A 114390-nucleotide genomic window follows, 5' to 3' on the forward strand; every position below is an offset into this window, starting at 1 on the left:
TTTTTTTAAGATTTTATTTATTTATTTGACAGAGATAGAGACAGCCAGCGAGAGAGGGAACACAAGCAGGGGGAGTGGGAGAGGAAGAAGCAGGCTCACAGCAGAGGAGCCTGATGTGGGGCTCGATCCCATAACGCCGGGATCACGCCCTGAGCCGAAGGCAGACGCTTAACCACTGTGCCACCCAGGCGCCCCCTGTCCGTTTTTCTTAGAACACCATGTACTGAAGAGACCATTCCTTCCCTGTTGCATATTATCAGCTCCTTTGTTGTAAATTGTGTGGATTTCTGGACTCTCTATTCTGTTCCATTGATCTGTGTCCTTTTTTTTTTTTTTAAGGGGGGTGCAGAGGGAGAGAGAGAGAATCTTAACAAACCCCACACTCAGCACAGAACCTGACACGGGGTTCAGTCCCACAATCCTGAGATCATGACCTAAGCTGAAATCAGGAGGCGGATGCTTCATTGACTGAGCCTCCCAGGCACCCCTGTGTGTCTGTTTTTATGCCAATGCCATACAGTTTTGATTAGTACAGTTTTGTATTATAGTTTGAAATAAGGAAGCATGGTATCTCTAGTTTTATTTGTCTTTCTCAAGATTGCTTTGGCTATTCAGGGCCTTTTGTGGTTCCATGCAGATTTTAGGATTATTTATTCACTTTCTGTGAAAAATGCCGTTGGAATTTTGATAGGGATTGCCTTGAATATCTTCCAATTAGAATATCTTTCCATTTATTTGTTTCTTCCTTAGTTTCTTTCATTGATGTCTTATAATTTTCAGTATACAGCTCTTTTACCTCCTTGGTTAAGTTTAGTCCCAGGTATTTCATTCTTTTTGATGCAGTTGTGAATGGGATTGTTTTCTTATCCTCTCTTTCTAGTAATTCATCATTAGTGTCTAGAAATGCAACAGATTTATGTGCATTGATTTTGTATCCTGTAACTTTACTGAATTTGTTTGTTAGTTGGCTTTTTGGTGGAATCATTAGGGTTTTCTATGTATAACGTCATGTCATCTACAAATAGAAACAGTTTTACTTCTTCCTTTCAGATTGGATGCCTTTTATTATTTTTTTTCTTGCCTAATTGCTGTGGCTAGGAATTCCAGTGCTACGTTGAATAAAAGTAGTGAGTGGACATCCTTGTCTTGTTCCTAATCTTAGAGGAAAAGGTTTTAGCTTCTCATTGTGAGGTGTGATGTTAGCTGTGGGCTTGTCTTATAAGGCCTTCATTATGTTGAGGTACATTCCTTCTATACCCATTTTGTTGAGAGTTTTTATCATAAATAGATGTTGAAGTTTGTCAGATGCTTTTCCTGCATCTGTCGAGATGATCGTGTGGTCCTGCATTTTGTTCATGTAGGTTATCACATTCAGTTGTGGAGGTCGAACCATCATTGCATCCCTGGAATAAATCCTACTTCATGTGGTATGTGACCCTTTAACTGTATTGTTGAATCCATCATGCTTACATTTGAAATTATGTTTCAGATCGCCCAGTCTTTGTTAACATTGTCACTATGTCGGACTCATTAGTACTAGAAGAAAGAAGTGACAAATAAAACAGGAATGCTTCCATATTCTTTACTTTTCTGCCCAAGGATTAATCATGCTTTCCCGAGTTGTCAGCTTGCAGTTATAAGATGAGTAAGTTGTGGCAGTCTTACGTACAGCATGTGACTGTACCTGATAATACCGTAGTACACACTTGATATTTGCGAGAGACTAGATCTTAAGTGTTTTCACCAAATACAAAAAAATAAGAGTAACTTAATGAGGTGATGGATATAGGAATTCACTTGATTGTGGTAATCATTTCACAGTGCATATCAAATCACACTGTATACTGTAAATATATGTAGTTTTTATTTGGTAATTGTACCTCAGTAAAGCTGGGGTGGGGGAGGGGAATAATGCCTTCAAAGACTCTCCTGCCCCGTGGTGTCCTTACGACACGTTTCCTTCTGTGCATCAGCCATGTTGAGGGGTAGTCAGTGGCTTTGCTCTGCCTTGGTGGGTTTTTGGTGGCAGCCAAGAAAACTGAACGCACTATTTAAGTCTTGTTTCTGAGTTGTCACTTTCTTGTTTTTCAGCAGGAATTTCAGTCTTGTGTGTTTAGGTAAATGATGATGCTGTTGGTCAGGAATTCCATGGTGGGAAGATCACATTTGAAGGGGGAAGATGATGAGCTTGAGATACGCAGTACTGATGGAGAAATATCTAGCAGACAGTTGAAAATTACAGAATAAAACACAAGAGAGAGATTTAGACATTACATACATACAGGGGATGGTTGAAGCCATGGGAGTGGATGAGATTGCCCACAGATAAGAGAGGGCCCAGGGCAGATGCTTGCTGAAACCCCTCTGGCTAAAAGGCTAGCAATGGAAAAATGAGAAGGAGTAGGCAGAGAGGTGAGAGTAAGGTGTGGTGGACAGGAGTCAAGAGAAGAGAGAGCAGCAGAAAAACTTGTACTCGGTGCTGTAATACTTTGGTGGAATGGGGAGTGATGTGGATTAAATAATTATCACACGCTTCTGTCACACTGTGGTACCACAGTTGTCCAAGGACCTAGCATGATTTTTAGTTATTTTGATTTGTAGCATCTCTCCTGCATGAATTATTTGTTGTATCAGTTGTAATAGAAATTATTTTTGAACATAACTTTTCAGGTGAAGTGATTTGTATCAGCCATCATTTAGAATTACTCTTAAGATGCTTTTTATTATGTCATGGAGAACATCCAGCAGATATATTTAAGTTGTAAGGATGTGAAAAATAATCAAAATCCATTTGAGATATACAGTAACTAAGTATAGAAGACAAATGATAATGGATAGCTATTGACAATTAAACGTGCTGACAGTTCAGCTACATATGACCCTTCTTGCAATGTTGATTGAAATACCCAGCGCTCCAAGTGTGCAGAAGACAGCTTATTGTTGCCTTCTTGTTAGAACTCCATACCCAAAGGTAATGACTTGTAAAAATTGGTTTCTTTAGAATAAATATAACCAAAGAAGTAAAACTTGCCAATTAGGAGAAAAATAAGGGACACGTTTATTTTACTTTTTAAAGATACTAGATTTAAACCTGAAAACTAGGTACAGTAACATTTGAGAACCTATACAAGTAAAATGTTTCCTTCAGCTCCTCATCATAAGAAGCAGGAAACAATGTCTTCAAAGTGCTGGGAGAAAAGTAACTGCCTAGAATTTTTTACCTAATTAAGCTGTCATTCAAGAATGGGATCATATGAAAGATGTTTTCAGATATAAGAAGACAAGTTTACTCGAAAACCTGACTTTACCCTGAACAGATCATTTGAAGGAACATCAAAGGGATGTTATTATTCTCATAAGGAAGGAGGAAATGAAACACAGAAGGAAAAAATGAGATGTGAGGACAGTGATGATTAATTTTTTTTAAGGTTTATTTATTAGAGGGACACGTGAGTGGCTCAGTCGGTTAGGCGTCTGCCTTCTGCTTGGGTCGTGATGCTGGGGTCCTGGGATCGAGCCCCGCGTCGGGCTCCCTGCTCGGTGGAGTCTGCTTCTCCCTCTCCCTCTGTCTTCCGCTCCCCTTGTGCATATGCACGTGTGCACTCTCTCTCTCTGTGTCAAATGAATAAATAAAATCTTTAAAAAGAAGATTTATTTATTAGAGAAAGCATGGGCACACGCGAGTCGGCGGGGAGGGACAGAGGGAGAGAATCTTCAAGCAGACTTCCTGCTGAGTGCAGAGCCTGACCCGGGGCTTGGTCTCACAACCCTGAGCTCATGACCTGAGCCAAAACCAAGAGTCAGAGGCTTAACCTATTGGGCCACCCAGGGGCCCCTGTGATGGTTGTTCTTAAGGGTCATCTTTACTAGGCCAGAGGGTGTCCAGATAATTTGGTCAGATATTCTGAGTGTTTCTGTGAGGGTGTTTTGTTTTGTCTTTTTTTTAAAGATTTTATTTATTTGACAGAGAGAGATACAGCAAGAGAGGGAACACAAGCAGGGGGAGTGGGAGAGGGAGAAGCAGGCTTCCCGCCGAGCAGGGAGCCCGATGTGGGGCTCAATCCCAGGACCCTGACATCATGACCCAAGCTGAAGGCAGATGCCTAACAACTGAGCCACCCAGGCACCCCTCTGTGAGGGTGTTTTTAGATGAGATTAACATTTAAGTTGGTAGACTGAATGAAACAGGTCAAAGCAGATTGCCATCCCCAATGTGGGTGGGCCTCATCCAATCAGTTGAAGGCATGAATGAAACAAAAGACCTCATTTTCCTTCCAGTAAGACAGAATTCCTCTTGCCTGACTGCTTTTGAATTGGGGCGTTGGCCTTTCCCTGCCTGCAGACTCAAACTGAAACATTCTCTCTTCCTGGGTCTCAAGCTGCTAGGCTTTGGACTTGAACCACATGATTAACTCTCCAGCTTGCTGACTTACCCTGCAGATCTTGGGGCTTGTCAGCCTCCATAATCACGTGAGCTAATTCTTATAGAAAATCTCTTTATACACACATGTATCTTATTGGTCTGTTTCTCTGGAGATCCCGGACTAATGTAAGGACTGACAGGTATCTGTAGGTAATATTTAACAAGCACTGACCATATGAAACATTAAATATTAGGGATGGGATAATTAAAGCAAGGTAGAACTGAGTACGGGTAATTACACATAAGATCAAAGGGGGTGATGGGAGCTGCATTCGGCAGTGGTTTGAACGGTGGCCTCCCAGAAGATGTGTCCACACCCTAATCCCCAGAACTTGTGAATGTGGAAACCTTATTTGGAAAAAATTACATTTGTAGGCGTAATTAAGTTAAGATCTTGAAATGAGACCACCTTGCATTACCCAAGTGGGCCTTAAATCCAATAGTAAGTGTCCTTAGAGACAGAAGTCAAGGCACAGAAACGGTGGAGAAGGCCACGTGCAGACAGAGGCAGAAGTCGGAACGATGTGGCCAGAAGCCAGGGTCACCTGGGGCCGCCAGAAGCTGGGAGAGGCAAGGAAGGGTTCTCCACTGAAGCCTTCGGAGGGAACGTGACCCTGCCAGCACCCTGATTGCAGACGTCTGTCCCTCAGAACTGTGAGAGAGTAAATTTCTGTTGTTTAAGCAGCAGGTGTGCACTGCTTTGGTGGGGTGGCCCTGTGAAGCCAATACATACTTTAAGAGCCCGTGCTGTTCAGGAAGGAACTAGAGACACTGAGTAAATGTAAACTCTTTATCAGGTACACATGTTAACATTTTAAGAGTAACCTCTACAGGGGCGCCTGGGTGGCACAGCAGTTGGGCATCTGCCTTCGGCTCAGGGCATGATCCCGGCATTGTGGGATCGAGCCCCACATCAGGCTCCTCTGCTGTGAGCCTGCTTCTTCCTCTCCCAGTCCCCCTGCTTGTGTTCTCTCTCTCGCTGGCTATCTCTATCTCTGCCAAATAAATAAATAAAATCTTTAAAAAAAAAAAAAAGAGTAACCTCTACAAAGTAGAACTTGAATATATAAATGGAGGAAGAGGGGGGACAGAAAAAATGTGATCATTGCTTTTAGAAGTAGAGAAGTGTGGGGGCACCTGGGTGGCGCGTCGTTAAGCCTCTGCCTTTGGCTCAGGGCGTGATCCCGGCATTCTGGGATCAATCCCCACATCGGGCTCCTCTACTGGGAGCCTGCTTCTTCCTCTCCCACTCCCCCTGCTTTGTGTTCCCTCTCTCACTGGCTGTCTCTGTCAAATAAATAAAATAAAATCTTTAAAAAAAAAAAAAGTAGTAGTAGAGAAGGGTGGGGGAAAGTATAAAGAAGCTTGGGAATGACAGGATACAGGAGAACAAACTCCAGTGATTGAAGCGGGTCCAGGTTTCTCCTGCAAGCAATACACGTTCACTCACCCTGGCGGTTGAGACTCTCTTTGCAGTCTAGTGAAAAAAGAAACCCTTACGCTGCTTCTCAGAGTAGCGATACGTGCAAAAGTAAATAGGATTAAAGGAAACCGAGTCTCCCCGAACGCAGTGTCAGTATTTAGAATAACCATGCTTCCTTAAGATCATATGAAGTAGCCCAAGCGAGCGGCGGGTCTGATCGTCTTGATTACCAGTGTTGGATCGACGGAGCCGAAGCACCGGGATGGTTTCATGTTTTTGCCGAATCTGCAGAAGGTCATGTAACTGCTGTTAGTTACAGAGTTACGGATGTTTTGTTGTCTGCCTTCAGAGGTGAGGAAAACGCTAGATTTCAGTTAGGTGAAAATAAAGACGGTTTTCCCTCATTCAGGTTCCACCAACCTTTTGGGTTCTGCCTACGCAGATCTTGCTGAAGAGTCCCTGCTGGAGATGTTAGTCTTCCAACAGCTCTCTCCTCTCCCAGAGAGCTACCACGTCCTTCGAGTGAGGGGAGGTGGCGAAGGGTTCACGTCCTGGCAGCCTCCCTGTGTCAAAGGACTTTCCAAGGACGCTTTCTCCTAAGGTTGGGCCTTCTTGGTGGGCTTGCATAGCCAGGCGTGGATCCTGGTGGACAAAGAAAGCCCCTCAGCAGGGATAGAGCCCCCATCTCAGCCATTGCTGCTTGACTCACACAAGAAGCGCGAATGCTCCAAGTAACAAATCCCTGCTTCCATTGCTTACAGTGTTCTGTGTCGGAACTGGAATCTCAAAGCTGGGCTACTTTCAGGGTTCAGGGATTCAACACTTAGCAGGGTTACTAGGGATCTTGTTCCTTTTGATCTCTCCCCTTTGCCATCCTAGCTTTAACTTCATCCCAAGGTTGTTGCCTCTTTATCGCAAAATGGCTGCCAGCAACAGCTGCAGCCACATGTCTCATTATTAACTTCCCGTGGGAAACAGAAGAAAGGCCTCTCCTCAAATGTAGTTTAAGTTCTTCACTTCCCTGTGGCTCATCTTAGACTGTATGTCTACTTCCCTCCCCCTGGAGCTGGAGCTCAAATCGGTGTCACTGAAAGCATATGGCTGGGTAGAGGTGATCTGTAGATGCCAAAATTAAATAAGGTTTCTGTTTTTGTTTTTTGGGGGGGGCAACTAACAGAATCTGTTTCAGACCTCGGGGTCATCCCATGGTCCTGCCTAGAAGTGGGGCAAAGTCACCTGGAAACAAACAAACCAGACAGAGTGACAGTGTGTCTACCTGCCTCCCTCTGTGTGAACCGCTGGAGACATTCAAGAATGCCTGTTACTCACCAGGGTCAAGACCAGTTTCTGCTTGGAGTAGGAGAGAATGGATCCCTTCCCTGTGTATAATTTTCCATATTCTTTTCCTGATTCTTAGCATGCTGTTGACCTGCTTTAGTTGTATATAGTGGAAACTGTGGATTTATAGAAGGAAAAAATGAAAAATAGTTTCTCGGGAAAGGGCTGATTGGCACAAGATGTTAGTAAACATCGTCCTCCAGTAAGAAAAAAGTGTGTCATCAGTGTGGGGAGAAATTCTAGCCCTGAGAGTCCTCGACCTACATTGGAGTGGTCCGAGCGCTCGGTTACGTCAACACTGAGGGTTCAGATGTAGGGAGAGGCGTCAGGGAATGACTAGGAGGGAGGGCTGTGGAGGAGGGCGAGGAGGAGGGGAGGAGGAATGCCAGGAGGATGAGGGCCCTGAGAGCCCTGAGAGCAGAGTGCTCAGCTGAGATGGGTGTTACTGAGAGTCAGTGTGGAGGAGGACACTGTGCCCCAGGATTTATTGGTGCCTTTTGGCCAGGGCACTTTGACGGAGTGGCTGCATGCAGAGATTAAAATATGATGAGGAATAGTGGACACTGAGGAGTGGGAACAGCGGGGACAAGCAGCTCTTGACAACTGTGACAGTAGATGGGAGCCTTTTGAGATGCCTGCTTTCTTTTCTTCTTTATTTTTAAGATGGAAGGGACCGGCAGGTTTGAGAGGGAAGAAGACAAAGAGGGAATGATCATTAATATAAGGTTCCTGAAAAATCAAGACAGGCTAGGGTCCAGAGCATCTTTCCCGTCCGTGATGATAGCAAAACCTACCAGAAAAGAAAAACATGAACAGAAGTGGAAGGGGGTGGGGGGAGGAGGATAAGGAAATTAGAGGAACAAAGTAGATACAAGGTTAAGAAAAAAATTGAACTTAACAAATGAGTTAACGAGAAATTAAGACCAATGGAAAGCAGAACGTTTCAACAAGATTAAACACACCGAAGACAAGTAATAAAAAGTTGCTAGATGTAAGTGAAAGTGTAGAAATCGTAAGGGAGTAAGTTATCTGTGGATGTGGACGAAGGGATGAAAGCTAGATGTTTAAATCCAGTCGCTGAACATTAAAAATCAACAAACTGGAAACACAAATAACGAATTCCATTTTGTCCTTTGAATCATAAAATTAGGATTTAACAGAGGGAAAATAAGGAAATTCGGGATATGAAGCCAGAAAAACCTAAAGATGAAAGAGATTATAATCTAATGTGGAAATAGGAAGCAAAGAACCAGAACATACCTGACCATGGAAACATCTAGACCCAGCGTAACTAGTTGGGCTTTATCTTTATTTTTACATCTTTTGTAGGAGCTGGCCGGTAGAACGTCACGCCGGCCAGACCACGGGAAGCAGGGGTCCCTGGCACAGACTCTTCCTTTGTGTCGGATCTTGCTCAGCCTCCCTCCGTCATTGTCTCCCTTCACCGAGGAGGTCTGGTGCCTGCTCTATGCCTGTGAGGAGATGCAAGGTCTCACCCTCGAGGAGAGACTCACAATAAACCACAGTTGCTAGGACAGTAGGGTGAATGCTACAGTGGCTGTCGTCTCAGGATGCCATGGAAACACAGAGAGCCCAGCTCAGCCTCAGGAGGCTGGGGGGGGCGGCGTTCCGGAGGAGATGCTTTAGCAGAATCCTGAGGTTTAGGAGGAGGTCGGCAAGGGAGTGGTGGGCTGGGCATTTCAGATGGAGGAACCGAGACACCTGGGCTCTGAGAGCAGTAGGCCCCCCAGGGGAGCTGTGCTGTGCCCCAGCCCCTCAGGGCTCTTCAGGGCAGCAGATTGGTGGTTCTCGGGCGTGGGAGGAGACGTGGTCCACGCAGTAACGTGGTGACCGCTACACACTAGATGGGCCGTTTGCGTTGTCCTGTGATAAGGTCTAAGGAGAACCAAAGTGGGAGTTTCGGGCTGCTTGGGGAAGAGAGATTTTATTTATTGACTTATTCTCCACTCAGTCCACTCAAGAGCGCTTTAAAGGTTTACATGCTCCTTGTGCCAGAATATTTTTCCTCTGTTCCCACTGTTTTCAGAACTTGATTGTCTTGTGTGGGTATAGCATTGTAACTTGGGTTATGTGTCATCTTGATTTTCTTGAGAGTTCGAGAGGAGGGCTTCGTCTATGTTCTTGTGCTGGTCACTTCTCCACCCCCTCCTCTCTGCTTGGGGGTTTTCCAGTGTTCCGTCTGGGTTCCAGCCCCCATGAGACCTTTACCATGGTGTTGCTCTTTTCCTGGATTTCTAAGCACCCTTCATGTTGGTGCATTTTACTACCAACCAGCCTTGATGTTTCTTTTGTGCCAGGCACACCTTGGCAATATACTTAGAGGTTAAGATTCAAGACCAAGGTGTTCACTTGTTCCTGAGCTGCTGTGCTCACTGAGGTGAGGATTCTGTAACTGTTCCCATCGGTAATGGTTTGGTTCTTATCAAGGAAAATATAAAATTCTCAGTACTGTTTCTGGGTTCAACAGGAAAGGCCGTATGGAAAAAAAATTGAAGTTCAGTCTCTCTGTAATATAACATTTTTTCAGGTTTGTCAAAGTATCATTCACAGAATTGTAAGATACTGTAATATAATATTTTATATCATCTGTAATTTCCCATTTTCACGATAACGTCCTAAAAGTTTTTTCTGACACCATAACTAATAAAGGCAAAGAAGTCAGAGGTGAAGTCCTCTTGTAGATTGGGCAGGTTAAAAAAAAAAAAAGTAAAATGATTTTGAATTTGAAGAAAATTGCTATTGATAAACCTTAATGGTTCCTAATTGCGTACTTTATACCATACTGCGTCTTCACTTAATAAATCGCTTCAAGTGTAAACAACTGGTGTTAAATTGCGAAGTAGAGCCCTGGACCGGTTCCTCTTCAGTCCTCTTGGGAAGTTGTTTGAGAGCTGTTCGCATTTTCTCTGTTCAAGTTATTTTTTTAATTACAGGAAGGAATGAATAGATAAAATAAACACACGATCCTATTAAGTGGTTATGAAAACCTCTTATTTTCTTTTTCTGAGTAATGAAAACTCTTTCCTTGAACAGGAACTTGAATATCTTATTCTCGCTTATAATTGCATATTCTCGCTGATACAACTGTTTGCAGAGACCTTTAATGGATGATGACTCGGGTGAATTTGGGGAGCAGGGACGTTCTTCTGCTCCTGCAGTCTGTTGTTGGAGTTTGTTTGGACCCCGCACTTGTGGGTGGGATCTGTTGTTCTTAGTTGGGGCGGGGGGGGGGATTCCTTAAGAGAACTTTCAAGTTCTCCTTCAGTATGTTTGACAGATTTTGCTCTGTGGTTACATCCTTCCCTGTGTCTTTTTAGTCTTGGAAATTATGAGTGTTATCTTGTAAGAGAATGATGACGCTGTCAGCGCAATGGGGAGAGGGAACGAGACGGGAGCAGTAGGTGTGAGGAGCCGGGGACGCGGGGCGGACATGTGCTCTGAGCTGTGGGTGGATTTCACACACATCGGTGCAGAAAATCCCCACGGCACCAAACTGGAACACTAGGGCCAGATAAGATGAAACCCATGAAGCTAAAGGAAAGGGAATTGATTTTTTAAAGATTCATGTATTTATTTATTTATTGAGCGTTCACGCAGAGGCGGGGGAAGGGGCAGAAGTAGAGGGAGAGAGAATCTCAAGCAGATTTCCCCCTGAGCACAGGGCTCAGTCCCTCAACCCTGAGATCACAACGTGAGTCGAAATCAAGAGTCAGACGCTTAACTGACTAAGCCACCCAGTTGCCCCAAGGGAATTAATTTTTTAAAGCACTTAAGAGTAGAGAAATTATTATAGCCTTTTTCTCATATATAACTCCCGTGAGGTAAGAATTTTTACTCAGTCTTTGTAAGTAAAAGTTGAAGAAGAGGGGCGCCTGGGTGGCACAGCGGTTAAGCGTCTGCCTTCGGCTCAGGGCGTGATCCCGGCGTTATGGGATCGAGCCCCACATCAGGCTCTTCTGCAGTGAGCCTGCTTCTTCCTCTCCCACTCCCCCTGCTTGTGCTCCCTCTCTCGCTGGCTGTGTCTATCTCTGTCAAATAAATAAATTAAAAAATCTTAAAAAAAAAAAAAGTTGAAGAAGAGATCATGAGCTGAGAGTTGATCATTGTTCAGCTGTGAGTAGTCGATCTAGGATGTGAGCCCCACATCTTGCTGATTCCACGACCATCCTGTTTCCTCCTTACTGCCCTTTGAATACGCGTGAAATCCTAAGAGACGGGGTAAGTCACACAAGAAGGATTATTTTGCTGAAGACGAGTATACAAGTCCTTTTGGGTATTCCTGATTCTGCATTTTCTTCCAGGGTTTGTGCAGCAGTGTGTTTTGAAAAATAACAAATGAAACACTTAAAAACCAGCTCTTCAGTTGCTCTCTATATCAGTATTTAAGGTTTTTCTAAGACAGGAAGGCTATCATAACACGTAGCCTAAATGCTTATATTTAAAGCAGCATAATTATCTGGGAAACAGATAGCACTGCAAGTAAACAGTCTGTTTCAGGATTTCAGAGTTCCATGATGCCTTGAATGTGTCTTTCAATAAATAGTTGGCTACTGGTGCACCTTGGTGCCTCAGTCGGTTAAGCGTTTGCCTTCGGCTCAGGTCATGATCCCAGAGGCCTGGGATGGAGCCCCACATTGGGTCCCTGCTCAGCGGGGAGCCTGCTTCTCCCTCTGCCCCTCCCCCCACTTGTGTGTGCACGCTTGCTCGCACGCGTTCGCACGCGTTTGCGTGCACTAGCTCTCTTTCTCTCAAATAAATAAAATCTTTAAAAATGAATAAAATACTTGACTACTAAAATTGTAATGTAGGCTTTTTTTCCATCCATTTAATTTGACTGAGAATAGGACGAAAGTTTCGGAGTGCAGAAATTGTTTAAGGAAGGAGTGATAGTTGTCAACAATGTAAATCATGACATTGTGAAATTATTTACGTCTCCGTTGTGTCAGGAGACCTCTGGTAGCAAATACGCTCTCGTTATGATTCTTCACTGCGATAATAGCACTTGGGGGAAAGTACGGTGTAAGTGGGAATGAGTGGTAGTTGTTCCATTTCCCTGAAGTTAGTCGGCATCTCTACGCTGTGCAATTTAAATAGCATAAGCGTTTCATTTCTGCAGCTCAGTAGTGTGCTTCTGGGTGTGGAAAGCATGTATATTTCACCACCGGTGTCGTCTTTTCATAGTCTATTATTAATACTGATATAGTATATTTATTATTCCTTTGCTTTTAGTGTTACCCTTTTTTGGTCTGCTCCCTCCCCCCAGCCAGTGCAGAGCCTCGGGCCTGCTGTCCTCTGGCGCTGCGGGGGGGCGGTCTGCGGACTTCACCTCCATGACTCTTTCCCCCTTCTGGACTCCCCTGCCTTTTCACTTTCACCTGTTAGAAACATGAGGAGGTGGGGAGGGCGAAGAGCAACGAGGGGTGGCTCCTTAAGATTTGCAAAGGGTGGCAGAGCGATGGTGACCATATACGTAGACTCGGATTGAGCAGCCCGGCCTCCCAAGTTCCCGTGTCCTTACGGGTGTCTGCAGCAAACTCTCCCCCCAGATCCACAATGATGCCTTGTAATTAGTGTCCCCAGGGAGTGTCCTGGGGTCTCCATGTGTCTTGTCAGACAGGTGGTTATAGTGAGGTTAATATATGTATCTTAATGTGGAATTGTAATTTTTACCAATAAATGTGAATTAGAGGAATAATCTATTCTAGTTCCTAGTTTCGTGTAATTTTAACGATTTAAACTTCCAATGCAAGCCAAAACTTACCTTTCTAATTTTCTTAGACACTTATTAAGAAATACGTTCAAACATGCTTGAATTTCAACAAGCCACTTGGAAACTGAAGCAGGAGTTAGTTTGGCTGCCTCTTTTACCTCCAGCCAAATCAGTCTCTGCAGCGTGGGGGTGGAGTGAGAAGGGGTAGGGAAATGGGAGTAGGGTAGCAGTGTGGAGAGAAGAGTAAGTGCCAGCGAATGAGCTGAAGTCAGAGGTAGATCTCAGCCACCTGGGTGTTGGGGGATGGGGGCGTCTGGTGGAGACCAGCCTGCACTGGGCATTATCAGCCTGTTTCACCTTTGTCAGTCTATGAAGCTGAACAGGAGTTTCCACGGTTCGCATTTGCATCATGGGTAGCATTTTAAAGGAGCCTGTCTCTCCCTGTACAGATACGGGTTCAGGTTCATGGGTATATTCATAGCTCTGCTGGCAGTGAGCCGCTTGAAGTGCTTTGGATAGAGAGTATTTGGGGAACAGTTGAGCACTTTGATAAAGACTTGATTGATTTTATTTAACTTGAGAAAAAATTAATGTTTTTTTCTTTTCTGTTTAGTTGCTGATCATCTGGGCTGCGATCCTCAAACACGGTTCTTTGTCCCTCCTAATATCAAACAGTGGATTGCCCTGCTGCAGAGGGGAAATTGCACATTTAAAGAGAAAATATCACGGGCTGCTTTCCACAATGCAGTTGCCGTAGTCATCTATAATAATAAATCCAAAGAGGAGCCCGTCACCATGACTCATCCAGGTAAACAAAACAAGGGGGGTTGTAAATTTTGTTTTTCCTTCTAGAAATTAGTGCTTTGTCGGTCAGCATTCTACTGCCCCTGAACCGCATCATTCACAACATAATTCTATGATTATATTCAGTTTTTGATATTCATTCTTGGTATTACCATTTGTTTCTTGAGATGCATGTCTTTTTCCTTTAGTTGAATTTGTGTCTTAACTAATGACTTACGTAAGAGTCTAAAACTTGCACTAGTAGTAACTGGCTGTGACCGAATCCTTAGTCGTTTTTGCATTTCTACATTTCGCTTCATAACCTTGGAAAATAACGTGTTCCCTTGACAATCATTCGTCTAGGTTACGGACTCTCCAGGATAACCTCTTCGAGGAGGATTCCTTTGATTTTTTCAGGATAAATGTCGAAACAAACTCAGTAGTAACTGTATTTCTTCATTTCTGGTGGGAGCATTTGAGGATATCTGTAATCTAACTGCTTTAATAACAATAGTTGCAATTTATTGAGCACTTACTATATACACACCAGAAACTGGACTATGAGGTTTGGGGGGGAAGAGCTTGTATTTTAATAGACTTTATTCTTTAGAGCAGTTTTATATTCCCAGCAACGTTGAGTGGGAAGTACAGAGATTTCCCGTTCAGCCCCACACATGCGGAGCCTCCCTCACCATCAGCACCCCCTCCAGAGCAGCACATTCGGTCCAGCTGGTGAACCTACATTGACTTACAATCACCACGGTCTGTAGTTTGCTTTGGGGGTCACTGCTGCTGTTGTATAGTCTCTGGGTTTGGACAGATATGTACCCACCATGACGGTGTCATACAGAGTATGTTCACTGCCTTAAAGATCCCCTGTGCTCTGCCTGTTTGTCTCTTCCCCCGTCCCTCCCACTTCTCCACCCCTGGCAACCACTGATTTTATTTTTTTATTTTTATTTTTTTTACTGTTTCCATGGTTTTGCCTTCTCCAGAATGTCCGGTAGTTGGAATCCGACAGTGTCTAGCCTTTTCAGACTGGCTTCTTTCACTTAGTGATATACTTTTAGGTTTCCTTCAGGTCTTTTCATGGCCTGATAGCGCATTTCTTTTGAGTGATGAATAGTATTCATTTTCTAGATGTACCACAGTTTATTCACCTACTGAAAGACTTCTTGTTTACTTCCAAGTTTTGGCATTATGAATTAAGCTGCTATAAACATTCGTGTGCAGGTTTTTGTGTGGATGGAAGTTTTCAGATCCTTTGGGTGCATGATTGCCGAGTTGTACGGTAAGAGCGTGTTTCATTTTATAAACTGCCAAACCATCCTCCCCGGTGGCTGTACCATTTTGCGGGTCTGTCAGCAATAAATGAGAGTTCCTGTTCCACATCATCGCCAGCATTTGGTGCTGTCCGTGTTCTGGATTTTTGCTGTTCTAATGAGTTGTTTTAGTTTGTGTTTCCCTACTGACATGACGTGGCTCTTTTTAATACCTATTTTCGTAGTCCTTGCCATAGCCCTGTGTGGTGTAGGCACTCCCCCATCTCCTAGACCAGGGGAGCCCAGAAGGAGTCAGACCAGCAGGTTTGCCAGTGGTCTCGCATCTCTTAAAGTTGAAACCTAGACAAAGTTAAGTTCTGCATTCATAAAGATTTTAAAGTTTAATGACATATTTAAAGAATGTGAATGACAATCAATTTTAGACGGTAATCTTGCAAAGGCCTCTGCACCCTAATTGAGGGTCACCTTTTGTGTCTATTTTTTTTTTTTAAGATTTTATTTATTTGACAGAGACAGCCAGAGAGAGAGGGAACACAAGCAGGGAGAGTGGGAGAGGAAGAAGCAGGCTCCTAGCAGAGAAGCCCAATGTGGGGCTCAATCCCAGAACGCTGGGATCACGCCCTGAGCCGAAGGCAGCCGCTTAACGACTGCGCCACCCAGGCGCCCCTTGTGTCTATTTTGATAGAATAATGAGATGGATTTAAATTTTATTGTTCTGTGACTTGTTTTCTTCCTTTCAAATTAAGCCTTTTAGAATGAAACTGTATTTTTTCTAGTTGCAAAAGTAACACATGCTTACTGTAGAAAAACTGAAAACACAATAGTACAACACAAAGAATAAAATAGAATGAGTGATTTTTCAGTATCCAGAGATCACTGGAGTCCGGTAGCTTTCAATTTCTTCAGGGAAACCATGAGGAGATTAAGGGACAGTCTATTCCAGCTGGCTGTCTGTGTGGGAACACTGGATTAGAGACAGTGGCTTTTCTGCTCTAGGTCTCAGAGCAGGTGCTCTTCTTTAGAGGGAAGAGCAACATTTGAGATTTTGGACCTCATCATCCCACACTGAGTTCCTCTTACTGGAAACATGAAGAATCCTGGAGAGGGAAAAATTCATCTGAGCAAAATGTATTTTTCTTTCCTGGTGGTGTTATTTTATGTACATAAAACTGCAAAGAAGTCGCTAGAATGAGTCTTTTAGATATGAGAAGATCTGGGGATTAGGAGAGGAAATTAATGTCTTTTTTTTTTTTAACGATTTTTATTTTAAAAAGGAGGGAAGCCTCTATAAGTTATCACAGATTTCCCCCCCATCTCTAGATGTTCCTTGAAACATTAGTTTATTCACATATGTTCATAGATGACCCATGGCCAAAAAAAGGGAAATGGTAAAATAAGTTTAGGAAAATGCTTGAAATGTAGTCCACTTTCAGAGGCTCCTGAGAGACATACTGAGATCTCTGAGAGTCTTAGGGTTAAGAATTTGTTTTACGTAGATTAATCTGTGGTTTCCCAAATTTATTTGACCATGTAACCCTTTCATCACAGTTCAGTGTGTAGCAGCACAAGGAAGGAACTTTAGGGCCAGAGTTTGAGGATATAGTGTTAGGAAGTGGAACCTTGGTGAGGCCAATGGAATCAAAGTAGACATGAGAACAGTGAGAAATGGCTTTATGTTGTAATTAGGCACATAAAAAATCAGAGTAATCTGGGAAACTAAATTTGTATAGTACTTTGGAGAGAAATTTGGCATTATGTGATATCGTTAAAGAACTCCTACATTGTGATCCAGGAATTTCATGCCTGCAGACATCCTTTAGAGTACTTTGCAGACTTTAGTGTGCATACAGATCACCTGGGCATTTTGTTAAAATGCAGATTCCGATGCAGCATATCTGGGAGCCTGAGAGTCTGTATTTTTAACAAATTCCCAGGTGATGCCAATGCCTCTAATCCACAGCTCTTGCTTTGAGAAACAAGGAAGACAGGAGACCTCGGTTTCATTCCCAGATTTTCCACTGACTTGCTTGGTGACGCAGGACAAGTTGCCTGGGAAGGCCTCTTGTGACTGTAAACCGAGGTGCTGTGGAAGGCCTGGATTCCCCGTCATGGAGGACAACCACTGTTTGTCCTTCTTATGAGATCTCCCACTTTCTGCCTCCAACCGTGTGGGAGCCAATGGGGAGATTTCATGTATTTACACAACCATTTATAGCCCCTGTCTGTCGTCCCCCAGACCCTGTTACTCTTGCATGTGCATGGGAAAAACACAAGAGTATTCACAACAGCATCATAACAGCAAGTTACTAGAAACACGCAGCTGTCCAGCACAGGAGAATGGAGTGATTGTGGCGTATTTATATAGCAGTTAACTGTCAATGAATTAAAGCCACATGTATTTACAGGACTAAATCCCGAAAACATAACAGCGTAAAAGAGTAAGTCGTAGAAGAACAGCATTTGAATGAAGTTAAAAAATGCAAAACAGTAGTTGTCTGATAAGCACATATATATATGAATAAAATAACAAGAGCATATGTTAGATTAACAGATACCAAATTTTGGGATAATGGGTCTTTCTGGAAAGGGGATGGGGGGAGAGGGGAATTTAGGATGAGGGAGAAGTAAGTGAGGTTTGCACAGGCCTGTCGTGTGTCACTTCTTAAGCTGAGGTTGAGTACATAGATGTTCATGATGTTCTGTCTCATTCTTGGGCTCTGAAATATTTCAAAGTAAAAATCATGCGAAAAACTCTGTAAAGGATTAAAAAGTAAACAGAAGAGTGGTGCTTCTGGCCGTGACCGAGTGAGGAGATCACCGATTCTCCTCTCAAAAGAAACCGACTCTAAAACTGGACAGAACTGACGAAGCAACCACTTCAGTGTTCTGGAAATCAACCAGAGGCATACAACAATCTGAGGCTCATTTATGTCTTGAAAAGCTGCCAGACTTTGGGTGGGAACAATGGGAAGCTGTGGTGTTTGGCCAGGGGCTGCTTCCCACACTCCCCAATCTGTTGTATGGAGTTTCTGCTGGGGCAGGGTGGGTGGCGAGGACTGAGGGCTTGCCCGGCAGTGACGGAAGGGTGGGTGATGCCCATGTCTGTGGAAGTGATTTCTCGGGGACAGGTAGGTGGAGAAAGGCCAGTGTCTGTCTCTCCCAGCCCAACGTTGCAGCCAAGTGTGTTCCTATCTGAGACGACATGCTGCATGGTGATCTCGGAGCTGAAGCTGTTTACCCTCCTGCATGACCTTGAACTGTGCACATGCAGGTCAGAGACCGAAGGGACTTGCAGAAGTAACCCAGGCAGGACTGGAAGTGGCCACAACTTTGAACACTGTTCTCTCCCTACACCCCGACCCATTAGCAGATGATTTCAGCCTTACTGATTGGAGATGTTTGAGCACCCGTGTCCAGTAACTGGCTGACAGCTAGTCTTGACAGAGTGTTAAAGACATAAGAAACTGAGCAGAGACACCAGCAGCTGCACAGCAGAGGAAGCATACTTCACAGGTCTGACCCGGCCATGCTACTAAACAAAGCAGGCAAACAAACGGGGCAACAGCAGCAACCTTAAGGGCAAAAAAAAGGATCAGAATACAGAGTTGTGACATTTTATTGTCTGAAATGTCTGGTTTTCAACAAAAGATGACAAGCTATGCAAAGAAATATGAAAGTGTGACTCATACTCAGAAAAAAGAATCTACAGGGGCACCCGGGTGGCTCAGTTGGTTAAGCAGCTGACTCTTGATCTCAGCTCAGGTCTTGATCTCTCAGGGTCGTAAGTTTGAGCCCCTTGTTGGGTTCCACACTGGGCATGGAGCTGAGCCTATTTAGAAAATAAATAAAAGAAAAAGTCGGCAGAAGCTGCTTCTGAGTATTCCCAGATGCTGAATTTAGCAGAGAGAGACCTCAAAGGAATTAATGTATGTTTGGAGAACTAAAGGATTTAAAGAATTAAATTGAAAATATAGGGGTGACTGGGTGGCTCAGTCGTTAAGCGTCTGCCTTCGGCTCAGGGTGTGATCCCAGGGTCCTGGGATCGAGCCCCGCATCGGGCTCCCTGCTCTTCTGGGAGTCTGCTTCTTCCTCTCCCACTCCCCCTGCTTGTGTTCCCTCTCTCGCTGGCTGTGTCTCTCTGTCAAATGAATAAATAAAATCTTAAAAAAAGAAAATATGACAACAGTGAATGGCAGCAGAAGCCAAGACTTAGAGATTCTCAGTAAAGGTTAGAAAAGTTATCGAAAAGAGCCACATGGAAATGGAATTGAAGAGTACAATACTGGAAATGAAAAATATCACTTGAGGACTTGAACAGCAAATTCAAAACAGCATAAGAATCCGTGAGCTTGAAGATAGAGCAATAGAAATTATGACTGTGAAGCACAAGTTTAAAAAAAAAAAAAACCTGAAGAAAATGAACAGAGCTCCCAGGCCTGTGGGACACTGTCACACCCAGAGGAGAGGAATTGGGAGAAAAAATAGTTCAGGAAATAATAGCCGAAAACTCTCCAAAAAAGATGTTTTGTAGAAATGGATAAGGTAATCCTAAAATCAAAGTACTTAGGATAGCCCAAAGAATTTTGAAAAAGAGCAACAGTGTCGGAAGACTTCATGCTACTTGATTTCAAAACTTCAGTAATCAGGGTGTTGTGGCATTGGCATAAGGATGGGCCCGTAGACTGATGGGTCAGAATTGAGAGTCTAGAAATAAATCCTTCTTTTTACTCCTTTGATTTTCGGCAAAGGTGCCATGACATTTCGGTGTGGGGAAAAGATAGTCTTTCCAACAAGCGGTGCTAGAACAGTTCTCCAGATGCAAAAGACAAAAAAGAATGAAGACCCTTACTTTACGATATATAAGAGTGACCTCACGATAGATAATAGACAAAAGGTAAGACGTAGAACTACATAAACTTCTAGAAGAAATCGTAGGAGAAAGTGTTTGTCACTTGGAACAGCAAGTTCTTACTCCAAAGGCACTATTCATAAAAGACAAGAACAGTGTTATTCTTCAGAAGTAAAATACCTTGTCATTCAGAAGACACCATGAAGAAAGTGAAAAGACAAACCCACAAACTGGGAGAAAATATTTCCGGCTCATAGATCTGATATGTGACTGGTATATAAAGAAATCTTAAAAAATCAGTAGTAATAAGACAACTTAATTTTAGAGTGGGCAGAGGATGTAATGATTTAACTTTTCGTCAATTATTAGAAAACAGTCATAACAATGAGATATTATTTCATGCTCACTAGAATGACTACAATAAAAAAAGTCAGATATGACCTTGTTTCGTTGAGGCTGTGGGTAGACTGAAACCCTCGCACATTGTTGATAGGAATGTGAACTAGTACAACCAGTTTGGAAAACAGGCAGGTCTTCTTTAAGTGAAGCACAAATTTACCGTATGTCTCAGCAGTCCTGCTCCTGGGAGTCTACCTAAGAGAAACGGAAACGCTGAAATGTCCACTCAGAAACTTGTGTGTGAATGCTCATTGCATTATATACAGTAGTCCAAATAGGGGAAACAACACTGGTGAGTGGAAAAGTAAAAGCTGGCCCATCCACAGAATGGAATACAGTTCACTTACACGGAATTAACTACTGAAACCTGCAACAACGTGGGTAAACCCAGAAAGCCTTCCTCTCGGTGAAAGCGGCAGTTAGCAACACTGCATATGGCACGGTTTCATTTACGTAGAATGTCTAGGGAAGTCCCGTTTGTAGAGACACAAGGCAGGTTAGCGGGTGTGAGGGCTGGGCGCTGGGTGTGCAGATCCCCTGCAGGCGGGCACGAAGGAACTTTTGGGGTAATGAAAACATTCTAAAACTGGCTTGTGGTTGCACACCCCCTGTAAATTTACCAAAATCATTGAGTTTACACTTACAGAACGTGAATGTTATGGCACGTAAATGAACACTTCATTAAACTGTTGTTCAGAAGTGTGAGGCAGGGGCGCCCGACCGGGTCAATCAGTGGACGGTGACTCTGGATCTTGTGGTCATGAGTTTTGAGCCCCACGGTGGGTGTAGAGATTACTTTTTTTTTTTTAAGTGTAATGCAGGTCAAGTTCAGAAGCAACACAAAAATTCTTAAACTGGAAGCTTATTTGAGTTGTGTGCCCTGAAGGATTCTTACTTTGAGAGACTTGTAGCAAGTATTCGTGAGGTGATCTCTTGTAACTTTGGTTCCCATTTTAAGTATTCGGGGTAAAATGTTTAAGACCATATATGAATAGAATGATGTTAAAATGTGAGCAAGAAAAATGTGAAAATAAAGACAATCACTTTGCTTTGCAATGAGTAGAAACATGCTAAGTGTCCATGTGTGCGAGACAGAAAGATTAACTCTCAAGTCGTGACCTGAACACAGAGGTTAAACATTTCAGAGTTACAGAGTCTTCGCCTAAAACTAGTTCTAGTTGGTGCCATTTTATTTTATTTAACCTGAAAAGTTACACAGATTATTTAAATGAAAGCAGGGATGTATTGTTAACAAACGCAATGGAAGTAAATCCATTCCTTGAAAAGATTTCTGAAATACACTTTTAATTTTTACTTTTAATTAGAGAAAAATTAAAATGCCATTTTGTTTGGGAATTTGTGGATGATGTGCGAACAGGCTCATTTTAGGGTGTGAAAGGGTCTCGGTTGCTTCTTGATAAGAGAACTTTTGCCCTTTCTTCTTTGAACCCCTAAGCTATTGTTCGTCATCTCCTGTTTTCCAAGCAGAATTCTGTCTCGGTTTCAGTCCGTTCTCCGTGGGGGTGCACCTGTTAACATATTCATCACCCGAGAAAAGTGTTGTGGAGTCTTTTGTCTGACTGCAGATCTCGGCTTCTGTAGCAGTCCCACGGTCTTCCACTTTCTTCATCTTTCAGAATCATATTTAAGGGTCTGTCACTGACCTGCAGTTTGCCACAGGATTCTGCATCATCTTTTTAGTTATGAAAACAAAATTAAATCTGTCAGATAATGGAGCACCTCTAAAATAGCGGAGAGTTTGGCATTGACAGTCACAGGCTGGAAGTGGAATCCCAGACCCAATGATGACTAGCCTGAGGACTTGGGGTGAATGAGCCTTTAAACTGTTGTCCTCATTTGTACAACAGCGAGAGCATCTGCCTAATTGCCTGACAGGATGATTGTAACTTTATTGAGATAATGAGTTTGTTAAATTGTACAGTTGTTGTCACTTATTATTCTTGTGCCTTGAACGAGCACTTCCTCTTTTATAATTACGGAATCAATTTACTTCTCTGACTTTAAAACTAGTACTTATTTTTTTACATTTCCGAGTATACTTTTTCTTTGTTCTTCTGGTCTTTCTTCCCTATGACAGAGTTGTTTCAGATGCATTTATTGTAAAATAATCAACAGGTATTAAATTACATTTGCTCTGTGCCAAGCATTCTATGAGAGACCGTGTAGGGATGTACAGAAGTGTATGTGAGGGGCGCCTGGGTGGCACAGCGGTTAAGCGTCTGCCTTCGGCTCAGGGCGTGATCCCGGCGTTACGGGATCAAGCCCCACATCAGGCTCCTCTGCTATGAGCCTGCTTCTTCCTCTCCCACTCCCCCTACTTGTGTTCCCTCTTTCGCTGGCTCTCTCTATCTCTGTCGAATAAATAAATAAAATCTTAAATAAAAAAAAAAAAGAAGAAGTGTATGTGAGTGCATGTCCCTCGGGGACATTTACTCCAGAAGGGAGACAGATGTGCGTGTCGTGATTGGGGCCCACTGAATGCTGACTTAGCAGGGCAGGCCTCAGTATTACCAAGAACAAGTTCCTGACTCTTGAGGCTGGAAGGGACTCATCAGAGGACTTCACAGAGGAGGCTTTCATTGTGCTGGGCCCCACGTGGTTGTCAGCACTGGACCAGAGAAGACCCTGTCCGTGGGGGGACTGCTGAGTAAGAGACCTGCCTGGAGGGGCGGGAGTCTGAGGGTGAGGGTAGGAAATGAGGCTGCGTGGGGTGACAGCGAGCAGTGGGATTTGGGTTCTAAATGCTAATTCATGAACGTTTTTTGAGCTCCTGTCAGGTCTCCAGGTGTAAATAAGACCCACGTCATAGCTGCTTTCATGGAGTTATCATCAAGCGGAGAAGAGAAACGTTGAATCAGAAATGATAATTGTGCAAAGTCCTTATGAAGCAGACCTAGTTCCACAGAGTCAGACAGGGCTGCCCTGAGGAGATGATGTTCGAACGGGAATTCACAAGTCGAGAAGAGTCTTCTAGGCAGGAGAATCATCAGGGGTGAAGGCTCAGAGGTGGGAAAAAGCAACGTGAAAGCCATTTTAGATCCGGGGGTTCCGGGGGGAAAGCTTGGGCTGAAGGGGTGGACAGGGGAAATAGTACATTGAACTTCGAGACCTCCTCCTCAGAGCAGCTGTGTGCCTAAGGCAGGGACTGGTTATTAGTCACAGTGACAATTTAGGATTTTCAAAGACGTGGTGGGTGTCGTTCTTGGCCGGTGAGGCCGATGCCGCCTGACTCGATTGCCTTCTCTGTGCTGGGGGCTCTGCGGGTGCGGGGTCACACACCTGCCACAGCCAGCACACTGGGCGGCTGAGCAGCTCTGCTCCGTAGACGGCTGAGGCTCTTATGTGGCTGGAAAGTTGTTCCTGGCTTCTCCGCCCTCCAAGTGTGGGCTTGGCAAACCCAGCCGGAAGCATTGGGGGACGAGTGGTGGCCAAGCAAGTCCCACACAGTGTGAAGAGCCTGGAAGCAGGGAACCCTGGGACGCTGGCCCCCTGGCTTAATTCCTGTCCATATTCAGGGTCAGGGAGACACGGGTTATAGGGAGGTCCTGTTTCAGCCCAGCCGAGTGGCACTAGATGGAGGCCTGATGGGCTGTAGGGATGGGGAGCTCAGACGGCACTGCCTCAGCGCACGTGTCACCTCCAGCCTCCTCTGGCCTCCGTGTTTTCCTCTGCAGAGCAGTCCTTGACGACATGCCATAGCTCTCTGCTGTACTCCAGCACTGAGAAGCACTTGCCGTCCTGCCTCATTCGTGTGCTGCTTCTGCCCTCTCCCTCCCCAGATCCCCTTCTGTCCCTGTTGTCCACGGGAGGCTCAAGGACAAGGACGCTTGCATCAGTCACTGGATAGGCCCCCAACATATAGCTCATAATCTCAAGGAGTGGACCCAAAGATCCATGTCTCGGCCATCCCCTGCTTGCCTGTCAATTCTGCCCACCCTTCATTTTAGGCAAGAAACCTTCGATTTGCACCTCTCTGTGCTGTGCATTGCGATGTGAACTAATATGAATTGGTAAGAGTCCAAAAAAAAAACTCCAAACAAACCCAAAAAGACCTGGATGTGCCCTCAGTGCATTTACAATCCTGGGCCTCTGGGGTCTCCAGAGCGCCTTGTCTTGCCTCCCCGACGGTATTGCCTTTCTCCTATTATGTTGTTACTTGCATACTTGACTGGCAGAGGGAAAAAGACTGCAGGTTTCTTCATGTGAAAGCGTGTCTTTCTGTTCTCTGCAGTGCTTGGCAGAATGCCTTAAGCAAAATAAGCGTGTACTATACCGAGATGATTTCGTGAGGCTATTTAGTTTTATTGAGCTTCCCTTCCACTTAAGGATAGTTTATAACTGACCTAAAAATTACATGTTGTTGAGTATTTTGTTTTCTTGCTTTGTCAACAATGTTCCAAGAGCTCGCCCATGTTTGTTCTACTGAATGCCCTTCATCTGGTGCCTGAAGGACATCTTTCCCCGTGCCGTGTCCGTGACATCATTGACAGGAAAGACAGCTCAATTTGTGGTTTTATTTGTTACCTCTAGTTAGCAGAATGAGTTCTTTGTAATGTAGTTAGCGGATGTGTGGTAGTATAAAAGGGAAGTTATGGGCTCTTGGATAGTTTAAAATAATGTGCATTTGTCTGAAAGTTAAGGATTTATTTTCTTGGACTTTAAAAATTTATATAGGCTTTACTGTCACTGTTTATCGGTCTTGGATTATGTCAAACCGTTGTCAAGCTGGAAATCTCTTACAGGTTTATCTGTGGGCATTCTTTCCACTCTTAGTAGAAAAATGTAATTTAGATAAAGATGCAACCAAACAATAATGTTGCTTTTTAGTCTTGGTATCAATCAGCAGTATCAGATGCTTCTTACTGTTCCTTTGTCTGGTTGAACAGAATTAGTTGAATGGCCCTTTACCTTCTTGATTCCGTCATATTTTCTTGAAGAAAAAAAAACCTTATATAGCTCTATATTTATTATCAAGCAATAATTAGAAGAATATCACTTTGCACAATATAGGAAATTCACTTTGTGAATATTAAAAAATCACTTTATGAAAGCAAGTAAAGATCAGTCATAAACATATTGCAAAATATCTTTAAATATCAGTAATTTGGGCCATTTAGTGTCAATCTAGTATCTTTATCCTAAAAAAACCCATCAAGAAAATAAATAAGAGTCACACTATTTTTTTAGTGTTTAAAGTTTTTTTTGTTCTAATTGAATATGGATTTAATTACCTCAGAAAAGATGGAGCTTACAGTTTAAATGTACCGCTGTGGCAGGAAATAAGAGTTTAAATTGTATGTATCTCTTTGCCAGAGTTGCAAATATTTCTCCTGTATCTTCCATGTGATCCATATACTTTTCAGGAAATGCGGAATTATCAAAGAAAAAAAAATCTAAAACTGAAATGCTTAATGGAACAGAGTAGAAAACCCAGAAATAAACCGACAACCATACAATCAATTAATCTTTGACAAAGCAGAGAAGAATACCCAATGGGAAAAATACGTTCTCTTCAACAAATAGTGTTGGGAAAACTGGACAGCAACATGCAGAAGAAAGAAAGTGGACCACTTTCCTATACAACACACAAAAATAAATTCAAAATAGATATAAAAGACCTAAATGTGAGACCTAAAACCATAAAAATCCTAGAAGAGGATACAGACAGGAACCTCTTTGACATCGGCTGTAGCAACTTTTTTCTAGATATTTCTCCTGAGGAAAGGGAAGCAAAAACAAAAACTATTGGGACTTCATCAAAGTAAAAATCTTCTGCATAGAGAAGGAAACAATCAACAAAACTAAAAGGCAGCCTACGGAATGGGAGAAGATATTTGCAAATCCTGTATCCGATAAAGGGTTAGTATCCAAAATATATAAGGAACTTATCAAACTCAACACCTGAAAAACAAATAATCCAATTAAAAAATGGGCAGAAGACCTGAACAGCCATTTCTCTAGGGAAGACATCCAGATGGCCAACAGACACATGAAAAGATGCTCAACATCATTTATCATCAGGGAAACACAAACCAAAACTGTGATGAGATATCACCTCACACCTGTCAGAATGGCTAAAATCAGAAACACAAGAAACAAGGTGTAGGTGAGCATGTTGAAGAAAAAGGAACCCTCGTGCCCTGTTGGTGGGATTGCAAACTGATGCAGCCACTCTGGACAACAGTATGGAGGTTCCTCAAAAACTTAAAAATAGAGCTACATTATGATCCAGCAATTGCACTGCTAGGTATTTACCCAAAGACTACAAGAACCCTAAATAAAGAGATACATGCACCCTATGTTTATAGCAGGATTATTTCTAATAACCAAGATAGGGAAGCCACCCAAGTGTCCACTGACTGATGAGTGGATAAAAAAGAGGTGGTGTGTATGTATACACTGGAATATTACTCAGCCCTCAGAAAGGATGAAATCTCACCATTTTCAACAACATGGATGGAGCTAGAGACTGTACTGCTAAGAGAAACGAGTCAGAGAAAGACAAATACCATCTGATTTCACTCATATGTGGAATTTAAGAAACAAACGAGCAAAGGTGGAAAAAGACAAACCAAGACACAAGACTGTTAATGGTAGGAACAAGCTGATGGTTACCAGAGGGGAGGGGTGGAGGCTGGGAGAAACAGGTGATGGGGATTAAAGAGGACACTTGTGTTGAGCACCAGGTGTTGAATGGTATTCTTGAATCACAATTTTGTATGCCTGAAACTAATATAACACTATGTTTACTGGAATTAAAATAAAAACTTCAAAAAAAAATAAAATGGAAACACTTAAGTCATAGCTTTTTAAAAATAAAAATTGCTTATAAAAAATAACTGCTGATGATTCTATTCCAAAACCTTCCCAGAAGCTCTGACGTTCTCCTTTATGTCTCTGAATCTTACTTGAAGTAGAAGCGAAGAGTCCGTCCATCTGCCAGAGACTTGAGACAGTCTGTCCACTCACCTTCCTGTCTCACTCTGACCTTGCGGTCTCTGTCTCCTGAGTGGGTTGCTTGAACTCCCCACTTTGTTTGCCTTTTTATATTCCCTGTGCTTATCTTTCCCTCACCAGCAGCAGAAGGGAGGAAGAAGCCAAAATAATGTAAGGATCAGCAGAGGTTTAGAATACTGGCTTTGAACCCAGGTCCATTGTTGGTTGACAGGATGGAGGACACGTCTTCCTTGGTAGCTGTCCCAGTGCTGACGGGCAGGGCTGCTGGGGAAGGCAGTGTGGCCTGGCTGACCGCCTGGTGGGAGGCCTCATAGCGCTCCGCACTTGGTTTGTCAGAGCATGGGGGCGGGGGGAGGCAGGAGAATGCTCTGTCCTGCAGGACTGTCCTCTGTGTTGCATGACACCTGGCCTCCCAGGCGTCTGCCTACAAAGTGCCAGTGACGGCTGTCCACGTGCGCAGCCGCATACAGCCCTTCCCCAGAGTCTGCAGACAGACTTGCCCCGAGAGGCCTTTTCTGCCCCCCTGAGACCCACTGTCATTCCAGGTCCATGGTACCTATAGAGGAGGAATGCAGAGGGGTCCCTTGTGGTGGGGGGGCGTTCGTGGGAATGGCAGAATGAAGAAGGGAAGGCGATAGGCATGTAGATTTAGCCACAGGGCAGCCCTTCTCGTGTTGTCTGTAACTCTGCTAGTTCCCGGTTCCACCTGCCGTCTTTTCCCTGTCCACCTGGGTCAGCTTTTTCATCGCTTCTCCCAGTGCACATTGGCTGGGCGTGAGTTCTCACATCACTCACCTGTCTGAAAATGTCTTTTTTCTGCCATCGTTTTTCAGGGACACGGACACAAAATTCTGAGCTGACGGCACTTTCGGCACTTTAGAACGTGTTGTGACTTTGTTTTCCAGCCTCCGTTCTTCCAGATGAAAGGATGTTCTCTTTTATGTAATGTCTTTTTTTTTTTTGTACTGTATTTTTTTTAGAACGGCTTTACAGAAAAATCGTAAAGACAGTACAAAGAAGACACCCAGTTTCTCCTGTTGACCCCTTACGTCAGTACGGTACCTGCGTGATAATAACAACCCAGTCAGCTCAGGTACACCGTCGTTAAGTAGCATCCGGGCCTTCTTCACATTTCCTTCGTTTTTACATAATGTCCATTTTCTGTGCGAGGATTCCATCCAGGCGGGGGGGCGGGGGGTCCTATGTCTCCTTTGTCTCTGTGACCGTGTCCCCTGTTTCTGACAGTTTTGGGGACTCCCGCTCAGGTACTCCACAGCATGTCCTTCAGCTGGGATTTGTCTGATGTCTTTCTCGTGATTAGACTGAGGATGTGGGGCTTTGAGAGGAAGATCACAGGCTACACAGTCAGCGCGAGTGATCGCTGTCACCTGGCTGTTCGCCAGGGTTTGTCAGGCTTCACTGTGAAGCTCCTCGTTGCTCTCCCCCACACGGTACCCTCTAGAAGGAGGCACTGTGCACAGCCCACACATTGGGAGTAGGGAGTATTACTTCTTTGGAATCACTCTGCGTGGGTGATTTGTTTCTTCTCCACTTCTTATTTTATTCAGTCATTTATTTCTATCAGTGTGGACTTGTGGACCGTTATTCTGTGCTTCGTGTTAGGACAAGGTGCTACTCTGCTTATTGCTCTTGCTCAGACTCTTCGGTCTTTGGCCGTTGGGAGCACTTTCACGTGGCTCCGGGTCCTTAGACACGCACGCGTTACCATGGGTATCGGGTTTTTTGTTTTGTGTTTGAGCACTCTCTTCCTTTCTGGTGCTCAGAGATGTTCCAGGCTCATCTTGTGTATACTTCCCGTCCCAGCCCGAGAATCGGCCGTTTTCTCCCAGGAACCTGGTTCCCATTGATTGGAGAATGGCGTTAGAAACCAAGCAACGGGCGTTAGATGTGCTTGTTACTGTTGTGGTTTTGTTGCTTCTGGGCCTCTCCGCTGATGGTGCAAGGGAATACATGAGTGTATACCGGCCCTTGTATGTACACGTATCCGTAAGTACTTCTGTACGTTACCCTCTATGTATTAAGCTAAGAGTGAGTCCATACATGTGTCTCCAGCTCTAGTCCGTGACTGCATGGATCATGCCAGCCTCCTCCACTTGCTTGCCTGTAAACTCCCACTCCACCCGTGAGAAACCTGGCTCCCACCACCCACCATCCATTTTCTCGTTGAGTTCCCTGAGCGCTCTCAGACTTACAGGTTCTTAAACAAAGGAGCAGGTCTACAGGCTTTTAGAGTGCTGGTGCTCGGTGCGCACCTCCTCTGGGTGGATTGCCTCACTCAATACTTAACCTTTCTCTCTCCTCTCATTTAAAATGCTTCTATCAAAAATTTGTAAGAAAATATAAACATGAATATCTTCACTTGAAAACGACATGAAACTCAGTGGATCTTAGAACACACATAACAATGAAAAGAAGGCATTCGTTAAGTTAACCTGCATATGGGTTCAAAAAATTAATAACGAGAGTTTGCGGAAACTTGGGTTAAGTAACAGTTCCAGCAGAGGAGCCCTGGGGACCTTCTGTCCTGTAATCCCTGCATGCACTAACATGTGCCCTGGCTGCTAAAAAACATACTGAAAGCTTGGGCTGTGTCCTTGGGAACATAATATTCAGATGTAGGGAGAGGTTAGCCCCATGCTCCTCTTGATAAGGGGTGTGTTGTATTCACTTCTAGCCTTTTATTTTAATAAAGACATTGAAAAACTGATGTCCACAAGTGAACAGGATGGAAAAAAATCTGTAAATAGTTTTTTACAGAATTTGAGCATGAAAATGGATAAAGATAGTAATGATTTTATTAGCCCATTAAATAACATAGGAATCATGAGTTCATACTAATCTCTTTTTTTTTTTTTTAAGAGAGAAAGAGTGAGCACACGAGCAGTGGGGAGGGGGAGAGGGAGAAGCAGACTCTCCGCTGAGCAGGGAGCCGGATGCGGGGCTCAAACCCGGGACCCTGGGATCATGACCTGAGTTGAAGGCAGGCACTTAACCAGCTGAGCCACCCAGGTGCCCCAAGTTCATACTAATCTAAAAAGTAAAAGAGTATTATATTGAAATCTTGATGAGAAATGGAGTATTTACCAAAACTCAAAGTACCTTCCCACAGAATACTTATTAATTACAAAGAGGGGAAAGAGTGACTTCTCAGTGGAAATGCCTGGAGAATGTCCCTGTGGCAAACCATGTAATCAGAGGGAACTTGCGCCGTTTTGGGCTGTGTCCTGACTGTGCGCGGTCTGCTGTCTCGCACCGAAAGAGCACAGCCTCGCTTCTTCTGGTGTTGCTGCCAAAAGTGCGTGACCTGAATCTAGCCCTGAGGAAACACCGGATCCATCCAGCAGCCTGGGCTGTATGTCATCTCCCCAGGTGTCAAGGTCGTGGACTTCAGGGCGAGTCTGAGACACTTTCCAGACTGACAGAGTCATGAGATGTGACGGCTGAATGCAGCACGCGCGGCTCTGATCCAGATCTGCTCTAGGACGTTGTTGGGAAACTGGGGACACTTGAACGGACTCTGAGATTAGGCAGCAGTAATGCGTCAGTGTTCACTGCCCGGTTCAAGCGGTTGTGCTCTGTTTATAAATGGTTTTTGTTTGTAGGAGAACACACACTGAATGTTGGGAGGGGATGACACATCGTGCCAGTAACTTATTACTCTTGAATGGTTTGGGGGAGAGAGGTTTTTATACCATACTTCCAGCTTTTCTGTGTTAGGTTCTTTAAAAATATTTGTAAATGAATGATTTGAGGCTCTAGGAGTAGTTAGTTTGGAGGAGCCCAAGGTGGAGGACCAGAGAAGAGGTCTTTGACCATCTGAATGAAGGACTGTTGCGTGGAAGAGGAATTGTCCTCCGCTCTGGGACGTTCAGCTTGAAGTTGGGGTGTTTCTTATATTTGGGGGCAAGTTACAGTTTATTGGCAGGATTTTTTTCCCTTCATGATACATAGAGTAATGATGTACCTGACGGTTGATGATTGAAATATAGTTTGTTTGGTGGTGCTTCGCAAGCAAAGAGAACCAAGAGCCATGAATGGGCATTTAGGAATCAAGATTTCAGTTATGGGGAGGACCTTTCTAATACTTAAAACTACCCATGGATATAACTAGCCCCCTAAAACGGTCAGAAGTTATTTGTCTTATGGTAAAGATGACCCCTAAGAACTCTCTCAACTAAAAGATTCTCTGAGCTCTGCTGACTGGTGATTGTCTCCCCCGTTACCCCTTCCCTTTGTTTCTGCCTCTAGGTGAAGGAAGAAAGTGTTTTCTCTTCCGTGCAGGTCTTTGCTCCTACCGTCCTTTCTTTTTCGACGTGGGAAAAACCGATTATGTGATGAATGCATACAGTCAGGAAATGGTGTAGGAGCAGAAACTGACATTGGAGCACTGGGTGTTGAGCCTTTGCTCTACTTGGTGTGAGACTGAAGGAACGAGGGTTTGGTAGACCCTAGCTGTTGTTGAGGATGGAGTATTGTCAGGAGTTAATCAAGTGTTGGAGTCCCTCCGTGGTGCCTTGAGCTCCTGAATGTCAGCCTCATGGCAGGACAGTCCGGTTCAACTTCAGTACAGTTAGAAGCTTATCAGCGCTGTGCAGCTGTGGACACCACCTGGATGCCGTGGGACCAGTGTTTTCTTGATTCAGTACAGCTGCTTTCCCAGGGACAGAACTTCAGCCTTCCTTCTTGTGCTCCACGTGCTCCCTGCCCCACGCCACTCAGAGGCCGTGACTCCTGGCTTACTTACCCATGCCCAGCCCTGCCGTCATCCCAGCCAGCCTCCCAGTCCACATGGAAAGTGCACACCTGACCTAAAACCCACCCTCGGGTATCTCCCAGGATTGGTACATCTCTGGTCTCCAGTCCGGTGTCCTGTTCTCTGACCGCTGCTTCTTCCCCTCTCCTCTCCTCTCCTCCTGACCTTTGATTTTGCTGAAGCTTTCAGGTCCATTTTCTTCCGGTTCCCCTCCTCCGGGCATGAAGCCTCCATTCTGCTTGGACCGTGTGAGCCACTGTTTCGATCACAGTGACCACAGCTTCGTTTGGGCAAGAGTGTCTGCTGTCACATGACCATCAGTTACCTTTAGGCCATTTGGCTCCCAAAATGCTTTGAAAGTCAGGTTAAGGAGTTTGAACTTTATTTAGTTGGCATAAGGGATAAAGGCTTTTTCTTTTCTTTTTTTAAATTTATCGTTGAGTATGGTTGACACACAGTGTCATCTGGGTGTACGACATAGGGATCCGAAGATTCTGTGCCTGACTCAGTGCTCACCATGAGCGTGGTCATCATTCGTCACCGTACAGAGTTGGTACGGTATTCCGGCTGTCTTCCCTATGCCGCGCTTGTCATCTCTGTGGCTTCTTTATCTTTTTTTTTTTTTTTAAAGATTTTATTTATTTTTCGAAGAGATAGAGATAGCCAGCGAGAGAAGGAACACAAGTAGGGGGAGTGGGAGAGGAAGAAGCAGGCTCATATCAGAGGAGCCTGATGTGGGGCTCGATCCCATAACGCTGGGATCACGCCCTGAGCCGAAGGCAGACACTTAACTGCTGTGCCACCCAGGCGCCCCTGTGGCTTCTTTATCTTATCTCTGCTAACTTGTACCTCTCATTCCCTTTCACCCATCTTGCCCATCCCCCACCCCCGCCTCCTGTATACTTAAGAGTCTGGTTTTTGTTGGTTTGCTCGTTAGTTTTGTTTTTTTTAGATTACATATGAGTGAAATCATATGGTATTTGTCTCTCTCAGTCTGACTTTTTTTTGCTTAGCACACTGCCCTCTGGGTCCATCCATGTTGTTGCAAATATCAGAGGCTTTGAACAGAGTGATATGACAGATTTGGCTTTAGAAAAACACGGACAGTCTCAGCAGGATGTCGTAATTGATATAACCTGTCACCTACCTCTGTCAGAATTAAAGCTGCATTCATTTCCTAGAAGAGCGTAGCATATCTTCCTCCCCCCGCCCCGCCTTGAGTTCTTAAAGGAGGTCAAAGAAGAGAAGACCGAGTCCTGGGTTTGAAGAAGCGAGAGTGTTGCAGATAAACCTTTGAGAAGGACTGAAGTCCGGGGAAGGGAGAGTGAAGAGAGGGCCTCAGACCGTTTGCAAGCAGACTCACTGAGGCCCAGCCTCGGTGGGCACCTCTGATCTGTGTGGCTTGACTGAGAGAGTTACAGAAAATCCCGGGATGATGCCCACCTACTCCCTCAGCAGCAGCCATGCAGGAACCTGAAAGCAGTTTTAATTCTTTCACGTAAAGTATGTAGTGTTGGGTTTTATATATAAAATGAATTCTATAGGAATAGCTCGGATGCCACAGGCAGTAAACTACCAGAAGTTATGAAAGCATCACTGTAGATGCGTCATGTGGGAATACAGCACCTCCCTGAACCTTTTTATGGGAAATTGACTAAAATTATCTAAGATTTTGAAAATTCCCTAAAACTTTTTGGCAGGTGATTTGAACAACACCTTCATCCGTTAAGGCATAAAACGTCTGCTGAATGGGATTTTGTACAGGGATGTTGTTTTCTTTTAAAAAAAAAAATTAGGTAAGCTTACAGTAAAAAAGCAAAGCAGCTTACGGTAAAAGCACCTCTCTCCACTTGTGGCCTGATGCCTCAGACAGCTCATCTGTTTCCTTCCTGGATCTGCTTTTCTAAGGTGAAAGTATTGGCTGCCCAGCTGAACTGGGCTTGCCCTGAGATTCAGTCCCAAGAGAGGGCAAGAACAGCCGTGTGTGAGTCGGGGCTGGGTTGCTGGGCGTGTTAATCCTGGCTGCTGGGCTTGTTGAAACGCATGGGATTCTGAGGCTATATCTGTGATTTTTTAGCAGTGTTGGCCAAGGGCTTAGCATTAGGGTTACTGGTGGTGGATGTTCCAAATCTTTGTCATCTCCCGTTGAGAGTTTACATCGTTATAGTCTAATAAGTCTCTAACTCTTATCAGTCACTATTTGACCTAACGCGACTTTTATCCTGAAGCTCACACCTTGTCTGGTGTTACTCTCCCCCTTGGAAGCTGGGCCAGAGTTTCCCAGATCTTTAAAAGTCAGATGTCAGAGGCATCCTTCAATCAGGGTCTTTGAGCCCCATCAGCTTGAGGGGTGGGGAGGGAGGAGATCCATGAACATCTCCTGAAATTGGCAGAATGGGGGCTTTTCTTGTAGGAGGGGTCTCCTGTCGTCAGATTCTCTAAGTGACTTATGGGCAGAAATGGTTAAGAACCTAGCGGCTTGATGAGTATTCTGACTGCCTGCTCTAATTCTTCTTCATTTTGCTTGAGGAGCAGTGTTTTAGCCTCCTTCCCTGTCCTGCTAGCAATCTGATTCCACCCCTCTACTAGCCTCATTAGACTGCCTGGCTGGCTCAGTCCGTTAAACATCTGACTCTTGGTCTCAGCTCAGGGTCGTGAGTTCATACTCCACACTGGGCTCCATGCTGGTCATGGAGCATACTTTAAAAAAAAAAAAAAATCTCCTTTGATCTTTTTTTTTTTTAATAGCTATACCTTTTATTTATCCATTACTTTGTTTAGCCTTTTTTTTTTAATTGAATTGTAGTTGGATTCTCCTTTGCTCTTTGAGGGTAAGTGCAGTTTTCACATAATCAAGAACAGATATAAAAGGAAAAACCCTCGTGTGTGTCTCCTGTGCTATTCACTCAAAACGCTTCTGTGAGACTTTTGGTCACCAAATGTGTGGCGCTTTCCCCTATACGAAGCAGTTCTCAGCCATACCAGCTCAGTGTCCTAGAATTCAGTTCGATTCTGACCCTGTCTGCCTGGAGTTCGCATCAGATCCCACAGGTTAGTGGCGCAGTCCCACAAGGCTGCCCCCTCCCTGCCCCACTTCAGAGCCAACCAAAGTCCCAGGCTGTCACCTGTACTTCTGACCGGCTGGCTATAAATCAAGGTTCCCACAACCCCCTCATAGCGTTCAAACCTTTGTTAGAATGGCTCACAGAACTCAAGGAAACACATTTACTGGTTCATTATAAAGGATACAGTGAAAATACAGATGAACGACCAGCTGAAGATGCACAAGGCAAGGCATGTGGGAAGGGGCCTTCCGACTTGCCAGCCTCCCAGCCCCTGCCACAGGTTCACCAACCCAGAAGTTTTCCAGACCCCACGCTTCAGGGGTTTTATGGAGAATTCATCACATAAGCATGGTCGGTCATTAACTCAGTGTCCAGCTTCTCTCCCCTCCCCAGAGGATGGAGATGATGGGCTAAAATTCCAAGCTTCTCCTCAGGGCCCACCGAGAGTCATCTCGTTAGAACAAAAGACTCCCGTCACCCAGGAAATTCCAAGGGATTTAGGATCTCCGTTTCAGGAGCCAAGAGCAGATATCAGAAGAAAAGACACTCCTAATGCTTTTATCACTTAGGAAATTGCCAAGGATTTTAGGAGCTCTGTGCCGGGAACCTAGGTAGACCAATATGTCTGTTTTCTCTTATTTCACAGCAGGTTAATTTTCTGTTTTTAAAAAGTGAATGTTAGGGTGGGGAGCGCCTGGCTGGCTCAGTCGGTAGAGCGTGCGACTCTTGATCTCGGGGTCATGAGTTCAAGCCCCACACTGGGTGTAGAGATCACCTAAAAATAAAATCTTTAAAAACGGAAAAAGATAAACATCAGGGAACCTTGATCATAGTATGTGCTCAATAAATATCGTTGAATGGATGGTTGAAATAATTAAACATTTCTTTTCCCAAACAGCTCTCCCATTGAAATTAGGTGGTGTTCACTTAGCATTCTTTGAACGAGTGAAATTGCGTGGACCGGTTGCCCCCGCTACCTGTGCAGCTTTCCCTGCTCCTCTCCCAGCTTGAGTCTGCAAGAGGAAGCCTCAGCACTGGTTTCTAAAGCCCTTTGTGCCTGGTGCGATTATAAAGCAATGAGACTGATTGTCGTGTGTCGGCTGTGGGATCCGTCTCAGTTACTTTATAGCCGTGCCTCGTACCCGACACCGCACGCCGTTCCCTGCTGACAGCAGTGCAGAAGCACAGGCCTGAGGATTCTAAACGGGAAGTTCACATGGCTTAGCATTATTTGATGCTTGTCTCTAACTTACTCACCAGAACTCTTATTTTCAGAAGGATAAATTAGATGTTAACTTTGTTGCTTGCTTTACTTTTGCAGTTTTCTTTCTGTTTTTTGGTGTGTTTTTTTTTTTAAATTGGCAATCTGATAAACTGCTGTTCTGATAAAGTGGCACGATTTTGAATAATACAAAAGGTCGATATGTTCCACTGGGTTAAATTCTTCATGAAACTTTTAATTACTGAATTTCTTTTCGGTTGCCTGTGGCCTTTTGACTGCCTGGGATAACAAGGGTAGTTCTTTGAGTTAAATACGATAAACATGTAAACCAAATACCTAGCGTTGTTCTTTGAAGAAGCCTTTGAAAGGGCAAGTTGTGGGGTGTTTGTTCGTTTGGCTTTGGTGGTTTACATTTATGTGCAGACCTTACTCAGATTTGGATAAATAGTTCTAATTTTCTCTTTCCTGAAATAGAAATGTTTATTCTCCTTCCTCCGACGCCCAGAGTCGTAGTCTTGGCTTTGAAGTGTGCTGGCGGCTGCACGTTGCCACCAGCCTGGGCTGCACGTTGCCACCAGCCTGGGCTTAGGAAGGAGGGTCGCCAGCAGCTCGATTGGCTGCCCTTTTCCCTGGGAGGGAAGTGGGAAATGACTTCCCTTTGTGGAGGAGGAAAAGAATAGTAATTTCACGCTCCACAGGAGAGAGCGTAGCTTGCCTTGACAGTGTTACTCCTCCTGGAAATTACATGAGTGAAAGAAGTGGATGACTCCGAGAGCAAGCTCAGCCTACTGGTAATTATCCTCAGTCGCTTCTGACTGCGGCAGAACCTCTGGACAGCTCTTAGAAGCTGGAAGGATTTCAGTGCCCAGCTAGTCCAGGGTGTTGACACTCGGACGTGTCTCAGGGAGGGTGTAATTTCCAGAAGGTTCTGGGGGTAAGCAAGAAAGGAACCTTTCTCTCATCACATCTAGATATAAGACCAAAGGGAGTCTCCACTCTTACTAAAGGTTACCACCGTGCATTTGGCTTTTGCTGCTCTGTTAGCGGATGTGTGTCATGTCGGTGATAGAAAGCTGCAGATCCTGTACGTCTTTCTATTTCTTGTACTAGTTCTGCGCACAACAGGTGCTCCACAGATATTTCTAAGAATGAGTAGTGCAGAAAGTACCAATTTTTTGTACTATAAATACTAGTGTGTTTTGTACCATAAATACTAGCGCTGTTCTCCTTTTCTTAAGGAGCTGGGACTTTCTAAGGAGGGTTTTAATGGAAAAGGTTTTACAGTAAAGACCTGCGGTGATTTTATCACATTATGTTGTTATATCCTATGTTTTTTACTGTCTGTTGTCACATTTGGCTGATTTAATAATCTGTTTTTTACATAGAGTTGTAAGACAAAGTAACGTAGCTCTTAGCACTGCGATCCTTCAGCACTTTGCCCGAGTCTTCAGCACTCCACACAGATTCTTGTTCCCACTTGGTGCCAGCGTACCCAACTGCAGATCCATTCCATTTGAAAACTTGAATCTGCAGACCCTTGCCATTGGCAGAAATTGTAGTTATTTTTCTGAGTAGCATTTTCATATGTGTGATGTTCCTTTAAGTTTTAAAGGTCACCTGAGCATCTGTATTTATTTTACATTACAGGCACTGGAGATATTATTGCCGTCATGATTACAGAATTGAGGGGTAAGGATATTTTGAGTTATCTGGAGAAAAACATCTCTGTACAAATGACAATAGCTGTTGGAACGCGAATGCCGCCAAAGAACTTCAGCCGTGGCTCTCTAGTCTTCGTGTCAATATCCTTTATTGTTCTGATGATTATTTCTTCAGCATGGCTCATATTCTACTTCATTCAGAAGATCAGGTACACGAATGCACGCGACAGGAACCAGGTGAGCTCCTGGCACTCTCTCATAATCCATGCTTAGCAGCCATAATTCAGAGACGTCTATTGTGATCATACACAGTGCAAAGAGTTTTTCACTTAAGAAAAAAGTCATGACATCCTCAGTCATGTCCATGTGCTGAAAACATATTTACACACGTTATTTTCCGGATTTTTCTAAATGCTTAAATAGGGAATTTACCTTTACAGTGATCACTTGGAATATCCTAGGTTAATGGTTTGCTTAGTATCATAATACAATGTGGCTAACTGTAGTAATTTGGAGAACTATCACAGAGTTGCATTTTTGAGCTGGTAGCACTGGCTGTCAGTGGCGAGGGGAGCCAGGAGGCAGGCGAGGGAGCCTTCACGTACTTTTGTTCCATGTGTCTTATCTATTCAGAAAAATAAGTCAATTAAAAATTACCTCCCGTGTTTAAGCTTGGCCATGGGGTGACGGGGAGGTGGAGAAGGACCCATAGAAGAGAGGTATCTGCTCGTCCTGGAACTGCCATTGGTGAGCACAGGGTTTCAGATCAGTGAGTAAAGACCCAGGAAGGACGAGACAGCGTGCCACCCCATAGTGGAGAGCCTTCGGGCAGTGACCTTGTCTGTCTGTTAGCTTGTTCAATGCGCTCTAGACAGAACGTGCACCAGGGGGCCGGGTTGGAGGTGTTGAGGTCCCAGCCCCAGTCCGAGGCTTCTCTGCTAGGAAACTGGCAAGGGAGCTACTCGGAGAGTAGTTTGAAGCCAGTCTTCATGTAATGCCGTTCCTCTCCTCGTAAACAGAGGACATCCAGACCCCTGTGGGAGAGCTGAAGTTTTCAGCTTTCCTCATTCTAGTGAAAGTACAGATGCTGCTACGGAACAGACCCGAGTTCGAATGCCGACCTGGTCAGCAGTTGGCTATGGTCTTTCACAATTTATTTCACTTCTCAACTTGCTTCTTCGCCTGAAAATAGGTCTAAAATATCTGAAAACTGTGATTTATTGCACATTTACATGCCCTGCTCTGTGCAGTATCCTGTATATCTTTTAAATTTTTTATTATGATAATTTTTATTTATGATTTCATACTTACAGAAGCTGTGAGAATAGTATAAAGTCTTCTCTTACCCAGATTCTTCAACTGTTAACATTTTACCCTAGCTCCTTTTCTATGTGTATGTACTTTTTTTAACCATTTGAGAGTAAATTTAAGATATGATGCCCCTTTACCCTTTAAATACCTCAGTGTGTATTTTAAAAAGCAAGGACATTTCTTACATAATCACAGTATGATTATCAAAATCAGGAGATTAACATTGATACAATGCCTGATCTGTAGACCTTTTCTAAGTTTTATAAAATTGTCTTCGTAATAGAGGCTCCTGGCTGACTCAGTTGGTAGAGCACGGGACTCTTGCTGTCAGGGTCATGAGTTCAGGCCCCGCATTGGGCTTGGAGCCTATGTAATTTTTAAAAAATTATCCTAAAATGTCCTTTATAGCAAAGCAAACCCTGGATTGATCCAGATTATATGTTGCATTCAGTTGCCATGTCTCTCTCTCTCTCTCTCTCTTTTTTTTTTAAGTAATCTCTGCACCCAACATGGGGCTCGAACTCACAACCCCAAGTTAGAGAGTCACATGCTCTTCCGACCAAGCCGGCCAGGTGCCCCTGTTATGTTTCTTTTAATCTGTCTCGTGGCATTGACATTTTTGAAGAGTCTGAGCCATTTGTTTTGTATGTGAGTTTTTCTGATACCCAGCGTTCCTGCATCATCAGATCCAGGTTATGTGCATTTTTTTAGGAACACCAGTCCTTTATATTTGTTAAACTTTTTATTTTGAGGTAACTGTAGATTCACATGCATTTGTAAGAAATAATACAGGGAGGTCCCAGATACCCTTCATGCATTTCACCCCAGGGCTAAAAGTCTTACATAACTATAGTAAATATTGCAACCAGGATCCTCACATGGATACCATCCACTGATGTTACTCTGATTTCTGGAGTTTAACCTGTACTCGTGAGTGTGTGTGTGCATATGTGTGTTTGTCTGTCTACGGTGTCAGGTCACCACCACAGGACACAGAACGGATCCCCACCAGGATCCCCGGTGCTGCGGTTCTTTGGTCCCAGGCACCTCCCTCCTCCCCCCTGCACAGCCCCGCGACACCACTGACCTGTCCCCACTCTGTGGTTCCGTCAGTTCAGGATGCTGTCTAATTGGAATCCTACAGTACTTCCCCTTTAGAGTTTGGGTGTCTTCACCCAACAAGACTCCCTCGAGAGCCTTCCAAGTTGTTGCATGGGTCCGTAGCTTTCTTGTTTTTATTGCCGAGTAGAATTCTGTCGCTCGGGTGTACCACAGTGCGGTGAACCAAATTGTTTCAAGGTCTGGGCTGTTGTAAAGTGGCTGTGGGCATTTGTTACAGATGTCTGTGTTAACATGAGTTGCATTTGCCTTGGGTAAATGTTCAAGAGTGAAATATCTGGGTTATTGTGGTCAGCACATACATAATCTTGTAAGAAACTGCCGTACCCTTTCCCCACGTGGCCACAGTACATGGCCGCGGTATCGCACGTCCGCGCTAGACGTGCATCCCTGACCCGGTCCCTCTGCACCCTGGATGGCGCATGGTGTAGTCGCGTCTCTCCTGTGGTTTCGTCTGCATTCCTCTCGTGGCTGCTGCTGTCGCTCATCTTCTCACGTGCTTAGTTGTCATCTGTGTATCCTCTTCGGTGAAATGTCCGGTCATGGCTTTTGCCCATTTCCCACCTGGGTTGTTTTGGGGGTTTTTACCATTGAGTTTCGAGTGTTGCTACGTTCCATATACAAGCCTGTGTCAGAATTGTGGTTACAGATATTTTCCCCAGTTTGTTTCTTGTCTTTTCAACCTCTTAACAGGGTCTTTTAAGGAGCAAACATTTTTAATTTCAATGAGGTTTTAATTTATCAGTTTTGCTGTTGCTGCAAGTCTAAAAACTTTTTTGCCTAGCCCTAGATTCCAAAGACTTTCTCTTTTTTTTTTCCTTGAAGTTTTATAGTTCTACCTTTTACATTGAAGTCCATTATCCATTTTGAGTTCATTTTGTATAAGAGATTTGCGTTAAGGTTCTTTTTTTTTTCTTCCCCTCATTTTATGTCTGATATTGCAACTTTGCCAAAACTCAGTTGGGCAGATTTCTGTGGCTCTGTGTCTGGATTTTGTGTTCTGTTCCATCAAACTGTGTGTTTATCCCTCTGTCCATCCCACACGGCCTTGATGACGGTAGCCTCACTATTGGGTAGAGTGATTCCTCCCACTTTATTCTTATTTTTCAAGATAATTTTATCTATTCTAGGTCCTAGAGTCTTTCCATATAAATTTTAGAATAAGCTTGTCTGTGTGTCTACTAAAAAAGAAAAAAAAAACACCACACAGAACCTTGCTGGGATTTCTATATGAACACATTAAACTATAGATCATTTGGGCGGTGAACTAATTTATTTACTATGTCGAATCTTCCAGTCCACGAACCTGTAATGTTTTTCCACGTATTTGGGTCCTTTTTATTGCTTTCATCAGCATTTTGTAGTTTTTAGCATATAAATCCTGTACATGTTTTAAGTTTGTACCTAAATAATCGTTTTGTTTGAACTGTAAATGGTAATATAATGGTAAATGGACTGCAGATGTGTTTTTAACTTCTTCAAGTTCCATCTGTTCATTGTTAGTAGATCAGAATGTGATCCTGTTGTGTGTGTTGACTTTTCATTCTGCAGTCTTAGTAAACTCACTTCCTGTAGATTGCCTGGGATTTTCTTTTTTTTTTTTTTTTTTAAGATTTTATTTATTTATTTGACAGAGATAGAGAGCCAGCGAGAGAGGGAACACAAGCAGGGGGAGTGGGAGAGGAAGAAGCAGGCTCATAGCAGAGGAGCCTGATGTGGGGCTCGATCTCATAACGCCGGGATCACGCCCTGAGCCGAAGGCAGACGCTTAACCGCTGTGCCACCCAGGCGCCCCATGCCTGGGATTTTCTGTACAGACAATCATGTGATCTGCAAATAGGGACTGTTCTACTACTTCTTTTCCAGTCTGTCTTGCCCTTGTTTTTGCTTTGTTTGTGTGTTTATTTTGCCTTAATTGCAGTGACTACACTCTTCAGTGCTGTGTTGAATGACAGTGGTGAGAGGGGGCATCCTTGCCTGGACCCAGTCTTAGAGGAAAGGATTCAGTCTTTCATCATTAAGTATGTGTTAGCTGTCAGGTTTTGTAGGCATTTTCTGTGTTTCTAGTTCGCTGAGAGCTTTTATCACAAATGGGTGCTCAGTTTTGTCACATGTCTTTTGTGTCAGTTGATGTGATCGTACGATTTTTTTTTTTTTTGCTGTTTTCTTCTTTATCTTGTTGATGTGGCGGATCGCATTCATTGATTTTCTAATGCATGTAATAAATCCCACTTTGTCGTGGTGTGTAATTTTTTGTGCGTTGCTGAATTCGGCTGCTTAATTTTGTTGAGGCTTTTTGTTTTTGGGGGGGAGTGTACAATTACAATTTCTTAAACGGTTAAAAGACTGTTCAGTTTGTCTATATCGTCATTATTGAATTTTGGTAATTTGTGGGTTTTGAGGAATTGGCCTATTTTTTTAGATGTCAAATCTACCAACATAAAGTTGTTCTTTTAATGGCTGCCATGTCCATGGTGATATTCCCTCCTTGTTTCTGATTTGACGGATTCGTGTCTTCTCTTTTAACCTTTGTCAGTCTTGCTAGAAACTTCTCAATTTTACTGATCTTTTTCAAAGAACCAGCTTTTTTTAATTTCATTTTTAGAGATGGGAACTTAGATTTATTTATCTGAAATCTTTCCTCTTTCTAACATAAGCATTTACTGTTATAAATTTCTTAGGAATGCTTTAACTGTGTCCTGTATACTTCAATATCCCATATTTTCGTTTTTGTTCAGTTTTATGTAATTTTTTCTTTTGAGACTTCGTCTTTGACTCCTGTGTTGGTCACTTCCCAGTAGTTTGGAGATGCTGCAGTGATTTTAGTGTTACTGATTTCTATTTTGGTTCCTTTATCATCAGAGAAATACTCTGTATGATCTCATTTCTTTTAGATGTGTTCAGGTTAGTTTTATTACCTAGCATATAGTGTGTCCTGGTGAATATTCTGTGGGTGGTTGGGAAAAATGTGTATTCTGCTGTTGGGCGGAGTGTTCTGTAGATGTCGATTAGATCAGTGCACGGAGCTTGCCTCTGTGAGGAGGTGGGGTGGAAAGATCACCTTCCCACTAGGCCCCACTGAAACCATCGTGGAAAGTGGTGCGGTTTTTCCATTGTCGTTTGGCTGTGGTGGGACAGGTGCAGGCTCTCCACCCTGTGTTCCTCCAGTCTCAAGGTACCTGAGCAGCCTGCCTCGTCTTTCCACCTTTCAGGAGATCCAGGGGGAGGACTGAGCAGGAGGGGCTCCTGCTTTGTCAGAACTGCCGTCCCCAGAGCATCTCCCGCACTTGGAAGTAGACATGAGTGATGAAGGTGATAAAGGAATATTAGGTGCAAGTGTTAACTGAGTCAAAATATGCCTGTCCTAGAAAAGATTATTAGACATGATGTGTGAAATCACATTTGCAGCCTTCAAGTAGAAAGCACCAGTGTTAGGTTTTTGACAAAACGAGTAGATGTGAAATCGAGTTTTGATGAAATGAGAATAGAGTCACCCCAGCACTAACAAATGACGGCATTTGTCTCCTTATCACTGGAGTCCTAGCTGATGAGGTTGGAGGAAAATAGCTGTCAGCCCCAGTTCTTGAGCTTCTTGAAGGACAGCAGCACAGCACTGAAGTGGTTTTTAACAGCCCACTTTCTTCAGTGACGTCGCTTTCATTTTTAAATTTAAATTTTTCACCGATACAGTGCACGAACATGATTCTTAAAAATAAATAGCGCCACCAGGCTTGGTTCCTTGCCCAGGCTTTTCCGAATTCGTGTTTCCCAGAGACGAGTGACCTCTTTCAACTCTTTTATCTCTTACTTCTGTTACTAAGTCCGTATTGACATGGAGCATGCTGTAGTCCTTTTTTTGTTGTTTTTAAATAAAGACGTGTGTTAAATATGTTGCCCTTATGAAACACTGCAAGTGAAACGATCAAGAGTTGCTCGGAGCTGGTGTTCTGACGAAAGCCCAACGCTTGTGGGTTGAGTCCTTCCCAAGGACTTTGGGAAGAGAGCGCAGGGCTGGTCCCAGGAGCCCCGGTTGGGCGGCAGCGCTTTAATTAGCGGCGGGCGTGGGGCCCGCGTGTGATGAAGGCGGCAGCGCCCCCGCCATCTGGCGCGGCCTCCCGGCCCTCTCGCTCCTTCCAGAGCCTCCTCCAGACGCTGCCCCAGCGGAAAGTGAGGTTCTGACCTTTTTTCCCTCCTTCCGTTTTTTCCTAAGGTGGAGAAACGCTTGATGAAATTTTTATGTGGCTTAAAAAGCTTCGCCTATTAAAGTTTAATAAGAAGGTGGCAGCAACTCTGCTGGCTAAAACCTTCGGCTATTTTAAACCAGAAGTATTGGCCAAGGAGAAACAGCGAGTTTCAGGAGAGGCTCATTTTCTCCCACAAACTGTCATCAGGAAGCAGTGCTGGGTACAGAATATGCTACTAGAGAGGGCGGTGGGCCGTAAATAACTTTCTAAGCACCATGTAATGTCCACGGTTCGACACCATTTTACACGTGCAGAAAGAACCTGATGCTTCGGCTGGTTACTGCTAAGCAGCCGTGGTTTGCTCTTCCTGAGAAGCTGTCCGAATACGTCTAAATACAGTGTTTGGGCACAGGGGGCTCGGAGGCTGGCGATGGTAGACGTGAGTGTGCCTCCTGGTGAGTCCGGGATCGTGCTTCACGCGAGAGGATTATGTGTTCAGTGTGTTTATATCGAAAGGGATGCAGGTTAAACGTTTCACAATTAATGGTTCGTGTTGCACCTTGAATCCTAAAGCAGTCGGGTGTGATTCCCAAAACAGAGCAAACATTTTTTATTTTACTGTTGAGGAATAATAGGGCAGATACAAAGGAGTTCCACAAGCTAAACCGGAGTTTAGGATGTCTTTTTATGAAAACTCCCTGAGAAAGTGCATACAGTTTCTAAGATATTTAAAACTTGTTAAAGCTCCTTGCCAAAATACATATACATTATTCTTAGACTTTGTAAATAACTCCAGGTTACTGAAATGAAGCAGGCTTCCATTGCCCCTTTTCCTCTTGGAAGGCCACTAACTGGAGAGCACACTTGCCATGTGAGAGTGAAGAAGACCGAGTGTTCTACAGAGGAGGGCTAATACTTGCCTTATCCACAGTTGGTCTTTGAAATATGGCAGGCTCGGTGTCTTCCTTCCAAATTGGGGGGGGCGGATATTGTGCATATTGTCAAGATTTTTCCCCTGGGGGGACGCCTGGGTGGCTCAGTTGGTTCAGCGTCTGCCTTTAGCTCAGGTCATGATTCCAGGGTCCTGGGATCAAGTCGCGCATCGGGCTCCCTGCTCTGTGGGGAGCCTGCTTCTCCCTCTCCCTCTGCCGCTCCCCCTGCTCGTGTTCTCTCTCTCTCTGACAAACGAATAAAATCTTTTCTTAGAAAAAAAATATTTTTCCTCTAGGAAAAGATTATGTAGTTGAAAGAGACAGACTTCTTTTGTCATTGTTGGATTGTACATTGAAATTTGCCTATTATGTTTATGAGGGATTAATAGTTCCAGAAAAACTGGAAAAAGAAAATAGGTGTTGGAGCTGAGTATGTACATATTACTTTATCATTTTTCTAACGTACCCCAAATAGTGTTACCTTCTTTTTCATGTCCTGCTATTATAATCAGCTTACATAAATAAATACCACTGTCTGTATACAGGGAGTATAAGTTTAGAAACGTACATCGAGAGCTTTAGATTTTTTTTTCTAGCACAAAATATGCTGTTGAGATCAGGGTATTTCTGAGACATTCGTTTCTGCCTCCTCAAGGTTTAGCACGGGGCCTGGCACATCACACTGACTCAGTGAATGCTTCCATGGATTAAAGAATGAGCTTACGTTTTATGACAGGCAGACAGGTGTAATCAAAATACCGTGTGGTGTGAGCTGTTCTTTCAGGGGCAGAGTGATACTACTCTGGGTGAGTCAGGGTACTTCACAGCACAGGTAGTGACATTTGAGCTGAATTTTAAAGGAAGAACAAGACTTCAGCAAACAAGGACTAGGAGGAGAGGCAGGCAAAGGGGTCGGTTTCCACAGAGCTGTGGAGGGATGAACGGAGGGACAGGAGTCAGGAGGAGACCGGAGCCTGCGAGCCACACTGGGCGCACGTGTGTTGACACAAGAAGTTGAAGGGCTTGACTCGCACACTGAAGCATTTAGACTTTATTCTCTAAACAGGAAGGAGCCGTGAAATGATGATTTTTAGCAGTGGAGCGATAGAAGATTTTTTTTCTGATGGGAGAGGCTTAGGGGGAAGGAGCTCTTTAGGGAAATATTGAAGAGCCAAGGAAGTAAGATTAATAAAGCAAGGTCATGTAGAGGGCTGGGGGGAGGGATCAGGGCACATGGTACTTTGGAAAGGCATTTGGGGGGACTTCTTTTAGACGGAAAGGACAAAAAGTCGTAGTAATAAGAGAGTGGATGGCAAGCTACAGACGACAAGTGGTCTCGGAAAATTACCTTCCCAGCACCTGGATTTCGTCTGTGGGAGAGTTCTGGTGACCGGAAAGAGAAACCTGAGCTGAGTTTCATTACAGTGACCTGTCTTCAATATGCTGTGAACCAGCTGGCTTTGAACAAATTATTTCTGTTCGATGAAGCCGGAGGACTTGTTTTCTACCAACTTAAAACCTGTGGGTACTCTGCACCCACGCCTAGAATAGTGTTCAGTACCGGTGCCTTTAACAAAGTGAAATAAGGTCATGTGGCCCCCGACAATCAGTATCCCTTCATATTTTATAATATGGGAAGTCTCTGCAGCATTTAGCATGGAAAAGGGAGGCTCTAACCCTAGCCCTTGTACTCACTTTACACACCTCACCTCAGGTCTGTCTGATTTGGGTTTTCTCCTTTGCAGAGTGATGTGTCCATGTGGTTTTTCTCCAGTCTAACGTTCTGTGTGTCCCAAGGTGGAGACTTGAGTCATTTTACTGCCTAGTGAATAGAGCACAGTCAGAAGTACAGAGACTATGAGTGAGTGGGTGGAGTGTTACAGGAAAGGCTTTGGAAACCAGGGTTGGGACAGTGTACTTTCAGGGAGTCTCAAACTGTAGTATGCAAAGGAATCGTGTGGGGAGCACTTTGAAACTGCAAATTCCCAAGACACCTCCCCACTCCAGGCTGATTCGGGAAGTCTAGATAGGACCTCTTTACCAGTTTAGGATTTGGGCAAGTTACTTAATCTCTCTCTGCCTCAATTTCCTCTTCCGTAAAATGGGAATAATGTAGTTCCTTTCTCATAAAATGACTATGAGGATTACACGAGTAAGGCGTAGAACAGTTCCTAGCACATGGTGTGTACTGGATAAGTCTTAATTACTGTAAATATTATTATTTCATATTATTATTAAGCCCCATGGGCCACACCTTGAAAAACAGTGACTTAACGGCATAGTGGTCAGATACAGATAAGAGACTTCGATAAAAAATTATCTTCGTAAAGGGAATTTGTGTTTCATCTTAGATTTTGAGAGTCAGCGGAACACAAATAGTATTTAAAGCAAGAGGGAAAGAAGCAATGGCTTTTAGACCGGGGATTCAAGTAAGAGACCCACACCGTGGCTGGCTGACGTGTACGTGTCACAGAGTGGGAACGTTGGTGGGTCGAGAAGTAGTAACACAGAAGCCACGTCCAGCAAAAATACTACAATGAAGATATGTGACATTCGTATCAAATACAGAGAAAAGATGGGTTTTTTCCCTTTTGCCATAGGAGATTTTGGAAGTTCAGAAGTGGAAGGGGGGATAGATTAAATATTTGCAGGCACTCTAATGAGATACCCTGCGTGCACTGATATTAGCTTGCCGAGGGCTGAGCCCCTTCTCCCACCAGCACCTGCTCTTCTCTGTCCGAAATTCCCTAATGTGGTGCCACTCCCACAGAGCCAGGCTCCCAGCCAGAAAGCTGACACCTTTGACCCCCCACTGTCGTCACGCCCCCATGTCCGTCATCATTAGGTTCTGCCAGTTTTACCTCTTAAATCTTCCTGGGTTCTGTTCTCACCCCTTTCCCTGCCCCCACTTGCCTGATTCAGGCCCTGCTTCTCTCTCTGAAGCCCTGGACCCCACCGGGTCTCACTGCCCCCCATGCTTCCCTGTGTCCACATAGTGTTTTTGCAGGAGGCCAGGCCTCAATTCTCCAAAACTCTGATCTCATCAGGGAACTCTTTTGTTTGCAATTCTTCAGCAGAATTCTGAACTGAGCAAGATGGGAGCAGTAGGGTATTTTTTTTTTAGTTCCCTAAATGCCTTTAAAACAATAAACTCAGAGAGCAGGTAGGATACCAAAAGGAAAAGTCCTCAGACAGCATCTTTGACGATACCAAGCCGCAGGCTGCAGAACTGCAGAAAAGCAGTGGTCAGCCAGGCCACCAGCAGCAGCAGGACCCGCACGGTCAATCCAAGGAAGGCAGCCGAGGGAAGAAAAGGGGTGGTTCTGCTGGCCCTAAGCGTCAGAAACCCAGAAATCAGAAAAAGAGGACTTTGCTATGAGGCCAAAGCCTCTGCAAAGAGATCTGAGAACAGCATCTGAAATGGCGGGCTCTGGTTGGGAAGCCTGTTAGGGAGCATCAGGGAGCACAGCCGGTGGTGGGCAACCTGGCCCCGAGGCATTCACGGCACACACCTGCGCGCACACCGGCCTGGAAGCCCACATCTTACGTAACAGATAAATGTGAAGACATTTCCCCTCCAGGGAGGCCGGAGCAGAGCTGCCTTGTTGCACGTCAAGCTGCAGGTACTGACCCAGGCAGTTCGGTCAGAGCAAGCCGTAAGATGCATAAGGCTTGGAGAAGTACCTCTGTTTTCAGTTGATAGGAACGTCCAGCTGAAAATCCCAAAGGGTCAGTGGAGCCACACTAAAACAGGGAAACGACTTAATAAAGGAATAGGACATAAAATTAACATATAGAGGGGCTCCTGGGTGGCTCAGGCAGTTAACCATCCAACTCTTGGGTTCAGCTTGGGTTGTGATCTCAGGGTCATGGGATCGAGCCCCACCTGGGGCTCAGCATGGAGTCTGCTTGTCCCTCTCCCTCTGCTCCTCCCCCTGCTCACATGTGCACTCTCTCTCTAAAATATTTTTTAAGGATTTTATTTATTTGAGAGAGACAGAGAGAGCATGAGTGGAGGAAGGAGCAGAGGGAGAGCAAGAAGCAGACGCCCCGCTGAGCAGGAAGCCAGCCAATCCCAGGACCCTGAGTCCAAGCAGATGCTTAACTGATGGAGCCACGCAGGCGCTCCTGAAATAATTTTTTTTTTAAATTAACGTATAGAAAAAAATCAAAAGACATAACGGGATGGAAGGCAACATTTACAACCGAATGGGTGGGTGGCCCAGTCCTGGTATGAACTTGACAAATACGTGTCAAACCTACATGAGGAAAACTGCAAAACACTCCTGACATACTTTGTTCCTGTTGAATATAAGCATTCGGTACAATGAAAGTGTCCTCCCAAAGTTCACTCGTAAGTTTAACTCAGTCCAAATAAACTTACCAAATAAAATTGCCTTCCGATATTTTTCTGGTGCTGGATGAGGTACTGATAAAAATGATATAGAAGAATAATCGGAACAAAACCTTAGAAAGAGGAACAGTGATGGGTGGCTAGCCACACCAAGTTTTATAATATATAATAAAGCCGCTTTTTTTTTTTAATTTATTCGACAGAGATAGAGACAGCCAGCGAGAGAGAGAACACAAGCAGGGGGAGTGGGAGAGGAAGAAGCAGGCTCATAAGCGGAGGAGCCTGATGTGGGGCTCAATCCCAGAACGCCGGGATCACGCCCTGAGCCAAAGGCAGACGCTTAACCGCTGTGCCGCCCAGGCGCCCCTATAATAAAGCCTCTTATTTAAAAGAATGTTAAAAGTTAGCCCATGAGTAAACAGACCAACAGAACAAAATGCAAAATCCAAAAATAAACACAACTGCGTGTGGAAATTTAAGTACACTATGTAATAAAAAGCATCATCTCAAATCAGTGGAGAAAGATGAACTTTTTAATAAACGGTTGTGGGACAACTGGAAAAAGACAAAATTAGACCTATTCCTTACATTGCACAACAGGAATAAATTTCAGATGAATCAGAGATCTATTTATAAATAGTAAAACTACAAATATTAGCAGAAAACATGGACTAAATTTTCCTTTATGACAGAGAACTTGGAAAACTTTGAATTATGGCTCAAAATACAGTAGAATAAAAAATGGCTGATAAATGTGACTCCATGTTTTAATTTTTTAAAGGAAAATCAGAGATGAATGAATGACAAACTAGAAAAAGATATTTACAATATTATATTACACACAGAGGGCTGGTATCCCTGAATATAAAGACGACTAAAAACCTGTTAGGGAAAAAAAATGGGCAAAAAAGAAAAAAGAATAGATAGTTCACTTAGAAAAATGCAAATGGTACTTAAAATATTAAAAGATGTTCAACCATCTGATAAGTTAAATGTGACTTAAAAACTATACCAAGTTATAGTTTCTTATGAATCAAAAAGAAAAATTCTAAAATTTGACAATGTTCCCTGTTGACCAAGTGGTGGGAAAACAAGCATTCTCATGCACTAATGATAAGAATGCAGAACGGTACAGTTCTGGGGGGCGGGGGTGCTGGAATCTGTAATATCTACCAAAGGTGCCAGGAAACAAGGAAGCGATTGAAGATGACTGAGGTGATATTAGAAGGACCCAGGGGCCTTCTTAGCAGAACTCTCCATATTGGAAAGTGAGATGGGAGCACCAAGGAAATTGGACGCTGTCAAAGAACCAACCTGCTCTTCAGAAAACCCAAGTTTAATAAATGATGCGTCTTGGGGCTCCTGGGTGGCTCCATCGGTTAAGCACCTGACTCTTGATCTCAGCTCATGTTTGACTTCAGGGTCATGAGTTCAAGCCCCGCGTTGGGCTCCACCCTGGGTATGGAGCCTACTTAAAAAAAAAAAAAAATGACCCTTAAAAATGATTCATTTCGTGTCTTCTGTACACATTGTATTATTGTATAGTAACCAACTTGTTCGTGAGGGGAAGTTCCTTATAAAAGAATTCCAGCTAATCAATGAATTACAGAATTAGCAAATCACCATTTTGTAACCGTTAATGAAATGACAGCCTTAGGCAGCGATCATGAGTGGATGCTAAAATCAACTGAAGGACATAGGGAGCTTTACAATGGACGGATGGAGCTGACAAAGCCGGAATGTACGCGATCGTGCTTGATGTCCGTGAACTGTGCGTCCGCACGCTGGGGTGCGTTAGGAAGTACACAGCACCATCTAGGACGTACTCTCGCCAAAGCAGGTGAGCCTACATCTAACTGCTGTTTCATAAGAAGTGGACCAAGTACAATGACACCAGGAGGAAACAAGCAGCCAAATTTAGAATGTGGGACATCCTATTAGACAAATAACCCAGTTTTGTCGTTTTTAAATGGCATTTAAAAAAAGTATGGTGGAGACTTCTGTTCGGGGCCAAAATAGCATCAGATAATGAACTTGGTTTACTCTTCTGCCTGAAACAGTTAAGAAGAGACACAGCAAAAATATATGAAATCATGTCAAGAAACCAGACAACAAGGGTCAGGGATCCCTGAGAAATGGCAAACAGAGGAGATGAGCTTAAAGTTTTAAGAGTCTCCCCTAGTGTCGGAAGCTTCTCTCTCCTTTACCCCCCGGGTTCCTGCCCTGCTCAGTCCCGGGTCTTGTTTCCCTCAGGGAAGGAGGGCTCTTTCCTATTGGGGGTTGTGGTGGGTGTTTCAGATCCTCGGGGGAGTGGGCTGCCCCAGATTATCTGATCTTCCGTCCCTCATTATGGTTTGTGTGCTGATCTGTAAAGTGGAGCCTGAGAAACGTCCCTGGGTCACTCACTGGTTGTATCTCAGTCACTTGCCGAGGTTTCTGTTCAGTGAGCAGTCTCTCCCAGGGGTGTGGGGAGGTATTTTATGCTGGCTCTTGGGACTGTCAGAACCCCTTTTCTCTTCCCTTTCCTGCCTCAGCACAGCTGCTGTTTAGAGTAAAGCTACAGTTGGTGGTCTGACCCCATCTACTTGTCATCTGGGGTTTGTGGGAGACCCTTCCACCTGCTTCTGTTAAAGGTGGTTTTGGCCTTTTCATGGGGAAATTCAGTAAGATTTAAAAATTACTCCACTCCCACCACCTTGTCCCAGTTAAAGGCCCCTCTACTCCAGCTTTTCTTCCTGTCTTTCCATGGAGAGACTCCGGTCAAGGCCGCCATGACCTGTGTTTGCCGTCTCCAGTGGCCGGGTCTCAGTGATCGTAATGCGTGACCTCAGACATCATACATCCCAACCTGCACTCCTGCAGCCCTGCTCTCCCTGCCTCTTCCCCGTGTCGTGAAATGGTGATTTGACTCTGAGCTGCACAGCCAAACCAGTCTTGAATAAGAAGAACCAAGTTGGAAATCTCACATTCCCTGATTGAGTAACTTACTGCAAAGCTCCAGTAATCAGAACAATGTGGTGGGGGCATAAAGACAGACAGACCAGTGCAATAGAGAATCCAGAAGTAAACCCTCGTATGTATGGTCAAATGATGTTCGACAAGGGTGCCAAGACCACTTGGTGGGGAAAGGACAGTCTTTTCCACAAATGGTTCTGAGGAAACTTTATGTCCACATGACAGAAAATGATATTGGACCCTTACACAAAAATTAACATAAAATGGACCAGAGATGTCAACATAAGAGCTAAAGCTATAACTCTTAGAACGATACATAGGGAGAAAGCTTAATAACACTGGATTTGGCAGTGATTTCTTGGATATGACAACAATAACGCAAGTAATCAAAAAAATAGGTAAATTGGACTACATGAAAGTTTAAAACATCTGTGCATCTAAGGACATAAGAGAATGAAAAGGCAACCCATAGAATGGGAGAAAATATTTGCAAATCATGCCTCTGATAAGGGGTTAACAGCCAGAATATATAAAGAACTACAACTTAACAGGCAAACAACCCATATATATATTTGAGAAAAAAAAAGAAAGAAAAGAAAAAACCCCAGGTAAAGGACATGAAGAGATGTTTCTCCAAAGATATATGAATGGCCAGTTAGCACATGAAAAGGTACTCCACATCACTAATCATTAGGGAAATGAAAATCAAAACTACAGTGAGATACCACCTCATACGCATTAGGATGGTTACTGTTAAAAAAGCAGAAAACAAGAAACAGACTCTTAACTACAGGGAACATACTTGATGGTCACCAGAGGAAGGTAGATGAGGGGATGGGGGAGGGATGGGGATTAAGGAGGGCACTTGTTGCGACGGGCCCCTGGTGCTGTATGGAAGTGTTAAATCACTGTATTGTACACCTGACACTAGTATTACACTGTATGCTAACTAACTGGAATTTTTTTTAAAAAACTAAAAAATAAATAAATAACGTTAGCAAGGATATAGAGAAATTCGAGGTCTTGTCCCTGTTGGTGGGAATGTAAAATGGTACAACTGCTATGGAAAGAAGTATGGAGGGGCGCCTGGGTGGCACAGCGGTTAAGCGTCTGCCTTCGGCTCAGGGCGTGATCCCGGCGTTATGGGATCGAGCCCCACATTAGGCTCCTCTGCTGTGAGCCTGCTTCTTCCTCTCCCACTCCCCCTGACTGTGTTCCCTCCCTCGCTGGCTGTCTCTATCTCTGTCAAATAAATAAAATCTTTAAAAAAAAAAAAAAGAAGTATGGAGGTTCCTAAAAGAATTAAAAGTAGAATTATCACATGACCCAGCATTCTACTTCTCGATATACCTGAAGCGATGAGAGCAGGGTCTCAGAGAGGTATTTGTGCCCCTGTGTTGGCAGCAGCAGTATTCATAGCAGCTGGAGCGTGGAAGCTGACAGGTGAATGGATGAGCAGAATGTGGCGTGTGCCCACGAGAGAGCATCATTAGCCTTCAAAAGGAAGTCAGCTCTGCAGTACGCCACAGCACTGACGAGCCCTGAAGACTTATGCTAAGTGAAATGAACAGTCACAGAAAGACGAATATCGGGTGGCTTCACGAACGTGAGGTGCTCAGCGTGGTCAGAGTCATAAAGACAGAAAGTGGACCGGTTCTTGTTCTCAGGGCACTTCCTGGGGGGCTCAGTAGGTCGAGTGTCACTTCTTAATCAGAGATGAGTCGATTGGTAAGAAGACCTGGCACCTAAACATTGATGGTCCTAATAAGAAAGCTCCAAACGAATGTGAAGTGCAGACCCGGGGGGCTGCTGCAGAGAGCAGCAGACAGCCCTGCCGCTATGGTCCGAGGTTTCAGTACCACTCGCTCAACAACGGAAAGAATACGTGGACAGAAAATCAGTGCGTATGTAAAAGATTTAAACAGACATCATCAATTAACTTGACCTGATTGACATTGAAAGAACAGCCAATCTTTTGACGTGTACTCTGAGCCATAAAACAACTCTCAGTGGATTTAATGGGATTTGAGCCCTACGGAATATGTTCTCTGACCAGTTGGAATTAAATCATTAGTCAGGGACGTCTGGGTGGCTCCGTCGGTTAAGTGTCTGCCTTCGGCTCAGGTCATGATCCCAGGGTCCTGGGATCAAGCCCCACATCGGGCTCCCTGCTCAGAGGGGAACATGCTTCTCCCTCTCCCTTTGCCCCTCCCCCTGCTTGTGCGTGCTCACTCTCTCACGCTCTCTCAAATAAATAAAATCTTTTAAAAAAAAAGAAGAAAAGATAAGCAGCCTTGTATTTATCAGGAAAATTGCGTTTATAGTGTAAAACCTTCCAAAAACAAGAAAGAAAACTCCAGGCAGATGGTTTCTGTTCTATCAAATATTTAAGGAAGAAATATACAAACTCCAGAAAATTGAAAAGACAGGAATATACCTCTCATTTCATCCTATAAAGCCAGCAACATCCTGATACCAAAACTAGACAAAATCATTACAAAACAGGAAACTACAGACGTGAAGACCTCTTGAACAAAAATGTAAAAATTCTAAAGAAAATTTTAGCAAATTATACCCAGTAGTGTATAAGAAGGATAATTCATCATGACCAGGTGGTGTTGATCCCAGGAATGTAAAGCTGTTTTAACACTAAGAAATTAATCAATGTAATTTACCATATTAACGGACCAAAAAAAAAAAAAAGGAAAACCATATGTCTCAGTAGATGGGGGAAAAAACACTTGCCAAAATCCACATCTCTTCCTGATTTTAAAACTTTTTGCAAACTAGGCATAAAAGGTAACTTCCTTAAACTGACGGGGCATCAGTGGAAAACTAGCAGCTCTACCATCATACTAAATGGTGAAAGATTAGAAGCTTCTTTTTAAGATCAGGAACAATAGAAGGATTTGTGCTCTGATGACTTTTATTTCCACATTGTACTACCAGTTCTAACCAGTACAACAAGGAATAAAGAAAATAAATAAAAGGTACCCATATCAGAAATGAGTAAGTAGGATGGCTTAGTCGGTTAAGAATCCCACTCTTGATTTCAGCTCAGGTCACAGTGTCAGGGTCGTGAGATCGAGCCCCACATCCGGCTCCAGCTCCACACTGGGCACAGAGCCTACTTGAGATTCTCTCTCCCTCACCCTCTGCCCCTCCCCTGCTAACTGTCATTTGCTCTCTTTTTAAAAAGAAATGACTAAATAAAGCTTTCTTCATTCACAAAGGACATTAATGTCTGTGTAGAAAGTTGTTGGAGTCTGTAAAAAGGCTGCTGAAACTAACAAATGGGTTTAGCAAGGTTGAGAGATATAATATCAATATAAAAATATCTATTTTATTTCTATACAAGCAATGAATGACAATTGAATTTTTTTAAGTAACATTTCCATTAGCATCAAACAGAAAATAGAATAAACAGGAAATTGTTAGAGATCTGACAAAAGACGTGTGAGACCTGTACAGTAAAAACTATAAAATACTGCTGAGAGAAATTAAATAAGAACTAAATAGATGGAGAGATACACAGTGTTCAAGGAAAGACTCATTACTATTAAGATGTCACTTCTCCTCAAACCGATCTATGCAGTCAGTGCAATCAATCCTAATGTAAATCTGAGATAACTTTTTTTATAGAAATTGACAAGCTTAATCTAAAATTCTTACGGGAACACACTGGATCAAGAACAGCTAAAGGAGGGGCGCCTGGGTGGCACAGCGGTTAAGCGCCTGCCTTCGGCTCAGGGCGTGATCCCGGCATTCTGGGATCGAGCCCCACATCAGGCCTCTGCTATGAGCCTGCTTCTTCCTCTCCCACTCCCCCTGCTTGTGTTCCCTCTCTCACTGGCTGTCTCTATCTCTGTAAATAAATAAATAAAATCTTNTATGAGCCTGCTTCTTCCTCTCCCACTCCCCCTGCTTGTGTTCCCTCTCTCACTGGCTATCTCTATCTCTGTAAATAAATAAATAAAATCTTAAAAAAAAAAAAAAGAACAGCTAAAGGAGGATGGAAAAGAAGGGGGGGAAGTTGGAGGTGTAACATTATCTGATTTCAAATTTGTTCTCACAAAGCACTACAAGAAATTAATGACAGTGTGATATTTGCTTAATGATAGGCAGATATATAATACAAAATAGTGTTCAGACACAGACCCACATGTCTATGGGCAAGTGGTTTTCACCAAATGTACAAAGGCAATCCAGTGGAGAAAGAGCAGCCTTTTCAACAAATGGTGCTGGAACAGTTGTATATCATACTCCAAAAACAAACCTGTGACCAGTACCTCACACCATATACAAAATTAACTCAATATGGATCAGAGGCCTACATACAAAACCTAAAACAATAAAACTTCTAGGAAAGAGGGGGAAAGTCTTGTAACCTTGGGATAGGCAAAAATTACTTAGATATGGTACCAGAATACAGCCCACAAATGAAAAACTGATAAATTAACCATCAAAATTAAAAACTTATGCCACAAAGTGAGAGAAAAATGTATGCAAAAAGAATTGTATCTAGAATACGTAATGCTGGGGCACCTGTGTGGTTCAGTCTGGTTGAGCCTCCAACTCTTGATTTCAGCTCAGGTCGTGATCTCGGGGTCATGAGATCGATCCCCATGTCAGGCTCCTCACTCAGCGGGGAGTCTACTTGAGATTCTCTCTCTCCCTTTCCCTCTGTCCATCCTCCCAAAAATAAATAAATAAATCTTTTTTTAAAAAAAGAGAGACTATGTAATAAATATACTGTCAAGTCAACAATAAGAAAACACACAAATCCATAGAAAAATGGACAAAAGATGCAGACAGACACTTCAGAGAAGATGTGCAGATGGCAAACAAGTACATGAAAAGATGCTCACCATCATTCATCATTAGGGAAATGCAAATTTAAACCACAGTGAGATACCACTACACCCCTCTTAGAGTGATTGCAATCAGATGAAGAAGACTGATCACCCAAGTGTTGGTGAGGATGAGGAGGAACTGGGATTGTCGTACGCAGCTTGTGGAAACATAAAAATGGCCCGCTCACATTGGAAAACACTTCGGCAATCTCTTACGAAGTCCAACACCACCACCCTATTGCCGGTCTTCCGTACTTTGTAAGTATTTACTGGAAGAGAAGAGAGAGCACATGTCCTTACAAAGACTTGTACAAGTCAGTAAGGTGGTTTCCAGCTTTATTCATTGCGGCCAAAAGCGGGGAAACAATACAAAAGTTCCATCAACAGGTGAAAAGATAAGTAAATGTTGGTATATCCATGCAGTGGGATACTACACAGTGTAAGAAAGCAATGGACTGACTGTTGACATGCAGCAACATGGATTAATCTTAAAATGATTATGCTGAAAGAAATCATGTACAAAATAGTACATAGTGTATCGTATTTGTGTAAAACTGAAAAATACAAAGTATAGTAGCAGAAAGTAGGAGATGAGCGGAAGGAGGGCAGGAAGAGACACAAGGATTGGGGAATAATAGATAAGCTATCTTGATGGTAGAGATGGTTTCTTGGGCCACGTCAAAATATCAGATTGTGCACTTTCGATATACACAGTTCAAGTCCGTTGTATTTCCACAGGCTAAAGATACATATATGGCAGAAGGGACTCTCACAGATTAAGAGAAACGAGGGGCACAGCTACCAAATGCAGTGTTTGGACTTTGTATCCTGAGTCAAACAAGCCAACTATATAAAAAAGACGTTCTGGGGGCACCTGGGTGGCTCAGTCGGTTGAATGGCCCACTTTTGATTTCGGCTCAGGTCATGATCTCTGGGTCCTGGGATCGAGCCCCTCAGGGCCTGGGTTCCATGCTTAGTGGGGGCTCTGCTTGAGGATTCTCTCTCTCTCTCAAATAAATAATTAAAATTTTTTAAAAAACAGCTCTGGAGAGAACTGGGGAAATTATAATATTGTCCGAGTGTTTGAGAATGTTGACTAATTATTGTTAATTTTGTTAGACCGTGGCAGCAAACAAAAGCCCCTATCTGTAAGACACAGTGACAACGTTATGGGTGAAATGATACCATGCTTGTCATATGCTTTGAAATCCTCTAGCACAGTAAAGAGGAGGGGACAGGTGGAAAGTATCAGTAAGATATTGATCATTGAAGCGAGATGATGGATACATAGAACTTCATTAACATATTCTGTTGTATATTTTTAAATTCCCCCTTAAATTTTTATGTTTTTATAATTTTTTTTAGCCTCAGGATATAAAATCCAAGGTCTCCCATTCTCCTAGCCCCCACCATCCCCCCTCAGGCTCAGCATCTGCCTCTTCCCAAAGTTCAAGATTTGCTTGTGTGTAGAGTGACCACCTGTCCCAGTGCACCTGTTTGCACTCACTGTCCCGTGTAATTACTGATAGGGCCCTCTGACTCAGAACGTTCTGTTTTGCACATTCAAATGTGTGCTCATCCTAGCAATATTGAATAATTTCCTTCATAGTCCTGGGCTTCACACCGATTTATTAGATTTCCTTTGTCCAGAAGTCCCCCTCCCACCCCCTGTGGGATTTTCCTGATTGGATTCCTTCCCCCTGGTGTTCCACATCTCAGCTCAGACGTCCTTTCCTCAAGCCTTCCCTGGCGTTCCTCCTCTGCCCCGTCCCCCCCCACCTGCCCACGTTAACTTGCCCCCCCCCGCTGCCACACCACCCAGGTGTGCTGTGCCGTACAACACTCAGTCATGGTGTGTCTGCTGGTCTCTTGCCCAATTCAGTTGGCTTTTCGAGATCCGGGAACACTGTCTTTTCACCTGTGGGTTCTTGGTGTCTAGCAGTGTCTGCCGAAATGTGGGATCAGTCCTATCTTTGAGATTCTGTGACTTAACCCTTTCAGACAACTCAACCCTGGAAAGATAAGTGCACCTCCCTAAGCTCATGAGCATTGTAGGGGCAGAGACGGAAGGAGAGCTTGTGACCGCCTCTGCCCTGCTGCACTTGGCACTTGAGCGGTCTCGTGGTCGTTGGGGGTTCCTTTACTAAGACAGCTTATACGTCTAATCGTCCCGGGAGCTATTCGTGCTCTGTTTGTGGCTCTGACGGGCACAAGAACTAGATTTCAGTAATGCTGTAGTATTTCAGAGGGTTATTCAATACGGGAACGCAGTGGTGGTTATGACACCTGGGTGGGGTTTTTTTCACTATGTATGCTTTTTAACTATTCAACCAGAATAATTCAGAAGCATGAGAGACTATGGACTCTGAGAAACAAACTGAGGGCTTCAGAGGGGAGGGGGGTGGGGGAATGGGATAGACTGGTGATGGGTAGTAAGGAGGGCACATATTGCATGGTGCACTGGGTGTTATACGCAACTAATGAGTCATCGAACTTTACATCAAAAAATAAAAAATAAAAGAATAATTCAGTAGTTCAGTTCAGAAGGCTGAATCTGTGGGTAAACTACCAGTTTTTCTAATTTTTTAATTGCTTTGTTAGAATCCTTTCCTATGATGTGACATGGAGAATGTTGTGGGACAACAGCGGCTTGATACATTTAATGATTTTAAAATGAAGGACTTCATCCAGAGATCTTGCACTAATGTCTGTTTTTCTTTGTAATTGTCCTAGCGTCGTCTTGGAGATGCCGCCAAGAAAGCCATCAGCAAATTGACCACCAGAACAGTAAAAAAGGGTGATAAGGTATGGTAGTGAAATAACTTTAACACTAAAAAATAATAGTTTTGCTCTCGATTTGGTGGGAGAGAATACACCCTACTCATTTGTGCCTGTTCTTTTTCTCCAGGTACCCGATCTAATGCTGTATTTTATTTTATTTTTTTTTTAAAGATTTTATTTATTTATTTGACAGAGATAGAGACAGCCAGTGAGAGAGGGAACACAAGCAGGGGGAGTGGGAGAGGAAGAAGCAGGCCCACAGCGGAGGAGCCTGACGTGGGGCTCGGTCCCATAACGCCGGGATCACGCCCTGAGCCGAAGGCAGACGATTAACCGCTGTGCCACTCAGGCGCCCCTAATGCTGTATTTTAAACTAGCCTCCCTTTGAGCTCCTACCGTTAGCATGCCTCATTTGCAGGCCGTTCATCGAGTTTCTGACTTTCCTGGACTTCCAGTGCTCCTGCCATTATTAGCCACACTGGTCTACTTACAGTTCCCCTAGCCGTGGTGTCCCACAGAGCTTTCTCCCACTGCAACCAAGGATGCCTTTGGGAAGAACCCTAATGGGTCACGTGGTGCACTTGGTGGCCAGTAATATATGTTCGCTTCCCTGTGCTTCCTTTGTGTTTTAGTCCCTCACCAGTTCGCCAGAGAGCAGGAGACCCACATCTCAAGGGAGTGTCATTCGCAAGGTGCTTTCTGTCCAGGGGGCCAGACAGTTGGAAGGAAGCGCCCAGTGTGTCAAGGTTGGGCCCTCGGCTTGGGGGACCAAGAGATAAACCCAGTGATGGAGGCTGTGGCTGAGACCACGCACCAGAGCTCCCCGGTCGGGCCTCGCGTTACATGGAGCCCGCTTCTCCTTCATGAGGACAAAACAGCAGCTTGATGTTAGACCCTACGTTCGATGTATTCCGTTATCTAGCGGGGAAGAGTTGCCCCTCTAAAGGCATAAACCTGAAGCTATTTCCTGCCCCACATCCAGCTCTCACATTTTGACAAGCAGCTCTGGGAGGATAATTTCAGACGATTCTCCATCCTCCGTAATTTCACCACTTCCTTGACTTCACCCGTTTCTATTCCTACCGCCTTGTCATAGCTCTGGAGGGTGGAGACATTTTCGGTGAACTTCAGTGAACACTAAGGAAAGAAACAAGTAAAAACATTTGCAGAGGGGCGCCTGGGTGGCACAGTCATTAAGCGTTTGCCTTTGGCTCAGGGCGTGATCCCAGCGTTCTGGGATAGAGCCCCACATCAGGCTCCTCTGCTAGGATCCTGCTTCTTCCTCTCCCACTCCCCCTGCTTGTGTTCCCTCTCTCGCTGGCTGTCTCTCTCTGTCAAATAAATAAAATAAAATCTTAAAAAAAAAAAAAACATTTGCAGAAAATAAAAGCAACATCAGAACAGCTGCCCTGTAACCCCAGAGGAGTGGTCACCCTCTTGGCCTGGTGGCCTTCAGCCACCACATTAATTTCGAATTCCCCAGACTGGTCTGACCTACCCATCCTACATCGTCCGTCAGGCTAACACCAAACAATCTTTCCTTCTTCAGACCAACACCTCTTTCAAGTTTGTGCCTCCTAGACCTGCCCAGTCGTCCCATTGAGTTTCAGTCCACGTGGCCCTGACACAGCAGATCGTGTCCCCTTTCCAGGCTTAGGTTCCTGGTAATGCTCCATTTTATGACAACTCGGGAGTCCCTTCCCGGCACAGATGAGGAAGGAACCCAGTCAACCTGGATGACCGAACACCTGGCTGAGTCCTCCTTACTCTTCATAAAGACCCAGTATTGAGTTGGGCCATGACTGTTCTCTACCCCAAACCTGTGACCAGCCCCCATCCCTGAGGCTTGATCGTAGATACCGTACTTAGATATGTGATCAGAGGACGACCCACACTGTGGAGGGTGTGCTGTGAAACCCAGTGAACTGCAGTACTGATCCCGCCATGGTGGAAGGGAGAGAAGGGTGTCCACGGTGACAGTGGATTTGAATCTTGAAAAACAAATAAGAATTCTGACTTCTAAGACATTTCACAAATAGAATTAGTACAAACTATTACAGTGCAGTTTAAAAATGAGAAAGGGTGGTTTTGATACCCTTTGGGTCGATGCAGTTAAGCAAATTAAAACATATTAAAATTGTTCATAACTGTTCACTTCATAGTCTCCCGCTTCCTGTGGTTGCCTCAGGAAGGTGCTTCACTGGATCGTCTCCTCCATTTACGTATAGCTTCAGTTTTAGCACGTGACTCTCATGCCTTGCCTTTCCTTGCAGGAAACGGACCCCGACTTCGATCACTGTGCAGTCTGCATCGAGAGCTATAAGCAGAATGACGTGGTCCGGATTCTCCCCTGCAAGTACGTCAGGTTCCTTTGTCTGAAACAGCGTGATGCTTATGTGCTGTGTATGTCTCCCTTTCAGAGTGGGGATCCCACTTGCTTTCGGGAGCCGCCTCTCCCACGGCTGGAGGCAGACGCAGGCGCGGTGGCACCTGACCCATGGTGGGAGTGGCCGCGGGCCCCAAGCCAGGCCACCTCAGCACAAACTGACTGCAGAGCCTCATCTGCTTGTGAGAAACACGGGGAAAAACCTCCAGACACATCGTAGCCTAAGACCGTTAAGGTCAAGAGTGTTCAGTTCTGTGACTCTTATGGGTTTCAGAACGAGCCACTTGTTCCTCTCCCTGTTAAGTCCGAGTGCATCACTAGGCCCGTGCAGGCCCCGTGGTGTTCACTGGTGCCGGGAACCAAAACTCCAGGGCTTGGATGAATCATTCTGAACCTGGGTTATGTGGAGTGGCTGCTGGACCAGGCCCTCTGCTATGTGTGCTTGACGGTTACTGTCCTGTGAGAGGGCCCGTGCCTTCCTGCCCACTGTACATGAAGGACAGGGACCCTGCTAGTGGATGCCAGGGTCACACGATCCAGAAACGGCAGAGTCGAAGTAAAGGTCTGCCTTCGCTGCTCCTTGTATCAGGCCACATTCAGCTCTGTGTGGTGCTCCAAAAAGAGCAAATGTTCTTGAGATGCATGTTGATTGGAAAAATACAAAATCACCTCCTGAGAAGCCTAAAATCAAAGACTTCTCCTCTCCTTTCTCCCCGCCCTTAAAACACATCCACACCATTCTGACCACCTAATCACACAGAACATGTGAACAATTAAAATAATTGCCAGTGGTTTCTCCAGAAGGCTAGTCATCTATTTTGAACCTAGAAAGATCTGTGAGGGTTTTTTTTTAAACATAGAACTTAAGAATAATTCCATATGCTGAAACAGAAAAACAGATTCTAGAGTCAAGTCAATCTAGTTTACACCTAAGGGGAAATCTACAAAACTAGCGGTAAGTTTCTTATAGAAAATTAAGTTGTGTAGTTACCAGATTTCCTTCAGGTGCCATCATTTTTGGTTTAAAATGTGAGACTGAAGGAAATACACATCCAAATACAAACCAGGAAAATCAGTAGGTACAATATAGAGCATTATCTGCTCTGAGCTGCTTTCTAAAAGTGTTTCCACCTGCACAGATCTCCTCTGACACCAGAATCACCAGGAAGAAGCCAGGTCTTTCCAAATTCTGTCTTCCTATTTAAGGCCAGGGTCCCCCCTCCAGAGGGACCATCTGGACCCAAGAACAAAGGCCTCTGAAGCCGTTCGTGGTCGTTGCTAACATGAGAGTGTCTTCCTCAGGGGAGCCTCGGCCAAAAATAGACTGACTCCTCTGGAAGCTTGCTGTCCATCCTCCCCGCCCCCTGAGCATTGGCCTTTCCACAGTTTCATTCTTAGTTCTCTTTTATCTTAACTTAGTCCAGTGCTTTCCTGACCGGACGGTGTGTCGGAATCAGTGGGGAGCAATCAGAAACATGTCCCGGAGCCCAGGCGTGTGACTTTTAACAGTCACCCGAGCAGCGCTGAAACAGCGTGGCCCCTCCGTCGGAGTCCTAGCCTTTCCGTGGCTGTGCCTGTGTCCGTGGTCTGCTTTTGAATATTAGAATTTTGGCGAACTCAGCGACATTTCCGTGTGCCCGCAGCTAGGGCACTGCGCCCTCGGTTGCATTCCTTGCTGGGTCCTCGTCTGACCGTCTGCCAGTCCCCTTCTGCTCTGGAGCAGGTGTGCTCTCTGTTGTGCATACCCGTGAAGCCTCAGCAAGTTGTAGCTTTCTCTGAGGTGTGTCTCACAGGCTGCTCAGCCAAACCATTCACCTCGCTGGACTGGCACCAGCCACGTGATGCTCGGCTAGAGTAAAAATTAACTTTGCTCGTTGAGCAACGTTCTGTGGGACCAGAGTCGACAACTTTTCACCTGGAGCAAGGTTTCTGAGCCTTGGTGCTGTTGACATTGGGACCAGATCATCCTTTGTGGGGGCGGGGAGGCCGACCTGCACATCGCAGGATCTTCAGCGGTGTCCCTGGCCGCACCCACCTGATGCCCATCCGCCCCCACACGCAGGTGTGACAACCGCTGACCTGGAGATTGGCCTCACCCACATCTCCATCTTCACGTCTTCCCCACTCCTCTGGTTTCCGGGGCACCCCCCTCCAGGATACTTTGAAATCAATGAATTCTGGCCTTGGGCCTCTACCTCTTTTGTTCCCTCTGCCAGGGACACCCTGCCCTTCCTTCTGTGTCTGTAGGGCTCTGAAACCCAGCAGCGGGGTGACTCCTCTGCCTCTCCCATGAGCTCCTGTGCCCAGCAGTGCCGGTGCCTCCCTGGCTCCCATGGGCGACACCCCCAGCCAGGCCTGGAGTGCTGCCCAGAGCCCATCTCTTTCCCTGGTTGGCTCTCCTTGTTCATTCTCCTTTAAACACCGTAGCTCATCCCTTTGTTCCTCACTCTGGCCAGATGGCTTCCCCCACAGCTTCATGGAGGAAGTCATGGTTTTTTGACCCTGAAATTCCCTCCGCTTCCCTGCCCCGAGCTTTCAAGTGCACCTTGCCTCCCTGCCCAGGCTTTCAAGTGCACCTTGCCTCCCTGCCCAGGCTTTCAGCGTCCCCTCCCATCAGGGTGGAGGAGGGCTCTCCTTAGCCCATGGGCTAATCCGTCGCCTCTTCAGGGACCTTGCTCTGTTGAATCTTCTGCTCCTGCCAGTTTATGTTCTGTCTCTATTCCGACATTTCGTCCTACTCAAGCCCGTCCTGTGCCAGTTTCATAAGCCATCCCCAAACAGAGCCCTGCAGCTCCTCCCTTCAGCCAGACTTTGGGAAGGAGCTGTGCTCGCTGTCCCTTCTTCCCGAGTGACGGACGAAGGAAAGCCCAGGTGCCTTTGTTCTGTTCGTCCTTAATTTTTAACAGCCCATCTGGAGGCTGAACTGAGACTTTCTATCTATAGAGCACAGAGTTCATGGATTGCTGCCTTCTTGCTTCCTGACCTTTCCTTTTCCTCTTCCGTCACATTAATTTACTGTGGACAGATGGCACTTGGCATTGCTCTGGGGCCTCCTCCTTGTGTCCGGTGATTACAGCTGATCATCCTTGGACGTTAGCCAGCACGTCTTAGAAACTATCATCTTATGTAGACCTCTTATTTAAAGGTCAGCCACAACATTTTTTTAGTAGTTAAAAATACTTTTCAGAAGTGGGGTGCCACTGCTCGGATCAGCGTGTGTCCAGGATGCCACTTTGGGAGCCTAAAAGGGGTCCATCCTCTGGCTGCTGCCTGAGGCATCACTGGGGTGCCCCCTCCTCAAGGGAGCGCCTGTTCAAACAGTGTCTGCTGCCAGCCCAGCGAGGGGAAGAGTTCTCCTCTCTGACCTTTCATAATCCCGATCCTTTTAGATTTGCCACGTTCTTGCACGGCACCAAGAGGCTTCGGAGCTGTGAAAGCAGCTCAGCTCCAGCGTATCCTCCTCTCCCCACCCCTGGCCATTGCGCTGCTCTCTCTAGTTCGTGACGTGTGCGGGGAGTAGGAAGGGGAGGGCGCCCTACTACTGGTTTCGTTCCACATTCTGTGCTCCAGAGTATTTCTTGCAGGAATAAAGGACTTTTTTGTCAAAGTTCTGATTTGCTTGTCCTTTCCACATTTCACTGGTCCTCCACACATCACCTGCTTTCCATCCCAGAACGCCACTCGGCCCTACATTCATTGGGCCCTTTTCTGCTTTCATGTGTACTTTGACCACTCAAGTCTATTATAACAGTGGGAAGGGCTTCTCTTCAAGGTCTGGCTGGCCGCAGGTGCCACCTGCCGAGGTGTCCATGGGAGCCCGGGGTACACCTGTGAGCTAGTCAGAGGTCACTGTGCTGGGCATGCCGGCGCCAGAGGCTGGCACGCACGTTCTGACCATTTATTGGGATGGTGTGGGAAACATTAACATTACTTTGCCTGAGGCTTGTTTAATGGTCCCTTGCGTTTGGGTGCCACTGGGGGCTTTCTCAGTATTCCACGACAGCTTGTCACTTGCTGCTCCAAACGGCCTCACAAGGTGGCCTGCACCTTCCCCACTTCTCTGCCTGGCAGCTTGCTGCTGACACAGCCAGGAGGTGGCCTCCGACTCTGCAGCTGCAGAAAGTGTGTCTGGGAGGCAGGGGCGGCCACTGCCAAGCTTCGTGCAGCTGTGACGCGAGAGGGTAAGGGGGTGGGTGAGGAGGACAGGAAGGAGCACAGGGCAGTTACCCACCAAGATGCCAGCAGCGACCCCAAGGAGGCTGGGGTGTGCATCAGAGGGCCCGTAGTGAACAGGAAAGTTGCCAGGCCGTTTGCAGATGAGAGGGGCATGCGTGGGAGCCAGGCTGGCAACCTCTCCATCTCCCCCCAGGCGAAGTGCAGGAACCGGGCTATCAGGGAATCTGTCAAAGGAGGGAGGGGGCGGGTGGCTGACTGGGGTGGGGGTCAGTGGTAGGAGAGCCACAGGGTGGACACATAGTCAAAAGGAAAAGTTGTGTTTTGTTTTGTTTTGTTTTTAAGAAAAAAATTTTTTTTTCGAATTTTGAGTTAGGTAACTAGGGCAAGGAGACATTCTCAGTTTGTCCCTGGAGACCCAGTTATTCTCTTGTCCATTACAGTACCGCAAGGGCGGGGGGGGTGGTGGATGGCCACTGTCTTTTACAGCAACAAACCTAAGGGAACAGTTTAAAAGCCCAACGTAGGAAAAATCCATTTGTAACTAAAGTTAAGGAACGGTTAAGCAGAGAACACTCAGCTCATGCAGCTTTAAAATTGAAATATGGGATTATGTCATTTTCTTCTTTCTGAACAACCGGTAATAGAAAAGAAAGGCAGTAGGCTAAGAAAAAAGGAAAGCAAAAATGCCAGTGACAGGGAGTGGGGAGAGCAAACCACCATTTGCCCCCAGACCACTGCTGCTTGCTAAAACCAGGATGTCTGCAGACAGCTGGCTAATGCCAGTGGCCCCGTCACAGTTCACACAGCCTCCTCTCTCCTTTCACCTGCCAGCCTCCCAAAGTCCATCATCTGCCCCACATAAAACTGGCCTCCGGTGCCTGTCCCAGCCACCCCCCACCCCACTTTAACCAAACCCTCAGAGGGTTTGTCACTACTCTATAGACCAGAGGTTAGGCAAATGCACCCTAGTAAGGGGAGGATCCTGTCACTTTGTCGACCTAAAGGCGTCTGTATCCCCAGAAAGGTTAGAAGCCTTGTTCTCGTCTTTGCCAGACTATGGGGAACACTGGCATAGTTGACAGCTGCTGGGGTGTAGACCCTGGCTCTGAAAACGCCCGTCCAGTGGAGCCCTGCAGGCGGGAGCCCTCCCGCCCACCCCTTGGAGCACTCTCATCCAAGGATACAGGCACAAGAAGTGGACGCGCCTTGTGTGTACTGAATGAATTTCGGGTTCACCTATGGTTTGGGGACTTTTGCCCCTTAAGTAAAAACCTGCAGGTTTAAATAAAAGCCTTCTGGGACGAGGAGGTTCTAGTTCAGTGCACTGATAAATTCAGTCTTCAAGACCTTTATTCTTACCCTTAGAAAGGAGTGCGAGGTCACCAAGTGGCTGTAGGTGGTTGCATATGCACTAAGCATGGGTGTCTCTTCCAAATCCCAATTAAAGCAGTGAGACGTTTAGACCTCTTTTTTTTAATCCAAACTGCGTTTTTTAACAGCTGTCTATAACTATGAGGCACATGTAAATTACAAATTCACGAAGTTGTAAAGGCATACCGTGTTTCAATTTGATATCTTTCTTAAAATTTCTTTTATCTTATCCCAAGACGCCACGTATTGTTCCTCCACGGTGCCCAGACCGCATCCTGGCACCTGCCGCTCTCCGCCTCTGGCCAGGACTCTGGGGCCTCATTTTAGCTTCTACGAGCTGCCGTGGGGAGTGCTTGAACTTGAGACGTGATTCCCACAGCTCCCTCAGAGTCTTCTCTCCCTTCCACAACACGCAGTTCCCTTTTCTAAGAATGCAAGTCTCTCCGTGACTGACGACTATTCTGTCAGAAGGATGTGACTTTTCAGTCTCCTGAGTTAAAAAAAAAAAAAAAAAAATCACCCGTCGCTCTCTTCCCTTCACATTTCCACTGAAAACATTGGTTCAGTGTCACTGGATTCCTAGGCACCGTTCCTCTCCAAAACACTCCCAGCCACCCTGTAACTTTCACAAACATTTAACATAGATTGCTTAGAAGTCTTTTAAAATGTTTTAAATGACATGAAACCAAGTTCCGTGAAGCCAATTCATGGTTGTGCAGAAAACTTTTCATTGAACCCTTGCTTCATGTCTTCTTGAATTTCCCTTCTTCTACTCTAGCTGTTGTGGAAAGCATAACTGATCGATAAGGTAGTTTGTTTCATTCTTACTGAATATCCTCTTAAGTTTCTTCAAATGCTGGAATTCAAAGACCAAACCGCCAAATACTAATCAGTTCTCATCATCTAGATTGGGGTCAAGAGGTTTTCTGCCAGCTGTTTTTTAATACATCCCCAATATTAGTTTCTTGGGACTTGCCAATATGTCCAAAAAGGGGAAGAAACATACTAACTAAAAATTCCATTTCTTTGGGTCTGAGAGTTGTTCAGTATATAATCCGTGATACAACTCTGTTTCTTTTATAGGCACGTTTTCCACAAGTCCTGCGTGGATCCCTGGCTTAGTGAACATTGTACCTGTCCAATGTGCAAACTTAATATTTTGAAGGCCCTGGGAATTGTGGTATGTTTCCTATTTTGTCACTACTTTTGCGTGTGACCTAGCATTGCATAGGTGGGTGGTTAAGTCTTCCAAGAGAGCATGGGCTTTCTCTGCCACAGGGCCTTTCTTACAGATTCCTTAAAGTCCAGCCTATCTTGGGGAACTCACAGACGGGAAGATGAAAGAACTGAACTAATCCACTTGGAAGCATTCCTCCAGTGGGTGGTGGAAATGTGGTGAAGAACGGCAGTGGAGTGAGGGATGGGGTTTGTCTTCATTCCATTGTGGGGTTTTTTGTTTGTTCGGTTGGGGTTTTTTAGGACTAGAAATACAGACTTTTGACTTTGGTCCAGTAGTAAATTTTTTCTGCATTCAGCGTCCTATAAAACTATGTCATCACTATGTTCCTTCCTCTTGAATCTGGCTTAGCTGCCCGGGGCGTTGGTCAGTTGCAGGCAGTGAAGGTGGGCGGTGCCAGCCTGGCAGGGCCTTTGGTCCGAGGCCACACCGAGTACACACAGTACTTCATTCAGCTCTGGCCAGGCGGGTCAGCACTCACTGACCGAGGGCCTTGGAGACTTCCTACAGGTCTCCCTTAAGAGACACAGCTCTCCAAAATTAACGCTTCTTAGAGGAAAATAAAATATTTTCTGGTCTCAAAAAAGAGTGGATGAATGACTTCTTTGTGGAGCCAAAGTTGAGTGTGATCCAGCAGACAAATTGCTCATTTTAGCTTTGCAACCCAAACACGTCCGAGGAGTCCTGTTCGAAGTATGTTGTCAGCTGGCAGCTTAGCGGTCCAGCTGGGCAGGATGGCTCCTCCCGGCTCCGGAGATCACGTCTGTGACATATTTGAACATAGGCTTACGCTGCCTCAGCACTACTGACACTGTGGACCAGATAACTTGAGCAGGGGCGGGGGTGGGGAGGGGGCTGTCCTGTGCCCTATAGAGTGTCTCCCACATCCCTGGCTACGGCTAAAGGCTAGTCGCATGACTCACCAGTCAGGAGGTCAGAACGTCTCCAGACGTTGCCATATGCCCCTTGGGTAGCAGTCACCCGGGTGAAGGGTTTACCATAGAGCACCTGCCATTGTATCTGGCGTGCGGCAGGTGCTTCGGGAAGTATTACCTCCACCTCTTTCATTGCCTCCAGCCTTGCTGGTGGTTTGGTTTGTCTTCAGTCCTATTCTTGGAAGTACGGACACTTCTTCCTCTTGTTTTTAACGAACATCCTTCTAGAATCTATTACAAGCTACCATGGTTTTAAATGTAAAAGCCGTAGTAAACCTCTTCTGACCGGGTATGGTTCTAAGCATTTTACTTTGGCTGGGGAGTGATCTAGCACAGTTGTTCTGCCTGGGAAGCCGTTGCTGTGGGTCTTGTCGGCTGTCACTTCTCCGTACTTGAGCTTCTGTCTGCCATCCTTCCCAGCTCTGCTTCCAGCATGCTGTGTGCTAGAAGTGTAGGTTTCGGGAGACCAGATAGCCATCTCGTTACCTCAGGAGACTTTCACACCCATTTTTTAGTTGGTAGGCTTTGGCCCCAGGGCAGCTCTGTACCTTTCCTTCAGGGCTAGATGCTTAGATTTTGAAACCGAGGGTTTACTCAAGCTCAGCCGTCTTTTCAACGCTCTTGGTCATGTGCTTTCCTTGTATCTAAAGGTAGAAGACGTTTAAAAACCGACTGCTGGATAAATGGGACATTACAGAGATGTTAGGAGGAGGAAAGCAGTATTTTAAGTTCTCTGCTCTCCTTCAACATCGATGGAAGAGCCAGAGAGATGCATTTTCTTGTTTGTCAGCTTTAGAACAATGATAATGAAACCCTCTGCCCGTGAGCATGTCCACCAGGGGTTGTCGTCTCTTCTTGAAGATGAAGTATCCAGTTTTCTCAGCTGTGCAGCAGACTTTGGTTTTCTCTGGTATCATTTTTGGGAGGAAATCATCTCTGTCTTTTAAAGGAACACTCTTGGGTGAGAAAGGGTAAATAGGGAAAGAAATGAGAGGAAATCACATGGAAAGAAAAAAACGCCTTTTCAACAGGGTATCAGATATTTAGAATTTTATCAGAGATTTGTTATTTTTCTAAGTACTCTTAATCTGGAAATGTTTTGCAGCCAAATTTGCCATGTACTGATAACGTAGCATTTGACATGGAAAGGCTCACCAGAACCCAGGCGGTTAACCGAAGATCAGCCCTAGGTGACCTCGCCAGCGACAACTCCCTTGGCCTCGAGCCACTTCGAACTTCGGGGATCTCGCCGCTTCCTCAGGATGGGGAGCTCACTCCCAGAACGGGAGAGATCAACATTGCAGTAACAAGTAAGTGGGGCCCTGTTCCCAGGCGCGGGGCAGGTTTGCTGCCGCGGCTTGGGGTGTGTTGACTGCTGCGGAGGGCGGTTGAGGCAGTCACCAGGCCAGTTAGACTGTAACGGAGGAAGTGACAGGTACTTCTATTAAAACAGGTATTTGGGAGACAAAACTTTCCTTATAATGAGGAGCTTGTGTGTTTGTGTAGATAAGTACAAACAGCTGCCATCCGACGAGTGTCTTAGTAGCCATTGTAAACCTGTTTTGATGACCGCCTTGCGGACGGGCATTTCAGAGGGTCCCGCTGGGATGCGACGCGGGGCGTCCTGTGTTGTGGAACCCGCGCGAGCACCAGGCTGCAGGCAGCTTAGTGGGAACCCAGGGCGGAATCTGAACACACGAATGAACAACTCTGGGGGGAGCTGAGACGGCCTGTTGCTGCTCAGGTCTGGTGTCTTGGCACTTCCCTCTCTGGGGTCACGGTACGTGGGGCGGGGTGATGTGCCTTTCAAAGCACTCTCACGAGTCTGGAACGTCTCGATGGGTGAAGCGTTACCGAGAAGAGACGCGGTGCTCGGAGTGGGTCGATGGCCGGGCCAGAGTCCGGTGTGCGTGTGTGTGGGCCCTGCGGGCATTCACCCTGTAACCAGCCAGCTGTCTCCTTCAGTTCCATGCTCTACGTGGTCTCTCCATCTAACCGCCTCTCTCCATCCTCCTTGTCACCACTGTGGTGCTGCCTTCCCCAGCGCGTGCTGTCGCTTGCTGTAGCTCCCAGCCCCAAACCCGGCGGAGCCCTGCCGCGCCCTGCGAGGCCGCGGCGCTGAGAAAGCCGTCACGAAAGATTTTTCCTCCACGTAGTAAGGCTCAAGTGGGCTGTTCAATGGAAGCGCACGTTTCCCACCGACCAGAGATTCGTAATCGTAGACAGTTGCCCAGGTTTTGTTCTGTCATGTGTCTGAGCTCAAGGAGACTTCATTCAGTTATAAAACAAGGAAAAGTTTTCTTCGATGCAGTTTGACTCCTTTCCTACCACATCCCGGCGATTTGTTTTAAAAGCTTTTCATGTTTTCGGGTTTTCGAGTGTAGATTTTTAAAAACCGATCCAGTAGCAATAAAGGAAACAGAGGGTATTTGTTTATCGATGAGTTTTTGTCGGCTCTTCACTGATCGACATTTATTGAGCACCTACTACTACATTAAGTTCTGATCCCATTATGTTTTACACAGAAAGGTCCTTTCAGAATCTTACGTTCTGATGATTTAAAAAAAAATGACTTCATGTATCAAATGAATCACCGTTAGTGGAATTTATGCATGTTAATAAATAAATTCACGTGGTTAAGTTAACCCAAAGCGACCTCTCCTTTTCCGTCAAAGCTCTGTAGTGTCGCGGCAGCTACAGGGCGTGCGCCCAGCATCCACTGTGCAAGGCACTGTGCTAAGTACCCAGCGGGGTGGGCAGAGCTGACCGGGGCCGGCTGCAGCCAGAATACCCCTGCGCCCACTGGGGGTCGTTGCGGTGGCGCTGGCTTCCTTTCGGTTATGAGTTTTTATAACCGAAATGCCATACGTCTGTGGATGGTCTCTTCAGAATGCAGAAACACACGTAACTGCACTTCTAAAACTTAGTCTGCTTATCACGTGTAAAGGTCTCTGAGAAGAAAATAAAGAACACCCCGTTAAGCTTCTTGATCCTGATGACCAGTCATCGCTAAATTTTTTGAAAATTTCCTAACTTAAAATCTATGCAGATAAAAATGGTGAATTTGGTTTGGGTTCTTAAATGTTCATATTTTACTTAAAACCTTATAAATTCACTGTACGTGTGAGGAATTTGTAATCCGGGAAGCAGTGGCGGCACTTTTACCAAAAAAGAAAGAGTTTGCTAAGCATTTTAATGTTAGAAATCAAGATGGCCAAGATGTGCTCGTAGAGCAAAGTCATTCATCCTGGAATCCTGAAGAACAGTCTTAGCCTTGCAGAGACCACCACCTTTAAAATCCAATGAAAATGTAATAACCTTTTCCTAGAAAGATTCCTAGGCACGCATAGTTTTGCATGTTTGTGGGGTTCATGGAAACCAGTTTGAGAAACGCTTGTGTGACACACAGCTTCTGCATAGAAACATTTGGTACTCCAAGTGTAAATGTCTTCCCGCGGCCTCAGTGCGCGTGCAGAGGGGGCTTCGCCGTGAACCACGCTGCTAAACCAGCCTGGTCAGTGTATCTCTAGGAACTATTTCAGAGTTGAGACTTCCTAGGAAGTCAGGATCGGTTCACAGGTTATATATGAGGTTCTCAGGAAATGGTGTTTTCGGAACGTTGCCTTGACAGTACAGACTTTGAAAAGAAGGGAAAATATTAACTGACTTCCTGAATCTAGAGAGAGACTAGCTGAAAACCCTAGAGTTCTGTGTACCAGAGATTTTCACCCCCCTGATGGGCCAGGTACCTGGTGAGTCACCCGAGCCGCTTCCCGACGGTGGGGGGTGTGATGGGCAGTCCTTTCCAAGAGACACCAGTAAGATGTCCTTTTTTACATAAAGACTGTAAGTAAACCCGTGCCTAGGAGGAAAGAAAGTAGACTGGAAGGCCACGGAAGGCCAGCCTGCAGACGGCGTGGAGTGCCTGCGAGAGCTTTGGGACCCCTCCTCCGTATTCATAAGCCTTCCTCTAAGAATGAGTGACACGGCCGCGCAGAAGTGACAAATCGAAGAAGGAAAGATTATAGAAGTGTGGCTGGTCTGCTGTGCTGTCATCTAAAGCAGCGATTTCAAAATCTCTGTCCACGTGCAATTTTATAGACCTCTTTCTCCTGCACGCTTTTTGGTGGCCACAGCCCTCACCTACCTCAGGACTTTAACTGGAAGAAACGTTTGGGCCACGCTTTCCTTTCTCCCTTGCAGCTCTCACCACTACTTCTACTAACCTTCTCCAGTTAGTAGCTCTCTGGCAAACCTCCTCCTGCTTTACTTCCTTGGGCCGGTCTTGGCTTACACCTCCGTTGACGTCTGCTTCGTTGCATTTGAGGGAAATGTTGACGTCGATGTGACTTAAGCCTTCTCCCCAGAGTGATTTCCTCCCTTTCCTTTGTCAACAGAAGAATGGTTTATTATTGCCAGTTTTGGCCTCCTCAGTGCTCTCACACTCTGCTACATGATCATCAGAGCCACAGCTAGCTTGAATGCTAATGAGTAAGTAACACATTATTTTTTGGATTGCATGTGCCAGATGACCCCAAGAAAACTTGTAATTTTCATAAAGATGGTGAAAATTGGCTTCCACCGGTCTCATACTGATCCTGATGAGATCATACGTAGCAAAGTAATGTATTTCGTGACCACATATCGGGAGTCAGTACTCAGATCGGGAGGTCGCCCTGCTCAGCGACAACAGCTCCCTTGAGAAAAGATCTAGGGGCTCTCGTTAGCCACAGGCGTAGAGTACAGCAGCCGTGTGACGCAGCCGCCAAGGGCACCCGTACAGTCACGGGATGTAAGGAAGGTCTGTGTCCCGGTCATTGGCAGGAATAGTCCCACTTTCCTGTGCCTGTGTGCCCACCAGACTTTGCCCGGAATCTTACGTACTTAGCTTTTGATGGAACACTGGCACTCTGGCCTGGGGTCAAGGGACAGTGACTTGGATGTGTAGCCTTCAAGAAAGAAGCAATCAGCAGGACCCACTGTTTCCAACTATTGGGAAGACTGTCAGGGGGAACACAAAAAAGGTGTCACCTATATTTCCGTGGGGCAAATTGAGGACCAGAGGGCAGGGGACAGGAAGGCGAATTTCATCTCAGTGAAAGGAAGACCGTCTGTGAGCGAGGCCCCCCACCAGTGAGATGGTTTGCCGCGGGGAGTGCTCAGGACAAGGTGTGCAGGTGGACGCCGCGTGCTGCCTGTCGGGGCTGCTGTGGGTCAGAGGTGTTTCAGAGCAGGCGCGACTGGGCTAGCTGACTGTTGAGGTCCATTTTGGTCTGGTGATTTTCCAGGAGTTGCTTTACACAGGGGTAAGATAAAGGAAGGGGTTTTGGGTTTGTTTTAAATCTAGGGCCTTTACCTAAATTAGATAGTCCTTATTATTTAGTCCTTTCCAGTATTCCTGAAAACTCATTGGAGATAAAAGTGTCCCTGGGACACAGCCCAGATACAAACCACAAATTCCACAGGTGGAATTCATAGGCTCTCCACACTCACTTATGTCCTGGCGTTTTAACGGATTAGTAATAACCGGCCAAGCCCATGTAATTGATTTAATTGAACGCTCATTGTCCAGCTGTGGAAACAAATGGGCAAGTAACCTCCATTTACAGTGACATGATTTTATTATCTCTAACTTGATCTGTTGGCTAGACACTTGTAAGAAGTCCCCTTGGGCATCCCTGGCCCCTAGCACACATGGGGAGATGTTGTGGTCAGTGTCCTTCTTCAGCCTGCAGGTGAACAGTCTCGGCTGCTCATCGAGCAGGTCAAACCCACCTGAGGCAGGTTGACTTCAACACAGCACAGTGTTCACTGCTCAGACCCTAGAGTCAGGTGTAACCTGGATTCCACTCCCTGCTCTTCCATTTTCTGCTTGGGAGACCTAGGCAGCTATATTTCTTGGGAAGCTCATTTTAGTCATGCAGAGAAAAACAAGAATAACGGCAGGAATACGTCAGAGGTTGTACGAAGTAGCATATAAAGTGCTTAGCACAGTGCCTGGTACATGATAAGTGCTCAATAAATGTTAGCTGAACGGTTCCACTGAGATTCTTCCGAAGTCCTGTGAACGACCTGACCGTCTACCTACCTTTATCATCTGGCAAATGAATTTCATTTTCTTCCATGAAATAGTAACAGAATCACAGGAGCTCTGTGAGTCCTGTGATTCAGACCTCAGTCTGGAGGGAAATAGTGATTTCACCTGCAGTCACCTGTCTTGCTTATTCTCACAGTGACCCCATCAGACTCGATGATGGCGTAAGCCCACTGCTTAAAACTTTCGCACATCAGCGAAAACCAATCAGCGAATAGAGGCACTCTGGGCACTTGTAGAGAACGATTAAGTGATCCAGTGGTTGCCTTGCTGCCCCCAGGATCTGCCACAAGCTCAGGTCACACGTCAGCTGTTTTAGAGAAGGCTCAGTAGAGCCTTTGATTTCACAAATCAAAATCCCTGGGCCATAATATTTCGGTTGCACACATAAATGCCTGCATGACTCAGTCTAAGCATTGATCTTAGTAGATCCATGTCTTAGGCCAACCCTTCTCCCGTTAGCCTTTGTAGAGGGTTGGTACTTCAATTATGCATCCAAATTTTATTTCTGTGCCTTCAGTCAGAACTACTCTGAAGGATGATTTTTCATGATCCCATGGAGAGAGAGAGAGAGAGTGTGTGTGTGTGTCTGTGTGTGTGTGTGGACACATGAATGCAAGAAAGGTCACCAAAATATGAATGGTGATTATCTTAATTTAGTAGAATTTTGGGTGATGTTTTTCTCTCCTATTGTGCTTTTATGTGTTGACTTCTTTATATAACATGAATTACCTGATATTTTAAAGGCCATTTTAATTTTGGAGGATAAAAGAAAGACAGTAGTCACCCTTACTCAGTGTCTCCTTCCCAAGAATGTCGATGAAAAATTCCTAGGTGATTTTAATTCCAGAGAAAAGTTTATATTAGCAAATAAATCTATAATTATTCTTCATTAATGAATTATTTGAAATCTGTCATACTTCACTTTTTGCCTTTACTGAAATTTACAGCCAAAATGAGATTGCCTTTTCGATTGAATTGCTGTTTTGATTTTCTAGGTGACCTCATCCACATGTGAGGTAGTCTTCTCTATAAGTAGATTCCATCTTTTCCCATGCGAGCGGTTTATCTTGGAAGTTGGTAGTAAAGTTCACCTCTCCACACGTTACCTACTATCCTAGTTAACTCTTCTGACAGCGTTACACTGAACTTGTGTATCGTGATTACAGCGAGACCTTGACCCAATCTAGTCACTGGTGAAAGCCTGTGGGCCAGAGGCAGCAGTGTGGGCCACGTGTAAGGACAGGCAGGGGGAGCCAGGCGGGCCCAAACCTGGCTGCAGCATGTCCATTGCCCACCTCTGCCCCCGCTGGGGGTAAAGGCACGCCCTCCCTCACCACACTCTGCACCTGCACCCTTACCCAGGGCTTGACGCTGTTCCCTGATCTGGAGTCACGCCCCTTCTGTTGTGTCGAAATACTACTGAAATACTCAACCGTGACTGATTGTACTTTAATTTTTTAACACGGCAAATCTAGTGAATGTTGAGGCTTTGCAGATATAAACAGGATGGTAGTCAAAGAAGCCAGTACACGCAAGGTAAATCTATGTATCATCTTCTCATACCCTGTTTCCTAGTCCCTCAGTAAGCAAGGTTAGTGAACTTCAGTTCCCAAAGGAGGTTTGCTGCTCTACATTATTCAGAAAACCTCGTTAGATCCCAGCGTTTACCAGCTGACATTCGTATCAGTCTGTTTTTCCCTCAACTTATTAAGAAAAGTAAATGTTTTCATCGTTTTTATTTGAGACACAAGTTGTGAGACAAGGAAGGTGATGTAGGCGGATTTTGAGCTGAATGGGAGGTTGGGCTCGGTATCCTCCTCCGTGTCCTTTCTCGGTTCCTAGATTCCCATTCCCGGAACTCATGCCCGAGGATCTGCCCCGGGGTGTAACCCAGACATTCAGGATCCCAAACTGTCTCAGCAGGAGGACATGAGCGTGACGTGGTTCATGTGCAGTACCTGGAACAAATGTACAATCCTGAGCCTAACCCAAGCCGGGGCAGCCCCGGCTCTGCCCCAGGTCACAGTCGTCCCCACCAGCATGCCTGGTGCACTGGCTCCTCCGAGACGGACTGATAGAAACTCACAAGTCCCAGCAAAGGAATGGATGTTTCTGTTTTACTTGCTTTTCAGTATTTCTGAATTGTTCTCACGCTCTTCTTTTTTTTTCTTTTTTTTTTTTTTTGAAGATTTATTTATTTTGGAAAGAGAGAGCACACGAGCGAGCAGGGGAGGGGCTGAAGGAGAGGGAGAGAGAGAATTTCGGACACCCCGACGCGGGGCTCGATCTCACAACCCTGAGATCATGACCTGAGCCGAAACCAAGAGTTGGATATTCAGCCAACTGAGCCCCTCAAGCACACATTCCGCTCACATTCTTAGGAGGAATATTGACATACTTCAGTATAAAAGGATCTGAAAACATCATCATTTTGATGTCGTGGGGACGCTTGGCTTAGAAGGGAGGAGCTGAGGGTGACGTGAGGGATGTCTCCAAGTATTTGAAGGGCCCCCAAAGAGGAGGAGAATAGCTACAGTTCACTGAGTGCCTCCCAACAACTTAGTCTCGTGTGGGGCCCTGTGTGACACTCGTCAGAGTCCGTGAGGACTGCCAGTGCATACGGGGTGGGCGTACTGTGTAGTTCGGGAGCTCAGGGGGGCGTGTCCACAGGGAGGTAGAGCGCCTCCGAAGACAAAGAAGAGCTTTGTGCGGGTCGGCAGTGTCCGCCCATGACGTGGATGCCTTGGAAGAGAGTGAGTCGCCAGGACCTGCTTGTGCAGACAGAAACGAGCCACAGGGCTGGCGCTGTTCGGGGGCAGACCCTGCGGCAGGTGGAGGTCAGAGGCAGTTCAGAGAGCCCCTCCTCGGCTGTCTGTCCTAAACGGTCCTTTCTTAGCAGGGGTCAGCGCCCCACAGGAGGGGTGACGTGCCCTGCCAGCTGGCTGCCTCTTTTAGACCCTTAAGTATCAAAACCAGTGATTTTTTTTTATTTTTTTTTATCACGTGCCACTGTAAGAACTGCATTTTACATTGTGACACGTATCCGCACGTGTGTAAGCAAGGCAGGTCTCAGACATTGGCCTCAGCACATGCAGTATCGCTGATCCCTTCTCTGCACCTGTCGTCAAGGCTGCTCGGGAACCCCACGTCACGTCCACGGTCAAGTAAGAGGTGGCAGTCTGCGGTTTGAGAAACGCAGATCTAAAACATTCTGAATTTCTCGTTCTCAACCGAGTACCTGCGGCTGCCACCAGCCCAGCGTGGACTGTTTATCTTTCCGAGGCAGCCTCCCTTGTAGTGATGCCAGCGAAGCTTTGAACTTGCCCCCAGTTCGATCATGAATCCTCTTCTTTCTGTTAGTATTCACTTCTCCTTTGAGCCACTCGGATCCTGAGATATACACACAAAATAGCCCAGGGCCCAGCGGGGCTGAGAAATAGCAGAGGAAGAAGGGCGTGGGGTCCAAGCCCAAGTTTCACACTGCTTGTCCGGGACTGTACCAGAGACACCTGTAAGGGCTCCACATCACGTGATGGAAGAAGACAGTTGGCTTTTCTGGAGACATGATGGCACAAAGAAGATTAAAGGCAATGGGAACCTTTGATGGGACCTCTGCCCTGTCTGTGTAGCGGTCATTTCTGATTTCCACAGGTACCTTTCATCTTGTGGCTGCGTTAGCTTATAGTTCCTTAGAAGAGCAGCCAAATAAAGTTAGTGTAAAAATCGTGATGCACCCATTCAAAGTTCTGACCTCCAATATCTGATTTCTCTGAGCAAGTTTTGTAAAATCAGTGTGTTATCTTCAGCAGGGCTGCAGTAACAGCCCAGTCCGGAGCTCTGTGTGAAGTTGTGAATGGCCTTCCTCCCAGCTTCTCGTTCATTCAGGGTCCCTGGCGCCCGCTGAGGGGACGGGAGAGCCTGCCGACTAGGCACAGCCGCTCGGGGTCGCACAGACGCCGCGGAACTGCCGCTCTGGCCCCAGGGAGTCATCAAAGGCTTCCTGGAGGGGGGACTCAGGAACCAGGCCGGGCATAATTAGGGCCCAAGGAGGAAAAAGCAGAGAAGTTCAGGGACTTATGGGGTTGATGTGTGTCCTGGGAGCGGTGGTGGCGGTAGGCCAACTGCAGGGTTTGGACTGGGTTCTTATAAACCGCGGGTAGTGTGTAAGGCTCCTCAGCAAAAAAAGGATTCCTGTGGCTGGGAAGTCGCTCTGACTGGTAGAGACTGGAGGCAGGAAGGTGGGTTAGGTGGGAGTACGCAGCTGAAGGAGGAAGTCCTGGGGAGGAGAGGAAATGAGGAGGTGCTGGAGAATTGTGCGATGACCAGAGTCAGGAACGTGGATCCGGAACTGAGCAGAGAGAAGACAGAGCACCACTCCAGACACAAATTGAGAACCAAGGCAGTGAACCAGCTGTGCAAGGCTTAGGGGAGCTAGGGCAGTCCCACAGAGCCAGGCTGAGGGGGGCAGCGTTAGCCCGAGACCCCAGGTTCCGTCAGGCTCCTGATTGAGGGACATGCGCGCACGCACACCGTCTGGGCAAGTCCGGTGAGAGAGCCTTACCCCTGGAAGTCTGTACTCTGCAAAGTTCATTTCACAGTAGAGTCTGACATTCTTGTTTGAGGGGATCCTATTGTAAAGACACAGACACAGATTTCAGGCCACAGGGCCCTGAGAACATGCATTCAAACCAGGAAAAGTTATAAATTGTGTGAAACTGTCCCTGCATTTTTAAACAAGGTGCTGTTAGCCTGGGCTTTTCCCTGCATTCCTTTTGGGAGGATGCACACACCTGTGAGGTGACTGAGCCACTTGACCACAGATCTGAAGCTCCCAAGTTCAGGAAAATACCAGCGGCTGACCGGCTGTACCCAGTGGGGCTGGGAAATAGCTGGGGACTCCCCAGGCCGCCCTTCCACGAGGATCACTTTCTCTGTTAGTTTGAAATAGTGGCAACTCCCCTTTAACTAATTCTTGACCTCTGTCTTTTTTTTTTTTTCCTTTCATTCCACAGGGTAGAATGGTTTTGAAGAAGAATAAAACTGCTTTCTGACTGATTGCCTTGAAGGAAAAAAGAACCTATTTTTGTGCATCATTTACCAATCATGCCACACAAGCGTTTATTTTTAGTACATTTTATTTTTTCATAAAATTGCTAATGCCAAAGCTTTGTATTAAAATAAATAAATAATAAAATAAAAAAAGACCGTGCCGTCGAGTATTATTGACCCACTTGTGTCCGGAAGGCCGACCTGGAGATCACATGCCCAGACTTCATGTGCGTGTGTTTCGGAGGCAGGATGTGCTCACGAGTCCCCCCTGGGAGGAGCAGTAACGCTGTTGGCGCTTTCGCACTGGCCCCTACTGTGCCCCAATGCGACCAGAGCGCGGGCACATCCTGCATGGTGACGCCTGCCCGGGCCCTCAGTGGGGTTACTCCATCTCACTTTTTTCAGGGTCACCGTCCTGTCTGAGAATCTCACGCTCCTTCGTCAGCCCCGCGGCAGGAGGGACATTGAGCCATGTCACTCGCCGCTGCGTCCCCCATGCCTGGTAGAGTGCTTTGCACATAGTAAGTGCTCAATAAATATCGGTAGGATGAAGGAATGAGTATAAGGGAAATTTCCCAGAATACACATTGATTAGTAATAAATTACATCTGTCCGAGATGGCTTTCCACCCGGTTTGGATGGTATTCTTTTAAAAAACAAATTCTAAAAAGTTGGAACAGAACAATTTTACAAGTGTAAATGAAATATTCTTTGCTGTATTGATGAGGAAAATGTTGAAATATTTTACGTTCCATTGAATTCTGTGCTTGAAGGATTATCTGTATGTGTGAACATTTTGAGCCATGAATTCTCAACCTTTTACCTCAGCATCCCTGAGGATGGGAACTTACTCCCACTGGTAATGGGTTCACTACCACAGTCATTCTCCAATCGGTAGGGGGTTGAAGATTTGTATCTTTTCGATGGAGGTACAATTCACATACTGTAAAAATTTACCCTTGTGAAAGATGAGCCATTCCAGTGGTTTTTAGTATATTCATGAGATCGTGCAACCATCACTTCCTAATTCAGAACATTTGCATCACCCCCGAAAGAAGACTTGTACCCATGAACAGTAACCTCTCACCCCTCCCATCCCCCTGCCAGCCTGGAAACCACGAATCTGCTGTCTCTCTGGATCTACCCATTCTGGACATGCCATAGAAATGGAATCATACCTGTAGCCCTTTGCATCCCGCTCCTTTCACGTAGCATAACATCTTCAAGTTCTCCAATGTTGTAGCATGAATCATGCTCATTTTTGTGGCCGAGTCATATTCCATCGTATGGATGCATACTACATTTTGTTCGTCCACTCATCCAGTGATGGACATTTGTTGTTTCCATCTTTTGGCTACCATGAATCATGCTGCTGTGAACATCGGTGGACAAGTTTCTGTAAAGGTTATCTTTTCAGTTCTCTCGGGTCTGTCCCTTGGAGTGGAATTGCTGGGTCATGTGGTAGCTCTGACTTGTTGAAAAACGGCCAAAATTTCTCCAGAGCAGATGCACGGTGTCACGTTCCCGCCAGCGGTATACAAAGGTTCCAGTTTCTCCACATCCTCACAAGCACTTACTATTTTCCTTTTTAAAACCCATCTCCTTACGGTTTTGGTTTGTATTTCCCCGATGACTAATGATGTTGGGCAGCTTTTCATGTGCTTGTTGGCCACTTGAATGTCTTTAGAGAAAAGTCTTTTTGAGTCCTTTGCCCATTTATTTTTATTTGGGTGGTCTTTTTGTTGTTGAGTTGTAAGGGTTCTTTATATATTCCAGATTACTAGGCCCTTTATCATTTATATGGCTTACAAATATTTTATCCTATTGGTAAGTTGCTCACTTTCTTGATAGTATCTTTCAAGATACAAGTTTTTAATTTTGATGGAGCCCAGTTTTTCTTTTTCTTTGGTTCGTGTTTTAGGGATCATATCTGGGAAACCATTGCCCAATTCAAGGTGACAAAACCTCCCAACAGTTTTATCATTTAGTTCTTATGTTTGGGTCTTTGACCCATTTTGAGTTAATATTTGTATATGGTGTGAGGTAGGGGTCCAACTTCATTCTTTGCATGTGGCTATCCGTTTGTCCCAGTACCATATTGTTGGACAAATTATTCTTTCCCCCCATTGAGTGGTCTTGATACCCTTGTCAAAAGTAAGTTAAGCATAATACATGGATTTATTTCTGGACTCTCAATTCTATTCCTCTGGTCTCCCTTTCTGTCCTTGTGCCAGTATCACATGGTATCTATTACTCTTGCTTTGTAGTAAGTTTTAAAATTGGGAAGTGTGAGTCCTCCCAACTTTGTTCTTTTTCAAGATTGCTCTGGCTCTCCAGGGTCCCTTGCATTTCCATATAAATTTTAAGATCAGTTTTTCAATCTCTGCAAAAATGCCACCTGGCATTTTGATAGAGATTATGCTGAATCTACAGATCATTTTTGGTAGTAGTGTTATTTTAATATTACGCCTGGGTGGCTCAGTTAAGTGTCCATCTCTTGATCTCATCTCAGGTTTTGGTCTCAGGGTTGTAATTTCAAGTCCATGCTGGGCATGGAGCCTACTTAAAAAAATTTTTTTTAATTAAAAAAATACATATTGGGGCACCTGGGTGTCTCAGTCAGTTAAGCGTCTGACTTTGGCTCAGGTCATGATCCAAGGATCAAACCCCAAGTCAGGCTACCTGCTCAGCAGAGAGTACTTCTCCCTCTCCCTCTGCCCCTTGCCCCACTCATGCTCTCCCTGTCTCTGTCTCTCTCGAATAAATTAATAAAATCTTTTAAAAATAGTAAAATTAAAAATAGTAAGTCTTTCAATCCATGAACAGAGGATGTCTTTCTCCATTTATTTAATTTCTGTAGAAATATGATTAACTTTTGTACATTGACTTCCTATTCTTACAACCTTGCTGAGCTCATTTACTAGGTCTAATAGTCTTTTAGTGGATGTCTTAAAATTTTCTATGTAACAGGTCGTCTCTTTGGCAAATAAAGATAGTTTTAACTTCTTTCTTTTCAATCTGGATGTCTTTTATTTTCTTGCATAATTGACCCTGGCTAGACCCTCCATTAGTGGAATGTTGAATAGAAGTGGAGCAAACAGATATCTATGTGTTTGTTGTTTCTGATCTTGGGGGGGAAAGCTTTCAGACTATCACCATGATGTTAGCTGTGGGATTTTCATAGATGCCCTTTATCAGGTTGAAAAAGTTCCCTTCTATTTGTAGCTTATTGAGTGTTTTTATCATGAGTTTTGGATTTCGTCAAATGATTTTTCTATGCCTATTGTGATGATTGTGTGAGTGTTGTCCTTTACCATATTAATATAGTATATTTATTGATTGATTTTCATGTGTTGAACCAACCTTGCATTCCTGGAATAAATCCCAATTGGTTACAGTGGGATTATGTTTTTATACGTTGCAGAATTCAGGTTGCTGGTATTTGCTGAGGATTTATGCATCTATATTCATAAGAGGTATTGGTCTGTAATTTTCTTATGATGTTTTTCTCTGGCTTTAGTATCAGTGTAATGCTGGCCTCATATAATGAATTATGAAGTAATTCCTCTGCTGGTTTTTGGAAGAGTTTGAGAAGGATTGGTGTTAATTCTTATATAATTATTTGGTAGAATTCACCAGTGAAGCCATCTGGCCCTGGATTTTTCCTTGTGGGAAGTGTTTTGATTACCGTCTCTCTTTCTTTACCTGTTATAGATCTATTCATATTTTCTAGTACTGATTAAGTCAGTTTCTATAGTTTCTATCTGTGTAGTAATTTGTCCATTTCACAAGGTTGTCTCTCTCATTGGCATACGATTGTCTGTAAGATTTCCTTATAATCTTTTTTTATTCCTGCAGCGTTGGTAGTAATGTCCCCTCTTTCATTCCTGATTTTAGTAACTTGAGTCTTCTTTTTTGCCTAGTCAGTCTGGCTACAGGTTTGTAAATTTTGACCTTTTCAAAGAAGTAACTTTTGGTTTCATTGATTTGCCTATTTTTCTATTCTCTATTTCATTAATTTGTGCTCAGATCTTTGTTATTTTCTCCCTCTGCTTGGTTTGGGTCTAGTTTTCTTTTTTCTTAGAGTAGAAAATCAGGTTATTAATTTCAGATCTTTCTTACAAGCATTTACAACTATAAATTTTCATCTAAACACAATTTTGCCCATCCATAAGTTTTGGTATGTTATGGTTTTTGTATCATCTATCCTAGAGTATTTTCTGCTTTCCCCTGTGATTTCTCTTTTGACCCATTGGTTATTTAGGAGTATGTTGTTTAAACCCCACATGTTGGAGCACCTGGGTAGCGTCTGACTGTTGATTTCAGCTCAGGTCATGATCTCAGGGTTGTAGGATCGGGCCCCTCATCAGGCTCCTCACTCAGCATGGAGCTGGTGTGTCCCTCTCCCTCTGATCCTCCTCTGCTTGCACTCGATCTCTCACTCTCTCTCAAATATTTTTTAAAAAAGGAAAACAAAAAAACATGTTTGTGAATTTCCAAAATTTCCTTCTCTTGTACATTTCTAATTTCATTACCTTGTGGTTGGAGAACATACTTTGTATTATTTCAATCATTTAAAATACATTTAGGCTTGTTTTATAGCCTGACATAAGGTCTATCCTGGAGGATATTCCATGTGCACTTGAGAAAAATATATATTCTGCTATTGAATAGAGTGCTCTGTAATGTCTGTTAGGTCTAGCTGGTTAATAGTGTTGTTCAAATCTTCTTGTTCCTCTTTTATTTGCTATCTAGTTCTATCTGTTACTGAAAATGGGGGGTGCCTGGGTGGCTCAGTCAGTTAAGCATCTGCCTTTGGCTCAGGCCATGATCCCAGGGTCTTGGGATCGAGCCCCTCATCAGGCTCCTTGCTTGATGGGGAGCCTGCTTTTCCCTCTCCTTCTGCCTGCTGCTCCCCCTACTTGTGCTCTCTCTCCGTGTCAAATAAATAAATAAAATACTTTTTAAAAAAAGAAAATGGGGTATTGAAGGCTCCAGTGATTATTATTGAATTGTCTGTTTCTTCCTTCAGTTGTGTTAGTTTTTGCTTTATGTATTCTGGGGCTCTGTTGTTAGGTGCATATAAGGTTAAAGGATTTCTAGAAGCTGCAGAGGTTATTCAGTACATTGTTATCCTTTGAGATTGACTGGTTCAGTGGCTCTCCTGATATTTCCAGCCACCTCTGTGCTACAGAGTTCAGCTGAATGTTTAACCTTATTCTCTGGAGTGGGCTGTGTTGAGGTTGGCTTCTTCCTCAATTCCTACAAAATCTTTTTCTTCAAGCAGATTTTCATAAATTAGTAGGATAGTTCCTCCCCACCTCAGTTTATTCCAGTGAAAATTAACCTCGTTTGTTCTCTTCACTCTCCTTCCCATTTATGGTGGGTTGTTGTTTTCCTTCATCAGCAGTCAGGAGATGTAGGACTGTTTAATGATCATGCCACTGTGTCTATTGGTGTACTTTCACCTTTTCCACATTATTTCAAGCCCTAGCAGAGAGTAAGACTTTTTTTTTTAAATAGTAGGTGCTGTTCAGGGCCAAATATAGAACTTTTACAAGAGCTAAGAAATGAAATTAAGAGTGAATTAAGTGTGAATTAAGAGGATGGAGCTTTCCATCAGTCTTAGGGAAGATTTATCAGCCATTGAAATTTGAACCTGCCGTTTCATGGCTTTGAGATTTAACTGGCATCATTAAGTTTTTATGTTTCAATTAGTCATGGTCTCTCAGTAGCTATGAAAGTGGTGTGTTGTGTATGTGCACACATGTTATCCTTTAAGTGGGCGTTTTGGTGCCTTAAAACCAGAATTCAAATTTTCATCAAAACGCAGCTGCTTATTTCTTCATGGTCACGGTGCTACCAACTAAGAAGTCAGTTTTATGAAGGAAGCAATGTAGGAAGTTGAGTAATTTCTTGTTTACGACGTTAAAAATTAGAAAATGACCAGAAGTTAGCCTGGAACCGATTGATATTTCAGTTTTAAGCCCTTCTTGGAAAAAAACTTTGTAATCCTTAAGGCATGGATTGTTTTTGTTTTTTGTTTTCTGCACATACCCCCCCCAAAAAAAGGTGTTTTTCAAACTTTTATTTCAGGGGCGTCTGGGTGGCACAGTCATTGAGCAGCTGCCTTCGGCTCAGGGCGTGATCCCGGCGTTCTGGGATTGAGCCCCATATCAGGCTCCTCTGCTGAGCCTACTTCTTCCTCTCCCACTCCCCCTGCTTGTGTTCCCTCTCTCGCTGGCTGTCTCTATCTCTGTCAAATAATTAAATAAAATCTTTTAAAAAAAAAAAACTTTTATTTCAAGGCAGCCTTAGTGTTTACAACAGACCAAAGGTGTGTAAGAATACAATCTGTGATCCAAAGAGCCTCCACAGGAAAGCAGTGCACTGACCCTCCCTAGTAATCAGGCTTCGTGCATTTATAGCCAATGAAGCTTGGGAATGAAATCTAATTTCTCGTCGGCCGGCTGGGTTGTAACTGTACTTTTTCGGTAGTTGAGAAAGATCCTGAAGGTTCTTGGACTTTTTATCTAGAAAAAATATTTGGTTATAGTAAATTCCGTATCAAGATAGTTTAAGGACAGAACCTAATGGCAACAAACAGAACCAAGAATCCAACGGAAATAGAAACTGCCCTTCTAGCCCTCTGCTGTGAAGCTGGGCAGGAGACAACCAGATCCCGTAGGCTGTGGCAGGTACCATGCTGAGTGGTGTACATACATTATAATGTTTATCTTGGCAATATCCAAATCAGGGAAAATTAGAGTTACTCTCCTCTTTCACAAATGAAGAAACGAGGTTTAGAGAATGTCCAGAAACTTGGCCAAGATTGCTCCCGTGTTAAGTGGCAAGGTGAGAAGGAAACCGAGGCAGCCCAGGGGGAAGGTTCCTGACCCCAGCCACCCTCCAGCCCTGAAACGGTTGGGCCAGCATTTGCTACAGTGTGCGTGATTCTCGCCCTTAAGGAATTCACAGGTTTGGGGGGAAACCAGGACGATGAATGGAGGGAACTGTTTGAGGGCTGGGCATGCACACACATTCTCTTTCTGTACACGTGTGTATGTATTTTGAAAATGAATTATTGATCTTAATAGTAGCTTACTATGGGGTAGGCACTCTTGTAAGCATTTCACACATGAACTCATTTAATCCTCACAACACTCCATTATTTTACAGACAAGGAAACAAGTTTAGAGAAATCCAGGAACTTGCCAGCACTGTGTTCTAAACCCCATGCTGTTTGCCTTAGAGAAGAAGCTTACCAAGTCGAAGAGCAGATCGCAGGCATCCTGACCATGGGCCCCGTGTGCACAAAGCTTGGTGGTAGGAAAGGCCGAGAAGTGTGATGGGCTTGCGTTTAGGACCCAAGCAGGGTTGGGGAGAGAGGCGTCCTGGGGCTGTCACAAGATCGGTGGCTTTTCAGCCACAAGGAGACTCGTGCATTTTGGAAGGTGTGAATTAGCTGCAGGCTGTCTCCTAAAATTAAAATAACAGGGTCACTAAAGAAAGTAGGTGGAGGTGCTGGCTTAGAACATCCCAGCTGAGAAGGTGCCTTAACAAGCCAGCAGGCAAGAAATAAGATGGAAAGGGTGGGGCCAGTGAGAAGATTCTAGAAGCCCATGGGGAAGGAGACCTCCAGGGAGAATTCACCCAGCACAGGAGAGCATCCACACGAGAGCTGCATCAGTGCATTTAGATCCACTCAGCAGACAGCTCAGAGAGAGATGGGGGAGACCCTGAGGAATCAAGAAGGCAGGTGGAAATCACAAGAGCTGGGGCGGCCGCTAAACCCAAGTTCAGGCTGAGGATAAGGGAGGGTAAGGGCAAACCCAGGTGATGAAATGAGGCCCAGGCCAGGTGTGCACAGTCACTGACGGGGCTCCAGGAAACTGAGCGGAAATCTAGCAAATCCGTAAAACGTATCCAGTTCCCTCACTCTTGTGTTCTTTACCTTAAAGCTTCTCGTAAAAGTTCCTTCTGAGGAAAATACAAAGTTGGTCTTGAATAACCAAAGGGAAAGGGGTCAGGCCCCCTGCCTCAAGATGGCACCCTTTCCCGCCAAGGCCACCCTAAGTTCGGGGTGCAGAGGCAGAACTGGGGTGCTCAGCCAGAGTGGGACTTGACCGACCCCTCCTTCCAGGAGGCTTCTTCCCTCAAGACCCCCACACGCCACCACCACGCACCACACACCACACACAGCTAAAACAAGGGCAGCCTTGGCAGGTGGACCATGAAGGGTCGCTGAGAACTCAAAGGCACAATTTCCTTTGGTTCAGCCCCAGAAAGGGGCGTTTCCAGCACCTAGCTTCTGGGGACTCGCCTTATCCTAACTACAGGGGAGAGCAGTGGCATCTTAGGGGCTAGGGGGGGGTTATAAAGGCAAAATCCAAAGTGGAGTCCAAATGACATTTGAAAAATCACTCCAATCACAGTGCAGCACTGACACGGGGGCCAGGACTGCAGCTCCCCGCGGGGACATCAGAGTCCTGTGTCCCCATCACCACAGGGCAGGTGCACCTGCCGTGGAGCCCGAGGCAGGGTCACACACGCTGTTTCAATGGCATTTATTGCTGAGCGGGTATCAGTGCACGCTGAGACTCGGGCTCCCACGCCGAGCTGGGCTTCTGACTGGAGTCCCCCCTCGGTTGGAAGTCGGCATGAATAGCCCTGGACAGATGAGGACATTCACAACCGCAGCACACACAGAATTTAGGTCTCCGTGAGGCCGGCCCCACTAAGCTTTGGTCAAAACAAACTGCATTTGCACTGCCCCTCTGAGTACTTGACCTACTCTGCCAGCTAAATGAACCGAAACACACAAAGCAGCAACTGCTGGGTGCTTAGATCGCAGTGAGCTGCACATTCAAATGTGTGGTCAAGCAGCTGGGCTGGGAACCTGGGCTAGCCCTTCCTGGCCGGCGCGGTCGTGTAGCCTCTCCCAGCCTCAGCGTCTCGCCCGTGCAGTAAGAGTCCCAGTAGCATCTGTGAATGCCCCTGGCACGTAGTGTTGCCCAGTAATACCTGTTGCTCCCTTCCTCGTATGAAAAGAATTGACCCCTCAAAGTCCTTCCTGGTTTGATGATGGGAAAGCCTGGCCCAAGCGGCCCCCAGCCCAGGAAGGGCCCCCACCCCGCTGAGGTTTTGCGGCTGGTCTTCTGCTCAATGTTTGGGTCCGTTGGGCACCACTGTCTTTCCCCCATGTTCTCCCCTCCAACACACGCTCATCTTCCAGGCGAGAACTCGAGCAGCCCTTTGAAAGGACTCTTGGAAAGGCTGTCTTGCCTCAAGCTCCAATTCCTGTTTTCTAAGAGGGAAAGCTTTATGTGAAAATTCTGGTTGTTTATCATTTTCAATGGGTGCAGCTACCGTGAAGCCTACGGCGTAGCGATAAAACAAACCTTTGCCACTTCTGAGCAAATACAGGTGCCTGATCTGGAGATAGGGCCTGCGGTGAGGCTAGAAATTATATGGAGAAAATAGGAGAAAAGGCCTCTCAGAAGGGGGACAGGAGCCTCTACTCACAGCCAGGCACCGCCCATCCTCCCCAGCCTCACCCCAAGGGAATTCTTGATGCAGGCATGAGCATTGTCTCATTTCTTGAAGAAAGCACAAGATGCAGATTTGTAGATTATACTGTGGCATTAATTACAGGAACACAGGGAGGTTTCCATAGTGAGAGTAATCCTTATAATCTGCCAGGTCCTTCCATTACCTAGTTGGGTCTGTTGGTCATAGAATAGCACTGAGCATTAAAGACTTGTCTGTCTTCACTGATATAATCTATTTTAAATTTCCGGAAAAGAAAGAGAAGCAGTAGCAATACTGTGATTTTTCTTAAATCAGAATTGTTACCAACACCTTAGGAAAGTCCTTGGAAAGCCTTTGAATTTTTATTTTTTCCAGAGAGAGAGGGGCAGAGGGAGAGAATCTTAAGCAGGCAACACGCCCAGCACAGAGCCCAGTGCAGCCCTCGATCTCACAACCCTGAGATTGTAACCTGAGCCGAAATCAAGATTCGGACACTTAACCGACTGAGTCACCCAGGCACCCCGGAAAGTCTTTGAATTTTAATTGAATTTTGATTGCCTTAGAAAACATATACCTTCTCATTTACTGTAGCCATTTATTATACAGCATTAAAAAAAAGAAGTCTTAAATCAGTCAACAGTGTTGCACCTAGGGAGTTTACATTAAATCGTATAAATTAATTATATCAATTAAATTTAATTGTTAAATTTTTTTTTTGCAGTTTGATCAGAACTACAATCCAAAGTCCTTATGTGTTAAGAGTATAAAACTGAAAGATACCTTTGCTTTGGATTCAGCTTTACCTGGATTCTACTTCTAGCTTGATGATTTCGAACCAGTTTTCTCATCTCTCTGTAATAAACACGTCTATATTGCAGGGTTGTTGTGAAATTACATAGAAATTTTGAGTTTTTCCCCTTCAACCCTTATTCCTCATCTTAAATTATTTTCCTGAATAACATGCTAATAGTAAAAACAACAACAACAACACATTTTTCACGCTGTCTGCAAAGCAAAAGAACCCATACCTTATATCCACAGAAGAGGGCCACAGGTGACATGGGAATCTGGTTAACCATAGCAACAAATTAGCACAGGGTATTTTAAGAATAAATGTAACACCCTTGAAGTCCAGAAGCCTCAGACAGGGACTTCACAAATACTGTCACAAGGTGCTCTCATGGTTACATTTGGAAGCAGTTAGAACTTGTACTTTTGTGAATGCCTCCTGTCTTCACCTTGACCTTACAAGTTTCTCCTTAAATGGCTCTACTCTACAGAATTCTGTTCCCTTTTGCATCTGCATGAGCAATTCCCTTAAGTTTATCTAAAATTTCTTCTCACAAAAGCTTGCACTTTCAAAGCATAGACAGGCTTCCATTTACTCTTTGCTGGAACTGAATCAGAAAATAAGTACTTAACACAATTTGAGACCATGAATATAGGAAACAATAGGCTTGCCAAAAAAGAATATGTGGACCATAATTTTCTTCCTCTCCAGGATTTGGAGATTTTTCCACGTCAGTGCATGGATCTGTCTGCCTCATTCTCTTTAATAATGATAAATGCATTGTATATTGAATCAGTTCTTAGTTGATGGACATTTCAGTTGTTTTAAATCTTTTGTAATCCTTACAAAGACTGTATAACTACCAAAACCAATGATACACAGAAGTAGCAAATGATGGTTAATTTCTAGCTAATCTGTTTCTTTTTTTTTTAAGTTTTTATTCACTTTTTTTTAGTAATCTCTACATCCAGTATAGGGCTCAAACTCATGACCTCGAGATCAAAAGTCACACCCTCTTCCAACTGAGCCAGCCAGGCACCCCTCTTGTCTGTTTCTTAGTGCAAAAAATCTCTTTATTTCCTCTTAGGGGAGTTCCAAGTTAAAACTATCTGGAGACAGGGGCGCCTGGGTGGCTCCATCGGTTAAGCATCTGCCTTCGGCTCAGGTCATGATCCCAGAGTCCTGGGATCGAGCCCACATCAGGCTCTCCGCTCAGTGGGGAGCCTGCTTCTCCCTCTCCCTCTGCCTGTCACTCTGCCTACCTGTGTGCGTGCACTCTCTCCCTCTCTGTCAAATAAATGAATAAAATCTTGAAAAGAAAACTATCTGAATACAAATTAGTGATGTGATTGGGATAGTATGCATCAATTCAATTCAATTCTATGGAGCGTTTGCCGGCATAATGTGAAAAGTCAAAGATAAAATATAACTGAGTTGTACCCATAAATGTAGGGTCTAATTGGGGAAGAAAGACAGAAAACAGCAAATAGGACAGCACACATAACCAAGTACTTATATTTTTCTGAGAATTACAAATCTTCTCTATTTTATTTTTTAATTGTATTAATCAATTTCAAGATTCTAAAGTCTAGAAAAACTTTAAGCCACACAAAAGAGAGCTCTAAGCCATTGACAATAAGTTGATCACATTTCTGCTGCTGGTAATGTCATACTAGCTTGTTGTAGTCCAAACATCATACTAAGAACAACCACAGACTATGGAAAAGCATTTTTTTTAAATATTCTATTTTAAGGCATTGAAAAGCTATCAATGCGGTGAGGACCTGAGAACCCAAGAGCCCAGAGGAAAGGGAATGCAGAAATATGAACCCAATGTTCAACACTACTTTTCTTTTCGAGGCATTTGCCAATGCATAAATGATGGCTGAGAAATGACCAGAATGTGGGGGCTGAATGACCAATGAGGAGAGCTCAGGCAGTCTTACTGGACTTGTGAGACATAACCTGGAGTTCAGAGCCCACCAAAAGCAATGTGCCCTGATAAGCACCCTAGGTTTTCCCCTGGGATCCCCAAAGGGGGGGTATACCCTTGAACTAGATAGAGGTTGAACCAGAATTTAACTAACCCTCTTAAAGACTGAAGCCTAACTTTGAATCTGCTTCATTATTAATTGGATTGAAGCATATGCCCATAGCCTAAAGGTGATATGTGGAAATCCTCCAGAGGAAGATACCACCACCAGCAGCCTCAGATCTCTACAGTTTTCATATTTACTGTCCAACAAACCATCAAAAATACCAGGCATACTAGAAGACCAAACAACCAGAAAAGAGGAAAAACAAAGAATGGAAATAGAACCACAGAAATACAAAGATCAGAAATATCAAACATAGACTTTAAAATAACTTTAAGTATGCTCAGGAACTGATGGCAAGATGGATAATTTCAGAAATAAATGAAACAGCAAAAAAAGTGAATGGAATGTGAGGACTGACAGTAAGAACCCCATAGAAGGTTTAACATCAGTTTAAACATTGCTGAAGAAAGGATTTGTGAACTGGAATACAGGTCAGGAGAAAATATTCAACCTGAAGCACAAAAGGAAAAAGGGAAGGAAAATACAATAAAGGGAGGGGGGAACCACACAAGAGAATTTAGATTATGATGAAAAAAAATCTAACATACATGTAATTCGGGTCGGGTCATAGAAGGAAAGATCAATTAAAGCAAAAGCCGTATTTGAAGAGAAAATGACAGAGAGTTTTCCAAAACTGACAAAAGACATCAAATCACAGATTCAAGAAAAACACACCAAGATACATCATAGTAAAACTCAAAAAGGCGGGGGGGGAGTGGGACAAAAAGAAAAAAACTTTAAAGCAGTTAGAGAAAAAAGATACATCTTTTTAATTGAGAAGAAATTCACATAACAAAATTAACCACTTCAAAGTGATAAATGGCATTTCATATAATCACAGTGTTGTATGACCACCACCTCTATCCAGTTCTAAGAAGTTTTTATCACCCCAGAAAGCAAACCCCTGCCCATGAAGTAGTTGTTCCTCAGTCCACCCTCTCCTCCAGTCCTTGGAAAATACCTGTGTTCTGTCTGCAGACATACCCGGTCCAGATACTTCATATAAATGGAATCATAGAAATTATGTGATCTTTTGGTCTATCTTCTTTCATTTAGCATAATGTTTTCATAATGATCCATATTGTAGCATGTATTGGTACTTCATGCCTTTTTATGGCTAATAGTCCAATCTGTGTGTGTGTGTATTATATATACATATCATGTATATATACCACAATTTGTTCATTCATCCATTGGTGAACATTTGAGCTGCTTCCACCTTTTGGTTATTGTGAATAATGCTGCTAGGAATTGGTGTACAAGAATCTGTTTGTATCTGTCTTTTCCTTTCTTTTAAGTATATACCTAGGTGTGAAATTGCTGGATCCTATGGTAATTCTGTGTTTACCTTTGGAGGAACCTCCAAAATGTTTCCCACAGTGGCTGAACCATTTTACATTCCCGCCAGCAGCGTACAAGGGTTCCAGTTTCTCTACATCTTCACCAACACTTGCTATTTTCCTTTAAAAAAAAAAATTATAGGGGCGCCTAGGTGGCTCAGCTGGTTAAGTGTCTGCCTTTGGCTTGGGCCATGATCTCAGGGTCCTGGGAGTGAACTCCACTTCGGGGTCCCTGCTCAGCGAGGAGTTTGCTTCTCCCTCTCCCTCTGTGATCTCTCTTGCTCTCATTCTCTCTCAAATAAATAAATAAATAAATCTTTAAAAAAATTTTTAAAAAAATAATAGCCATTTTTGGGGCGCCTGGGTGGGTCAGTTGTTAAGCGTCTGCCTTTGGCTCAGGATGTGATCCCAGAGTGCTGGGATCGAGCCCTGCATCGGGCTCCTCCGCTAGGAGCCTGCTTCTTCCTCTCCCACTCCCCCTGCTTGTGTTCCCTCACTCGCTGGCTGTCTCTCTCTGTGTCAAATAAATAAAATCTTTAAAAATAAATAAATAAATAAAAATTGTAGCCATTTTTAGTGAATGTGAAATGATACCACATTGTGGTTTTAATTTGCATTTCCCTAATGACTAATGATTATGAGCACCTTTCATGTACTTGCTGATCACTTGTACGCCTTCTTTAGAAGTCCTTTGTTCAAGTCCTTTGTCTGTTTTTTAATTAGCAATTTAATTGTCTTTTTGTTGAGTTATAAGAATTCTTTATATATACCAGATACTTGGCCCTTGTCAGGTATATGATTTGCAAATATTTTCTACCATTTTATGAGTTATCTGTTCACTTTCTTGATAGTGTGTTTCAAAGCACAAGTTTTTCATTTTGATGGAGTGCAATTTGTCTGTCTTCTTTGGTAGCTTATGCTTTAGGTGTCGTATCTAAGAAACTCTTGCCTAATTCAAGGTCACAAAAACTTCCAAGAGTTTTGTAGTTTTAGCTCTTATATTTAGGTCTTTAATCCGTTTTGAGTTAATATCTATGTATTAGTGTGAGATAAGGGTCCAACTTCATCCTTTTGCAAGTAGATATCCACTTGTCCCAGTACCAGTTGTTGAAGAGATTATTCTTTCCCCCATTGAATGGTCCTGGCACCCTTGTTGAAAATCAGTTAAGCATAATATATGAGTTTATTTGTACACTCTAAATTATATGTCATTGTTCTATCTATCTTGATGCTAATGCCACACTGTATTTATTACCATACTTTTGTAGTAGCTTTGAGATCTGGAAGTATGAGTCCTCCAGCTCTGTTTTTCCTTCTTCAGTATGAGATATGTTACTTTTAAAGCAATAGTAGAGGACTGAGAGTTGGTGTCTTGACAAAAACAATGAAAACCAGAAAACGGTGACGTGAAGTGTTAGGGGGACAAAAACCTGCCAACCGAAACAGCCTAGGAAAAAATCATCAAAAATAAATATGTATAAAATAATTAATTCACAAGGATGAAAAGTACAGCATAGAGAATATAGTCAATAATATTGTAGTAACTTTGTGTGGTGACAGATGTTAGCTACATTTATCTTGGTGAGCACAGCATAACGTATAGTATTGTTGAATCACTCACTATGTTGTACACCTGAAACTAAGATAACATTGTATGTCAACTATACTTCAATAAGAAAATAAACGAAATGCTTCATTCCAAAAATAATAAATAAATAAGACCTTTTCCAACAAACAGAAATACCAAGAGGGAATTCTTCAGGCAGAAGGACGATTATTCCAGATAAGAACATGGAGATGCAGGAAGATTAAAGTGCCACAGAGAGGGCAGATATGCAGCTTAACCTAAATGACAACTGATGTATAAAACTCTAATAGTGATGTGGCGATTACCTGACGTCAGTTGCACAAAAGATGGAAGAGGATTAAAGTGCTTTTGAGATATTTGCATTGCCCAGGAATAAGTAAAAATACTAATTTGTATTAGACTGTAATAAATCAAAGATGGAGCGCCTGGTGGCTCAACTGGCTAAGCATTCAACTCTTGATTTCGGCTCAGGTCATGATCTCAGGGTCATGAGATGGAGTCCCAAGTCAGGCTCCACAATCGGCGGGAAGTCTGCTTGAGATTCTCTCTCTCCCTCTTCATCTGCCCCTCCACCTCCATCCACACTCACTCTCTATCTATCTCTCTAAAAATAAATAAATAAATCTTTTCTAAAAAATAAAATAAAATAGGGGCACCTGGGTGGCTCAGTTGGTTAAGCATCTGCCTTTGGCTCAGGTCATGATCTCAGGGTCCTGGGATAGAGCCCTGCATAGGCTCTCTCCTTCTCCCTCTCCCTCTGCCCCTCCCCCCAGCTCATGCGCTCTCTCACTCTCTCTCAAATAATTAAATAATAAAATATTTAATAAATAAAATAAATCAAAAATACGTGTTGTACAGGGTAACAACTTAAAAAATAGTAAAATAGTCTCTAGGCTAGCATAGCCACAAAAAGAATAGGAAAATAATATATAATAAACTTATAGAGGAAAAAATAGAATAATAAAATTATCCAAAAGAAGAAGCATTTTTTTAAAAAGAGGAAAAGAACATGAAACTGGAGGGACAAGTAGAAAGCATTAATGTCATAAATTCAAATCCCAATATGTCAGTAATGAATATAAAATGATGATTAAATATTTAAATATAAAGATAGACTTTAAAATTTATAAACACACATATACACACATGCATCTATGTATATCTGATGTTTCTTTAATATAAGGAGACTGGAGGGCTGAAAGTAAAATGATAGAAAAATATATACCATGTAAACACTAACCAAAAGAAAATCATTGTTGTATAAATGTCAATTAATTAATTAATTAATTAATTCTGATGTTTTAAGACAAAGAGAGACGTTTCATAATGATGAAAAAGTTGATCCATCATGAAGAAAACAATTCTAAATTTTGTGTACCTAATATATCCTCAAAAAACATATGAAGCAAAACTTGACAGATCTCAAAGGACAAATAATTCCAGCATCATAGTGCGAAATTTAAACACACCTCTTTTTAACAAGCACACAAATACTCATCAAGGATCTGGATTTGAACAACATAATTAACAAAGATGTAATTGACATATATATAACATTCATCAACTACAGGTTATATATTATTTTCAAGTGTATGTACTAAAATAGACCGTATGCTGGGTGATAAAGCAAATTTCAACAAATATATAAGGATTGAAATCATACAGAGTATGTTTTCTGACTAGTGGAATTAAGTTAGAGCTCAGTAGTGAAAAGGTGATTAAAATGATCCCTATATGTTTGGAATCAAGTAAAATACTTTTCTTTTTTTTAAGTTTTATTTTTTTAAGTAATCTCTACACCCAACTTGGGGCTCGAACCCACAACCCCAAGATCAAGAGTCACATACCCCACTAACAGCCAACCAGGCACACCTCAGGTAATATATTTCTAAAAAGCTTGAGTCAGAGGCGCCTGGGTGGTTCAGTTGGTAGAGCGTCTGACTCTTGACCTCAGGGTCATGAATTCAAGCCCCACATTGGGCATGGAGCCTACTTTAAAAGAAAAAAAAAAAAAGCTTATAAGTCAGAGAAGAAATTGCAGTGGAAGTTATCAAACTTGTGTGATGCAGCTAAAACCATTTAGAGGAAAGTCTCTGACCTTAAATGCATATATTAGAACAGAGAAAAGGCTAGAAGTCAATGTTCTAAGCATTCCTCCCAAATAAAAACCAGCTAACTAAATCAAATGAAGGAAATAATAAAGATCATAAATGAACTCTGTGGGAAACAAGTATACAACAGAAAAAAAATCAACCAAGGATGAAGTTGTTTCTTGAAAAAGACTATTCATAAAGCTAATAAATCTCTGCTATCAAGAAAAAAGACCCAAATGACCAATATCAAGGATTAAAGGGGGCATCACTATAGAGTCTGTACACATTAAAAGAAATTTTTATAATATAAAGTTTATAAAAATAGAAAGTAGAACGGTGGTTACCAGAGGCTGTTGGAAGGAGGGAGAAGGAAGTTGTTTAATGGGTATAGAGTTTCAGATTTGCAAGATGAAAAAGTTCTGGAAATGTATTTCACAACAATGTGAATATACTCAGCACTACTGAACTATATACTTAAAAATGGTTAAGATGACAAATGTCACGTTCTGTGTTTTTTACAATAAAAATAAATAAATTTTAAAAGGATAATATGACAACTTTATGTTAGTAAATTCTGATATTTAAATGAAATAGACAAATCCCTCAAAAAATGCAAAGTACCAAAATTAACAAAGAAGAAATAGGAAATCTGAATTCTACATCTAGACAATAAATTAAACCTATAGTTTAAAATCTTGCCTCAGGGCTCAATGGGGAGTCTGCTTAAAGATTCTCTCCCTCTGTCCCTCTCCCCCAACCTCCACTTGCTCCCTCTTGCACTCTCACTCTAAAAAAATTAATCTTTTTTTTAAATAATAAAATAAAATAAAATCCTTCCTCAGAGAAAAGCCATGGGCTTAGATCATTTCACTGGTGAATTCTCCCTAATATTTAAAGAAGAAATAACACCAAACTTACACAAATTTATTCAGAGAATAGAAAGAAACAAACTTCCCAAGTCTTTAAATGAGACTAGCATTACAACAAGGGTATTACAAAAAAAGGAAAATCACAGGTTAATTTCTTTTATGATTACAGATGCAAATACAGTAAATAAAATATTAGCTCAGTGGGGGCGCCTGGGTGGCACAGCAGTTAAGCGTCTGCCTTCGGCTCAGGGCGTGATCCCGGCATTATGGGATCGAGCCCCACATCAGGCTCCTCCGCTATGAGCCTGCTTCTTCCTCTCGCACTCCCCCTGCTTGTGTTCCCTCTCTCGCTAGCTGTCTCTATCTCTGTCGAATAAATAAATAAAATCTTTAAAAAAAAAGAATTAGCTCAGTGAATCTGACAATATATAAATAGGAAAAAAATTACACCTTAGTTGGATTTATCAAAAACCGCAAGGTTAAAAATCAGTGTGATTCAACACATTAACAGAATAAAAGTGGGAAATCATGTTTCATAGCTACAGAATAAGCACTTGTTAAAATTCAACATCCATTCCTGATTTAAAAAAAAACAAACATTCAGGGCACCTGGCTGGCTCAGTCAGAAAAGCATGTGAGGGCCGCCTGGATGGCTCAGTCAGTTAAGCATCTGCCTTCAGCTAGGGTCATGATCCTGGGGTCCTGGGATCAAGTCCCACATCGGGCTCCCTGCTCCATAGGGGAGCTTCTCCCTCTGCGTCTGCCTTTCTCTGTCTCTCCCTCTCTTCCTCTCTCTCTCATGAATAAATAAAATATTTTTTAAAAAAAGAAAAGAAAAGAAAAAAAGCATGTGAGTCTTGATCTCAGGGTTGTGAGTTCAAGCCGCACACTGGGTGTAGAGATTACTTTAAATAAAATCTTTAAAAAAGAGAGAGAGAGAGAGAACATTCAGCAAACTAGAAAAAGAAGAGCACTTCCTTAATCTAATAATGGGTATTTTCAAAACTACAGCAAACATCATACTTAATGATGAAATATTAAAAACTTTCCCTAAGATTAGAAACCAGGATACCTGTTGTGACTATCTCTTTCAACGTCATAGTGGCAATCTTAGCCATTATGATAAGGTAAGAAAAAGAAATAAAAGATGTAAGGATTGGAAAGGAAAAAAATGAGACTGTCACTACTTACAGACAACATAGTGGTATATATAGAAAATCCAAAAGATTCTACAAATAAGCTCTTAAAGTGAATAAGTAAATTTAGCAGGGTTAATTGTGCTTCCATACACCAACAATAAGCAATTAAAATGAAATTTTCAAAAAGATACCATTTACAAAGCCATCAAATAAACATCAAATACTGATGAGTAAATGTAAAAGAATATATGCAAAGCTTCTACACAGAAAAATATTAAGCATTATAGAGAGAAATTAAAGATGACCTAAATAAACGAATATACCAGGTTCATATTTCTTAAGATTCAATATTGTAGAGGTGTTAATTCTCCCCAAATTGATCTACAGATTAACTGCAATTTTAATCAGATCCCAGTAATGGTGTGTGTGTACATATGTATATGTGTGTGTAGCTTGACTACCTGATTTATAAAATTTATGTGGAAATGAAAAGAGACAACAGCAATAAGTGAATCTTAAAAATGATAAAGTGGATTTATAGAACGTATTAAAGCTTTTTATAAAGGTACAGCAATTAAGACTGAGTTATTGATATAAGGATGGACAAATAGCTTAGTAGAACAGACTATAGTCCCAAACAACCAGGCATTTATGGACACTTGATTCATGTCCAAGGTAGCACTGTATAGTAGTGGAGATAAGAATGGTCTTTGCAATTAATGGGGCTGGGTCAACTGAATATCCATAAAGAAAAAAAAATGAATCTTCATTCCTACTTCACACCACACTCAAAAATTAATTTGAAATGTAGCATAGACCTAAATGTGAAAGGTAAAACAATGGTTCTAAAAGATAAAATAGAATTATCTTCAAAACCTTTGGATAAGCAAAGTTTTCCTAAGCAGGACTCAAAAAGCCATAAAATAAAAGATAATTGGTCCACACTAAAATTAAGAAGTTCTGGTAATCAGAATACACTATTTTGGAAGAAGATACCTGCAATGCTTTTATCTGACAAAGGACTTCTATTCAGAATAAAGAAGAAAAAGACTGACTACCTAATGGGAAAATGAGCCAAATAAAGAAACAGGCATTCTGCACAGCAAAGGAAACCATCCACAAAATGAGAAGGCTAACTACGAGAGATCTCAGGAAGATGGTGCAGGGGGAGGATCCTGAGCTCACCTCCTTCCATAGACACATCCAGGCACTGGCCGAACAGCTCTTTCACAGATAAAGATGGAAGGAGATCACATTGAGAAGGGTAGGAGCAACAGAGACTGGGTAGGGAGCCAAAGTCCTCGTGCAGCAAACCACAAGCAGGAGGGGTATAACAGACACAGAGGTCCCCCTGAAGAGGGAAGGGATCAAGCCCCACATCTACCATCGCTGGGTCTGGGGACAAGCCCCCATAACATCTGGCTATGAAAATCAGAAACAGACATCCAGGTCCAGAAATCAGAGAGCCCCAAACAAGCTGGAGCAAAGGAGGTCCACACACCAAGACACATAATAATTAAAATCTCAAAGATTAAAGAGAAAGAATTTTTAAAATGGCAAGAGAAAAGCAAAAGTTATGTACAAGGGAAACTCCATAAGACTCTCAGCTGATTTTCAGCAGAAACTTTGCAGGCCAGAAGAGAGTGGCATGATGTATTCAAAGCATTGAAAGGAAAAAACCTACAACCAAGAATACTCTACCTGACAAACTTATCATTCAGACTTGGAGGAGATAAAGAGTTTCCCAAACAAACCAAAGTTAGAGGACTTTATCACCACTATGCTGACCTTTCAAGAAATGTTAAAGGTATATTTTTTTAAGAAGAAGAAAATGTCATAATTAGAAATAAGAAAATTATGAATGGAAAAAAATTAACTGATAAAAGCAAACATAGTAAAAGTAGATTGGTGACTTATAATGCTAGTATAAAGGTCAAAAGACAAAAGTAATAAATCAATTATATCTACAAAAATTAGTTAAGAGATACACAGAATAGAAGCACCTGGGTGGCTTAGTCAGTTAAGCATCTGCCTTCGGCTCAGGTCATGATCCGGGAGTCCTGGGATTGAGTCGCACGTCAGGCTCCCTGCTCAGCGGGGAGTCAGCTTCTCCCTCTGCCCCTCCCCCTACCTGTGCTCCCTCTCTCTCTCTCTCTCTCTCAAATAAATAAAATCTTTTTTAAAAAAGAGAGAGACAGAATAGAAAGATGTAAAATGTGACATCATGTACATCAAATATGGAGTGGGGGGTAAACATGTGCTTCTAGAATGTGTTCTAACATAAGTGACTGTCGGGACGCCTGGGTGGCACAGTGGTTAAGCATCTGCCTTCGGGTCAGGGCGTGATCCTGGCGTTATGGGATCAAGCCCCACATCGGGCTCCCTGCTCAGTGGGGAGTCTGCTTCTCCCTCTGCCCCTCCCTCTGCTCGTACACACTCTCTCTCTCTCAAATAAATTAAACCTTTAAAAAGAAATAAAAAGAAAGAAAAGAAAAGCTCCAGAAATTAATCTCTTGGGGACTCGAACATTAGGAGTTACATGTTTATATTGTGCTTAAGTTGTGGGAATGCTTGAATTCTTTCCATTTGTCTCATGATAAGAGCCCAAAATGGAGATTTCTGAGAAAACGTGATGCTTTGAAGATAATCCGTGTTCTTTCCTCCAAGCCGTGTGGGAAGGGGAGGCCCAATGACCTGATTAAATCTGTTTTTTCTTGTCCCTTTTCCAGGTGGTCACTTCTTTCACCGAAACTCCTTGTCTCCTCGGAGCCTGGTGTACGAAAGTGAATTCTCCACAATCGAACCTTCTTTGGACATGTATGATGAGAACAAAACCTGATTTTTTCTAAACGGGCTCTGGGGGGTCACCTCTTTTGTGATTTGATTTCTGATCACCTTTCTTATTTTGTATCCTTCTGTCAGCGTCCATTTTTGGAAGAATGGCAGGGCTTTCCAAGCACAGGTTGGGGCTCAGGGTTAAGTTGCAAGGTCCCCCCAAGGTGAGGTTTTGAGGACAGCGTTATTTTCCAGGTGGCCTCATAGTGCCGAAACCCCGCCCAAAGCCAGCAGGAGGACATGGGCCCCAGCAAGCTTGGCTGTTCCCTGAGATGAGCAGGGGCCGGTGGGCAGGGGAGGGTGAGTGTTGCGTGGCAAGCGTGTCTCTGAGTACTCACATGCTATTCTGTGTCAGGGTGACCGCAGGGGTTTTTTAAAATACCTTTTGTGCTCCCCACTTACAACGCGCACTAAAGCTTCTTACTGACGTGGGGCACGAGTTGCTGCTACGTGGCCCGCTCCGTATTTTCCTGTCTCTTATTCTACTTTCTGTTAAAGAGCGTCTTTCTCAAGGTTCCTGAGAGAAGGGCTTGCCTTTCGTCCCTCCTCTGAGACTGACCACCCAGAGCAGCACGGAGGGGGGACCCACCAGCTACGCAGGACAGGTGGTCGTCCCCATCACCTCCTCCAGCCTCCCTCATAGAACATAGAGCCAAGTGCTTGTGTGAGCACCGAAACACCAAAGGCCTTGACCCTGAGGCCTGCGGACTCGTCTGCTTGGCATTTGCTGAGGTGTGCGCAGAGGTGGTCCCCGGGAGGCCAGCCTGGCAGTCTTCTCTGGGCATCATGGCCAGTGGGCATCAAAATCCGAATGACTCTGAGTGCTTTCCTGAGAAGATCAAACCACAGCCCTGCTGTTAGGGACCAGATGAACACCCCTCTTCCATCTTCCTGATCCAACCCAGTCCCCTCCCGCCAGGCTCAGCATCAGCACCAAGAAGGCCCAAGAGCTTCTGGGAAAAGACACGGTGGCCAGCATAGCGGACCTTCAGGGACACACACGCTCCTCCCACGCGCCTGGGATGACATGACGTTAACATCACGAGAAACCTGCACCTGGAGAGTAATCCCGACCCAGAACCACGGTCAGCAAATTTACGAGAATGGAAACTCCAGCCTCCGCATTCTAGAGTTAGATCTGGCAGCAAACCGCACAGACCTGTGACCCCGCGCCACCCTGTGAGTTTTATCGACTCTGTAAAACGCAAGTTTGAGGTGAACACTTGCCATTTTCCCGTGTGCGGCTGGCTTCTCTTTATGTGTCTATTCCCATCGTGTGTTGCCAAGATGCCTCAAACACGGCTGTGCCCTGAGCAAACCCCTCAGAGAACCAGGCTGGTGATAGCCATCAGGAATGTCGCCTCAGAGTGACCCACGGCGCTGTTTCTAATCACGGGAGCTGGAACAGTGCAGAATTTGTAAGGTCTTAGCCGCTTTTTCTTTTTTACCTTTCACCAAGGGCTTCTGTTTGATTCCCCCCCCCTTTTTATTGTCTTTGTACTATAAAACTATTTTTGATAAACAGTTTCAAGAGAGCACTGTTCAGGAAGACAAGCTTCGCCCCCGCGGCTGTGCGGGGAGGGAATGCATCGCCAGGAGGCGAGAACTCAGTGTGCCGGGCGCTGCAGACACACACCGGAGCTTTGTTTGGCTTGGCTCCCCCGGCAGGGAAGACGGCTCAGCTCTGACCATGTAGTCTGTGCCACGACCTTGTTTTCCCGCACTAGAACTGAGAGCCCCTCAGAGCATTCTCTCCTGGCTGGCACAGTCTCGCAAAAAGCCTATACGTTACATTTCACTCAAGACATCCCCTTCCTGAAAAGGAATGAAATCACGTGAGAAGAAAGTAAAGATTCAGGCCCCTAAAAAAATACCTACCTATTCAACAACAACATTTGAATTTCTGGTAAATCTAGGGCACGCCTCCACTGTCAAAGAGCCAAGGAGGCATTTCTTACAGGGGAGTTCACTCAGAATAGTGCCCCAGGTCCCAGCTCGGCACCTTTTCCCTAAAAATCAAGGCTACTTTCGTGCTCGGCTACAGAATGTCCCGCCTTTGTCGGGAGGGACGGTAACTTCTACGTGGAGGTCGTGTACTCCGGGAATGGCCATATTTGTCCCAAATAACAGCCTCTTTGCTGGCAGTGGGGTGGAGACTCCGCCGGGGAGCCGTGCCAGGGACGCTGGAGGGCGGGGAAGCTTGGTGAGGACAAACTCCTCAGCACCCCTGCCTCTGAGAAGTTCGAGCTGTGCGATACAGGCAAGGCGGGGTTGTGCGGAGACACTTCCTCCCAACATATGGGCATCTCAGCTGTGGCAAGTCTTACAGCCACAATGGTCATCAGCCGGGACGTGTAGACAACTTCTGATCGATTTTGGGGGGTGGGGGGAGGATTACTGCTTGAAGAACAGAAGGGGCAGAGAACAGTGGCTTGACCACAAACCCTCCATCCCTCTGGCGGCCGGCTCTGAGCTGGACCTGGCTCTCCCTCTCCCTCTAGCCTCCACCCTGCCCCCCGGCCGAGCTGGGTGCAGACCTGTCAGCGGGCACCGCAGGCTAGCCATAACCATCACCTGAGCAGCCGGAAATCGGGTTGAATCGGGTGAAACAGTTAAAATGCAAACACTCTCAACTTGGTTGTTTTTTAACTTCCTAAGTGAAGACCTGCCCCTTGGCCCCCCTCTGCTGACCTGTCAGGCAGAGGGAAGAGGCTACTAGCCAGGACACAACAGGAAGGCCAGGCATGGAGTCACCCCGTGGTGGGCACCGTGGGCAGCGTGCCTGTCCAGGGCTGCCTGCCTCCGCTCCCCCAGGGGAAGACAAGGGCTGCTCCCCGGCGCTGAGAGACACCCCAGCAAGTCTGGCGAGCCCCGCTTGTGAAGGAAGGCTCCATCTCGCAGCCCCTCCTCAGGCCTGGCTCCCCGGTAGAGGCTGAGCCTCTACCGCCAGCCTCCCCGAGGCCGCCAACAGCCCAGCTTCCAAAACATGGCGGGCGCCAAGCGTTGAGACAAAATAAGATGACTGAATTTGACGGACCTGGTACTTCCTGTGGGCTTTAGAAACTCTCCTCGGATTGTTACTACCCCTCACCCTCACCTCCCCTCACCCCAGCTGTTTCCATGGTCTCCGTGGTGAGTCAAACTGGTTTTAACTGAGGGCAAATCAAAATGCTGTCTTACTGTTACCCTCGATTACTTGGGCTCGGGTTCTCCTCCAGGAAAGCAAGGAGGTGGCGTTCGGGCCAGGTCACCTTGCCAAGCGGTCGCTGCTCCTCAGCGTCCTCAGACACAGACACGGGTTTCCAGCAAGTAGAATTTAGCAGGGGGAAGGCAGCACTACAAGGCTACTCGTGCCCAGAGCCCGTTATGAAGCGCTCACCGTGTGCTAAACACACCCACTCCGAGCTCAGTGACCCCAGCGATCACTGAGACTTAGGCTGTGATAGCAAATGGGCACGTTAACAGCCAGCTGAGGTGGGAGGCCAGACACCATGAGGGTGAGTCATGAAGAGGGGGCTTTCCTGGGTGTGGAGGGAGGGACACAGGGCAGCCACGGAGGGGTGTGACTGGCTAGGGCGGGGGTCTCACTCCCCAGGGTGGGTGTGGACCAGAGAGGTTGCTCTGGGGCCCGGGCAGAGCAGAGCACTTCAGTTAGGCCAAAACCGGGTCCCACTGAAAGCAGAAAAGGAAGGTGCCAGAGGCTGAAGCAGGAGCCCGGGTTGGCAGGCTTGGTGACTCAGGGGGTGTTGGTGGGACCCAGAGAGAGCCCCTGTGGGGACACTTTCCATCTCAGGCTGGCAGGGCCTCTAGAGGGAGGCCTAGAGATGCAGCTCTGGGTCTCAGGCAGAGGTTTGGTAGGGAAAGAGTGGTCAGGGCAGGGCCCTCTGCATCAGAATCCCTGGGAAGCTGTGTTTAAATGAACTTGTCACCTACCAAAGTAGGCCCATGTGATTCCAGTCCCTGAGGTGTCCCAAACCTTCTCCCTCCCTGTCTCCGCCCTCTGTCTCCCCCTTCCCCCATTTCCCCCTTTCTCCCCTCCCTGTCTCCCCCTTCTTCCCTCTCTGTATCCCCCTTACCCCTCTGTTTCTCCCACTCCCCCGTCTCCCCCCTACCCTGTTTCCCCTTCTCCGCTCCCCGTTTTCCCCTTCTCCCCTCTCTGTCTCCCCCCACTTCCCTCCCTGTCTAAAANTCTGCTCTCTGTCTCCCCCTAACCCCCCCCACACACACAATCACAGGAGTTAGAATCCCCCCAAGTGGGTGTCCAGCTGGGCCTGGTGTTCCCTTAATTTCTGAGGATGGTGGAGGCCAGAGTGGGGCCAACATTGCCCAGTGTCACGAGAGCCAGGCTTGGGGAAGAAGCCGTGGGGACACCGACATGTAAGGTATGAGCAGAAGGAGCTCCTGACGGCAACCAATTCAGAAAAACCACTGAGTGTCACTTCCCTCTCCAAGAAAGGAGGTGTTCACCTGGCCACAGTGCAGAGGGGTGGGCCCTCACTCACTCCCAAAAATGGAGTTTGGAGTGATTCAGCTGAGCACTCACTCCCGACTCTACACTCGCGGAAGGGATCATTACCACAGGAAGACCGTTGTGACACCCGCAGCCTAAAAGAAGCATACTCCCTAAGGGCAGTTGTGCCTTTTCTCGTGGCTACGTCGGTAAATCATCCCAAAGCCCACTGGGAAAAGGATCCAATGAGTGTATATGTTCACATAACATCCACGGATATTTCAGCAGGACTGGAAAACTTCCATGTAACATCAGAGAAAATACGGAAAGAAGGATCTAGAGTGAAGGTGCCTGTGTTGGCTGCGTGGACCCATACTTTTCTACAGCAAAACAGCAGGAAGACCCCCGGCATGGCAGAAGGGGAAAATTTTCTCCCCCAGAGGCTGGGGTGCTGGTCACGTCAGGGAGTGTGCCGTCCTTCTTAGGGGTGTCCTGAAAGATCCCAACAAACTGAGCCTTGAAGAAGATAGTCTGGTGGGCCCCTAGCAGGCGTGGGATGCAAGCAGTCATCTGCATTCCCCAGAGCGGCGTCCCACCGGCCTCCAGTGACTGTGGAGGGGAAGGGGTGCAAGGGGCCTCGGCTGCTCAAAGGACAACATGTCTCTCCGCAAGACTTGGCTCTCATGGTCTAAGGAGGCCCTGTGGGGGCCCCCAGTCCACGACCTGGGACTTATCTGGGGTTTTCCCTCTTGCTGTTCAGTCTAACTCAAGCCATGTGTTGTTTTCTTCACTCTGACTTGGGGAAGAAGGAAGATACTTTAAGCCAAACAAAAAACAAGTTTTTTTGAACTTTGAATTTCATGCAAACTTGAGTATTAAACTTTCAGAAGGATTCGATGCTGCTAGATTCACGCAGACCTCCGTCCTGGGCTTTCGTAGTCCCTCCCTTTGAATTTTCTACATGCATAGACCACAAAGGACAGAGGTTCGAGGTGGCACTGACCCAGCTTGGCATCCTGAAAGGAATGACTTTCTGTGGAACAGCAGGCCTGGGGAGTGTTGCCGGGGGCCCAGAGGCAGCTGCCAGAGCCCCTGGTGCACAAGCCAGCGGTGGTCATCAAAATCATGGTAAGCGCCTTTATACTCCACACGCATTGCCCTTGGGTGGCGAAGCTGAGAGCTGGAGGATGTGGTTAGCACCCTTTTCTCGGCTACAGTGACTCCTTAATCCCCCAGGACACAGCTTCAAGGGTCCCCCGCCCAGTGGAGTGCTGGCCCAAAACCAGGCTCATTTCTCACCAGTCCACTGTCGCCCACTTGGGTGGGCAGGCATGCAGGGAAGACACATGTCATGTCGGTCGGTCATCTGGCAAGCCTAGCTGGCCTTCATCAGCAACCCACCCCCTCGACGGACTGTCACCCTCTCTCTCCAGCTCTCTTTCGAGCTACTGGCAACTGTCGAAAGCTACAGATGATTGTTCTGAGCTGTATTTTTACAAATTTAACCCAACGCAAAGTGAATTCTAATTTGTTCTCAGTCTTACCCTTCATCCACAATTATGTCCAAGGGTATTCAAGCTGTGTGATATTAAAGGACTATTCTAGTGACTGGTAGGTACTGAGCAGAGATGTTTATAAAAACAAAAGGTGGGGGTGGGGAATAGGTAGACTCTAAGACCCAGGCCATTTCTTTCCCTTCACTCAAGAACACTGTTAACCGCCTACTGACTGCCAGCATGCTGTGTGGACTAGCTGTGGCCAGGGTCCCAGGGTCCCAGCACCTTTACTGGGTACCCCCCTGAAATGACACATGCCTTCCTGGAGAGGGCGCTGTGTCCCTCATCCCCCTGGCCTGCTGACCCAGCTGGAGGAGGGGCGCCCTTGGCTGGTGCTTGGGGCCAGAATGGAAAGCTAAGTCTAAAACTGAGGGTGAGAAGCAAGGTCCACTCCTAAGTGGCCATGACTCTGTCTAAGGAAACCTGACCAGTGTGATCACAGAAACAGGAAAAAGACTCTAAGCTGGGAAATGCTATTTGGGGTATGGGGAATGACCCTCACCGACTAGAACAGTCCTGTTCCTGTACAAGAGAAAGAGTTGGTCCAAACCATAGGCTACACATGTCACAATTGTTTTCGACCCTCAGTAGCTTTTGTACTCATCTCAAATATTCAAGTTACCCCTTTCATATTTGGGTCATTCACAGTGCTCCTCTCATTCTGGGTCCCTGCTTAACTATGCACAACATCTCAGAGGACGGCATACAAAACTATTTTTCTAACTGTAGCACAGATAATTTGGGGTGGGGGAGGCTGGGGATATATTTAAATGTGGCAAATGACTTCCCTTCCACCTCGAGGGATGAAGGGGAAACTATGCACTTGAATTTTAATTCACCACTGGATAGCTTGTGCCAGAAAGAACACACATCAAATAGCGAAAAAGCAAAATCGATCATTTGCTTAGTTTGGGGGCTCACTGTAGGGGGGGTGACCTTGTCTAGAACACAGATACCTGCGAGTAGAATGTGAGCTGATTTCTTGGCAATCAGATCTTATAAGCTCTTTGAAATGTCCTGGGCAGCACAATGCCTAGGTCCATATGGTTACTGTAAGTATAATTAAGTAGTGAAATGGTATGGTATATACCTATATGCTGATAGTGTCTACCTGTATGTGTGGGATTTGCTAATATAACCATTCCAATAAAAACCTATTGAAAAAGCTGCTTTGGCTGCTTTTTATCCGTGAAGACTCCCTCGGTTGCAAGTGACAGAAGCCCCAACCCAAACTGGCTTGAGCAAAAGGGGAACTTCGTGGCTCCCGAAAGCTAAAATGCAAGGGGCTATGCTCATGTCCCTCGTGGCATGGGTTGGCCCTCAAACACTGACACCAGGTCGCACTTGCTAGCTATGCTTCCTCTGGGGAAGCTCCAGGCTCAGGCTCAGGGTGGTGGTCTCCTTCCCCAGGGTGCTGGTCTCCTTCCCCAGGAGGTAACCCAGACCAGAATGGGCATCTCTCTGAGCCTGACTGGCTTGGTTGGAGGCCTGTGGCCATCTCGCTGAACCAGCCACTGTGATCACAGAGATGGTGTGTGCCAGTGGCCAAGGCCAGCATGGGCGCCACTTCTGCAGCCACGGAGTGAATGTGGCTTCCCCTGAAGATGGAAGCTGAGAGTTCTAAGGTGTGGTTTCCTCAACAAAGTTGTGACATTGCACAAGAAGAAGTGGATGATGGGACAAAAGCAGCAAATGTCCAACATGTGTAGAGAAGGTTGGTTACCCAAAAAGGTCTGGACATCAGAACCACCTCCACCACTTACTCATATGAACTCAGCAAATAATTTCTTCTGTCTGGATTTCAGTTGTATTGTCTCTCACACAGTTATCATAAAATACCTCATAGGGTTAACATGTGGAGATTAGATTTTAAAGCATGTAAGAAGTAGGCTTAATATCATTTAGCCAATAACAGTTTAGTATTTAGAATGTATAGGGGGCACGTGGGTGGCTCAGTCAGTTGGGTGTCTGCCTTCAGCTCAGGTCATGATCCCAGAGTCCTGGGGTCAGGCCCGAGTTGGGTTCCCTGCTCCGTGGAGCGTCTGTTTCTCCCTCTCTCTCTGCCCCTCACCCTGCTCGAGTCTTCTCCTTCTGCTCCTTACCCCGCTTGTGCTGTCTCTCAAATAAGTAAAGAAAGTCTTAAAAAAAAAATAGAATATATAAATAACTCTTATAATTCAACAAAAAGATAACCCAATTTAAAAATGGGCAAAGCATATGACTAGGCATTTCTCCAGTGAAGATATGCAAATGACCATCTTGCACATGAAAAGATACCCAACATCATAAGTCATTAGGGAAAGGCAGATCTAAACTACCTGAGATACTACTTCATACCCACTAAGGTGGCTATGATAAAAAAGACAGTAGCAAATGTTGTGGAGATATGGAGAAACTGCAATCCTCACACATCACTGGTGGGAATCTGAAATGGTGCAGCTGTTTTGGAGAACAGTTTGGTGGTTCCTCAAAAAGTTAAACATGGGGCGCCTGGGTGGCTCAGTTGGTTAAGCATCCAACTCTTGATCTCAGCTTGGGTCTTGATCTCAGGGTCATGAGTTCAAGCCCTGCGTTGGGCTCCATGCTGGGCATGGAACCTACTTAAAAAAAGTTTACACAGCTTTACCATAGGACCCAGCAGTTCCACTCCTAGAAACACATCCAAGAGAACTGAAAACATGTTCACAAAAACTTGTACACAGATGTTCACAGCAGCATTGTTCATAATAGCCAAAAAGGGGAAACAATCCGAATGTCCAACTGATGAATGGATAAACAAAATGGGGTGTATTTCTACAATGGAATATTATTCAGCCATAAAAAGGAATGAAGGACTCATAACTGCTACAACATGAACCTTGAACACATTCCAGTAAGTGGAAGAAGCCAGACACAAAGGCCACATAGTGCGTATGATTTCATTTATATGGAATGTCCAGAATGGGCAAATCCAGAGGGCCAGAAATAAATTAGTGGTTGCCGGGGGGAGGGGCGTGGAGGGGATTGGGGAATTGGGGAATGGGGAGTGATTGCTAATAGGTCAGAGGTTTCTTTTTGGAGTGTTGGAACTGTGGAATTAGTGGTAACGACTGCACAACTTTGTGAATATACTAATACTTTAAAAGGATGACTTTTATGGAACATGAATTATATCTTAGAAGAAGGGGGAAAATGAAGTAGGCTTAGCACAGCCTAAGTGCTCAATAAACTTTTGTTCTTTTCTTTCTTATAAAGCATAGTTATCAAAAGGCAGCATCAGTATCAGCTAGGAACTTGTTAGAAATGCAAACACTCTGAGGTGGAGCCCAGCAATGTGTGTGTTAACAAGCTTTGCAGGTGATGCTGATGCATGCTCAAGCTTGAGAAGGAACAAAATAACCCTTCACCATCTCCCAAATTCCTGAGGGTAGGTTAGTCCCCAGAGAGCACATTATCAATTTAAGCTTTCAAGGTCTTAGAGAAAAATGGCCTCTGCATCTCGATTCAGTCTCAAGCAACTTTTCAGGAGACTTTGATCACTCCGGCTGTCAACCATGAAACTACCTACTTCACTTACATCTATCACGTTAGATTCTTGAATGCCAATGACAGAAACCCAATTGGCAACCAGCTTAAGCCTCCTGGGATGATCCCAGAGTGCCTCCTTCCCTCTGCCCTCCTCTGGGGTTCTGGCCAGCCCAGGCCAGCAGCATGATCCTGCCACCCAACTGCCCCTGGACATTCCGGATTGCCCCAGACGGAGTTCACAACTCCCCCTTTCCCTCAAAAGGGTCAGTGTTTGAACTGTGAGGGGGTCGACCCCTACAGGCCAGCACTGGGAGAGCAGGGACCACCCACATCCCCTGCCCAGCGGGGGTCTGCCCTTGCCTATGCAGAAAACCCCAAAGTCCCAGGGCCAGCCCTGTCCCCGAACCCTAGACACCAATCCCCAGTGTCCCCATCTGTCAGGAGAGCGGACTGCACGGATTTCTGAACATCCTGCCAGCTTCGGGGCTCCCGGAGGTTCTCCCAGCCTCAGGCCCGACTGTCAGAATTCTGAGAATGACGACAATCGTCTCTAACCCTCTCCAGCCGCCCTTCGCAAAGTTAACACGCCCGGGGCGGGGGCGGGGGGTGGGCACAGCACGATCCGCCGAAAGTGTTTTTGCCCCACTATTTCTTCACATTCCCCGCCTCCCCCACAAAACCCTGGACAGGTTTTCACAAAACGCCAGGGGCCCGGCTCGCTGCACAACCAGTTCCTCTGGCCTGGGCACTCGGCCATTCCGGCCAGAGGCCCGTGTCCCTGGGGCTGGCCCGTCGCTCCTAGATGAGTCTGCAGCGCCGGGGCCTGGGCGAGAGGGAGGTGGCCACGAAAAAAAAAAAAAAAAAAAAAAAAAAAAAAAAAAAAAAAAAAAAAAAAAAAAAAAAAAAAAAAAAAAAAAAAAAAAA

General features: G+C 44.8%; 1 protein-coding gene across 1 annotated transcript; it reads left to right on the forward strand.

The window, feature by feature from the left end:
* Positions 1–13560: 13560 nt before the first annotated feature.
* Positions 13561–108028, forward strand: RNF130 (ring finger protein 130). The gene is made up of 8 exons (XM_034655830.1): positions 13561–13723; positions 37916–38166; positions 60371–60442; positions 62692–62774; positions 69435–69531; positions 71629–71833; positions 103848–103935; positions 104873–108028. Exons 1-8 carry the CDS (start codon positions 13711–13713, stop codon positions 104982–104984), a joined length of 921 nt encoding a protein of 306 aa, XP_034511721.1. The 5' UTR covers positions 13561–13710; the 3' UTR covers positions 104985–108028.
* The last annotated feature ends 6362 nt before the right edge of the window (positions 108029–114390 follow it).

Source organism: Ailuropoda melanoleuca, chromosome 3, assembly GCF_002007445.2.
Source record: "Ailuropoda melanoleuca isolate Jingjing chromosome 3, ASM200744v2, whole genome shotgun sequence".
NCBI lineage: Eukaryota > Metazoa > Chordata > Mammalia > Carnivora > Ursidae > Ailuropoda > Ailuropoda melanoleuca.

Bases quoted from the DNA above. Each gene is read 5' to 3' on its own strand.
- RNF130 (XM_034655830.1), top strand. The intron at 71,834-103,847 runs GTAAGTGGGGCC...TCCCTTTTCCAG, and splicing joins GATCAACATTGCAGTAACAA to GTGGTCACTTCTTTCACCGA. The intron at 103,936-104,872 runs GTATGATGAGAA...CCCTCCCGCCAG, and splicing joins ATCGAACCTTCTTTGGACAT to GCTCAGCATCAGCACCAAGA.